Source organism: Crinia signifera, chromosome 3 (assembly GCF_055691185.1).
Source record: "Crinia signifera chromosome 3, ASM5569118v1, whole genome shotgun sequence".
Lineage (NCBI taxonomy): Eukaryota > Metazoa > Chordata > Amphibia > Anura > Myobatrachidae > Crinia > Crinia signifera.
In genome coordinates, this window is record NC_139219.1 from 225293176 (window position 1) to 225437354 (window position 144179).

A 144179-nucleotide genomic window follows, 5' to 3' on the forward strand; every position below is an offset into this window, starting at 1 on the left:
GAGCCCGAAGCGTGGCGAGCGCAGCGAGCCCCGCGAGGGGACGCGTCTAACTTCACAGGTATACGCGTCCCCTCGCGGGGCTCGCTGCGCTCGCCACGCTTCGGGCTCGGTGGCTCGCTGCGCTCGCCACACTATTATATTCTCACTCCACGCCCTAGTGGATAGTAGGGGAATGAAAAGGTCGGAGGACGCGCACCGCCGCCCCTCGCGGGCTCGCTGCGCTCGCCACGCTTCGGGTTGACGTCTATCGTGGGGTCATGGCGGCCACATAAAAAATGTGAAATGGGTCATATTTGGCCATTTCACCTTTTTTTATCATTTTACCCTATGTGAGATGGACTTAATCAAGTCCATCTCATCTTGTGCCATTATAATGGCACAAGACCGACGCGATCCTCCCGATTTCAATGTTAAAATTTTTTTTAACATTGAAGTCTATGGAAAAATCGGGTCAATCGGTCGGTCGCATCGCGGCCGATTTTAATTGGTCGCGACCGACCGATCGACCCGATTTCTGTCAATCAAAGTGAAAAAATTGTAAAAAATCGGCCACATCGTGAGGATCGTGTCCCTTAATTAAGAGCCACGATCACTCACGATTGTGGCCGTTCTAGGAAACAAGTACCATTGTTTTTTCTCTTTTTTATTAAATTTTATTTATTTATTTTCTAATCTTAATGTATCATAACAATGTTATATGATGTATGTATATATATTTTTGTTATTTTATTTTTGTTCCAATTGATACCATGTATAGATATATATACAGTATAGTTCACTATATACTGTGATCCTAATGAATACCATGTGATCCGAATGAATACCATGACAACCGATCCAAGCTGTTTTCCTACCTGATTACTGTACATGCAATATGCTTGATTCATTTACATATGTGCACTCATACATATAAATAAAAATATACTGCCCTCATGTTTATATACAAATACACATTTTTTGCTTTTCTCATGACCCCGTTTTTTATTAATAATCTGCACGCTGATTATGTCCATCAATTCCAGTGTTTTTTATTGTCTATGTCGATTATAGATACTCGCTCGGGCTTATAAACAGAGCGAGGTTCGACACATTTGAAACGTGACCAATCCCTGTATAACACTGGGATGAGGTCTGACACGCAGTCACGTGATCGAAGCCTTTCACTGACGGAGCCTGAAACGAGGGTTGAATCGCACGCAGGATCCCGACACTTCCGGGTCCCGGCAACACGCTGCTTATTGTCATGTGACCGGACAGCTAAGACTACTGATTGGACTAGCTGCCGATCACCATGACAATCGCTCACAATATTATGTAAAATTCGGCATCTCTCAAACTGATTGGCTAACTATTGTCTTTACACATTCCTCCTGTCATTCTAATCATTACTTGAAAATATGCTTTGTAACACTCGTTTTCGAAATCCCTGTACTATATTAACAACCTAATGTATAGTATCATTGTTTGCCTTCTGTTGATACGCATTTTTTTATACATATTATGTTGTTTGCAAATCACACCACAGGTGTTATGATTCATTCATTAGCCCATGTGTATAAAAACCCCATGGCTAACAGTACACACTCCACCTTTGAAAAAGCTGCACCTCTCAAGCAGTGAAACGCGTTACAGTTACTCTGGACCGGATCATCTGTACCCATTGAATACTCCCTGCTTACCCAGACCATCTGGATTACCATTGTTTTGTCACCCACGCTCTCTCAGTCTGCTACCACCATTGGTCATCATCCCAGCCAGACATCTTGTTTACAGCGAGTGCAGGAATTGAGGTTGGCTACTTACACCATTTACCATCCAAGTTTACCAACCTTGAGGACACCTGCTTTTCATCAACCGCAAAATTGGGACCTCTAGCGAAGTGGGAAACACCTGGCTATATACAATCTTAGCCCCCGCTAACATCGGGTCATTGCCCATTGCGGCCCCACCACCGCAATCAATTGAGGACACCCGCTTAATCATATCTGGGATTAGACCATCTGAGACATCGTGTGGTAATTATTAGCCCAGTGGGCCTCTTGATTTTTTTCACCGCTACACCTCCTCATTCAATGGAACTGGTCATATTATTCAATTCATCAATTCAGCCTCCGGTCCAGCTATAACAAACTTATTTGCTTTTATCCATCTGATTTATTATTTATTTGCTTTTATCCATCTGATTTATTATTTATTTTTCATATTGTGCAATTGTATCTATTACTTTTAATTGTTATTAAATGTTTATACCTTTTCATCAAACCAGCGCCACTTCATTTTCCCTTTTTTGCTTGGTCCTTTGGGGTTGACAACCCCATTCTAAGTGGCAGCTCTTAGCGAGGCACCCTTGATAGCGCCTGTCCGTGCACCCTAGGGGGCACACCATTCTTCCTAGCTTCATTTAATGTGCCTCCTTCCCTGGTTCCTGCATACAGACTGAGGGCGAGATGTATAAAACGGAAAATGCGGTAAAACCCCGGTTTTACCGCATTTTCCAATGTATCAAAACTGATACCGCATTGAAGGGTATCGCCACCTTTGGGTGGCGATACCCTAAAGAAGCCTATGGGCTTCTTTTTGCCTCCCGCCGCCTCCGACGCAAACACGCCGCCTCGCCGACCCCCCCTCTATCTTACCTTCCTGAAGGGTCCTCCTGGACCCCGGAAGGTAAACCCCTCCTCCCCCTAGTGAAGCAGCCGGACATCCTTCAGGGGGAGGAGGAGGCGCCGGGGACAGCCTGCTTAGCTGTCCCTGGCGTGAGGGGAGAGCCAGGCTGCAGGGAGGTCCGCACACCAGACTACAGGTATCGCGGGGGGGCTCCGTCACCGCACCGCGATGCCAGCCGCATATGTTAGTACATATGCTCTGGCATCGCGGCGGGGGGGCTGCAAAGGGCGGCGATGTATTTTAATACATCTCGCCCTGAAGGTGGTGTACAGTATATAAATTATGTTATAGGCATTTCATGTATTATAATGTATATAAGAAGTGCGTGAGGGGTGGGGGTGTATATTGTAGATAAATAATATATAAGCTTTTTGTGGGATTTAATAATAGGTATTCATGTACATAAGAGGTGGGGGGTGATAGGTATATAAGGTATATAAGGGGTGGATGGGGTGATAGGAATTATATTACTATATGCGGACAGCTGCATATATATATATATATATATATATATATATATATATATATATATATATATATATAGATGGAGGTGGTGCGGCACTCACGGCGAAATAACGTCACTCTTACAAGAGATTAGATCAACGTTTCAATTTTTATGGAAAAATTGTCATCAGGATAATACAAACAATCAAACAGTGGTCTTATATAGGTGCACATCAAGGTGAGGTCTGGAGGAAGGGGTGGGGAAACCACACCCTCCCACTGGTTAGGTCTGACGTCATTAGCAAAGGCGTCGACTGAAAGTGACATAGGCATTACCATGGTAATGGGTGAATACAAAAATCAATGAAAATAGAAGAAATGTTAAAAATAGCATATACAAAATAGCATATACAGAATTTTTTAAAAAGAATACACATTACAATGTAGCACGAATAATAGACAATAGCCCTGTCGACAGGGCATTAAAGTTGCTCCAATGTGAGGCGCGATGGATACACCGCCTTGGTGTCATCGCCCCCAAAGGGCTTTATGAACAGATTACATACTCAATTTTTCGTTAATAACCTTAAAGAACACATTGTACTCTTTTGCAAAAAACTTTCCTTAAAAAACTTTCTTTAAAAAACTGCATTCATTACCCTGATGCCATTCTATTGTCTATTGTCTATTATTCGTGCTACATTGTAATGTGTATTTTTAAAAAAAATTCTGTATATGCTATTTTGTATATGCTATTTTTAACATTTCTTCTATTTTCATTGATTTTTGTATTCACCCATTACCATGGTAATGCCTATGTCACTTTCAGTCGACGCCTTTGCTAATGACGTCAGACCTAACCAGTGGGAGGGTGTGGTTTCCCCACCCCTTCCTCCAGACCTCACCTTGATGTGCACCTATATAAGACCACTGTTTGATTGTTTGTATTATCCTGATGACAATTTTTCCATAAAAATTGAAACGTTGATCTAATCTCTTGTAAGAGTGACGTTATTTCGCCGTGAGTGCCGCACCACCTCCATCTACATACCCAACCCTGTGAGGGCACCGGCTACAGCTATCTACCTGTATTGGGAGTGCTGATCCCCGGACGTATATATATATATATATATATATATATAGGCAGTGTCAGCCCGGCACTCGTCCTTCAAGATATCAACTGCCACTGGTGCCTTCCCGAAGGGATGGATAGGTATCGGCTGGAAGCAGAGGCGGCACTCTGCGGACTTAGTGAAAAAAGTTTATATCACAAAAGGTGTCTCCAATGTTTCGGAGCAAACGTGCTCCTTTTTCAAGGTGCACCTTGAAAAAGGAGCCCGTTTGCTCCGAAACGTTGGATACACCTTTTGTGACATAAAGTTTTTTCACTAAGTCCGCCGAGTGCCGCCTCTACTTCCAGCCGATACATATATATATATATATATATATATATACAGATGGAGCATGTCTTATCTTTGGTCGGCGCTCGCCAGACCCCTTACGCTGGCGAGTGCCGGCGACAGAGACTGGGACGCACGTGCGTCTCACATGCACGCGCGTCCCAGTCTCTCGACGGTGGCGATGCGGGTCCCTGCCTGTCTCCGCTTCAGGGAGACGGGCAGGGTTAGGGGGATGGCGGGGGGCACCGGGGGAGGCGGCAGGGGAGGCGGCGGGGACCTGTGCCAAGGTCCGTTGCCACAGGGCATTGCCACGGAACATATTATAAAACAAGAACATTTCAGTGGTAGAACTCATACAGCACAAAAATGCTAGGCTCCCGCTGTAGCTCCACCTACAATATCCACAGCTCCGCCCACCTATGCGCCCCACCTTTCGACCTATGGGGGCCCTGCCCATTTTTTTAGTCCTGTGCCCCACAATTTGTGATGGCAGCCCTGGATACAAGCTTAAGGTTGATATGAGTAAGATCGACATGAGTTTTTCACAAAAAGGTGTTTTTTTCATATTTTATATCCAAATGGGCATAGAGAGAGAATATAATAGTGTGCTGAGCGCAGCGAGGGGATGCGGTACACTTATACGGTGTCCATATTGACATAGGTCAACATAGACCCCCAAAAATGTGAAAAACTCACGTCGACCTTGTGCATGTCGACAATGTACATGTCGACCTAAAGCTTGTGTCTACCTTCTGTCAATGTCAACCTAGGTTATGTCAACCATTTTTAGATGTCGACCTAGTCACTGTCGACCCTTAGTGGTCAACCTAGTGACTGTCGACCTAGACATTGTCTATCATATATATCAGGGATGGGGAACCTTCGGCCCTCCAGCTGTTGTGGAACTACACATCCCAACATGCCTTGTTACAGTTTTGCTATGTGGCCATGCTACAACTGTTGCAGGGCATGCTGGGATGTGTAGTTCAACAGCTGGAGGCCCAAAGGTTCCCCATCCCTGATCTATACCGGAATCACCAGGGCCGGACTGTGACCAGATATTGGCCCTGGCATTTTGAGCACACAGGCCCACCTGCAGTAGGGGGCGTGGTCTCATGGAAAGGAGGCGTGGCATCACAAAAAGTAGACATTACACTGCCCATTACACATTATGGAACACACCGTTATGCCCGTTACACATAGAACACACCGTAATGCCCATTACACATTAAGCACACACCGTAATGCCCATTACACAAAATGCTACACACCGTAATGCCCATTACACAAAATGCTGCACACCGTAATGCCCATTACACAAAATGCTGCCCACCATAATGCCCATTACACAAAATGCTGCACAACGTGATGCCCATTACACAATATGCTGCCCATAGACAAAAAAGAAGACCAGGACACTTACTAGTCTTGGCTTGCGCTGTGGCACTGGCATTGCAGGACTGATCCGACTACAGTCACCACGTGACTGGCTCTGCCCGTCCCTCTGCTTAAATAGCACCCTGCCCCCGTGGCGCTCTGCTGCAGATTCTACCGCCACTGGAAATGATGCATTGATGAGTCTTTCCTGCCCCTCAGCTCCCCCCTCCTCAGGACTGTCACTGTGGATGTGGTGGCGCTGGGGGGTCAGATGCGGCGGCGTCATGACGATAAAATGGTAATGATGGCCGGGGCGGCGCAGACTGTGACGGCCACGACTGGAGGCAGCGGGGCGGGCTCAGGAGCGCCTGCTGCCACGTCATGGTAATGATGGGCGTCATGGTAATGATGGGCTGGGTGGGCGGCGCAGACTGTGATGGCCAGGCAGCAAGGACTGGAGGTAGCGGGGCGGGCTCAGAAGCGGCCACCATGTCATGATATCATGATGCTGCAGCGTCATGGCGTCAAAATGCAAATGATGTGGTGGCGGACACAGTGATGGACAGGGAGGCAGCGGGGTGGGCACAGGTGCCGTATGACTGCAGCTAAAGTTCTGCACAAAATCGGCCCACAAGGCCACCTGCCCTTCTGGCTTTTGCCAGAACTGCCAGATGGCCAGTCCGGCCCTGGGAACCACCCAGACTACCACCAAGCCCCTTATTCTCTGTAGTTAGTTCACAATAACCATTTTTTTCAAATATATATAAATAAGTTGTATCATATTTTTGAGACAATACAAGCCTGTAGATAGAAGCATCATGAATGGTTGAGGTTAAAGCAATGATTTGGATTTTATTTTAAAGGATTTCTCATCTAAAACACAGAGAGGAAGAATAGTTATCAGAGATCCCATCCACACGGCAGGAAGAATGTGTCTGTGGAAAGGATGTGTTGATACTTGTTGTGTTTTACTGAAACACTGACATTTTTACTTCTAAAGCAGGGTGTGGAATCAAAATACAGCAATCCCATGTTAGTTTAACCTCTTCATAGCTTTAGCTGTACTAAGTGCCATACACTTTATTGTAGTTTCATTTGATCTTATATAAACAATGTTTTTTTCTAAAATACTCACTAGTTTATATTTTAAGCCAGGATTTAAAAAAAGTAAAGATCACAGAACTCATTGATACTTTTTATTCATTGATTCAGCTGAGACCAAAAATATGGAAACAACAACAACTAACATTTCACTATTATGAAAAACTGCTTATATTTTTATCGTAACCCACTGCTTGGTTAATGGGTCTACAAGTGGGTCTTGCTGACGAAGCACTATGCTAACTTATGATACATGTATGTGTTTATCTCTATATTCACTTTAATACAGTACATAATACATATTGGTTAGGATCTTACCCGTGCTCATTAGCATTTAGCAAATGTCCCTGATTACGGCTTAGAAATACTGTATAACTGCCCTATAATAAAACATTTCCCCCCTCAAACGCCAAATGATTTGGTTATTGGGAACTGAGAGGGTGAGAACATAACAGGTGCAGTATCACAGTAGTACAAATGTATTAGGATGTCATCAATAGCAGTGAAAACAGGGAAAACAGTAGCCGCTTAGATCTATTGGGCAAATCAAAAAACCCAATTGCTCTTTCATACAGTATATGTCTGCGTTGGTGACAGACTTTCTAAGTAATGTCTATCTATGGAGCCTGAAAATAACTGCACATTAATGGAAAATGAAACCACAATCATCTGTACATTATAGAAAAAAAAGTGTGTACACTATGTTTTGTACATGGAGGAAACTACCACAAGTGCCTTATCTACATTAATAAGTCTCACATGTTTTTCGGTTTGTTTCCCCCCCTCCACATTTGTTTAGTATGAGCTGCTAAAAAGCTGATGCTGGTTTGTCTTATCCCTAAAGTTGTTTCTCAGCAGTGCAGGAGACGTTGGTTGTTGGGACTTGTTATACAGTCTCCTCTCACACTGCTGTTCCCAATGGAGTAGTTACGCCTAGCTATAAAATGCAGCTCCAGGGTGTGGAAAACAGCAGGAACATCTACTTTGTCTAGTAACTGTATTTCTCATCACTGCAGGGGAGTGTTCCTGACACGCACAGATCACTCACAAGGTAACTGGTAGTGTGTAACTGGAGTCACTGTTACATACATATAAGCACATGGAAACTGGGGCGCCCTGGGGCTAATTTAGGACTGATCACATTGACAGTCACTTGTGCAGTTACCTGATGGTGAGGAAACTGCACACCTGAATCCTTTCTGCGCATGAGCAGGATAGTTCCTGTGCTCACATTGTATTTTTGGGAACGCCTCTGCATGAAGGACAGGCAGAGGCATTCACGGGAGAGATGGGGCAGCCAATGTTCTAGGAGTAGCCAAGCCAAGGACTGCACCGCAAGGTGTGGATTCCTTGGCCTCACAAGCCGTCCTGCAACAGGCAGCCAGACTAAGGTCTGACTTGTTCAGGCTGGCCTTCGCAGAGGAGATTGTGATGTTCCTCTAGGACTGTGGTCGTATTGCAGTTTTAAGTGAATGCAAATGCAGGCAGGAGGTAGCACACAGCTCCTCCTGCCGGTGGCATAATTAGAAAATGTGCTCCCCCCTGATGCACCACTGTCATCAGGACTATGGCTATGAAGTGGAACAGTGTATCACCAAACATCACCATAAAATGCAGCAATAGCTTACCACCATATGTGGGGTATCGCTTGCAATCACCAACTAATCCGGTGCGCCAGATTCCCTCAGAAGGGAATTCCAGGTAGTGCACCCGCCACCATGGTGGTAGCGTTCGACATGGCCGCAAGTGCATTCCACCAGTGTCATAGCAGGAGCTCCCAGCATGGCCGGCGGTGTGCGTTCCTCCGGGCTGTTGCTGCGCTCCATCAAGCCCTGGTCACCTTTTCACATCTCCATCCCCCCTGTACCTTTCCATCCCCCTTTTCCCCTCTGCACTTCTCCATCCCTTGTTATCCCTGCATTTCTCAGGACCACTTGCACATCTCTGTCCCCCATCCCCCCTGTACCTCTCCACTTACCTCCGAACATGACCTTCTCCAGGAGGGACACAATGCTCTGTTTCTGGACTTCCCTCTTCATTTGTTACTGGCATCACCTGTTTTGAACAGGTTAATTGATAAGAAAGGTGTGTCATCACAGATGATGGTAATCATACATTAAGAGTAACGTCCAGGAATAGAGCACTGCAGACGGAGGAGCTGCCTGTGTCATGGCAGCTGCCTCCTCTTTTTTTTTTTTCCTTTTTATTGTTTTCATTGCAAAAAATAACAATACTTTACAAAACATCCACACAAAACATATACAATATCCTTACATTTATGTTGCACTCAGGGTAGACAGCTATCGATAGTTCAACATATTATTCGCTATTATCTGCCCCTTTATACTCCATTAACATACATACATACATACAACATACAAAAAACAATGTCCCTATCCTTTTCCCCCCGATCTCATTTTCTTCGTCCAGTACATACTCCCCTATCAGCTTTCTTAATCATCTCTCATGGCAGCTGACTCCTCTTAATCAAACACAGAGAGAGTGAGCTGGCAGCCATCAGACACTAGGGGGAGCTAAGCTGCAGCGCACAGCTATTAAAGAAGCTGGCTGAAGAACTCTACTGCTCCGTTGCCACACAGGCAAGACAATGGCAGTCTGGCAGCACTATGCTGAGTGTGTGGCACATGGAGGGGTTGGTATCTTTATTAAATGTGGGTACCAGAGAGTGTATTTAATGTTTGAGGTGTATTGTTTTATGTGTTTCACAGGTTTCTCATTGAGGTTTTTTTATTTTTTTTATTATTGAAGATGTTTTTATTTAATACAAATAGGTGTGTGTATGTATTTTTAAGAGAAAGAGTCATGTGTGTGTGTGTGTGTGTGAGTACATCTAAATGAGAGGCGTTGTGTGTGTGTGTGTGTGTATGTCTAAATGAGAGGCGTTGTGTGTGTGTGTGTGTCTAAGTGAAAAAGGTGTGTATGTGTGTACATCTAAGAAAAAGAGCATACCTCCCAACAGTCCCGATTTTAGCGGGACAGTCCCGATTATCAGGGCCTGTCCCGCTGTCCCACCCGCGGGCGGCAGTGTCCCGTGGTGTGGGGGGGCTGTTGGGAGTCCCCCCTGTCAGCTGCTAAACTGCGGGGAATAAACGCTGTGCGCATGCGCACAGCGTCTATTCCCGCAGCCAGGGGGCTGGGGGCATGGCTAGAGGCTCACAGAGCCTCTGGGTCATGCCCCCATAGCGGCAAAATGGGGGCGTGGCCTCACGGGGAGCCGCGAGTATAGGCCACGCCCCCAAATTAGACCACACACCCGGAAAATTCTGGCGCGCCTAAGGCGCGTAGCAGCAGCGTCCCTTCTGCTCAACTCGCAAAGTTGGGAGGTATGAAAGAGGTATGTGTGTGTGCGCATTTGAGTGTAAAAGCCAGAAATGTATGTTTGCATCTGAATAAAAGAGGCATGTGTGTGTGTGTGCATCTAAAATAGGCATCTGTGCTTCTTTGTAAAAGAGGCATTTGTGCTGCTTTGCTTCATGTGATTGCCGGGCTGACATGCACAATGTGTGTATAGAAATACAGGTTGAGTATCCCGTATCCAAAATGCTCGGGACCAGGAGAATTTTGGATAACGGATTATTCCGTATTTCGGAATATTTTTATATTTCAATGATGTATTTTGAAGTATCTTGCATTTATGCTGTATAAACACATAATATACACACAAATATATTTTATTACCACATAAAATACACACAAATATATTTTAATTGTTCAAAAAACAAGGTTTCAAAACGTGAAACAAAATGTGTGTACTATCTCAGCACTGAATTTGAATGCCAAGCAATCATTGTCTTGCACATATATAGTGCCAGTTACATATCATGTCCCCAGTGATGCTGTTACAAATGTCCCCAGTGAGTTTTTAGCAAAAAAAAAAATTTTTTTCACTTTCTGGAATGTCCGTATTTCGGAATAATTCGGATAACGGATATTCGGATACGGGATACTCGACCTGTATATAGGCAGCCTCAGCATGCTTTATTTTATTTTTGGGGGGAGGAAGGGGGGGGGGTGCTGTCTATTTTGGCTGTCCCAGGCCCCACAATTTCTAGTGGCAGCCCTGCCTGTACCCCTCAGTCACCATTGTTAACCTTGCACCTAACAATATACCAAACCTTATGAAACATAACTAACCTGTGGAAGGGCTGCAAACAGCAGGTGGCCAGGCCGCAGCGGTGGGCAGAAGACAGCAGGCGGCTGTGCTGCAGTGCTGGGCAGAAGACAGCAGGCGGATGGACCGCAGCAGCAGTCCGCAGACAGCAGGCAGCCTGCAGGAAGTGTGGCAGGCAGAAGAGGGAGGGAAAATAGGACACACCTCCTACCATCTCTCTAGAGGTAACTGCAGTGGCTGGGTCCCCACAGCTTTACAAACACATAGAAGGCAGCCGTCACAACCCATGCTGACTGTGCAGTGCTGGCAGCTGTGACAGGGGACGGGAGCAGTGCATGTGATCGCTAACACAGATCCAATATGTGACAGCTGGAGGGGTGTCCTTCTAGAGGGGGGCCCAGGGGCACTGACCCCCAGAGCACCCCCTTAATCCAGCTCTGATTGTACCCTTGCGGGCTTGCTTTGCTCGCCATGCTTCTGGCATGGGGGCTCGCTTTGCTCGCCACAGATTTATATTCTCTCTCCAGGTATATGTGAACCCAGTGCATGATGGGAAAAGTGAAAACAGAAGTGGTTCTAGTCGCAACCCTACCATCTCCTGTACCCCCTCCAGTGTCCAGCACTGTACCTACTACCTTTCCAGCACAAGATCAGCTGGACAGCCATCACCAGAGATCCAGACTAGTGGGACGCCAGTTGGGCCAGGTGTTTGCGCCTCTCACCGTTATCATCTGGAACACTTAACCTAAGCTACCAAGAACTGACAATTCTCTTATCACTTGCAACAATTGGCCACACCGCTAGTTCACATCTCACCTATGTACATGCTTTGTTTTATTTTTATTTGTTTCGTTTGTTTTGTTTTGATTTGATGTCATGATATATGATTTTACTGTATTGTATGCATGCATGACTCCTTTAAGTTAAGTAAAGAAATTTAATTTATACCTGGCAACCCACTGGCAACAATAGAAGAACAAAACCTTTAGGTTCCGCTCGCATTCCTTTTGTGGCTAATCAAGTAGCCGCAATATGGCTGCAGCCACAGAAAATGGGGGGTTTCCACAATATTACTTTGTTTGAAAAATCTCTGCTTATGTAGATATAGCCCTTATAAGTAAATATAGGATGATGATGATGATGATGATGATGATGATGATGATGATGATGATGATGATGATGATGATGATGATGATGATGATGATGATGATGATGATGATGATGATGATGATGATGATGATGATGATGATGATGATGATGATGATGATGATAATAATAATAATAATAGTAATGGCACTAGGCACTTGTGTAGTTTCACGGCACCAGCATGGCGCCATGCTACTTCCGGGTTCTACGCTCGCCACAACTATCTAAAATAAACTAACTTAACTCCATGCCAACATGGATAGTTCATACCCCCACTATCCATATTGCCAAGGGGACTCAGACGCATGTGGCGCCGTGAAACTACACAAGTACCATAGTATTATTATGTTTATTATTATTATTATTATTATTATTATTATTATGAATAAATGTATATGTGTAAAAAAAAAATCTAAAAACTAAGATGTTATTATGTACTGTATATTGGTGGTTATTCAAACCTGATTGTATGACTGCTAGTTTGCATGCTGGGGGGTAATCAAATGTATTGTTTTAAACCTGCAACTTAAAAAAGGAACTAGGTCATGTTCAATATATTGGGAAATAAAAAACACCTTCATTCTTTAAAAACATACAACCTGCTCTGCCTCATAAATGTAGGTAAATGTACAATGCATCACTAATAAACCAATAATATTGGTGTAAAGTTTATATATCCTTTATATGCAGCAGTCACAGTGCCACTCAGTGGACCTTCTTGGTACCGTTACGTTACTCATTTAAACTTAAATTCTTCATATTCTGTTGCACAGAAAGGTGGTGCTCTAAATAACCAGCCAGTGCACTAGGTTTAGTGTTGAGTAAAACATTTAACAATATCATTGGAAATGGATTAGTTGCACTTGAGTCACATGTATTGGAATCATGTTTGAAAAAAATCACTGATATATTACAGTATGTTGAAATATAGCTTAATGTCACATTAACATAGCTCCCAACTGTCCCACATTTCACTGGACTCTCCAGGTTTTTTTTCCAGGTTTTTTTTTCACGGGACTCTACTGCATCCCGGCCGGCAGTGTCTTATGATGGGGGGTGGTTGGGAGTCTCCCCTACCCAGCGTTGCAGTTCGGGGAATAGACACATGCGCACAGCATCTATTCAGAGAGGCAGTGGGGCTGGGGGTGTGGCCAGCAGCTTACACAGTGTTGGCCATGCCCCTGTAGTGACAGAAAATGAGGGGCGTTACCTGCAGCCACGGCATCCTGCGAGGCCATGCTCCCTAAGACATACTCCACGACCTTATTTTTTTGTGAGCGAGCATAATGATTTTGTAAATGTTGGGAGGTATACAGTAGTTATGTCGCACTACTGTGAAATAGATGGTTGTTTTTCTTACGTTTGGCCTCTATTATAAGTTGTGCCATCAGAGTTATAGAGAGATTCCCTTGGTACTTATGTATTTGCCGGGCGCCCACTAAGCAAATAGCTTAGTGGGCTATTCTGCGTAAGAAAATCGCATCGCATGCGATCGCACCGCATATATAATTGCATGGGGACGCGGATTATGTTACATGTATTCCATGTCCCCTCGCGGGGCTCCTCGCTGCACTCGCCACGCTTCTGGCTCGGTGGCTCACTGCGCTCGCCACACTATATAAATTCAACTCCACACTGATGTGGATAGTGGGGGTATGAAAAGGTCGGGAGGATGCGTTCCGCTGCGCTCGCCACGTTTCGTGGTGGCGTGGATAGTGTGGGGGGGGGAGGGTGCCGAAATCACATTGTATGTCATACAAGTGTATAGTACATTAAATGGCATCGCACCCTATAAATCGCACGCAATCGCATGCGATTTTAAGTTTGGTGCAATCCGATGTGATGTGATCTCATTGCAGAGAGCAATGAATAAATTACATAGGAAAATCACATCACATGCGATCGCATCACATGCAAAAAATTGCATGCGATGCGATTTCCCTATGGTGCCGTACGTATGCTAATTGGGCGCCCTGCTAATACATAAGTACCCTTCCCTTTTCAACATCCAAAATACTTAAACTGTCTTCAATTTTGTGTAATTATGTTATTTATCACCTTGTATAGTATATATATATATATATATATAATGAAAGGTATTTCTATTTATAGATGACATAAATACTAATAAAGTTTTCAAATACTGCAAAAGACATAAATCTCTCCTAAAAATGATATGCAAAGATACAGTTGACATTCATGAATGTTCAAAATGTTGACATCTACCGTGTCAACACTGACATTGCCAAAATGGTGCGATTGTCAATGTTTACAGATGATTTAAGGGATAGGGCAGTGGTTCCCAAACTGTGTGCCTAGGCACCCTGGGGTGCCTCAGGACAAGGGGTTAAAGTGGGGGGGGGGAATGGGGTGGAACTGAGTTCCACCACCTCTAATAGTGAAGTGGAACTAGTTCAACATCCACATTGACCCAGCACAGTAATTCTAACAGAAAAAGCATTATAGTTTGCAGGAAGTTCCAAAAACCGAAACCACTGGCCCTGGCTTTGCTTAATGGTGGTAGAGGGAAGGGGAAATTAGGTGGCAGAGGGAAATGAGTTCCACCACCTCTCGAGTACCACCTTAAGCCCTGCTCAGGACACTTGCAGGGGTGCCTTGGGTTGGTGGACCAGGATCAATTCATATTATGAATGGTCAATGTAACAGGCAAAACCAGTGCTGGTGGCTGCCAATCATAATATATGTGCACAAACAGAAGCAATTCCTGTCTCTCACCAGATACAGTAACTGTGACATACAGTATAAACTCAATGCACTTAATATTTTTTTCTGAATTTATCGATAAGAAGCATTTGGCCTAGGGGTGCCTTGAAAATGTTTTGATGCTCTAGGGTGCCGTGATTCAAAAACGTTTGACATGGCGAATATCAACATTAATGCCGTTTCCACATTCTGGAGTCAGAATTTTCTGTGTCGACATTCTGACTGTTGACATAATATGGTGTATTCATTTTGTTAACATACTTTGATAAAGTGATCTCATGTTATAAGGAAAATAAACTTTTAACATAATGACTACATTAGCCCATTTTAAGTAAGAACAATACCTACATGGAACTCTCTAGGATAGAACTGAATTTGTGGTACTTCTTACTTTGGTTAGTATATTCTCCCAACTGTGCACATTGTATACACTGATGTGTTTAGGTGAAAGGAACAGGATGGGGGGTGGGGAATCGCTGAGCATGCCCATGTGACAAGTGGCGACCACTCACTCTTCTTATGGGCATGCAACTGTGTGAGTTATTGTTATGATCAGTCTCTTGTAGCAATATTTTAAAGCAACTCCCTTTGTTCTTCGGGAGGCTTGCCACCTAGCAACAGCAGGTGGGTTAGGCAGCAAGCCTCCCGAAAACGCTGAGGGAGAGGAAATGAAAATTTTTTTCACTTACCTCTCCCTCTACAGCTACAGCGCTGCTGGGGGCGCGCGCGCGTGCGCGCGCGCGCACGCCGCGTCACGTGCACGCGCGCGCACACGTGAGCGCGCCCCCCAAGCGCTGGTCAGATTTTTTCTGTCAGCAGACATGGAGGACAGCGTTTCTGTGTCTGCCACAGACTCCCTATATATGTCCTCCATGCCTGGCAGTAGTAAAGTGGAGAGAGGCCACAAGAGGGCACTCTCTCAATACACAAGTAATTCATCCTCTTCTGAGGAAATTCCAGCAAGAAAAAAGAAAAAGTCAGTCAGAAAAGTTGTGCAGACTGACTCAGACTCTGAGGTGAATGAGTCTTCCCAGGAAGAGGCAGGGTCACCCTACACCTCAGGGAGCCCCATTCCACACAGGAAAAGTCTTAAGAAGACTGATAAAAGTAAGTCTGCCAAAAAAGGGACCTGTTCAGGTGAAAAACCCCTTTTTCCTGGCATTGCCCGTAGCAGGCAACCTGATAGTGCTCGGAGCAAGCACACCTCTCCTGCCCGTAGCTGGCATAATTTTCCTGCCCGTAGCAGGCAGCATGAAGGTGCCCGTTCACAGCATAAAGGGTCACCGGCCAGGTCGTCACAGTACTCCTGTAAGAGTAGCCCCCCTCCCCCAGTGGATTGGGAGTCTGAAGAAGTTACCAGAACTTCAGCTTCTTCAAAAAGGGGGGAATATAGTGACATCCAGATGGCTAGAGTGGCGCTAGCAGGGAAGACCCCTCCACCTAAGCTATATGCTACCCACTGGGCACTGAAACAAAATTCTGAGGTACAGAAGTTTGCTCAGCTAGCATTCAGAGCAGCACTGGTTAAGGAGGATGAGTTAGTGCTGCGCTCTCATACAGGGCTACCAGACATTCCTGCGCTATTTGCGCCTGGCATTGACCCAGCGCTAATGTCTATTGTTGGTGATAAAAGACAAAACGACACCACAGACCGTACCCTGAAAAAGATACAATATAAAATAGCAGACGCAGCTGGTCCGCTACTATACGTCCTAGACAAGGCAGAGAGGGAAGGAGAATCTAGCGTCTCCCTAGATGCACTGGTAGCATCTAAAATGGCTCTTCTTAAGGCCATCAGTAGAGCAACACTGATTATAGGCCAGACCTTTAATCACATTACCAATACCCGCAGATCCAGATGGCTCACTACAGCGGGCTTGGCGGACTTGGCCCCTAAGTCCCTAGAATTTCCCAATCTAGAAAATGCTGACCTGTTTGGGCCCCAATTCATAGAAGAGGTCAAGATACGCCACAAGGCAAGAAAATCTTTTTCTGACCTCAAGAAAGGGGGTGAGCACTTCAAGAGGCCCTTTCTCCAAGGGGGTCGGACTTCGAGACCCGCAGGTCCGTCCCGAGAATACCAGGGAACAAGAAGAACCCAGACTGGAGGGTTCGGTAGCAGATCCGGTGATAACCCCAGAACATCGGCAGGAAATAACTGGAACAGCTCCAAGAGAGGCCGAAATTTCGGTAAGTGTACCCACACACACCACATTCCACAAAACTCTGGGCCAAGCCTATACAGAATGGGAAAGCATTTCCTCAGACAAATGGCTACTAAAAACCATTCGATTTGGGCTGAAGCTCCCTCTACTACGGTTTCCACACCAGTTCAGTCGCATTCCTTGTTCAAGGAATTGCAGTCCTCAACTAGACGAGGTCCTGGCATTAGCATTAAGCCAGGGGAAAATAGAACCAGCGAACCCAGTGCGTTCGGGCTGGACAAGTCACTTGTTCCCCATAGCCAAACAAGACGGCTCTGTAAGACCGGTATTAAACGTCAAAGGTCTAAACAGATATCTAAAAACCAAAAGATTCCGTATGGAAGGCATATCGGACATTCCATATATTCTGACAAGGGACTGTTTCTGCATAAAGATAGACCTGAAGGAAGCTTTCCATTCTATATCGGTTCATCCCAACCACAGACGTTTTCTCAGATTCGTCTGGAAAGGCAATACATATCAGTGGACTGTCATGGTATTTGGCCTCTCTTGTGCACCCTATACATTTACACGGGTCATGAAGGCAGTCATATCCCATCTACGTCAGCGGGGTATCCTGTGCATCATTTACTTAGACGACATATTACTGATGCACCAGGACATCGATACTTTAATGAAACACAGGGACATGACTTTATCTCTCCTGTCCACCCTGGGCTTCACTCTAAACACACAGAAGTCCATCCTCAGCCCCACAAAATCAATAACCTTCTTAGGGTTCAACCTGGATACCCATTCTTTTTCACTGGCAGTCCCTCCAGAGAAATGGCTGGACACACAATCCTATATCCACAATACATTAAGGAAACGCAGACTAACCCTGCGGGACCTAGCCGCAATCATTGGGAAGATGATCGCCATGTCCCCGGGCTTTCGTCATGTTCCCCTGATGTGCAGGGAGATGCAGGGTCTCCTCAGATCTCTACTACACGCACATTATACATGGAAAGATACAATATTCCTATCCAGGAAAGCAAAGACAGAGCTGTCCTACTGGAACACTCTTCCTATCCCTCCTCCTCGTCCCCTGATAGACCCTCCACCGTCTATGACAATCACCACGGACGCTTCCTTAACGGGTTGGGGAGGCTTCTCACAAGACAAAGCAGTCCGGGGAACCTGGTCGGCAGAGGAAGCCCAGATGTTTATAAACATCTTAGAATTGCGAGCAGCGAAACTAGCGATGAGAGCTCTAGTTCCCAATCACATGACCAACACCCGCATACAGCTGTGCCTAGACAATACGACAGCGTTGTCGTACATAAACAGAATGAGGGGCACGAAGTCCATTTCCCTGTGCAGGGAAGCCCTAGAGATCTGGGAGTGGGCTACACAGAGGGATATCATCCTGGTGGCATCTTACGTCCCAGGCCAGCTAAACGAGCTAGCAGATTCGCTATCTCGCGAAAGGATTTCCCTAGATTCTGTGGCTCTAAAAAGCCAGGTTTTTCAAAAGATAAAAGAATCCTTCGGGGACCTAGAAATAGACCTCTTCGCCAGTCCCACAAACGCCCAAACCCCATGTTTTGTATCCAGAATATGGACCGAGGGAGTCTGGAGGATGGATGCAATGTCCTTCCCATGGACAGACCTTCCTCACCCTTACGCCTTCCCTCCCCCAGCCCTTCTCCTGAAAGTCCTTCAGAAGATCAGAGAGGACCGGGTACCTCATATAGTATTGGTATACCCCGTTTGGCCATCCAGAGTGTGGTTTCCCCTAGTCAACCAACTTCGGATCGGCCCGAAGATCCCCCTGGGGCTATCCAAGGATTGCTTCCAGGGAACCTCAGACATTCTAGAGACCCTTCCCCAGTGCATGTGGATGGCAATCTTACTGGGTTGCTGACCGACCCAGCCCTAGCATCACCCACAAGGGCGCTAATTAATGCGTCTTTGAGACCACGGACTAGATCCAGATACGGTGCAATTATCAAAGAATTTGATATATGGAAAAGCCAACGCAGCTTACAAACGCGGGGCTCACCTCTCCATTTAGCCCTGGATTTCTTAGCAACGAAATACCAATCAGGGTTAGCCTCAGCCACCATAAGGTCATATGGCTCGGCCTTGGCCATTTTGGTCCCTGACCTAACAAATAATAAACTTTACCTCCGACTACTGAGAGGCATCCACCTTTCCAGGCCCCTCACACCAAAGTATTCTAATACCTGGGACATTGAGCCATTCCTAACTTTCTGGTCTTCCCAGGATACGGTTGACGACATCTTCTTACTCTCCCGCAAATTAGCATCCCTATTAGCCCTAGCCATAGCAGCAAGAGGGGCCGAGCTAACTCTAATTCACATAGAAGATCCGTGGTTGTCACGTACCCCAACAGGTTACCACATCATCCTGAAAGGGCATACCAAAACCTCGTCCTTTAATACACCAATAGTGGAATTTGACATCATTAGGGATTCCACCGACCCCAATATCTGTATATCAGCATGTTTAGAATCGTACCTGGCCCGAACGGCGACTATTAGAGACAACATCTCCCAACTATTCATCACCTGTAAAAAACCCTACCGTCCTGCTAGACCCTCTACCATCAGAGGGTGGATAGTAGCTTCCATGAGACAGGCGGGTATAGACACAGATCAGTTCAAAAGCCATTCCCTGCGGGGGGCGGCTGCCACTAGAGCAGCTGCGAAGGGCATTCCTCTCCATGCGATTATGCGAGCAGCAAGATGGTCCTCTGCCCGTACCTTTGCAAAGCACTATTGGAGACCAACCGATCTTCAGAAGATCGAATTTCTCAGAGCAACCACCAGGTATGTGGTAGTCTGCCCACCTGCTGTTGCTAGGTGGCAAGCCTCCCGAAGAACAAAACACTGGTTTGCAGGAATCTATGACCTGCAAACCGGATTTGTTCTAGGGAACAGGATTGCCACCTAGCAACAGCTCCCACCCACCCACCCTTGGTTGGCACCAAATGTTGCTAGGTCTGGCGCTTCCTCTGTTAAATTAGTTGGTTCTTAAAAAACTTTCTTTTCTTCCCATCAGGCGCACCGAGGGACCAAAAGAAGCCACAAGCACCGGCCAATAAAGACCAGAAGTAACCTCCACCCTACAGTCGGCGGTTAATCTTCAGGCTGCAATCAGTTCCTATCCTCTTCAAGTTCAGTTCAGGGAATTCAATTCCCCTTACAGACATACATTAAATTCTCTAATTTAGTTAGCCCAGTTACTCAGAAGGGCTCCCGGTTTCAGTTTAATAAACCTTTTCTCTGGTTTCAAGGCATTACTGGTTTTGTGTCTTTTGTTACCTAGGTACCGCCAAGAGTAGACCTATGGGGAGGTCATCATACCTTCTCATATTCTTGGGGGACAGGTTGCCACCAGTAACCTTCCGAAAAAATCTGACCAGCGCTTGGGGGGCGCGCTCACGTGTGCGCGCGCGTGCACGTGACGCGGCGTGCGCGCGCGCGCGCGTGCGCCCCCAGCAGCGCTGTAGCTGTAGAGGGAGAGGTAAGTGAAAAAAAATTTCATTTCCTCTCCCTCAGCGTTTTCGGGAGGCTTGCTGCCTAACCCACCTGCTGTTGCTAGGTGGCAATCCTGTTCCCTAGAACAAATCCGGTTTGCAGGTCATAGATTCCTGCAAACCAGTGTTTTCTCTGAACATGTTCATAGATACTCAAAAGACCTAACCTTAAGTAGCAAAGGCTTATCAGCAGGAAATGATGAATGATATGAGAGACTACAAACAACACAATCAATGTAATACCTGTACTGGAAGTAAAATATGGAACGGATTTGTCTGCACAGATGAGAGAATAGCGTAACGTGTAGAAACTGCTAGGATATGCTTACCTACTCTTCTGGAACATCCAGAAGACTCCCAAACTGGTGGCTCTTATGGTTACCCAGAAGAGGGGACAAGAACATCAATGGATGCCCACTTCCTAATTGAAATGGGTGGTCTTTGTGTCTAGTTACACTAATTGGGGCAGCACGGACGGCATAATGGGTAGCATTACTGCCTCACAGCACTGAAGTCATTGGATCAATTCCCACCATGGCCCTAACTGTGAGGAGTTTGTATTTTCTCCCTGTGCTTGCGTGGGTTTACTCCAGGTACTCTGGTTTCCTCCCACAATCCAAAAATATACAGGTAGGTTAATTGACTTTCATCAAAATTAACCCTAGAATGTCTGTGTGTGCTTGCGGTAGGGAATATAGATTGTAAGCTCCACTAGGTCAAGGACTGATGTGAATGTTCGAATATTCTCTGTAAAAGAGCTGCGAAATATGTATGTGCTATATAAGAAACTGTTAATAATAATAATTGTCTTCTGTTGTGCTGGTAATTTAATTATTGTATAGCAGAGGAAAATCATGCGGCCATGTCTGATTATACCTCACCGTGCCACTCCCTACTGCAATTTTGAACAACTAGCGCCAAAGCAATTATACTGTACACACAGGAGCAGAAACTGAACAGGAGCAAAGTGAGCCCTTTATATGCACGTTACAGTGCTACTCAGTGGACCTGCTTAGCACAGATGGTGTAATGGTTAGCATTACTGCCTCACATCGCTGAGGTCATGGGTTCAATTCCCACCGTGGAGTTTGTATATTCTCCCAATGCTTGTGTGGGTTTACTCCGGGTACTCCGGTTTCCTCCCACAATCCAAAAATATACTGGTACAGTAGGTTAATTGGCTCCCAACAAAGTTAACGCTGGAATGAATGTGTGTGCGTGTACATGTGGTAGGGAATATAGATTGTAAGCTTCTCTGAGGCAGGGAATGATGTGACTGTTCAACTATTCTCTGTAAAGCGCTGCAGAATATGTGTGCGCTATATAAGAAACTGCTAATAATAAATTAAATAGTACCATGGAAATAATTTTCGTTATAATTAACTTTAAGTTCACAGGGCTAAAGGGACAATGGCCCTTATTCAGATCTAATCGCAGTACAAATTTGTTCTCAAAATGGACAAAACCATGTGCACTGCAGGTGGGGAAGATGTAACCTGTATAGAGAGTGTTAAATTTGTGTGAGTTATTTTGTTTCTGTGCATTGTAAATACTGGCTGCATTATTTTTACACTGCAATTTAGATTTCAGTTTCAACACAACCCACCCAAATTAAACTCTCTCTGCACATGTTACATCTGCCCCACCTGCAGTGCACATGGTTTTGCCCATTTTGAGAACAAATTTGTACTGCGATCAGATCTGATAAAGGTGCCCATACACGTTACAATTATTGCATACAATATTGTATACAATATCACATCTCATCGCATCTCGGTTTTGCGATGAGATGAGATCTAGTACAAAAAGTATGTGCAGCACCTTTCTCTTTCTCTCTTTCTCTTATCGCAAAACTGAAAATCGATGAGATGCGATATTGTATACAATATTGTATGCAATAATTGTAACGTGTATGGGCACAGGTATTTTATCATAATACGGTATAGTTTTGGAGTTTAGGTGATCTAATAATGTTAATGTTATGTTGTTTTGTATATATATTTTTAAACAAAGCAAACATTTAGTGGTATTGTGTACAGACCCTTTAGCTATATTGGCTTTTATTTAGGGGAGACTTGCAATAATCTAATAAGTCTCCTCCATTCACTTCTTTCCTTCAAAGACCTGGCACAACCGTCATTTGATCAATTTTGTATTTGCTTTTATCATTATATTTTATTATTATTATATTTTCCGAGTTTTATTTTAGCCAAGTTTTATTGAGTAAATACAGGCCCAGAAACAGAATTGTAATTTAATAATTCCATAAATTAGAGATTTGACCCGAAACCAAAACCATAGTGTTTGGTCAGATTCTGATTTTTTTAGAAGCAAACTGCACATCTAGTATAAAAAAATATGTATAATGTTAAGAAATATACTTCTCCTAGGGTGGGCTGTAATAATAGAAAATGTGGGCAAACGCCTGTATTCCATCTCCCCACCCCACCACCCTGTCGTAAATATTGCTTTTGTTTCCAGTACAGGTGCTTCAAAAGGTTAAGCGAATTCAGGGGATTTGTCATAATGTATTCCTGGCTTCTGTTATTTGCATCAAGGATTGAAACTAAGTACAGTATTAAATAACTATTAGAAATGGAGAAAGGGCATGACACAATAGCATGGTTTTTGGATAAAATCCTGATCCCTGTTCTAGATATTGTTCTGTCCATTATATTTTTACTCCCATCTATGTGCACCACATGTATTTCACATTCTTCACTTATGTAATGTATCAGATGTGTGCGGCAGACTCTCAAGTATGACTAAAATATGCAACAAATGTATTCAAATGATCATAATAGAAACCCTAAATGAACCTGTTTACTTGTGAGTCATTGCAACAGCTAATAATTAACTGCTTTCTGTAATGGGAATGCCTGATCCCCCTCCCTACTCGCCTTTACCTAAATATATTTGTAACAGTGTGAAATGTACATGGATTTTCTTCTTAAATTCAGTGTTACGTGACTGATGCGGCTGGGTGATATGCAGGAACCTATGCTTAAATAAATAACCTGGTGAGCCTCATGAACATTATTTTTTCTGTCACTACTATCAGCAGACTCATACTTACTGACATACAGTAGGCATTGTGCCTGATCTTTAAAGAGGTGACTCTATCCTTCTTACTGGATGTATGACATCTCTTGATGTGTTCTCCTCAAGTGCCAATCTTGGCATAATGAGGACACTGTCTCAATATTTAGGTTGTTTCCTAGCATTCGTGTCTGCTGGCTTCCTAATTGTGGCAACTTGGACTGATTGCTGGATGGAAAATGCAGACGACTCTCTAGAGGTAAGCGTGAAATTTTAAAAATCCCTGCTAAAGTTGCCTTATCTGTTCTTTAAATGTGTTTATATGGTTTACTAATGTAATATCTATCTATCTATCTATCTATCTATCTATCTATCTATCTATCTATCTATCTATCTATCTAGCTATCCCAATGTTTATCAACACTAGTGCTGACTGGTGTGCTTTGAGCTGTTCTCAAGTGTTCCCCCAGATCTAGAGATGCCCAACAGTTTACAGTCACCATCAGTTCAAATGTTATTTACTGGTCTCTTCTTTTCAAGGGCCAATGTATTTTATTTTTGTTACCCGTCGGGACCAGTGTGATTGTTTTTTTATATGGGGGCCAATAGGTTTGTTTTTTTTTCCTGTTGGGGCCAATGTGTTTTGCCCTGTGGGAATCTCATGGCATGCCTTGGCAATTTTGAAATCATATTTAGTGAGCCGCAAAGGTAAAAAGGTTGAAAATCACACACACACACATACTTGTTTATCTCTATCTATCTATCTATCTATCTATCTATCTATCTATCTATCTATCTATCTGTCTATATATATATATATATACACACACACATATATATATATATATATACACACACACATATATATATATATATATATATATATATATATATATATATATTACACTTATCCCGCCCCGGCATTGAAGGAGTCAGAACCAGCACTCAAGTATGAAGAGATCGTTTTATTCCATAAAGGTAGAGCATCACCCCTGATGAAAACTGACACTGCTAAGTTGAAACAGCTGTCGGGACAGCTGCTGCTTCTACCTGTTTCTACCTTTATATTGTCACCTGTTGAAGTGCTTTGTGTCTTTGAAATTTGGGGAGTGCCACCTTTACTTCTTATAAATATATATATTTAAATATATATATATATATATATATATATCGGCGGGTAGTCGGCATTCAGTTTCTTGAACAAAATGAACCCCGTGCCCTCAGCAAAGTCCGGCGCGCCGGACAGATAAATATGTATTCAGTCGTCTGCGGCACTGGGGACTGGTAAATGACTCACACAACAAACAACTTAGTAGTTGACGTTTCAGCCTTTATCAAGGCTTTTCTCAAAACAGCTTTATATATATATATATATATATATATATATATATATATATATATATATATAGTTCAACATTGAAGTAGTCTGTCAACTCTTTAATGTAAAAAAACTTCATTGTTCCAAGTTATTTCTTTAGTTTACTCTATTCAGTCTGCAGAATAATGCTTTTAAAATAAGACAAACAATCAAATCATGTTGAACTATGTTTGCTTAGGAAAAAGTCATCTCCATATTCCAGGAAAATAAAACATCAAATTCTTTGTCTTTTTTTTTTTTTTTTTTTTACCTATTTAAGAACTTCAAGGTTTTTCTATTGCTGCAATAAAATTACACGAGCTTGGACTTTTTCTAAAATGCAGCACATAATTAAGATCTACCTTTTATATCTTATCATTTGGCATTTCAAAAGCCAAAAGAATGGGCTCAATTATTTGTCAAAGCATCATTGGGAAAATCTAATAATAATTAATTTCAGAGAATGAAATTAATAATTGAAATACCAACATTACTTATGGAAAGTATAAGCAAGTATATAAAAGGATGATTGAAACCATTGTCCATGGACTGCTGCCTGCTGTTGAAAGCTCAAGGACTCATACTGAAGCGAATGAAAACAAATTTTAGTTGTGTGTTGTTCCAAATGTAACAAGAACATGCTGCATTATGTATTATGTAGGCATGTGTCATTGATTGTAGTAGTTGCAGGTCTCTGCTGTTCAAGCAATGATAGAACCCTCTGGCCTGCTGGTTAAGAGATATACAGTACACTGGGCGATTAAAGCCCTATTTCTAAGCTATCTGATTAGATTGCTTAGAAATGAAGCAAGGATCGCTCCTTGTATAAATCCTATAGCGATGGCGGTCCTGCATGTCTCAATCTCTGGCAGAGATAGAAAGAGCATGCACTGTCTATCCTGTTTAGATCACAGTGTTTTGCCTATAAGCATGGGTATGGTATATCCCTCCGACAGTTGGGATTCCGACAGTCCTTTCTCCGACCATGGAATCCCGACTACCAGGAGCCAGACAGAGTGGCGAGCGCATTCAAGCTTGCTGTGCACAACATGCTGCAGGCTCTATTCTATTCTCCCTTTATGGGGGTCAAAACCCCAGAGTGAAAAATGGCCCATGTAGGTCGGGATTCCGACTGTTGGGGTTCCAGTGTCAGAGAAACAACCATCAGAATCCCGACTGTCAGTGAGTCATCTGGCCCCCATAAGCATAGGCAAAACCCTGCTCCACACAGATCGCTTAGTACACACATCGCAGGTGCATCACATGTGTGCAGTGATGTGTGCTGAGCAATCTGTGCTTAAGCAGCTTGCTCAGCATGGGGCACCCATCACCACGTGCTTAATGCTGGATCCTAGTGCATGCTCTGTTTGCACTGTTTCTCTCAACAGCAATCATATATGCACCAGCATCATATATGCACCTGTTGGATCCCTCACATCCGGAGCAGTGTGATAGAAGCCCATAGGCTACTATTAGGCAACACCGATCTGAAGTAGGTTTTGCCCACCACATAAAAGCCCCATCAAGTATTGCATTGCGGGCTTGGTGCATATGTTGAACTCAGCCAGACCTCTGAAAACTGCATATTTGGAGGTTTGTCTGCTTATTGCATTATATCAGCTCAAAATGTACAGCATAAGTGAGGGGTGCTGAGCTGACTGCTGTGAGAGTGATGTTGCTAGATGTTGATATGGTCTGTACTGCTGAGTGAGGGGTGCTGTGCTGGAGAAGGGTCCTGTATGAGTGGTGCTGAGCTTGGCGAGGGATGCTGGGTGAGGATTGCTGTGTGTAAGGGGTGATTGGTGTTGCTGGCTGCCTCTGATGTCTGTACTACTGGGTGTTGAGGCCTTTGCTGGGAGGGGAGTGCTGGGTCAGAGATGGAACTATTGTGGTGTTATGGGGCACCAGCCAAAATCTGGTCCAGGGCATTAAATTGGTTAGGGCCAGCTTTGGATATCGGGGCCAGATGCCTGTTGCTAGCCAGGCATATATGCTGCTGGTGCCAACCTGCACTCATGTAACAACAGCTTCTGCTATGAATACATGGCTTATTTAGTGAACACCTATGATTTGTGGTGCAATTCTACATCTTCCCAAGTGCACTCTTGTTGCTGTAGTATAATACTTGTCTTTAAGTTCGATTTGCCTGTAACTTGTAAGGATATAAGGTATAGGAGGGGTTTATTATTCTATGTGCACCAGTTTTAGTCAAATTCATACTGTATGTGTGCCAGAATGTGGATGTATAAGTCATTCAGGGTAAACCCCTGTAGGCATATTAACAATAATATCAATATTTGGCAGTGCTCTTACAGAGTTTGGAAAGAATAATAAGAGGGAGGGAGAGAGAGAAAATCTCTTTTGTTATTGGGTGCTCTTATACAAAATAAATAAAACCCTTAAATTCTGAAAAAATCACCTAAACTCCACTAGACAGACAGATGTATATAAACACAAAATATAGTTAAACAATTCTGTGATAGATCTACAGTACTGTATATCATTATTCCAGTACAGTTTAATATGTGTAAGATTCGCACATTTTGTATTGCCAGGAGAATCGAAATGCATATGGTTGATCGTACAAAGTGCAATTGTAATGTGTATGTCAGCAGGACAATCCTCAAACGCATCTGTGCCAACCAAATTCTCAGAAATAGATGCCCAGTATGCTATAATGTATCCACACAGTACAAGAAAGGCACGATTGACTGCCAAGTGCCTAAATGCAACAATGTATTTAATTGTAACACTGTAACATATTACTTGCAAGGACAAAGCAGTGTGTCTTAACCCTAAATAATCACATATTGACAGACTTAATTGTTGGAGTGGGAAAAGATCTACCTGGGGGGTGATAGACTACTAATGCATGGTATTTGTGAACGACCTGGGTAGATATAACAGTATATAAAGGGTCAAGGTCCAATGTATGGAGAGTTCCCTACTTACTGCTGTTTCCTCCTCATGCAAACAAATGAGAGAACTATGGGTTAACTCCATATGGACTGAGATGACTTCTGCTGTGTGCAAATATCTAGGGTTAGATTCACAACATACAGTAGGCCAATGAGAGCGCCAGAAAGGAGCAGTGTAAAAGCTTACTGGGTCATCATCATAGGATTAATCCAAAGGTCCCGTTGTGTGCACCAAACAGGATCCCTGGTGTCCTGGCGGTACCGTTTCACCTGGCAGGGCCTGCCCACTGGTCTTGCTCAAGATCCAACAATGAAGTGCTTCTTAAATATTCTCAAGATATTCTCCTGTACTGTATATGTATTATTTGGCTTTTCAAACATTAACTATTCAGATGCCTATCAAATGATTAAAAAAAATCCAGGTCTTTGATTAACACCACAACTAGTTAAAAGGTTTTTTTGTGTCATTGCCTTTTTGTTCTTATGCAATAAATTGGCTTTAATACCAAGCAGCAAAATCCAGTTAGACCTGGTGTCTGCATGATAAATCGAGCCTCCAAGGCAGCCGGAATGATCAAATATCAGCATGGTTTTATCATTCAATTCATTATGATCAATTGTAAGAAAAATCTAATTGTGGTTGCCTTTGATTGTGAAGCTAAATCTGATTTTCAAATGGTTACATTATTTCTGTTGGATAAGAAGCATATTAACCTTGTCTACCATAGACAAAGGCACCTTTAGGAGGTGTAGTTAGAAGTGCCTCATTAACATGGTGCTTAGTTAATGATAGCAACTATTCTCACGTATATGAGATTGAATTAATGCCAAACCCTCCAAGAACAGGCCCGGGGCATTAATGTGTGATAGAGTGGGTACCCTTCTCTGCTTAATAACCTCACAGATTGTTTCACTATGTACATGCAAGCAAATGACCCATAGCCGTACAGCACCTGCAGCGGCACAAAGAATTATGGGACTACATCACATCTCCCCGAGGGTAAAAGAAGTTTGTGGAGTGTTCAGTCACCAATGTGTCCTGCCTGTTAGCTTTTATATTTACAGTGCTAATTCCACCAAGGTGCTATAATGTAAATGTGCTTCTCTGCTGCAGCAAGTTATATGAATATTGATTATATATGAAGTAACAGGCGACACTAGGGAGACATTATTTAATACAACTGTTACTGTTTGAAGGGATTTATGAAATTAGATGGCAGCAGGTAGTTCCATCATGAGGAATATCTAGCAGGAGAAGGCACATTTACGCCAAGATCATCACTTTTTGTTACACGTCGTTTCCATTATGAGCTGAATTGCAATAATATAATAAAAAAAAACCACGGCCAAATCTGAGAATGTATATTTTAAACTGCGGCAAATTATAATAAAAATAATAATAATAATAAAACAAACGTGTTTGCGCAATGAAATATATCACAAGCAGTATCTTACATTACTGGTTTATGACATGTCCTTAGTTACCATCAGAGGAGATAATACATCTTACTTATACTTTGTTATTCTGAATATAGGTGAATACCAAATGCCGAGGCCTATGGTGGGAATGCGTCACCAATGCATTTGATGGGATAACGACCTGTGATGAATATGACTCCATATATGCTGAACATGCACGTACGTACTGCTAAGGTTTGAGATTAACATTGTTTACGTGCAGTACATCTAATTAACACAGGAAATATTGGGTGTCATTTCCATTTCTTCTTTGAGGATGTGAGCATCTTTGTGACAGGTGACATTGGCCCTTATTCTGGTTGGTGCGGTAATATCCGCGTGCGTTCGTGCCGCCGATGTTTTGTGTCTGGGCATGTGCAGAGGCGTCTCTGCGCATGTGCGAGCGGAATGCATGGCCAAATTCCGCATGAAATGTGTGCACAACGAACAGGGGGTGGAGAGGGGCGTGAAGGGCTGTTTGGGCTCATTACCATATGCATACGCCCCGCGTTTCATGGGCGTTCCCATGAAAACGCTGGGCGTACGTATGGTAATGCGGCCGTGACGCACGTGTAGGGGGCGGACATATGACATCGCCGGATGTCAGCTGCCCGCCCAGATCCCTGCATTTGCACGGAGAAATGCCAGTGTGGTCTGAGGTTGCGGGAGCTGGCGGACCACTCGTCCTGCATTCGATGTTCTGCGACCATCGAATGATGGGGGAGGTTCCAAGAGATGGAGGAGGTGTATCTGTAAGAAATTCACTCGTGCTCCGTGCGGTCGGCGGATTACCGCATTCGGACAGAGTGAGCGATCTGTACGAAAGGCGGGGTTTAGGTTGCACGGTCGCATATTCGGCTCCGGCCGCACCGACCAGAATAAGGCCCATTGTTTGGAAATCTGTGGTAAAAAAAGTCTGTGCAGGTTATGAACATCAGGAACAGGAGTAAGCGCATGTTCCAATACTCTGATCAGACTAGGCACATTCACATATTAAATGACTCCATCCATTGAATACAATTTCCAGGCAACCCTTGGTGCATCTGAACTGGAGACATTGGGGGAAATTTATTAAGATGGGAGTTCGATTTGACATGGGATGTTGATATGGTCAACCAATCAGATCCTGTCTATTATCTTCTAGAGGGTGCTAAAAAAATAAGAAGTAGATTGTGATTGGTTGCCCATAGCAATATCCCATGTGAAACAGAACTCCCATCTCAGTAAATGTCCCCCATTGTATGGAGTGTACTTTAGATCCATAGACAATCATATGGAGTGTAGAAATAGAGAGGTCTAGATATATAGAAAAGTCTAACTACATCTCACCTCTTTGAGGTGAAGAACTGCCAATGACCAATAGAGGCCACTCCATGGACCAAATTTAAAGTGAAATCAATTTTTGCAGGGACACTGATTTATTTCAAACTTGGTGGATACAGAGAGAGGTGGCTGTGAAGACAGAAATTGAGGGGACTGGGGGTGGGGTTGAGAGTCACAGCTCAAAGTGAAAGTACATCGCAAAAGCCATTATTTGGACGGGCATTTAACTTGTTTATCTTAAAGCAGCAATAAAACATAATTTGAATTGCAACATAAGTCCACGATAAAGTCCACGATACTGTGTGACGCTGGACAGCAAAGGTAAGCAAAGACTGATATTCTGATTGTTTGGTAGAGAGTCAATAGGTTGACCTGTAATGGTCAACAGGCAAGGTCAACTCATGAAATAGGTCGAGGTGCCAGGTGCCAGGTGCCAGGTATCAGGGTAAAACCCCTATAAATAAACAATACAGCAAAGTACAAAGCTGCACCCAAAAGATACGGTAAGATAACTTGGTCAGTCTGGCAGTAGAAGGTCTGGGCTGAGATTACCAGAGGAGCTGAGGCCATTCCATGGTTTAATTTTCAGCCTACAGACATATAGTACTAAGCAATGCAAGTCAAGCAGGTGCCCAAAACAGAACCCACCAAGTGAGTTTATGGTCTAGCCGAATGGTCGCAAGAGCTGTGATGCTGGTGCCACACTTTTTGTGTGCGTGATCGCATATGTAGGCAACAAAGACATACCTTGAAAATGGTGATACACACCTGCATTTTTCATTTTTTCACCATGCCCCACAACCTGCCCAAATGGTCTCTGACTGTCAACCACTTTGAGAATAAATCCTCGCTAAGAGTGCAAAATAAAAAAGAACCTTGCAGCACATGAGCAGGCTTCCAACAAACAGAACAAAGCTGTGTGAACATCAGCATTGCATACATATCAGAAGCAGGCCCAAAGTGTGTTACTAGTGCTGTAATAGAACCAAAACTAAGGGCAGTGCAGTTATCCCTATGACTGATTGTCAGCCCACAGGTACTCAGTGAAGGGTTGCTGACCCCTCCCCCCCCCCCATGATAAGCCCCAGAAGGTGCAGTTTATCTTCACTTCAGGGGCTATTAGGAAAAAATGCACCTTCTGGGGTAACCTGTAGATTCTTTGCCATTCAGGGAAATTGACCAATAAGTAAATTAACCCAGGCATTAAACCTGAAGCTTTTCCAGCTTGCTAAAGACCATGGGTAATTAAATCTGCCCTATGTTGTTGCTTTTATTGTATTAATGTATAATACCGTCTGATGACCTCATAGTATATTTATTTATTGCTACTGTATGGACCTCACGGAAGTTATCTTTTCTGAAGTCCGGCCTTCTGCTCAGGTGCAAACTTACCATACTTGTGTTGTATATGGAGCACGTCTAAAGTGAGCAGGTATCAAAATTGGTCAGTCAACAAAATCACTCTCCAAATTGAAATGGAAGGTTATGCATGATTTAATTTACTCCTTTCAAATTGCTGCCTTCAAATCAATGTACCACAATGTATTTGACTGTGTAATGGTTATCAGTTACAGAACCACTCTGTCATAATCAATGGCTTAATTGTATTTACATCAGACATTTAATTTAACTGAATGCCAGACCTGCTGAATTCTAGGACAATTATTTATAACAACCAATGAGTGCTCTTCAATCAATTTCATGATATTGTGAACCTCAGTGCAAATTAGTCTGTATATCAGAAAATACTTCTACCTTATATTTCTACATTAAAGTTAAATTGCATTTACTAATATGCTATCGTTTAAGATAGAAACAGACATACTGTACAACATTAACACATTAGTGTAAACATAGTTTTAAGAAACATACTGTATACAGGATGATTATAATCTTAGAGGCTACTGTCTTAGAGGCTACTGTCTATTCTTAGAGATTTACACATAGTACAGTGATGTAAAATATGTTGGCTTGTTAATACAGTATAGTAATTACTAAATCATCATTATCAAATAGACAGGGGTAGTCAACATGCAGACAGGGGTAGTCAACATGCAGCCTGACAGCTGTTGTGGAACTACATGCTCTGGCACAGTTTTCTCACAGTTTTAAATTTACAGCATGGTAAAACAGTGACAAGGCATACATCGAGGTTTGTACTTTAGGTTTTACAACTGGTGAGATCCCAAAGATGTTTCTTGAAATGGGAATTTTGCAGGTTACTGATTAATGTCAAAGCCACATCTTCAAAGACCAATGGGCTCCACACCTGGCCTATGTTGACTGTATTTTTAACCAAACAATTATTGCTATATTGGCCTCAAATACGTTTGAAGGTATACAGTGCATGGCCTAAAAATTCTTCCAAAATATGGGCCTCGACTAATGACCTGTGTGGAAAGACTCACAAAGCAAAATTCAACACCAACGAGATGTATTAACATCTCGTTTGGCAGAGTGGAGGAGTGAGAACGCTCCCTTCCGGTGTTCCCTGCCAGAGCCCAGAGTACATCAGCCTAGTGCTGATGTGCTGTATTTTTCCTTCTGGTTAACTCCACTGGGCATGCATGAGATATCCCATATATCCCGGAGCCTGGAAGGTGCAGCAGCCACAATGAAGAGGGCAACAACACCTGCAGCTGTCAAACAATTATAGCTGCAAGTGTCAGAATGGTCAGTGCCACTGACTGTTAACACATTGGTGGGCACATCAACACGCTTACTTAAAGATAGCCGTGCAGATAATGATTGGGGAGAAACAGTATCAGTTTACGTGCGCTGATAACACTTCTCCTCCATGCCGCCTCTTCACACATTTTACACCCATTTTTTTGAGTAAATAAGAGTATTACAAAAGATTACCACTGCTTAGTTGTATTATGAAAGGGCTTCTAATATCTTAATAAGTAACTGATATAATTTTGTGTATGAATGCAAAAATGACTTATGCAGTTCGAAAGTAGAAATAAACTGTAAAGCAGACATAGTATTACTACCAGTGGCGTAACTACTGTGGGTGCAGGGGATGCAGCTGCTATGGGGCCCGGGCCTTTGGGGGGCCTGAAGGCCCTGCAGGCTATCCCCTGCACCCATTTGTTTTCCTCCATATACTGCTGCAGCGCGGCCGCGGTCTACCTTCAGTGGCGGGACCCAGCGCACAGGAAATCAGCGGCTTCCTGATACCGTGCCACATGACATCCGGCGCGCACGGTCTCGGCGGCTGGATGCTTGCAGGAGGCTGGAGCCCCTGCGCACAGCACACCTGGAGGGCAGAGATCGGCGGCACAGACACCCAGCACACGGGAGTCACTTGCAGGCATGCCGCACACAGTAGAGCGGCAGCTGCCTGTGCATCAGTGAGACTCGGTGCGCTGAAGAGCAAGCCAGGCGCTGGGCTAAGGATGCGCAAGAGAAGTGCCGGTGTTAGTGAATGGTGAGACCCGGTGCTGATGGCTTTCATGCCATCCTCTCTGTCTCCCCCCCGCTCTTTCCCCTCCTCACCTCACTCCCAGCGCACACTTCAGGAGCCCCTGCACACAGGAGACACTGCACACCTCACCCCTCACTCTCTCTTACTCTCCCCCACATTTTCTCCCCCATCCTGTCTTTACTCTTTTTTTTTCCTCTCACCATCCCATTTTCTTTCCTTTTTTTATCCCCTGCTCTCTCTGCCCTCCCCCCTCTCCTTCCCATGCTCTCTCCTCTCTTTCTCTTTTCACTGCCCTTCTCTTTCTCTCCACTCTCTCTTACTCCCTCTCCGTCTCCCCTTTCTCTTTATATCTCTCTGCCCAAGTCTCTCACTTTCTCCTCTCTCTCCTCCCCTCTTCTCTTCCCAGACTTCTCTTCTTTCTTTCCTTCTGCTCCTTCTCTCTTCTCTGTCTCCCTGGTGTGTGTGTGTGGGGGGGGAGGGGAGGGGGGCCCTTACGAAAGTTTGCTATGGGGCCCACACAGTTCTAGTTACGCCTCTGATTACTACTATCTCCTAACCAGGGCCATGCTTCTCAATGCTCCCCCAAATAGCAGAAAAGGTAGCCAGGTGAGGCACTGCCTCACCTACCATAGACTTTTTACTCCAGAGTTTTGACTATAACAATTATTAGAATAATAAAAATAAGATTTTTTATATATATTCTTTGTATTTTTGATATACTTTATAAATTGAACACTCCGGCATATATGTTAGTATGACAGGAAAGGCTGTGTCTCTCCGGACTCACCCCACCGCACGCCACTGTGCATGATTGGCATACTGCTGCAGGCTGCTGTGCTGAATAATGCTAAGTGTTAAGTCAGAATACAGCAGCAACAATGCACTTAAGCAGCTAACTGATCGTGGGCATGTGCCATACATTCTATCTTGATTCCTATTACACACTAGTCTGCTCAGTTTGTCTGCGATCTAAAGTAAGATGTGCTGGGACTGGGGCTGGACTGCTAACTGACAGGTGAGCTCAGGCAGCTCAGCCTGTCGCCAAGTCAGTGAAATGGGCCAGCCCAGTCCTCACCCATTCAGGCAGTGATCATCACTGACACTGGAGGTCAGAGGTTAAGCTGCGTAGGCCGCATGCTAGGGTGTCGGGAACAGCCGGGCAGCCCGCTCAGACGCTGCCCGGCATTAAACTGCCAATGCACAGTCTAATAATGAAATCCCGGGATTGGATACTCCCGGACATTTTGGGGCCAAATCTCGGGATCCCACTGATCCCGGAATTGGCCCCTCTAATGTAGACAAGCCTTTCTCTGAAAAACTGATTTGTGCTTGACAGCAGGCATGGGGTGGGCACTAAGAGATGGGGGGCCCGGGGTAACATATACCCTGCCCCCAGCCTTTTAATCTGGCTCTGGGACTACTGACTGAAAGCCTAATAGCTCTGGAAGAGAAAGGAATGCTCTGCGGTGTCAAAAGAAGCCATCGCTATTTACCTCACTGCTACTATCAATGGTGAGAAACAATCCGCATCATAGACATTAATGGTTAAACCATCTAGCTCTAAGTACAGACTATCAATGGTTTGTAACAAAGGGTGTTCGATGACCATCCCTACCACTTACACAGGGACCTCAGTGGCAGCAGACAATGGACCTTTCCTTCCTGTGCTCTGTTCAGCTCTCCCCAGTTAATAATAATTTTCTTGCTCAGGGAGACTCCTTCCCATCAGGCATGATCACAGTTACATATGCACCTGTGAGCTGATGTTTCTCTTGAATGTGCACATGGTGCAAAATTTTCTCTCATTATGGTGATTATCAGCTACTTCTGATTGCACCATTTATTACAATGTAAATGATTAATGTGGCTTCCTAATTGCATTAAGCTACGGATAACTATTCACATTACTGAACTGAAGTTTTATTCAGACCACTGGAGGAAAGGATATTCTTCTTTTTTTCAGAGGGTAAGACCACTTCATTCGTACCTTTGTTTGTATTTGTCTCTGCACCTTCACAAAAATTCCATAAAAATGTGTGCTTTTTGTTTTACTGTACATAAATTATTGTGGCAAGCTAATAGGAACAACTTGATTATTACCTTTCCCTACTTTTGTGTCTCCAGATTCCTTTTAATGTCAGATTTTGCATTTTCAAGTACAACCCTGGCAACCACAGTTAAACCCTTCAGTGGTGGGATTGGACTGTGGAAGGGGAGAGTCACGCTGTGGTGGTGGTGGTAGTGGGGGGTGGGGGGTGGGGGGGGGGGACAGCGCCGCACTGCAGGGGTGATCCTGAGATGCTCTGTAGAGACTTGGAAGGAGGATACAAGCTGCAGGGAATTGGAGTGGGGGGAATCGAGCTGTGTGGGTCGCGCTGCGGGGGTCTTCCTGCAATCAGGAAGCCTGTATGGATTAAATACGAATGAAAAAGATGTTCCGCTTGACATTCATATTTACTGGTGAATTCGTATTCATATTCACCATTACGAATGGCAAATTAGTCAATACCATTGAAATGAATGGGCTTTAACATTCCTATTCTATTGATGGTGTATTCATTCGTATTTTTTAGAAATTAAAAAAAATCTGAAAGGTAAAAATACGATTCGTATACATTTATGGTTTAGTAAATTATTTGATTTATTGAAATATGTACGTATTTCAAATTCAACCATTTGTACCCATTCAATCTTCTTAAATGTCCCCCATAGTGTCATAAATGTAGAATAATGTGATCAGATGTACAAAGGAGGAAAATGTCTTACTAATGAGACTAAATGTTACCTTAAACATATATGAAAATATAAAATATAAAAATACAAAAACCGCAAGAGAGAAATGCTAATTTAATTCTGATTATTGCCAACCATGAGGCCAGCTGGTGATCATGATAATGGCTCTATATGTGAAGACCTGGAGCTGCAGCTCCAACCATCCCATTGTTCATCTGGCCCTGTAGACATATGTAAAGCAGTTGAATGTTTTAGGAAATAGTAAGTCCTGCACAATATGTTAAGAGCAGCTTATGGAAAGTTCAATCCAAAAACCCCACACTGATGAAATAGTAGATGAGCAGGTAAGTACTGTATGCACCATATGCGATTGATGGAAAGCTGTGGACGTAAAGGAGAAGAGGAGTCGCCCATTATCCATGATGGGTGTACGGTACACCTATTTTCTCTCCACTGAGGCGCTGGTGGTGGGATCAATCCGAGTTGTATTTCGATACTTACCTGCTCATCTGCAGAAATATGTGTTTTTTGTGGGCATAGGCTGATTGGAAATGTGTACATTGTGCCAGAAAAAGAGATGTAAGACTAACTTCAAATGGGCAAGGGGAAACCTAAGCTATAAGGAGCATGACAGCCATCAATATTATTTTTTAAAACTCTGTAATCTTAAATTGGATACACACTGAACGATATATTGGCCATTAAAGCAAATGGCCAATATATAATTTATTTATTTATTAGCAGTTTCTTATATAGCGCACACATATTAAGCAGCGCTTTACAGAGAATCGTTGAACATTCACATCAGTCCCTGCCCCAGTGGAGCTTACAATCTATATTCCCTACCACATGTACACGCACACACAGACATTCTAGGGTTAATTTTTGTTGGGAGTAAAATTAGCCTACTAGTATATTTTTGGATTGTGGGAGGAAACCGGAGTACCCGGAGGAAACCCATGCAAGTACGGGCAGAATATACAATCTCTGCACAGTTAGAGCAATGGCGGGAATCGAACCCATGACCTCAGCGCTGTGAGGTAGTAATGCTAACCGCTACACCATCCGTACTGCCCCCAATATATCGTGAGCACAGTTGTGCAGTTGTGCACCCCCCAAAATGAGTTATCAATGTTCCTAACAAATATATCGGCAGAAATATCATGTCATCTGGCCGTGTGTATAGGCAGTCTGCCAACCGCCCGTACACCTGTTGTGGGGGCTGATGTCAAAATCAAGTGCCCGTCCAGCTGGGAATACTGACCGACACAACGTCTATACGACGGATCTGACAATGTGTCAGTCAGGTCTGCACCCAGCCTTAGTCCCAATTTAGATGATATCATGAAATTCAGCAAGTTCAACTCATGGGATCAATATAACTACAGTGATTTCACTTTTCCAGGATATGTTGATGAGACATTTGGAAGTCATTTCAAAATAATCTTTCTAAACAAACCACACTTGTAACAGACGCAGGTACTTTGACCTTGTATCCTTTCACTATTACTGCAAGTGGTGTTTAAAAGTCTTTATTGCAGCTTTTTAAATCCTATTATAACTCTACAAAGACCTTAGTCTCCAACCTGCAAGCTATAAACCCTTATCCTTTCTTCACAGTTAACTTTCCTGGCCTTGATCCAGCCTATTCCTCTAAACATCATTCTGCGAGCGCACTTCAAGTTTACTGTAATTTTCTAAAGTGCCATACATCACTAAGAACGCGCAGATTGCAACAGTCGCAGTTTTATGTTATTGAAAGATCAGGTTCAAGTGGTCTTCATTTTTTTGTGTTGCTTTTTAGGATCTATTTAATTCAAACCTATTTTATTTAACCCCTTAATACAGTGGTTCTCAACCTTGGTCCTCAGGAACCCCACACAGTTCACCTTTTCCAGGTCTCCACACAGAGGCACAGGTGAAATAATCAGCTCCACCTGTGATCTTTTTAAATGTGTCAGTGAATAATGAGTGCACCTGCTGGGTGACCTGGAAAATGTGCACTGTGTCGGGGTCCTGAGGACCGAGGTTGAGAACCACTGACTTAATTGGATAAGGTAAGAGTTGGATATTTATCTATTTACAGTGCATCACTACAGAATTTACAGAGGAATGTTCTTCTCTTCTTTATCTATCTTGCAGTGAAACTAGTGATGACGCGTGGCCTTTTGATAACAGCAGATATTCTGGCAGGGTTTGGCTTCATTTTCCTACTCCTGGGGCTTGACTGTGTCATATTACTCACAGATGAATCACACATCAAGATAAAAATCTGTTATGTAGCTGGAATTACACTCATTATTGCAGGTAAGGCTCGGAAAATTACAACATTCATATTTTAAATCAAAATATTACTTTCAAATCATGTACTATTACTGAAGGCTAAATATGATTTTTTATATAATACAGCAAGTGATGTATTGCATTTTAGAACTTTTTGCTGACCTTTAGAGCATCATTACTTACTTTGGATATCACTGATCAGTTTAGCCTTTCTGCTGTTGCAATGTTTCAGTATAACGTTTTTATAAGACCTGTCTGTCCCACTGATATTTTGGACCTGTGCTGTGTAAACTTGCAGCATCATTTCATGCTTTAACCTTTGTAGCTTATTCACTCTAGAGGCAGATATACTAAGCTTTGGAGAGTGATAAACTGGATGGAGATAAAGGGGTAATTCAACTCCGCTCGGTATGCAGCGGTCGTTCGCTGCTTAGCGAGCGGATTAATGATGGCCATGGAACGCCTGCCTCACGGTTTGCTAACACATCCCCTCGCATGCCTTCGGAAATACAAGTCGGTCTGAACTCGGCCCGCCTGCCTTTCCCATTTCCCATTGGAGATCCCCATCTGCCCCCCAGCCCTCCCTCCCCGCAACGAACGGCCAGACGGGTGTGTAACTTGTTGAAGCCATTCGTTTCCATGGTCTGCATATGCGCAAATACTCGCTCGTGCACCATCGGAATGGGGCCAAATTCCGCCCATTCCGAATGGTGCAGAATCACCCCCAAAGTACCAGTCAATCAACTCCTAACTGCAATGTTACAGGCTGTGAAATTAGAATTTCCATCACCCGGGCGAGGCAGTAATTTGGCCTCTCCCCCACCCCCAAAAGAAATAATAAAATATAAGAAGCAGGACCACAGGGCAACCTGCAATAAATGTACAACCCCTAGATGCATCCACATCCAACACAGGTGTACACGATTCTGCATGACTGCAATAAAATTAAGCTAAAGTACAAAACTGGAAAAATTATAATAAAAAAAATAATTTTGAAAAGCCCCAGATCTGTGCTCATGTTTGCATGTAGTTTACGCTCTTGCACTGATGATCCTCTATCTTAATGCTGCTGTCACTAAATAGATTGTAGCTCCATCAATAGCTATGGTAGATCAGGGTGTCAAGCTGAGGTTCTGACCTGCAGCACCAGTGGTCTGGCTGGGGAGGGTAAGGTTGGGCCACAGCTCGCACCCTCTGGTCTGGCTGGGGCTCTGGTCTGGATAGGGAGGGCAAGTCTGTGCCGCTGCTCCCACAATTAGGTCTGGCTGGGGCTCTGGTGTGGCTGGTAAATGTAAGGCTGGCATACAGCTCCCTGTTGTGGTCTCGCATGCAGTGCTGCAGGGTGGGGAGAGTTGTTGGCGGCACTTGATAACTCATAATTCAGTATGAGTTGTAGTTTTGTGGAACTTCGCAAAGCTGCAACTTCTCGCTGGCTACTCCCTTGCTGTGTAAACCTAGCTGCACAGTACGGTGCAGGCTGTCCATTTTTTATGTGACAGCAGCTGCGTGTGATGTCACACAGCTGCTACAGCTCACCCCTGGTACAGACGACACCTGTATTGTTCAGAATACTACTACAAAATGCTTGGTCCCATTCCACAAATGTTTAGTCAATGCCCCGCCATTGCTTCCATCATGTTGTCACCGTACCCCATTGCTACTTAAACTGCAGTTGCAATGTGACCACAGTTTAAGAGCTTGCACATGCCCCAGATCTTCAGGAATACCGGAGTAAAAAGGCATACACATGGGATATTTCTAAGCGATTTGACTAGATCGCTTAGAATTAATTACCCGGGCCCAGGCTTGCTGGAGGGCCCCGGCGGGGACCCTGGTTCGATCTGTGCTGACAGCAGGCTCAGCATTAGCGTCTCATTGACGGCGTGAGAGCTCATGCTGAGCCTGCTGTCAGCACAGCACATGCTGTAGGTGTGTGCTGCTGCTGCTGCTGCAGGTGAGGTGTGTGTGGGGGGGAGGGGGTTTGAGGGATGACTTTAGAGTGTTTTTTTTTTTACCCACCTTAAATATTTTGGGGGCGTGACCTAATAACGGGAGGGCCACGCCTCCCACAATTAGGCAACTCCCCCAAAATATTTTTCAGGGCCCGGCATACCTCTCGGCTGCCCGGTCTGTGCTTAAGCACCTCGCTCAGCACAGGACTCAGCCCCTACTTAACAATAGTAGTTTTCAGGAGGGTGATGCAATTATTCGTAACTGGCCCCAGCAGGGCTTTAATTCATATACCAATTTTTGGATCATGACTGCTCTGTAATGCTTACTCTATCACAATTGAAAGGATAAATATCCCAATTTGAGTTTTCCATATTTTGAATACTTTCAAGTAAGAAGCTATATATCGCAGACTAAGTTGAAAATTACAGATAATGCTTTCCAGTTAGATAATATAGGGCCTGATTCAGACCTGTTCGCTAGACTGTGTATGTTCATAGCCTAGCGAACAGGTAAACACCTCCCACCTCCCGGCCGAATGCACACCCCCCGCCGCACGCTTCCCTATATTTGCATGCAAGGGGATGTGTATGCTTACCATCAAATTTTTTTTTTCCCGTTTGCAGATAAAAGTCAATCTAGACTGACTTTTATCTTGGCCGGAGATGGGCGAATTCGGGGCCAGCGCTGATGTCATGTGATGTCTGCCACCCCCCAAGCAGGCATCGTCACGCCTTCGTGTGCAACCCAGCGTTTTTATGGAGGCACCCCTAAAACACTGGGCGTTCCCCTGCTCCAGGCCCCTCCCCTTCTTGAGCAAACAGCCTGGTGAGTATGAAACTCGCTGAAGCCATTCGCTCCCAGGGTTTGCGCATGTGCAAATCCCGACCATCGGGGATGGGGCCGAATTTGGCCCGTAACATAAATATCTGGAAGATTCTGTTCTTGTGATTGAAGCTGGTCCATGACCACATTATGGTGTCATATTACTAAGACTGGAGTTCTGTTGAAGATGGGATGTTGCCCATAGCAACCAATCAGATTATATCTATCATCTTCTAGAAGGTCCTAAATAAATAAGAATCTTCTTGGTTGCTATGGGCAACAACCTATCTTTAGTGCTTTGCCTAGGGCCTACTATGCTGTTTAAACAGCCTGTCCCTTATCACATATTTTGTTTATTTCTATTCTGTATGAGTTTATTTTTGCAAGATATTACTTTCTTCACAACAAAATGTAAATATTGCGCACATTTAGAAGATACTGGAAGGTATTATAGTATGTCATTTTTATGCTAAATTGTTCCCCATCACTTTTTCTACATATTACCCTTGTCTTTAAATAAATTTGTAAAGTGATCTGTGTGCAAATGCGGAACAATAGCTGCTTCACTTCCTGTGTAACAAACACTTCCTGCATAACCAACACTTCCTGTATAACAAACACTTCCTGCATAACCAACACTTCCTGTATAACAAACACTTCCTGCATAACCAACACTTCCTGTATAACAAACACTTCCTGCATAACCAACACTTCCTGCATAACCAACACTTCCTGTATAACAAGTGGATGGTAATGATGATGCAACTTCTATCATCCACATACATCATAAACTTACAAAAATGGTCAACTTTAGAAAACACAAATTAACTTGGTTCTAAAGTCAGTAATGTAAACCGATTATAAAGAATCCCCATGCCAACTGCTGTTTTCATAAATACAACAGTGATAATTAAGTAGCTAAGAATGATCTACATAAATCAGTTCTTCAAGAAAACAAAATGTGTTCATTGCAGTTACCTATTTATTGTAAATAATAATATTCAGGTTAAAAAGAGACAAGAAATAAAATAAAGAGACTGCTCATATTATATGGCCCAAAATTCATTTTAGAGTTATTATCGTCATTTAGGGTTTCATGTTTCATCTGGAGGAGAGTTGCCCTGGAGACACTGTAGTTGCCACTGTAATTGTAACTTACAATAATTGGCTCCTATTATGCTCCTTTGAGTAAATATCTGAAATAAGGTTTTAGCGGCTCCTCATATTTTACATATTTTGCTTCAGACTGTCTTTCCCTAGAGAGCCCCTGAAAGCATTGTGGAAGCTACTGAAGTGAACAAGACAATTTCAGCGAAATGTGTCTATACCACGTATGCTTTAACCCAAGAAGTGTGATTATTTTTGTGACCATTCATGCAAAACTCTGTTTCTACCACTGCAAGACCCCGCTTCCACAGTAGTCAGCTGAGGCATTCCCTACCAATGATGACTCACTGTAAGCCTTGTAGACCTGTAAGCTTTATTATCACCAAGCAATTAACATCAATCCAGCTCTCTGTTTACAAGAGAGTAGGAAACAGAAAGACTGTGTGTTCAAAAATAATAGCAGCAGGAGAATGGCCCCATACACATCCTTAGTCAATACACCTGCCATCAGTTTTGAAGGTCACCTGCCGCTCCTGCAGTCATAGCTACAATATCACATTTCATTATAACAGCATTATTTGGTGCTATTTTTAATCTAACGGACACATGACACATTACAAAATGTGTCATTTGTGTAATTCATTGATACAGCAACTGAATATGATAGTATAAACACATATAGGACCGACAGATGGTGTAAATCAGACAGGAATACTTTAAAGAAATTACAGGATGAGTAATGTACTGCAGTCCTAACTTGCTGGCCTTAACTTGAAGAGCGGAAAAGACTGAAAGAAACTGAAGAATACATTTCCCCTTGAACAACCTTTATTTTCTTTAACTTTATCAACAGCATAACACTGGAACACAAGAACAGTAGTTGCAATGACAAAATGACACAAGTCTATACTTTGGGGTAGTCCTCTGAAGCCCTGGAAAAAGTAGGCACCACTTCCTCATTCCGCTCACTTCCTAGTGGGAAGAATTATCATATGGAAACCCAGGTTCCTCAAGGAAGGGGCAGGGCTTAGTGCCACTTTTCTAAGAAAATGTATCATTTTGGCCCAGCCCTTATGCAAATTTGCACCTGTTACATTTTTTTTTTAAATCCATGAGCAGGTAGAGCTTAATGACATGGCTAACCTATACCCACCACATGTGGACCCATCTGCATCTCCTGTAAATGAGAAAAGCAAAGTAGGATAGTATGCACACCCCCACTCAACAACTGCTTCTCAAACAAGTACCATTCTGGATCTGATGTTCTCATACCTTGGCTTTGTCATAGCATTTGCCAACACAGTCTCATTGTTATTAAGCAGAAGAGGGAGAGAGAAATTACCAACTAATCAGCTCCTAACAACAGCCTGTAAAATGATAGAAGCTGCTTGGTTGGTACTTTATCTCTTTAAACTTTATTTTTCTCCAATCTTTGGTATGCCCCCCTCTTCATTTTACTACTATTTGCAAGCTTTATACATCACTTATTGTCCTGAAACAGTACTGTTGGTTGAGATATGGGCTCTCTAGTATCCTGTAGTAGATGACGTACTGTGGATCAAACAACTTCATGACTGGCAACTCTTGACCTCTAAAATGCATTTAGCTTCTTTTGATGATAAAGCAATTGACATTCGCTAATTACTCGACCATGAGCTTAACATGTTTGCAAGTTTGATAAATTATCAATTTGTACACATACAATCCCTGAAATTGCCTAGCCAATCTGCTAATTAGTAATATTTTTCTGGCAATATTACATTCATTTCATGTCTTGGAAGTGTTTCAGTTACTGTACGATGCTCTTGGTTGGTTTTTCAATCTGTTAGATTCAATGTACTTACATGTCTACAAAGATGAGACATAGATGAGATACTGAAATATCTTGTTGTGTAGTAGTCGCCATGTATAAAAATGCACCCACTGCATGTCTGAATACCTCCCAATATTGCTGGTCGGGACTCCTAGGCACCAAAAGGGGCGTGTTCATCGAGGGGGCACTGCCTTGCAAAATGTTACATGGCTCTCTAGGAATGCTGCAATCACAAGTCACAGTTAAGGTGCCCATACACGTTACAATTACTGTATCCAATATTGGATACAATATCACATCTCATCGCATCTCGGTTTTGCGATAAGATGAGATGAGATGAGATCTAGTACAAAATGCATGGCGAGCGCAGCAATCCAAGCGAGGGGACACGGAATACATGTAAAGTAATCTGCATCCCCTCGCGGGGCGCGCTGAACTCGCCACGCTTGGGGCTCGGTGGCTAGTTTTTGCCAATTTTTGCCCGTTTTTGCCAATAAATACCATTTTTAAACAAGAGGGTACATAAAGATACCTTGATGCGAGTGTAACTCCTCGTCATATCGTGAGTACGGGTATGCTACCCAGATTTAAAAGATACCATTACGTGTGTCACTGCATATAATTACTGCATAAGTGAGGTACGCATCACGTACCTCAGTCTTAAAAGGAGGAAACTTAACAGATATACACATTGCTGTTCTTTTGCGTCTGTTTTTCCACATATATATATGTATATATATATATATATAGGGAGCTTCAGTCCGGCACACACAAATAAGCGCAACTGCGCTATGATAAACAATTCTTCGCCCGGTGCCCTCAATTGGTTGGTAGATAGTAGTCTCGGGATGTGGCACTCTAGGCTGGAATAAACGAAGCAGTACACAGATCTTGTAGCAACGTTTCAATGACCTTTATTTGGTCATTTTCGTCAGGCATAAAGAACAGACATTGCTTACATGCTTTTATACACCAGCGTGCTAATCAAAACCCGGTGTGATTCAAGGCACCGGAATATGACGTCAACTCCGTGGAGCTACGTACTCCCATCACCATAGATACAACAAACAATACAAACGTTGCTACAAGATCTGTGTACTGCTTCGTTTATTCCAGCCTAGAGTGCCACATCCCGAGACTACTATATATATATATATATATATATATATGGGGGATGGCGGCCTGGCACTCTCCCAGCGGCGGTCACGGTACCCCGGTGCCCTTGAAGGATAGATTTGTAGGTTCAGGAAAGAATCACGGCACTCCAAGGAGATTTTCAAAGTGTATATTGAAGAAAAACCACACCAACGTTTCGGAGCTTGGCGCTCCTTTTTCAAGGTGAAAACAGTGTAACAGTGTTACACTGTTTTCACCTTGAAAAAGGAGCGCCAAGCTCCGGATTCGTTGGTGTGTTGTTTTTTTTCAATATACACTTTGAAAATCTCCCTGGAGTGCCGTGATTCTTTCCTGAACCTATATATATATATATAACTGATTATGTCCTGAAGACGGGCTAGGCCCGAAACGCCGTAGGCATCAGTAAACGCTTTGTATGAAGTAAAAGACCTGGAGTGACATTGTTTCTTACATTGTATATATATATATATATATATATATATATATATATATATATATATATATATATATATATATATATATATATATATATATATATATATATATATTGGGAAATTGACGAGAATTTGCCAGTGGGGACCTACATAAAAAAAATACTGCAGCACCAGATCTTCTTATAAGGAAGTATTTTATTTCATTTTAGTTCACTTTTGCACCTGCAGCACTCTGGTGTCCACATAAGAGAGGTGCTAATCTAGGTTTATCTCACCCCTTCTATCTATCAGTGATAGTGAGGAGGAGGTAGAATCAGAGAAGTGAACACTGCAAGAGCGATTCAATAGGTAGAAAGAGAACCAAGAAAGGGCTGTGTTCTGAATACCTAGGGATTATAGTGTTTGTATGAGAAGAGAGTGGTCGACAGTGTCCAAGGCAGCTGAGAGGTCTAGAAGAATAAGTAGAGAGAAATGGTCTTTAGATTTAGCAGTGGCCAGATCATTGACTACTTTAGTAAGTGCTGTCTCTGTGGAGTGTTGAGAGCGAAAGCCTGACTGAAGTGGGTCCAGTAAGTTGTAGGAGTTAAGAAAGTGTGTGAGGTGAGTGTAGGCAAGTATCTCAAGTAGCTTGAAGAGGCATGGGAGATGAGATATAGGATGGTATTTAGAGAGACAAAGGGGAGTTTGGGTACAATCACACAAGACCGTGTATCTTACAATTGTGTTGGGAAGATACAAGAGTGGCCCCCTGTCCGTAGTTATAACAGCCTTGTAGCTTGTATAATTCAGGGGTCTGCTACCACTGACAAATAGAATAATTCACAAAGAGAAGAGAGAAAAAGGTTTGTCTTGGTGTGGTGCACCAGTGTAAGAAAATGAGTCCTAAAATCTAACTTTTATTGTTTTAATAGTAAAACAAGCAAAATATAAAAAAATTGTTTGCCCTGAAGAAGTGGATAAGCGAAAACGTACGATCGGCACTCTAGCCGTGCGAGTGTTTGCTTACCGCGTGCTGACGCATATGTTATGTGATAATACTATATGTTTGACAACCCAGCCAGATTCAGCCCTTTTCAGGGCTAACTATTTGTACTTTATCTAGTTACAGAAAAGCATGTCAGTTTGCCATATGAATAGTCCATTCGGATAACCCTTTGCCTGCTGTTCACTGAATGTGTATAGTTCACTGTTAATATAACAGAGGCACGAGTGTTAAATAACATCTTATCTCTGGGCTTTAGATACAGTAATCAGGAACGCTGACCAGAAGATATATCTGTTCTAATGTGTTAAGACAATTTGTCAGCTATATATAAATTAAAAATCAGCGCTCCCTGATACTTTCTGAGCTCAGCCCTAACCGCAGGAAATATATACATTAACACCCTGAGAAATATATTAATAGTGTATATAACCATCGTTACCACTGATATATGTGTATCATCCACTCACTTGCTGCGGGATACCATTAGCTCTTGCAGCAAGTATAATCAGTATTGAACTTTGACTTGTGTATGAAAAAAGGGGTATCACCGAGATAAAGTTGAGCCCATGTGCCGACTGTGTGTGATACTGTGATTGACAGAATACGCAATAAAGTCTCAGTTCCCTCTTATGCAAATTCAGCTAAGAGGTGTATAAGGACTGAAGATTCTCAGAGGTGTTTGCAAAACATGCACTTTCATTCTCTCTGGATGAAAGATACAAAGTATCATACTTACTAATGGCAATACATTTCTTCCCTGTTACATATTTACACAAATTCCTAGCAGTGAAATTGCAGGAATTAAGCTATACCTTGACTGGTAATAATTTTTGTATATAGGAGGCTGGCTTCATACTTGTCGAACAACATAATTAAAATCAATTTCAGCACACGCGGCACTCTCAGTTTGATTTTGAAGTGTAAATGATTGCCGCTTTAAAACAACCTGGAGATTTCTCACCAAATCTCTCATTTTCTGAATCTCTCATCCCATTAAATCTCACCCATTGTCTCCCACTGGTGCACCACACCAAGACAAATCCTTTTTCTCTCTTCTCTTAAGGCCTTATTCTAGTTCACTCTTTCTGACAAAATCCTTCTTAGATGAACAAAACCATGTGCACTGCAGGGGGGCAGATGGAAAATGTGCAGAATTAGATTTGGCTGGGGTTTTACTTCAAAGTGAGATCTATATTGCAGTGTAAAAATAAAGCAGCCAGTATTTACCCTGCACAGAAACAAAATAACTCACCCAAATCTAATTCTCTCTGTATATTTTACATCTGCCCCCTGCAGTGTACATGGTTTTGTCCATCTAAGAAGGATTTTGTCAGAAAGAGTGAACTTGAATTAGGCCCTTAGTTAGAGAGATAGTTTGGATCAGAATTGTGTTTTTTAGAATGGGTGTAAAAAATGCATGCTTGAACAGAGAAGGAAAGATACCATTAGAAAAAGAGAGGTTACAGATTTTAGTTAAGCTTTGGATAAGCACAGAAGACAGAGCTTTACTGACTTGTAAGGGTATAGGATCAAGAGGAGAGGTTCTTAATAGTATCCTAGTGTTTTTATATTTTCCTTCAGTTATTTTCAGCTTCCTTTACCTATCAATACCTTGTCATCTGGTGCTATCTATACACAGAGTAAGTACTAACTAAAACAAATAACACAAGGGGACAAATTTAATTGGGTGTGAGAATCAGAAAGTGATAGATTTTGGAAGAATTTTCCCATTTATTTAAAGTGGCAATCATTTACACTGGAAAAAAAACAGGTTGAATTTGCTATGTTATTGACTGCTGCTTAAAAAAAAATGGGGAAATTCTCCCAAAATCTCACTGTGATTCTCTCACTCTGGGCCTTATTTTGGTTCATTCTTTCTGACAAAATCCTTCTTAGATGGACAAAACCATGTGCACTGCAGGGGGGGCAGATGTAACATGTGCAGAGAGAATTAGATTTGGGTGAGTAATTTTGTTTCTGTGCAGGGAAAATACTGACTGCTTTATTTTTACACTGCAATATAGATCTCACTTTGAAGTAAAACCCCACCCAAATCTAATTCTCTCTGCACATGTTACATCTGCCCCACCTGCAGTGCACATGGTTTTGCCCATCTAAGAAGGATTTTGTCAGAAAGAATGAACCAAAATAAGGCCCTCTATTACATTTGGCCCTAGAAGTTTTTACCAGGCACAGCCCTTCCTCAAGCAGTGTGAGAGTCTAATACGTATACTGACAACCTTTTTAACACACCCATACAGCTGAAAGCCCTAAATGGGCCCCAGGAGGCAAGAGCAAATACAATATTGGTGGGGTTTTTACAACACATAGGTAAGAAACATTGGTCAAAAATACTGGTTCTGGATATTAGGTTGACTGTGATTGGGTTGACAGTAAATAAATCGACCATTATTCGAGAGGCAAAAATTTCAACATGGTCGACTGTCAGGGTCTGCGAGATTTGTGAGTTTGTCTGTAGGTCTGGAGGTAGCGGGCTAGCTGGCGGCAGGAAGGAGGCAGGCTGTATGTAAGTCTTTTGTATAGAAGAGGCTCAGGCAGTGGACCCGGAGTAACGAGACTTGGCTGAGGGTAGTTCAAGGAGGACTAAGGACACTGTGGCAGTCCACTTTTAAGAAGATGAAGACAGGAGAGACAACACGACCCCATGGTCCCAGCCTGGATCGGAACTGACAAGGGTGAGCGACTGCTGAGGCAACTGATGAAGTCAGTTCGGCTGGTAGTCGCAGGGGAAGTACAGCTGCCGGAAGCACGGAGCTGATGCAGGTGGAGCACAGGTGCCGGAAGCACGAACCAGATACAGGTGAAGCACAGGTGCTGGTAATCGGTAGTTACAGGTGCAGGTAACCAGAAGTCACAGGTGCAGGTAACTGGTAGTCACAGGTGCAGGTAACCAGTAGTCACAGGTTCAAGTAACTGGTAGTCACAGGTGCACATAGGCAAAGTTTAAAGTGCAGAAGTCTCTGGAGCATAATAATACACCTGATAACCTGATAATACACACCCACCTGCCTTCCACCACTATTCCAGTGATATTTTCACTATAAATATATATCCCATGACATGACACTCTTTGTGTGGCATTTTCCTTTAAAAATTTGTATGCTTATAAAACGCACAAGCAGACCTTGCTGATGAAAATGATATGCGGCATGCATATTTTCTTTGTTCTGTGACCGTGGTCGCATACAAAAGTATAAGTTACAGTGTTGTTTGATGCATCCTGGAATCTGTACATAACTGAAGGAGTCCAGGCCTTGTGCATGCGTTGTGCATGCAATGCGATGCGATAAAAAGCAAGTACAAAAAGTATGTGCAGCACTGAGGTGCCGCGGGAGCACGCACTTCAAAGCACACATCACACCGCCACAATCGGAGCGTGTATGGACTCCTTCTGACCTACCGATCATACAGTTCTCAGAGCAAAGATCTGGGAAGCAGAGCCGGAAGCTGACTCTTACTGTGGGCACCCACTTAATAAAATCTGCCACTGACCGCACATTTCTTTAACACATCCATTAGATGGAATATCTGTGTGTCTGTTTAACCTCCCAGTTACTGCCCAGAGTCATAGAGTCTATCTGTGTGTCAGTTTAACCTCCCAGTTACTGCCCAGAGTCATAGAGTCAGTGGAGCTCATTTTGTTCCCCATTACTTCAACTGAAAAAAATCCTACTTGCTGGGATTAGGAATCCTTTGAGCACTCACATTATCATTTGTATCTTAAAGAAAAGATTTATTCTTTTTGCAGTCTTCGCCCTCTTTTTCCCAGTCCTACAGTATATGTTGTCTTTGAAGATTGCTGGTTTGTTTTATTCATATGCAATATTAGTATTCAGTATCAGTCTTGTCATCATTATACTCACATATTTGAATGTTAAAATGTAATTTTTTAGAGCAGTACAAAATAGTTTCAGTTTTTCAGTTCCTATAATGACATTTTGCAACTGTCATCATTTCTTATTTTTCTGGTATATCCTCATTAGGGCACAGGCATAGAGTCTCAGTGACACATTGATAGTGGAAAGAATGTAAAATATACCAGTCTGTTTCCACCTTGTAATAAATCTAGGTGAAAGCATAATACTTTGGATTATGGTTAAATAAATGAAATGTTTATAGAAGTTTGGAACTAATATATAAAGGGATTTTTATTTCCCCACCCAGCTACATCCTTATGATTCAGTGATTGCACTGCAATATTACATCTCTAATCATCTTATTTTGCTTCCCAGGTGTCCCAGGAATCATTGGCTCTCTGTGGTATGCAATAGACGTTTATGTGGAGCGAACAACTTTGGTTATCTATGATGTTTTTCTGGGAATCCAGTACAAATTTGGTTGGTCTTGCTGGCTTGGGATGGTAGGGTCCCTGGGATGCTTTTTAGGTGGTGCGCTACTCCTATCTTGTCATTATCTTTTACAAGGTGAACATGTTTTACATTCAATAATATTATTGTAGAGGTAGAGGGGGAATTTACTAAGATGCGAGTTGTATTTCACATGGGCTGTTGCTATGGGCAACCAACCAGATACTATCTATTATCTTCTAGAAGGTGCTAAAAAAAATGAGATTTAGTTCTGATTGGTTGCCCATAGCAATATGTGAAATACAACTCACATCTTAGCAATATGTGAAATACATCTCAATATGTGAAATACAACTCACATCTTAGTAAATTTTGCCCAGAGTATGCATCGGATATTCACATTTCACTTTATTACTACCAGCAACACAGGGCAATTGTGTGCTGTCATTATACTCTCATTATTTCCACTTATTTCACATTTAATAATTGCATTTCTCTATCTTGTGAAATCTATTCTGTCCTTTACAGATATGTATTCATATCATTAGGCTCATTTGTTTTTCTTCATTGCCCTGGGATTTGTCCCAAATCAACATACTGCATATAAATATACCTGAAGCAAAGCACACAGCAGACCGGTTTAAAATAAAAAAACAAATGATTTTGTTTGACGATGGAAAGACATTAATTATTTACACCAACTACAGTACATGCTAGTCTTCAGAATACAGCTTACTGTCAATGTTTAGGGTCTATATTGCCAACATTCTTTTCCAGAAAGGTTACATACTGCAATAGACCACAAAAAGGAATAACCTACAGTATAATCAGTGTGTACTACCGGCAGAGGCGTACCTAGATATTCATAGGCACCTTAGAAAAAGTTTGTAAGGGCCCCCTATTTTGCAACTGATGGTGATACATGTGTGTAAAACATATTTCTTACACAGCAAAGATGGGCCCCCTTCAGCTCTGGGCCCCATAGCAGCTGCACCTCTTGCACCTATGGTAGTTACGCCCTTGATTACCGATACTGAGAAACTTGAGCTATTTTAGTCGGGTTTTTTCCATGCTGTTATTACCACACTTCTCGAAATCCCACCTGTAGTCCATAGATTCATTTATAATTTTCAACTGAAAATGGGAATTTTCGCAAACAATTTATTGTGAAGATTCTGAGGGTGTACAAAATTACACAAACCAATGATTTCACCTGAATTTCTGTTAACATTTGTAACTAGAGATGCACAAAATTGACTAAAACCCTTACTCAAACCAGTCATCAAATTTTTTTCCCAAATTGAAAACGTATCCAATGGTGAAATCCTGATTTTCAATGCAGCAATATTCACTGATCGAGCAAAAAAATTAAAATACTTAGTATTTACAGAAATGATTTAAATGTTTAGTATTAAAATATTAAAACTTTTGAGTTGACTGCACATGTGAAATGCTTTCGGGTGCCCCTGGAATTATAAAACCCGTAAATATTTTTTTTTTAAAAGCTGTCAAATTGTAGAGTACCAGTTATGCATGGTCAATAGCATGTTCTGTATGTAACTTAGTTACAAAACAATTTATGATATTGACATTTATTATTAGTATTGCCGTAGAGACCCCATTCTTAATATATATATGCATATATATTTTTATATATTTTCCAGATGGAAGATATGGTAGGAACCAGTCATTTTCATCTAGAAAAACCTATCTCCGCACAAGAAGTTCTGTGGGCAAGTTTTATTCCCCGACTCAAACAGAGACTGCCAAGATGTATGCTATGGGCACAAGAGTATAAGTGGACAACTGGGCTCATTGGTATATTAGGCATATGTTTTACAGTAACATGCTGTGCCAGGCCATTTACAATCCAATGACACGTGAACAAACACAGTTTGCCTTTACAGTCATTTTCCCTGATTTTTTAGGTTACTTATGGCTGTGCACTATAATTATAAAATATTACTTGAACACGGGAGGTACAGATCTATTGCAATTCTTGAACAATAAATATTTATTATCCAGACTGCACAACCTCTTGCTCTCCACCAACCACAACCTCTTGCCCTCGTTCCAACATGATGACATGCCTGGCTCTCGTATTCAGCCATCAGATAGTAAGGCAAGCTGAATCTTGTAGTTCAACAACAGCTGGAGGGATACTGGTTGCTTATTATAATTTGTAGTTCATATTTTGATAACATGAAGAACATTCTGTTATGCTGGTATACAATATTTCAGGAAAAATAAATATAAACAGAAACTATTGGTGAAATGTAATAGGGCAAGAGAATCAGAAAGTGAGAGATTTGGTAAGAAATCTCCAGGTTTTATTTTTTTTAAAGCGGCAATCATTTACACTGCAAAACAAGTTTTATTTTGCAGTGTAAATGTTTGCTGCTTTAAAAAAAAACTTCTCTCATCCTATTACATTTCCCCTCATGTTCCTGACTGTTTTTTCGTACAGTACTTGCACAATTGGACACAGTACAGTATTTCCCTTGTCTTTATAATTGTTTTGAATACACCATGTTAAATACAGAACATACTGTACTCATGTGATTGAATTTTGTCACGTAAATAATTGTTTATGAAAATCTGTTATTATTTATCCGATTGGTCCAGTAGTTTACTAATGTTCCAAATAGAACCTGACATTTGTTATAGTAAGATGTACACAAGATAACTTTTGCTGCAGACAGGGGACCTAATTCAGATGTGGTTGGAGGTCCTGCACATACTGCAGAGTACTGATGTTCGGTACTTTCCACATGTGCGGGACCCATACTGCATATGTGCAGTATGGGTCTGCTATGTCGGACACAGATCGGCAGAAGACTGTCAATGATTGACATTCTGATGCCATTTGGGGGTGGGGAGGGGGTGGGGATGGGAAATGGAGGTGTGTCACTGATGTTGTGGCGCCATGATAAGGCCACGATCTCCGATGGAAGACAGATATTTGGGTCTTTGTTGGGTCTGCTGCAATAATAGCAACTCCAACCACATCTGAATCTGGCTCACTATGTGTATGTACTGTACACTGTGTTCTCCTACAGTAAACCCTAAAATGAGCTATAAATTAGCTACAGTATTTGTTGTTGTGGATTCCCAGCATGGAGAAATAAACTTGTTCTGCAATAACGGATGTCTGGATTTTTCTGGCAGTCGACAAAGGAACCATATGGAGGTTGGTGAGGAAGACAACTAAAGCTGGGAACACTCACACAATTTCTTGTACAATCATGGTACTGTTCTTGAGACCACTTTGCACAACCATCCTGTAGTCTGTACACATAAATTTTGTTTGTCGGAATGCTTGTTGCCACCTAGCAACAGCTTGGGAGCAAGCATCCTGATTTTCTGCTGGATGGGAGGGAAGTTGCATTTTTACATAATTTGACATCAACAGTGAAGCTGCACTTGCCCAGCAAGGTAGGTTGTGCACAGCAGGTCACATGCACAGTAGCAGCTGGGAGGGGCTAAGGCTCACTGAGGCAAATTTTTCTTTATTACTAGATAGGGTGGCCAATCCCGGGATCGCCACTGCCACCTACCTGCTTCCACCGTCACTCCAGCAACTGGCCGCACTCTCTCACCGACACCCCACACCACTGCACACCCCTGCCTCCTGCCCCAATCCCAGAGCACTGGCAGCCGCTGCACATGCAAGTAAATGTACGGCCCAATTACCTCACATTCCAAGGCAGAGCTTTGATATAATAAATCAGTTTTTTTCTCCATATTATGGTAAGTGTGTTTTTATCAAATATAACTAAACTATAAGTATAACCAAAATAAGACAAATTACATGGATTTCTCACAGGGACGCATGTTCAGGGAAATCTATGTTATAACTCCCTGAAACTGCCCATACCAGGAAAACCTATCCTGTACGGATCTGACAAAACAGTACTGCCCAACAGCTGGCAATATACTCATGCCAATAGCTGGCAATACACCTCTGCCCAGAGAGCTGGCAACTCATGGAGACCAGAAATAAGATTAAAGTGTACTCTCATGACAAACCCATTGCTGGTTCTTCCTACAGTATACTGATTACTCCTCTCTCCCTCTGTGGCAGATGGGGGGTATGAGGAAGCAGTGTATCTGGGGCAGCTGGGCCTTTACACTCACATTAGGCACTTATCTGTCAGAGATTGATGACACTTATATATTGCAAATTTCACCACTTACTGTAGCAGGCTTGAATATACAAAACAAACACACACACACACACACACACACACACACACAAAAAGGAGTGTCACTATGTTACTATTATCCTCCTCTTCAGGTAGTAGTTGTGAGGAAACAATAATCCCTCAGACTCTGAGGTAAAAATGGATTCTGATCATAATAAACCAGTTCCTGAAGTAGACACATGTTCAAAACTGATGTTGCCACTAAAAGTACACCAATAAATACATCCTCCCAGGGATGCCAGGTCAGGCTTAGAGACAAATACAGTATATGGATAGTGCCTGTAGTTGTCAAAAACATTAGAAACTTATCTCTGAACAAGAGATAATAAGACTGCTGTCCAATGTAACTAACACTTTCCCTTCCTAATAATTATTCTGAATGGTCATCCTAATATCAAATAGCAGGGTAGGCTCCAGCTTCCATAACACCTCCGCCTAACCTATAATCTTCACACTGAACTTTGCTTTTGCAATTTGAGTTGTATAGAAAATCTAAACAGACACTCCCTTTTAAAAGTTATCAGCAGGGCTACCTTACTGTGGGCAGGGGCGGATTGGGGACTAAAAGTGGCCCTGGAAAATTTCTGAAAGTGGCCTCATGTGGGTGGCAACAAAGCAATAAAGGGTGGAGCCAACATTACAGTAGCCGGGAATATTACATCACTATATTTAGATACATTGTTGACAGGCAAAACGATGCCACATTTTTATAAGATAGGGCTAACAGGGGTAAAATCCACACCGTAACGCCTATTATGTGTCACACACCCATTACATAGTATACCACATGCAACGATGGCCTGCAAGGCTTGCTGGTGCCGGGCCCCCCCAACTAATGACTACACTACAGCACTATGGCTAGGGCCGTACAAGAACCGTTGTTAGGGTTTTAATGCTAGTCCACAAAGTAACTTACTGCTTTGTGGGAGATCCTGTAGAGAGGCAAGGAGAGCGCAGAGAGAGAGACAAGGAGAGCACAAAGAGAGAGACAAGGAGAGCGCAGAGAGAGAGACAAGGAGAGCGCAGAGAGAGAGACAAGGAGAGCGCAGAGAGAGAGAGAGAAGGAGAACGCAGAGACAGAGAGACAAGGAGAGCGCAGAGAGAGAGAGAAGGAGAACGCAGAGAGAGAGAGAGACGAGAAGAGTGCTGAGAGAGAGAGAGAGACAAGGAGAACGCAGAGAGAGAGAGAGAGAGAGAGACAAGGAGAGCGCAGAGAGAGAGACAAGGAGAGCACAGAGAGAGAGAGAGATGGAGAACGCAGAGAGAGAGAGACAAGGAGAGTGTAGAGAGAGAGAGAGGCAAGGAGAGTGTAGAGAGAGAGAGACAAGGAGAGCGCAGAGAGAGAGAGACAAGGAGAGTGCAGAGAGAGAGACAAGGAGAGTGCAGAGAGAGAGGAGAGCGCAGAGAGAGACAATGAGAAGGCAGATAGAGAGAGACAAGGAGAGCACAGAGAGTGACAAGGAGAGCGCAGAGAGAGAGACAAGAAGAGCGCAGAGAGAGAGACAAGAAGAGCACAGAGAGAGAGAGACAAGGAGAACACAGAGAGAGAGACAAGGAGAGCACAGAGAGAGAGAGAGAGAGAGACAAGGAGAGAGCAGAGACAGAGAGAAAGACAAGGAGAGTGCAGAGAAAGAGACAAGGAGAGCAGAGAGAGAGAGAGACAAGGAGAGCACAGAGAGAGAGAGAGAGAGAGACAAGGAGAGCACAGAGAGAGACAAGGAGAGCACAGAGAGAGAGAGACAAGAAGAGCACAGAGAGAGAGAGAGGGAGGAGAGCTCAGAGAGAGAGAGAGAGACAAGGAGAGCGCAGAGACAGAAAGAGAGACAAGGAGAGCGCATAGAAAGAGAGAAGGAGAGCGCAGAGAGAGAGAGACAAGGAGAGCACAGAGAGAGAAGGAGAGCGCAGAGAGAGAGACAAGGAGAGCGCAGAGAGAGAGAGAGACAAGGAGAGCGCAGAGAGAGAGAGACAAGGAGAGCGCAGAGAGAGAGAGACAAGGAGGGAGCAGAGAGAGAGACAAGGAAGGTGCAGAGAGAGAGAGATGAGGAGAGCGCAGAGAGTGAGTGACGAGGAGAGCGCAGAGAGAGAGACAAGGAGAGCGCAGAGAGTGAGATGAGGAAAGCGCCGTGAGAGAGACGAGGAGAGCGCCGTGAGAGAGACGAGGAGAGCGCAGAGAGAAAGAAAGACGAGGAGAGCGCAGAGAGAGAGAGACGAGGAGAGTGCAGAGAGAGAGACAAGGAGAGCGCAGAGAGAGAGCGCAGAGAGGGACAAGGAGAGCGCAGAGAGAGACAAGGATAGGAGAGAGAGAGGAGAGCAAAGTGAGAAAAAGAGGAGGGGAGTAGATAGAGCAGAGAGGGAGAAAAAGAAAGAAAGAGAGGGAAGAGTTGGGGAAAGGGAGAGGAGAGAGTCGAAAATGGTATGGTTCCCCCCCCCCCCCCCCCCCCCTTCCTTCCTTCTTCACTTTCAATATACAAGGCAAATAGTGTACCTGGTCAGAGGGGCAACAGCAGATACCATAAAGGAGGCTGAGGTGGCGGGTCCATTGGTGGAGGCAGAGGCGGCAGGTCCCGTAGAGGAGGCAGAGGCGGCAGGTCCCGTGGAAGAGGCAGGCAGAGGCGGCAGGTCCCGTGGGAGAGGCGGCGGGTTCTGTGTGGAGGGAGATCGGGCAGCAGTGGCTCACGTGGAGAAGACCATGGAATATGAGGCCGCCAGTCCGGCGGCAGGACCTGCAGGCAGTAGCAGGTCACATGGAGGATGTGCCTGCCAGGCAGCATCATGATCACACCAGCTCTTCCTTCCTCTCTGCTGTTTCTTGCGCCGGGGCTGTCACATGACGTGAAGTCCCGGCAGCAGCATTAGGAGAGGCTCAGACAGAACTGCGGGTGGGAGGAGGCGGGCCACTAGCTCTGACTGCAGCCACCCACCTCCAGTGACGCTGCCTGCCACTGTGTGGCTGAGCAGCCCCTTAGCCCGTCACTATAGTTGTGTCAGTGCATGCGCATGCACAACCGCGGCGGCGGCCTCACTAGTGTCGGTCCCCGGGAAAGTTCCCGGCAGATATAATGGCCAATCCGCCCCTGTGTAACGCCGACGCCAGCTGCCGACAGTAGTAGCGCTGCCTATATGTAACGCCCACTCCAGCTGCCGACAGTAGCGCTGCCTATATGTAACATCCACATCAGTTGCCGACAGTAGCGCTGCCTATATGTAACGCCCACACCAGCTGCCAACATTACTACGCTGCCTATATGTAACGCCCAAGCCAGCTGCTGACAGTAGTGTGGCCTATATGTAACGCCCATGCCAGCTGCTGACAGTAGCGATGCCTATATGTAACGTCCACATCAGTTGCTGACAGTAGCGCTGCTTATCTCTGACGTCCACATCAGTTGCCGACAATAGCGCTGCCTATATGTAACGCCCACACCAGCTGCCGACAGTATTACGCTGCTTTTACAGATGGAACCAGCCTCATTGTTGTCGCTGGTGCACCAGATGCTCCGATATGGCGAGCAGCCCGCCAGCATAAATGGACACGCAAGCGTCTCGGACGCTTGCATGTCAATTGCCGGGAATGGGGCGGGCAAGCATCAGAGACGCACACATGCCAGAATCCCCAGCGCACCGCGGTGATTGGCGCTCCGGGGACAGGTACAATGAGGATGGCTCCATCTGGACATAGGGGGTTATTCAGGTTGATTCGCAAGGCTGCGAATTCGCAGCCTTGCGAGTCCACCAAACCCCGCCCGGCGAACGCAGGCCCACCAGCAAAGTGCGGCTTCGCCCGCACAGCAGCGAATGGATGTTTTGCATAAACATCCATTCGCTTTGCTGGGGTGTCCGCCCACATCATTCGATGGTCACCGACCATCGAATGATGTTTAGCGTGCACGCATATATAAGTGACTTTTTAGTTGCGTATATATGCGTGCACGCTGGCGTGATATGGGCGGGAAGCTGACATCCGGTGATGTCAGCTACCCGGCCCACACACCCGCGTCACTGCCTCATTACCATGAGAACGCCCAGCGTTCTCATGGAAACGCCCATGGAACGCTGGGCGTTCCCATATGGTAGTGGGGCAGCCCGGCGCTCCCCGCCCATCTCCGTCCTCCCCTCGCTGCCATGGGTGCGTGCACCCGATGACCCTAAAGGTCGCCGTGGGTGCACGCACCATGCGCCTGCACATGCGCAGAAACACGCCTGCACATGCGCAGACGCACAACATCGGTACTGCGTGCGAATGCGCGCAGTACCGATGCAATCTGAATAAGGCCCATAGTTTGGTGACAGTATTACTCGCTCTCACACACATTTTTTTTTACCTTAAACTCTGTGGCAGCTCATCAGCCCTGCTGTGCTCCGATGTAGCTCCGCCCCCTTGTCCCGTGTGGCTCCGCCCATCCGTCCCGTGTAGCTCCGCCCCCTTTTCAGTGTGCTGGCTGACGCTGAAGTAGTTAAAGGGGGGTTGGGACATGGGAGCTGGGATGAGAAGGAGCCTCAGGATGCTGGCGCTGCTGTGCTGCCTGTAGTGTGACAGGCAGCAGCAGCCACGCACTGAAAGCAGCAGCAGCAGCAACAGGGGGGCAGCGGGGGCTCTCTGCTCCTCCGCTCCTGGCTCCCCCCTGGGCTCCTTTTATGTTGTGCCCGATCCTCGTGCGGCACCCCCGCTGTCTTTGCAGCCGCAGCTCCACCACCTGAGCTGCTGCTGCTGTTTGCCCGGCTGGCCTCGGCTCATCTCCCTGTAATGCGGGGAGCAGGAAGAGGGGCAGTTATGCTGGAGCTGGGGAACTGCTTCCGGGCACGGCCACTGCTACCCATAACTCCGCAGTGGCCGGCCCCTTCGGTCATCACATGCAGATTTCAGCCTCAGGGTCGGCCGGCCTCCCGGGAAACTTCCCGGTGCCTTTAATGGCCAATCCGCCCCTGACTGTGGGTCACATATTTAACTATTTTACAATAGACTCTAGAATAGCTCACTGGAGCAGGTGCATCAAAACTAGAACCTAAGGGGTTTATTTACTAAGATAGGAGTTCTAGACCAAATGATGATTATCAGGTGACAAGAGGAGGAGAGGCCAGCAGCCAGATATGGACTTACTGGCATCAGAAAGGGGTAGTCTCATATACTCAGGATACAGGACTGGATCAGAAAAAGAGGGCCAGATGCACTAAGCTTCAAAAGTGATAAAATGGAGAGTGAGAAACAGACTCCTTCCTGTAATGTCGCAGACTGTGTTTGAAAAATGTCAGGAAGGAGCTGATTGGCTGGCTGTTTATCACTCTTCATTTTATCACTTTTAAAGCTTAGTGGATCTGGCCAAGAGTCCAGTGAATAACAGTTGAACTGGTGGCGGCTGTAACTGGTGTGGACATCTCTAGCTCTGGGCATGTACTTAAGAACAGCTCAAGGCACACTAGTTTGCCACAGCACAGTGCAATTGAAAAATGCTTCCTTAGAACTCAGAAAGTTTGAAGGCCATAGAACTATTGAATACTGCAGTTCTATGTATTATGTCATGTCCATCTATCCATACTTTTTCCTGCTTTCTACTGGTGCTCACAGAGATTGTCTTTTGTATAGTACACATACATTCTCTGTCAGCGCAAACAATGGGCTTCTTAATCCATGGTGATAAGTAAATTAGTAAGTTTTATTTATATAGCGCACTTTCTCCAACAGGACATAAGCATACCTTCCAATTTTCCCAATGTTGCTTTGAACACTTACGCTACAGTAGAGCCATGCTATGCTTTGTTTTGACACTGGAAGGTCCCAATATCTGCCCTATACATTAAACTATTTGTTTTTAATATTTTCTGCCACATCACATAGATTCAAGAATGACTTCCCAAAATGAAAAGTGCACCTGATAATTAAACCCTACAGTGAGTTTAAAATCTCTCTACCAGCAAGTAGTCCATATAGATGTAGCAATTTTTCAACAAAGAATGAATGTTTGCCTTCAATAAGTGAAATAAAAGGTGTAACTAATCTTTTGAGATTGCCTTACTATACCAAGTTTGCCCACTTGGAGGACTCTTACTGCACTCTGCAAAATTATTTATTGCAGCTTTTAATGCATTACTTCGTCCACCTCCTGGACTGAAAACAAGTGATCCAACTTTATCAACACCCAATGGGGTATATTTACTTAAGCTAAAGTTAGATTCAGCCTATCATTTTCTGGGATGCAACAGAGAAATGATAGACAATCTGTAAATTTACACCAATATATTTCAAATTGACCTTTTTAGCATGGGTGCTTGTATGAATTACCTTTGCTGTAGTACAGCATCGTTTATGTACTAGAATGTACAGATGGAGCACCTGTCAGCTGTCAGAAGGGGGCACGCGTGCACGAGACCCTCGTGCACCCTGTTCCGACAGAGCTCCCCGCTGCCATCCCCCACCTCCCAAGTCTTCATCGCGGATCCCCACCGCCTACCCGAACCTCCTGCGTGTTCCTGCGTGTGAGACGCTCGCGCGTCCAAGTCTAATGGAGTCCCTCTATGCCAGCGCTCGCCAGCAGGGACATTCTGGCGAATGCCAGCAATGAATGACAGAGGCTCCATCTGTAAGGTGTTTACTGAAGAATTTCCATACAGTAAATTACATTCTGTGGGACACTATCCAAGACACAGTGCTTGGGAAATTAGCTGACACCAGCTTATATCACAGGCCCCGATAATAGCAATAACCCATACTTCTTCTGTCTTGGCAAATGCCAGATACTTAGGGGCCTGTTTATCAGGATCTGTCATCAACATCAATAAAATATGGTGATTTGCACTGTGTATGACTGCTCATGGGACTTCCTGTGCTAATGACTTCCGGTGGGGCCGGGGATGGTGGCATGCACGTGGAGCTCTGACCTTCGAGCGCCTATCCTCAGCTCCCAGAGGAGAAAGAGAAGCGCTGCAGAGATGGTAGAGGGAGAAGTGTGATCTAGATGGTGGCGGAGGAGGTGGATGGAAGAGGCGGACAGGGGATGAGGATCGGAGCACCGAGGAGGAATGCCGAGTGTCCCCCGGCACAGGATGACCCCCCTGGCCGGGACAGGCGGCAGCATCAGCCACGGCCCTGGCATGAACCGATCATCCCCCCACCCCCTGATGCCACCCCCCTGATGATTCACCGGGCCCAGCATGATCCCGGACGCATCAACCAGCTGCGTCACCGGGCTGAGACAATGCAGAATTTCTGGCCTGCAGGCTGCAGCTGCTGTCCTCCAGCAGACTGTGGGAGCCCACCTGCCCCCCAGCCCGATGCTCCAGCTCTGGGTGAACCCAGCAGCGGTGGTCCCCAAGGGAGGAGGTACTGCTACTCTATCAACTCTGGCTCCTGGCTCTCCCTCCAGCCACAGCCTCTGACATGCTGCCACCCCCAAAGCCCAAGCCCCTCAGCAGGACAATTTCTGGATCCATCCAAGCTGACTCCTTTGGTGTGCTGAAGGGGAGATGGCATGTTGAGCCACTGCACTGCTTCCCAGGAAGTAGCAATGTCAAGATGGGCTCCACTGATGGCTGCGATATGTGCTGCTAGCCAAAATATGTACCCCGTGTCACCCCTGTTCCATTCTATTTCTGTACGGTTTGTACTTGTTACCTACCTGGTTGGTTCAGCCACTTGTTGATTGCACCAGCCACTTAGTGATTGCACCTGGCTGGCGCAATCACCAAGTGGTGCAACTGAATGGCTGCCTGGGTAACGTACTGCCCAGTAAATATATTTTCCTCATGGAGATACATCTAGTGCATATCTGTACATGTCCTATCTGTACTGTTTTATTGTCTACCTATTTGGTTGTTGCAATCACCAAGTGGTGCCACTGAATTGCTGCCTGGGTGCTGTACAGCTCATTAAATATATGTTCCCCATGTCATTGTCCCCCCATCAGGATACATCTAGTGCATAACTCTATGTGTGATATATCTGTACTGTCACTGTTTATTTGTTCCCTCCCTGGCTGTTGCATAGCAATCCAAATCTAATTCCTAGTATACATAAGTATACTTGGCCAATGAAGCTGATTCTGATTCTAGTTTTTAGGTATGTAGATCTGATTCCTTTTTAAGATGGGTTGCAGCTATGGGTTGGGTCTAAGTGCCAATACTAATGATGGTGGCTGCAGACCTAAAACTTTGCATGAAAATCAGGCAATCAATCAAAAATTGGACAGTTTAAAATCTTTGGTTTCCTCCTCTCATTCACAGTTGTCGAAGATTTTGTGAATGATGACATCAGATTCTGGGCTTTTCCCCACACTGTAGCTAATTCCAGGCCGTAACACAGAGATATAATGCTGCATAAGTGTCACTTAGCTTGGTGCTCATTAGTTTTATTTAACATGCACTTATACAGCTCTTCACAATAAAGAATAAACTCAGAAACAAAAGTGGACTTCACGAAACAGAAATAGAGTTTATAGGGCCATACATGCAAAACTACAGACTATAGTATAGAAAATCAGAGTTTAATACATAAGGTTAAGCACCACATTTTGCATTTTGAGCCCCCACATATGCAAAGGACTTAATTATGGCTATGTGATCCAATCACAGCATATTATTAGTTTGGAGAGTATTGAACCAGCAATGCACGCAAGTAAAATGTATTAGTAAGTAATACTACAGATGTGTACTGACCACTTTGTTTTGTTTTGGAATTGGTTCTAAGTCATAGTGTTTTGGTTTTGATAAAACCACCCTTAAGTGTTTTGGTGATTTAGAAATCAATAAGAAATCAGTAATCATTGATATACAATAAATATAGCTAAAAAATGTAAAATTTCCAGTTCAAAACCCAACATTAGGATTTTTAATCTGAATTTTGAACCACAGGAATGCAATTTGGATCTAACCTTCAAGGGAGATCTGAACAAGTTTATGGTTTGGACCAACAAAATTTAGGTGGATTTGGATTTCTGGAGAACCGAACCGCACATCTCTAATTAATACATTTGTGCTCCAGGAAATGAAAGGAAAACATGCACTGTCAGTGGTCCCGCAGGTCCAGATGTGAGAAATACTTAGTTAGACTTTGCTTGTGGAGAACAAATCTTCATATGAGGGCGGAGCTCCTGATTCCTCAAGTGCTATAGAAGAAACAGAGTTCTCTGAGATCTCATGTGGAGTCCATGTTTGGGAATGAAGACATCGTGAAGAACCTGTTCCTGCAAAAAAAAAAATATTTATTGTAGACAAGGACAACATTGAAAGAATGTGTGCACCTCCTACTCTACAGTATGGCCCTTATTCAGATCTGATCGCAGTACAAATATGTTCTCAAAATAGGCAAAACCATGTGCAATGTAGGTGGGGCAGATGTAACATGTATATCGAGAGTTAAATTTGGGTAGGGTGTATTGAAACAGAAATCTAAATTGCAGTGTAAACATGTATGCAGCCAGTATTAGAGAGAGTAAGATTTGTGTGAGTTATTTTGTTTCTGTGTTGAGTAAATACTGGCTGCATTATTTTTACACTGCAATTTAGATTTCAGTTTCAAAACACCCCACCCAAATTTAACTCTCTCTGCACATGTTACATCTGCCCCACCTGCAGTGCACATGCTTTTGCCCATTTTGAGAACAAATCTGTACAGCAAACAGATCTGAATAAGGTCCTATGTATATAAATCCAAAATGATACCCCAAAATGAAAATCCAGTACTGAGTGAAATGCCATGATTTAAACGATATCTAAATGCTAGACAGATAGTAAGGTTGACACCAGATGGTTCACAGGGTCTAAAGGTCGATGGGCAAAAAGGTTGACAGTTAAATGGTCAACATTGGCTGAAGTCAATAAGGTCAAAAGTTTGACATAGTCAAAATGTCAACACACAAATGTTGACATGTTTTCTCAGATTTTTTTTTATTATTTTAGGGTTAGGGGTTATTGTTAGGATTACACACTTGGAGAAGGGTTAGGGTTAGTCTGCTAGAGGGGCCAGTTAGAGTTTAGGCAATTTGCAAAGTGTTAGCATTAAGCTGCAAAATAGGACAGTTAGGGTTAGGTACTAGCTAGGGTGAGGATTAGGGTTATGCACCAGGGGGAAGGTTATGAGTAGGGTAAATAACAAAATAAAAAGGTGTTGACCATTAGCCCTAAAATTAAGCCATAATTTTAAGAATTAGAATTAAAATTAACCCTGGAATGTCTGTGTGTCTGTGAACATGTGGTAGGGAATATAGCTTGTAAGCTCTACTGGGGCAGGGACTAATGTAAATGTTAAAATAATTTCTGTACAGCGCCGCAGAATATGTGTGCGCTATATAATAAACTGTAAATAAATAATAATAATAATAATAAATAAATTAGCATTTTGACCTTTTGACCCTTAGTCTATGTCGACCATTTATCTGTAGACCTTTTGAACCTTTTGACTTTTTAATACTGTCGACCTTCTGGTGACAATTTATTTGACTGTTAATTCATTACTAAATCCTTAAATTTCCCATTTAAAAATGAATCCAAAACATAACTTATCTGGAGCGAGACAATCCACCTAATCCACAGAGATCTCGGATGTCTACCTTAGGGCGGGATATATTGAGCTGAAAATGCGGTAAAACCTCTGTTTTACCGCATTTTCCTATGTACTAAAACCATGCCACCACGTTACCGCAGGGCAGGGTATCGCCACCTACGGGCTTCTATCGCCACCCGACGCCAGCCGGACGCTAACCCGCCGCCTCCGCCAACCCCCCTCTCCCACTTCCTCTGGCTTACCTTACCTGGACCTGGAAGGTAAACCCCCTCCTCCCCTAGTAAAGCAGCTGGACATCCTTCCGGCTGCAGGAGGGAGGAGAAGGCGCCGGGGACAGCCTGCTTAGCTGTCCCCAGTGTAGGGGAGAAGGAGGCGCCCAGGAGGTGACGGAGACCCCCCCGCACACCACATTACATGTATCGCGGGGGATCTCCGTCAACGCACCGCGATGCCAGCCACATATGTTAGTACATATGCGCTGTCATCGCAGCGGCTGGGCGGCGATGTATATTAATACATCCCGCCCTTAGTTTGATATTATTCATACTCCCACAGGCTGATTTTACTTGGAGGCACTGTGTAGTCCCTGGTGGGCATACTTTACCAGTTCAGGATAACTACCAGGCTACAGCTGAATAATGTATTGAATTCATAATTTATTTTTGGTTATGCTTAAATTTGTGTATAATGTAAGTAGTGTGTAAGCTAAGTAAGTTACTTCACATATACAGTAGAAAGTAAAACGTGCAGCTGAATGAATGTAAATAAACCAATAATTGTTGAAAATGTACAGTGATTGATACTTAATTTGTATATGTCTATTTTACCAGTCTGTTTACCAAATAAAGAATCCAAACTGCTCAGAGTGAAAACTGTGAGTGTTCTTTTGCTACTATTTCTTGCTTGTTTCTTCCGCCAGCACTGGAGGCAGCAAATGGCCCCACAACGTAACATCAGGATTACTAGAAGGAGCAGGAAGACCCTGGAAAAGAAGAGAGGCTTTCTTGAGGCATCAAACAGAGTGTTGTATATGTTACAGTCATATTACAATTTTTTTGCACAGTAATACAATGCATCAACTCAGGGGCGTAGCTAAGGGTTCATGGGCCCTGGTGCGAAAGGTCAGCTTGGGGCCCCCCTACATACAACAAAATTAAAATCTCGGTCTGTTTATATTTTAATACATCAAGTATATTATGTTAATAATAGAACTAACATTTAAACATAAGATAGTAGTTTATTTAAATAAAATATTAAAAGAACAAAGATGATAAAACTGGAGAGGCCCAGGTCTCTAGACTTCCCTGGTAATGTATGATTGCCATCACCTGTGGGGAGCTAGGTAAAGGTGTTTCACTACAGGTGATGGCAATCATACATTACCAGGGAAGCCCAGGAACAGAGCATCTTCTCCCGCATGGAGAGGGTCAGAGGAAGGCATGTATGGTGAGGAGGGAGCTGGGGACAGAACAGAAGCCGAAGGTGAGGGACGGGTGGGTGGAACAGGGGACAAGGCGGCGGTTGAGGGGAGGGGGTGGGGGGGGCAGGGCCGGGGACGGAGCGGCGGGAGAGGGAGGGGAGCATGACTCAGACTCACCTTGTACGTAAACGCGCCACAGAATAAGTTCAAATATAGGGGGTGTGCTCTTTTGTGTGTAGGGCGGGGCTCAGAGACGGCCGTTGCACGGCGGAGGGGGCGGAAACATGTAGTACGCACTCGCAGCGGCCGTTGCCTAGCAAACATACTGGGCTCCGTGCAGTGACGTTGCCGCGCAAAGGAGCGTGCTTCTGTACAGTTACGTCGCCGCGCACAGGGGCGTCGTTTAGTAGTGACGTCTTTGGTGAGAAGTGTGTTTACGCTCAGCTGCCCTATTATAGTGGCGGGGGTTACAGTGGCGGGGGTTGGGCCCCCCTGGCTCAGGGGCCCGGTCGCAGGTGCGACCGCTGCGACCCCTGTAGCTACGCCACTGCATCAACTCTTCCTGCTGTTTTTATCACATCAACCCAAAATTACCAACAGTAAGGTGGTCAAGAATGGACTAAGATTTCATATATGAGAGATGGAGTGAAATATGCTGAGTCCTCCCAGTAAAGAAAGCTAAGCAATCCTAGAGTCTCAGTGGATAGAGTCTCCCAAAATGGTGTGTATTAGCATCAAGTGTATGATTATAATTTTAAACAGTGTGAACACAAAGTATAATTTAGTTTGTGTGTGTTTCTGTGTGTCTGTGTATCTGATGGTGATGGTTTCCACCCTATTATTGCTTTCAATAGGGTCATAGTCATACCACTTAATAAATATCCTTGACCTTTAAACGTATGCAGTTGTTGTCCATGTTTTTATTTTAAGAATAAGGTGTCCGTGTGATTTATTTCTAGGGGTAATTTAGAGTTAAGTTAAGGTAAATGTCAATCTTGATGATTGAATAGGCGCCTTACAGCACATCAGGAACCATTGCATTCTGGTGGACTTTATGAAATATAGAATATCTATCCTTTTTTATTAATGCCTATTTCCATATAGATTGTAAACTTGCAAGCAGGATCATCATACTGTACCTTTGATTTTCTGTAAATACCCAGTTGGTTTTATCATTGTCTCCTATTGTAAAGCACAACGGAATATGCTGCGCTTTATAAGAAACTGTTAATAAATACTGTAAATATTTTGACATTTCAGACAGGTTGGAATGACAAAATTAATATTAAGCCAGTGTGTACACTTGATGTATGGAAGGGTGACAGGAGACATCACTAACAAGGAACAAGCTGCTGAATGTAGTATAACAAGCCAATCCCTTCTGTCGCTGCTGATCTCACAGTGTACACACATCATTTAGTGTCTGTCCATCTTAAGCCAGACGCTCATTCTCTCCTTTGACAAAACTATGGGGCCCATTTATCAATAAGTTTTAGCTATTTAAAACTCCTTGCATATGATAAATGGTGCTTCAGGCAATCTACTCCCAGCTGTCATGTGTTTGAAAAATTACAGTTGGGAGCTGAATGACTGGAGCGCCATTTGTCATATGGGAGGAGTTTTAAATAGCTAAAACCTGTTGATAAATGGGCCCTTATATATATATATATATATATATATATATATATACATTTAGAAAGTCCCAGAAGCAGGGACAGGCTGGGCCGGGGGGCAGGGTGCCATCTGCCCCCCAGGCCGCTCTGGCAGGTGTGCTGCGGGCCACGCCGTCGCGGCCGTTTCCGAGGCCGCATTGCCGTTTTTTTTTTTTTTACTGCCGGCGGCCATGTTCCTGTGGTTTTTTAAATGATGTCTGCGGCCACAGGAACATGGCCGCCGGCCTCCACGGCTACGTGGAGGAGGGCTCCGGCCGGCAGCCTGTTCCCTCTTATCCCCAGTGGCAGTCGGCAGACGCTGGGTGCGGTGGGGACGTCATGACGTTGACGCCTCCCACCCACGCGTCTGCACTCAGAGGGCGGTATTCAATGAGCCTGATTCGCCATGTTTTTATGGCGAATTTGTGCTGTTTGGCGAATTTTTGACAAAAACGGTGAATCACCCTATTCAATGACCACATGGCGAATACATTTGAAGGTTTTTTTCGCCATGATTTACCGAGTAGCAATCGCTATCTTTTTATGGAGAAGTGGAATGTGAACTTTTAAAATAAAGTGTTTTGTTTTTTACATTTGGGGTCTAAAAATCAGGAATTTTATTCTGAGGAGGGGCATGCTACTTTTATTCATGTGCTGTAAGCACATGAATATATATTTAATTTAAATTTTTTTTTTTTTTTTACACAGCAGCCAGCAGGGGGCGCCGGAGCCGAGCCGCTCATTACATATTCATATATTCACTGCACCCGATTGTTACGATCGAGTATAGTGAATATACGCGGCCCCCTGCTGGCACCCCCGGGGGGCAGCCTGTGCTGCCTGGCACCCGGGGAGCCCACCTGCCCCCCACAAACGTTCAGGGGCAGGCAGAGAGACTTCCATCTCTCTGCCTGGCACCCTCCTCAGGCTCCCTGCGGCATTCGCCGCAGGAGCTCATATTCGCCTGTCAGGGGCAGCGAGCCCCTGACACGTTGAATACCGGAGCCCGCTGGCTCCGGAACGTGGCGAATGTGCAGCGAATCCTAAAAAGGATTCGCTGCACCTCGCAGGTATTCACATTGAATACCGCCCACTGACTGGAGGAAGGCTGGGGCCGCCCGCAGAACAACTCGTGGGGGACGCTTCAGGAGGCCGCAGAGAGGGGAACAGAAATTTGTGGAGCCGCAGCAGTACAGGAGGAGCCTGGTCGAGGATAAAACACAGGACAGTAGTAAGTTAACATGATCTAAAACAACATATCTGCTGTGCTGTTTAATGTATAATAATAATAATGCAATGACACCACAGGCTGCTCCACCTGTATAATAATTTGTGTCATGGCATTACTATTAATAATAGTAATGCCATGACACAAATTATTATACAGGAGGAGCAGCCTGTGGTGTCATGGCATTACTTTTATATTATACAGGTGGAGCAGCCTGTGGTGTCATTATTATTGTACAGGGGGAGCAGCCTGTGGTGTCATGGCATTATGCCATGACACCACAGGCTGCTCCCTCTGCATAATAATAATGCCATGACACCACAGGCTGCTCCCCCTGTATAATATAAAAGTAATGCCATGACACCACAGGCTGCTCCCTCTGTATAATAATAATGCAATGACGCCACAGGCTGCTCCCCCTGTATAATAATTTGTGTCATGGCATTACAATTGTTATATTATACAGCGGGAGCAGCCTGTGGTGTCTTTGCATTATTATTATACAGCGGGAGCAGCCTGTGGTGTCATTGCATTATACAGCGGGAGCAGCCTGTGGTGTCATTGCATTATTATTATTATACAGAGGGAGCAGCCTGTTGTGTCATGGCATTACTTTTATATTATACAGGGGGAGCAACCTGTGGTGTCATAATTATTATTGTACAGGGGGAGCAGCCTGTGGTGTCATGGCATTATGTTATGCATTGTGTGTAAAGGGAGAGGCAGTGGGTGGTCAGGGTACAATCACAATGTCCTGCGGAAAACAGGGGGCATGTACCTTAGTGGGGGCGGAAACCTTTGTGCTTTCTGTGTGTGAGCTGCCTTTAATTTACAGACAGTGGTGAATGGGGATAAATGTACAGCGGTCTATTAACTAGCAGCAGTATATGTCTGTAATCAATAGTGCTGATAGGTGGCTGGACTCTTCTATCAACTGGCACAGAAAAGGTCAGTCCTGCAGCCCTAAGGTAAGGGGCAGGTCCCTCAGGTAGTGGGGTCGTCCCTGCTCTCTGCACTGGGCCATTCATCTGATATTGCTCAAAATGGTCTGCGGGGGGCCCAGTGGATAACTCATTGCTGGTTTGGGAAGAAATGAGCCTCTTAGTCCTCAGGGGCCCCGGTGCACCTGTTGCACTAATGGTTGTTCAAAGGTCAAAGGATGAGAGACTGAGAGCTACAGATGAAGCGGCCTTCATCTTTGCAGGGGCTGGAGGTGGATTTGCCACGTGCCAGCCTCCGCCAGCCATCGGAAGGGGACATGCGCGCATGAGACACGCGTGCTCCCCTTACAGCGGGGCTCTCCCGAGTTCCCACCACCTCACCACCGGTCCCCACTCAGTCCCCCCCCCCTCCCTGCTCCCCCCCATAGCCCTGCTCATCTCACTGAAGCGGAAACGGGCATGGTTCCCATCCCCCACCGACGGGAAATTGGGACACGTGTGTGTGTGGGATGCTTGTGCGTCCCAGTCAGATGTAGAGCCGCTTGCCAGTAGGGGGCGGTCTGGCGAGCCCCGGCACTGGATGAACGGCGCTACATCTGTATGTCCCGACCAATACAGCAGAGGCTGTGATACACGCTAACCGAATATTATACTACAGGTTGAAACCATGGTTTCCAGTATGTACTTTTTGGGGGGCTAAAAGTACTATGGGGGCACAGCTGTAACAGCACAGCTGGGGACATGATATATAACTGACACAATTTGGCATACAGTAGGTGCCGATTTATGTTTTTGCTGGTGGGTGCTCAAGCCAAAAATATAGGGGAGTGGTCATGGCCACAAAATAATACCAATTTATATTACGCAGCACAGTTGTCTACAATATTCAAATTACGGCAGCAGAGTTCCCCTTTGGACATGAACACCATATCGGTGCACCACGTCCCTTCGCATAGCTCACTGCACTCGCCTTGCTTCTAGAACGGTGCCTCGCTATGCTCAGCACACTATTCTATTCTCCCTCCACGCCGTAGTGGCATGAAATTCTGCCTGTCGGCACATGTCGACTCCAACAAAAAGTGAAAAACCCATGTCGGCCTTTTGACTGTTGTCCTAGACAATGTTGACCTAATGTTTGTGCCGCCCTTTTAACCATGTCGACTTTAAGCATGTCGACCTAATTCAAGTGTCGAGCCATGTCAACCTTCAGTGGTCAATCCAATGCATGTCTACCTTTTGTGTGTCAACCCAATGACCGAATACCTCAACTATTCCCTCTCCTTTATTTTCTCAGTTCTGAGAGTGTCAACAAGTGTTTGCAAGGATTTAGCGAAAATGTCATAGAAGTACTGTTTTCTACAACCTTTGATCTGACATATTTGGTGGCATGTGTATTTTTGGCTTTAAAAGACGTGGGGTGTAATGTAATAGGATGAGCGATTCAGAAAGTCAGAGATTTGGTCAGAAATCTCCAGGTTTTTTAAAGCGGCAATCATTTACACTGCAAAACCAGTTTGCTTTTTCAGTGTAAATGATTGCCGCTTTAAAAAAACTGGAGATTTCTTCCCAAATCTATCACTTTCTGAATCCCTCAGCATATAAAATTTCACTTTTGATGTTTAAAAATAAGAGCGCTTGTATGTGTGACTGTAATCCACACCCTTACCTTATTTTTATGCAACTTGTGCATATTTTTTGTAACAGTAATAAGGGCACATAATCTTCCAAATACAAAACGAAATGCTCTCTATATTGTCACAATCACATATCTGCGGATATAAGTGTTTAGTCCACAAATGTATGATTGTAACCTCTGAAGGCATACAGTAGCTGTCACAAATTACCTTCTCGGACTACAATCGTATTTCTCCAGATGCCTGTATATTTTAGTCATGAAGAATAAAAAAAAAAAAAATTCTTTTGATTTGTATACTTACCAAACATACCATACATTGAGGGGCTGTTCAGTATAACTGACACATCTATAAGTTAAAACAAATGATGTATGAATAAGGCACAGGAGAAAGGTCACTTAGAAGTTGAAATATAATATACTCTAATAGATACTTACATTTCAGTGAAGTCGCACACATTGGAGCATGATCGCTGTAAACACAAAAATGTTTCAATGTATAAGAAACATATATATATATGTATATATATATATATATATATATATATATATATATATATATATATATATATATATATATATATATATATATATATTATCTCCAGAAGAGCCGCACACTTTATAGGTGAATTTCTGGGTGCTGCGTCCCATAAAAATTATACAGCACTAATCCCATCAACAAAAAGCATCCAGGAATGAGAGACCAGCACACCACCAGTTAAACATCCATTTGTATTGAAAGGACAGTCAACCCAAAAACCAAGGCATTTCAATGCAGTAACAGAAAAAGCAATTCAATGCTTGTACTTATCATTTTCTGCAATCACGGGGCAGCCCTATGATAATAAGCCCCATTTGGCCCGACAGCTGTTTCGGTGTAGGTACATGAGGAAGGTGTACCTACGTGCCCATGAGGAAGGTGTACCTACACCGAAACAGCTGTCGGGCCAAATGGGGCTTATTATCATAGGGCTGCCTCGTGATTGCAGAAAATGATAAGTACAAGCATTGAATTGCTTTTTCTGTTACTGCATTGAAATGCCTTGGTTTTTGGATTGACTGTCCTTTCAATACAAATGGATGTTTAACTGGTGGTGTGCTGGTCTCTCATTCCTGGATGCTTTTTGTTGATGGGATTAGTGCTATATATATATATATATATATATATATATATATATATATATATATATAGTCACATTTGGTGTACTGTAGGAGTCTGTCTTAGGGTGTAGCAAAACTGACTTTTCCTGGAAATTGAATAGTGAGTGGCAGATGCTCAATCCAGGAAACACAGGTCGGGCAAGTGAGAGCAGCCCGCATCTCATATAACAGTGATGGACAATCATTGATAGCAATCATCTGTGCAACTGCACTTGACCAGTTGTTAGCCATGAAAGTTCTGCAGTGGAAAGAATGCTGTAGCAGCCTTGGCTAGATGAAGCATACTTGCCTACTTTTGAAAACTAGTTTCAGGGAGATTATAGTTAGTAGTAGAATTTTGCACATTGAGCGGGCATGTCATTCTCCACCCAAAGGGCGCGTCTAGTTCCATATATGGAGAGATTGTGAAAAGAGATTGTGAACGTGGCACCTAGAAGCCTGGGTGTGTACTGCTACATATGAAAGGAATCTTTTTAACCCCTTCCTGACACAGCCAGTTTTTGCCTTCCTGACAGAGCCCTTTTTTTCAAATCTGACATGTATCACTTAAGTGGGGATAACTTTTTTTTGCTTTTACTTATCCCAGTGATTTTGAGATTGTTTTCTCGTGACACATTGTACTTCAAATTAGTGGTAAATTTGGGTCTGTGTTTTTTTGTGAAAAATACCAAAATGTCGTAAAAAAATGGAAAATGTAGCAATTTGCAAAATGTTAAATTTTCTGCTTGTGAGACAAATAATCATACCACTCAAAATAGTTAATAACTAACATAGACCATATGTCTACTTTATGTTTCCATCATTATTTCAACTTCCTTTTAATTTTTTTGGACACTAGGAGGCTTACAATATGAATAGCAAATTCTCAAATTTTCAAGAAAATTTCAAACACTGATTTTTTTAGGGACCAGTTCAGTTCTGATGTGACTTTGAGGGACTTGTATGTGAGACACCCCCATAAATGATGCCATTTCAAAAACTGCACCCCTCACAGTATTCAAAACAGCATTTTGGAAGTTTGTTAACCCTTTAGGTGTTTCACAGGAATTAAAACAAAGTGTAGGTGAAATTTCAAAATTTCATTTTTTTTGCAGATTTGCAATTTTAATACATTTTTCTAAGGAACACAGTAGATTTTACTAGAGAAATGTGACTAAAAATTGATTCCCCCAATTCTTTTGTTTTCATAAATATCCTATATGTGGCCCTAGTGTGCACATTGACCAAACCACAGGCTTCATAATAGAAGGAGCACCTACTTGATTTTGGAGCCTCCTTTTTATGAGATTATTTTTTAGGCACCATGTAGGTTTCTAGGCACCATAAGATGCTAAAATTTAGGAACCCCCCCACAAGTGACCCCATTTTGCAAACTACACCCCTCAGGGAATTCATCTAGGGGTATAGTGTACATTTCAAACCCCCAGGGGTTTCACCAATTGTGGTACAACTGGGCAGTGAAAATGAAAAATTAAATTTTTTACACAAAAATGCAGTTCTGGCTCAAAATTTTTCATTTTCACAATGAATGAAGGAGACAAAGCACCCCAAAATCTGTGCCCCAATTTCTCCTGAGTACGGCAATGCCTCACATGTGACCAAAAAATACCATTTGGGTGCATGGCAGGACTCAGAAGGGAAGGAGTGATTTTTGGATTTTGCAGCTCAGATTCTGGTGGAATGTTGGTGGGTGCTATGTCGCATTAGCAAGACCCCCCAAGCACCAATACAGTGGAACCCCCCCACAAGTGACCCCATTTTGCAAACTACACCCCTCAGGGAATTCATCTAGGGGTATAGTGTACATTTCAAACCCCCAGGGGTTTCACCAATTTTGATACAACTGGGCAGTGAAAATGAAAAATTACATTTTTTTACACAAAAATGCAGTTCTGGCTCAAAATTTTTCATTTTCAGAAGGTATGAAGGAGAAAAAGCACCCCAAAATCTGTGCCCAAATTTCTCCCGAGTACGGCAATGCCTCACATGTGACCAAAAAATACCATTTGGGTGCATGGCAGGACTCAGAAGGGAAGGAGTGATTTTTGGATTTTGCAGCTCAGATTCTGGTGGAATGTTGGTGGGTGCTATGTCGCATTAGCAAGACCCCCCAAGCACCAATACAGTGGAACCCCCCCACAAGTGACCCCATTTTGCAAACTAATCCCCTCAGGGAATTCATCTAGGGGTATAGTGTACATTTCAAACCCCCAGGGGTTTCACCAATTTTGATACAACTGGGCTGTGCAAATGAAAAATTAAATTTTTTACACAAAAATGCAGTTCTGGCTCAAAATTTTTCATTTTCACAAGGAATGAAGGAGAAAAAGCACCCCAAAATCTGTGCCCCAATTTCTCCCGAGTACGGCAATGTCTCACATGTGACCAAAAAATACCATTTAGGTGCATGGCAGGACTCAGAAGGGAAGGAGCGATTTTTGGATTTTGCAGCACAGATTCTGGTGGAATGTTGGTGGGTGCTATGTCGCATTAGCAAGACCCCCAAAACACCAATACAGTGGAACCCCCCCACAAGTGACCCCATTTTGCAAACTACACCCCTCAGGGAATTCATCTAGGGGTATAGTGTACATTTCAAACCCCAAGGGGTTTCACCAATTTTGATACAACTGGGCAGTGAAAATGAAAAATTAAATTTTTTTACACAAAAATGCAGTTCTGGCTCAAAATTTTTCATTTTCCCAAGGAATGAAGGAGAAAAAGCTCCCCAAAATCTGTGCCCCAATTTCTCCCGAGTACGGCAATGTCTCACATGTGACCAAAAAATACCATTTGGGTGCATGGCAGGACTCAGAAGGGAAGGAGTGATTTTTGGATTTTGCAGCACAGATTCTGGTGGAATGTTGGTGGGTGCTATGTCGCATTAGCAAGATCCCCAAAGCACCAATACAGTGGAAGCCCCCCACAAGTGACCCCATTTTGCAAACTACACCCCTCAGGGAATTCATCTAGGGGTATAGTGTACATTTCAAACCCCCAGGGGTTTCACCAATTTTGATACAACTGGGCTGTGCAAATGAAAAATTACATTTTTTACACAAAAATGCAGTTCTGGCTCAAAATTTTTCATTTTCACAAGGAATGAAGGAGAAAAAGCACCCCAAAATCTGTGCCCCAATTTCTCCCGAGTACGGCAATGTCTCAAATGTGACCAAAAAATACCATTTGGGTGCATGGCAGGACTCAGAAGGGAAGGAGTGATTTTTGGATTTTGCAGCACAGATTCTGGTGGAATGTTGGTGGGTGCTATGTCGCATTAGCAAGACCCCCAAAACACCAATACAGTGGAACCCCCCCACAAGTGACCCCATTTTGCAAACTACACCCCTCAGGGAATTCATCTAGGGGTATAGTGTACATTTCAAACCCCCAGGGGTTTCACCAATTTTGATACAACTGGGCAGTGAAAATGAAAAATTACATTGTTTTACACAAAAATGCAGTTCTGGCTCAAAATTTTTCATTTTCAGAAGGTATGAAGGAGAAAAAGCACCCCAAAATCTGTGCCCCAATTTCTCCCGAGTACGGCAATGCCTCATGTGTGACCAAAAAGTGGCAGGACTCAGAAGGGAAGGAGTGATATTTGGATTTTGCAGCACAGATTCTGGTGGAATGTTGGTGGGTGCTATGTCGCATTAGCAAGACCCCCAAAGCACCAATACAGTGGAACCCCCCCACAAGTGACCCCATTTTGCAAACTACACCCCTCAGGGAATTCATCTAGGGGTATAGTGTACATTTCAAACCCCCAGGGGTTTCACCAATTTTGATACAACTGGGCAGTGAAAATGAAAAATTACATTTTTTTACACAAAAATGTAGTTCTGGCTCAAAATTTTTCATTTTCAGAAGGTATGAAGGAGAAAAAGCACCCCAAAATCTGTGCCCCAATTTCTCCCGAGTACGGCAATGCCTCATGTGTGGGCAAAAAGTGGCAGGACTCAGAAGGGAAGGAGTGATATTTGGATTTTGCAGCACAGATTCTGGTGGAATGTTGGTGGGTGCTATGTCGCAATAGCAAGACCCCCAAAGCACCAATACAGTGGAACCCCCCCACAAGTGACCCCATTTTGCAAACTACACCCCTCAGGGAATTCATCTAGGGGTATAGTGTACATTTCAAACCCCCAGGGGTTTCACCAATTTTGATACAACTGGGCAGTGAAAATGAAAAATTACATTTTTTTACACAAAAATGCAGTTCTGGCTCAAAATTTTTCATTTTCAGAAGGTATGAAGGAGAAAAAGCACCCCAAAATCTGTGCCCCAATTTCTCCCGAGTACGGCAATGCCTCATGTGTGGGCAAAAAGTGGCAGGACTCAGAAGGGAAGGAGTGATATTTGGATTTTGCAGCACAGATTCTGGTGGAATGTTGGTGGGTGCTATGTCGCAATAGCAAGACCCCCAAAGCACCAATACAGTGGAACCCCCCCACAAGTGACCCCATTTTGCAAACTACACCCCTCAGGGAATTCATCTAGGGGTATAGTGTACATTTCAAACCCCCAGGGGTTTCACCAATTTTGATACAACTGGGCAGTGAAAATGAAAAATTAAATTTTTTTACACAAAAATGCAGTTCTGGCTCAAAATTTTTCATTTTTTTAGAAGGTATGAAGGAGAAAAAGCACCCCAAAATCTGTGCCCCAATTTCTCCCGAGTACGGCAATGCCTCATGTGTGACCAAAAAGTGGCAGGACTCAGAAGGGAAGGAGTGATATTTGGATTTTGCAGCACAGATTCTGGTGGAATGTTGGTGGGTGCTATGTCGCATTAGCAAGACCCCCAAAGCACCAATACAGTGGAACCCCCCCACAAGTGACCCCATTTTGCAAACTACACCCCTCAGGGAATTCATCTAGGGGTATAGTGTACATTTCAAACCCCCAGGGGTTTCACCAATTTTGATACAACTGGGCAGTGAAAATGAAAAATTACATTTTTTTACACAAAAATGCAGTTCTGGCTCAAAATTTTTCATTTTCAGAAGGTATGAAGGAGAAAAAGCACCCCAAAATCTGTGCCCCAATTTCTCCCGAGTACGGCAATGCCTCATGTGTGACCAAAAAGTGGCAGGACTCAGAAGGGAAGGAGTGATATTTGGATTTTGCAGCACAGATTCTGGTGGAATGTTGGTGGGTGCTATGTCGCATTAGCAAGACCCCCAAAGCACCAATACAGTGGAACCCCCCCACAAGTGACCCCATTTTGCAAACTACACCCCTCAGGGAATTCATCTAGGGGTATAGTGTACATTTCAAACCCCCAGGGGTTTCACCAATTTTGATACAACTGGGCAGTGAAAATGAAAAATTACATTTTTTACACAAAAATGCAGTTCTGGCTCAAAATTTTTCATTTTCAGAAGGTATGAAGGAGAAAAAGCACCCCAAAATCTGTGCCCCAATTTCTCCCGAGTATGGCAATGCCTCATATGTGACCAAAAAATACCAGTTGGGTGCATGGCAGGACTCAGAAGGGAAGGAGTGATTTTTGGATTTTGCAGCTCAGATTCTGGTGGAATGAATGGTGGGTGCTATGTGGCATTAGCAAGACCCCCGAAGCACGGTGAAATGATGAACCTAATAATCCATAGATGTGTGGTATATTTTAAAACACTCCTTTATACATAGGCCGGGTTTGTCGGGGCAAGTTTCACAGTGGAAAATAGTTTCCTTTCTTATTCCCTTTTTATAGCAAACTTTGCACCTTTTTTGTGTCCTGCCCTTTCTTGCAGTGGAGGGGATTTCGTTAGGAAAATGCTGCCCTGGTACAATACGGGGGCCAGTACTAGAAGTACTGGGGCCCTCTGCCTGCTGGTTCCCAAATATTAGGCCCTTTATGACTTCCTCTTGAAAGTGCATAAATGTCCCCCTGGTAGAACGGAATAGCACGTAAGCGTTATACAGTGCCATCTGGATGATATACACGGCCAGCTTCTTGTACCAGATTTTTGTTTTCCGCAGGGCACTGTACGGCTTCAGTACCTGATCTGAAAGATCCACTCTGCCCATGTACCTATTGTAATCTAGGATACAATTAGGTTTTGAGGTGTGGGTACTGGTACCTCGTACAGGGATGGAGGTGGTACTGTCTCCATGAATTGTTGTCAGTATAAGGACATCCCTCTTGTCCTTATATTTGACCAACAACATATTTTCGGTGCATATTCCCCTGCTTTCACCCCTTCTCATTACTTGGGCAATGTGCGTTTTTGGGAGGCCTCTTTGGTTCTTACGCACAGTACCGCAAGCTGCTATACCTCTTGAACCAAGGGCCTTAAACAGGGGGATGCTAGTGTAAAAGTTATCCACATAGAGGTGATAACCTTTATCCAGGAAGGGGTGCACTAAATCCCAGACAATTTTTCCACTAACACCTACGAGGGAGGGGGGGCATTCTGGAGGTTCAATTCTTGAATCCTTCCCTTCATATACCCTAAACCTGTGGGTGTACCCTGAGGTGCTTTCACACAGCTTATACATTTTTATGCCATACCTTGCCCTCTTACTGGGAAGGTACTGGCGGAATTTAACCCTTCCTTTAAAATGTATAAGGGACTCGTCAATACAAATAAATTTTTCAGGGATGTACATCTCTGCAAATTTGGCACTGAAATGATCAATGACCGGCCTGACTTTGAATAGCCGGTCAAAGGTGGGATCATCTCTGGGTGGGCACAGTGTATTATCGGTGTAATGTAAAAATTTAAGGATTATCTCAAAACGAGCCCGAGTCATGGCCATACAGTAAAATGGGGTGCTGTACAGAACATCTGTACTCCAATATTGCCTAATTTCTGGCTTTTTTACTATGCCCATATGTAACACCAGACCCCAAAACGTCATCATCTCTACTGCATCTACAGGGGTCCACCTAGCAAATGATGATGTGGGGTTTTGAGCAATAAACTGCTGGGCATATAAATTAGTTTGGTCCACCATTAAATTTATAAAATCATCAGAGAAAAATAATTTGAAAAAGTCAATTTCTCTGAGACCTGCTGAATCAAATTGGATTCCTGGGATGGCCAAAAACTCAGGAACCTGGGGCTCAAAATTGTCTGGTGGTGGGGTCCATACGGGATCAATCATTTGGGGGGGTCTCAGCTGCTCTACGGGGGCGTCTTTGAGGGGGTCCCTCATCAGCAGAGGAGGAAGAGGAGCTTAAGGCGAATCCTTCAAATTCCCCGCTGGCATCACTGGCTGTGTCAGAGTCAGAGTCAGAGTCAAGCATGGCATATGCCTCCTCCGCTGAATACATTCTTCTGGATGACTGGGCTGACATTTGGGATGACATTTGGGATGACATTTGGGATGACATTTGGGATGCCATTTTTATTTTTGTGTTTCTGTAAGTGTAATGTTTCAACACGTGTATAGTGTAGGGGGGGTACAAACTTTATTTCAACACGGGGGGTATGTAGTGTGTAGTGTGTATGTAGTGCAGAAAAAAAAAATACTTTATACAGGAATTTGATCCCAATAAAAAAAAAAATAATTGAAGGGGTTAAAAAAAAAAAAAAAAGGTCCTGCGCCAAAAATTGAGCACAGATGTTGGTCAGTAACGTCCGTCACTGAACAGCGCTCAAAGGCAACAGGATACCCACAAAAACAACGTGGGTGTAAAAACACAAAAAAAAACAATTTTAAAAAAAATGCAGAAAAAAAATGATATCAACCTGTGCCAAAAATGCTGTTCAGTGATTGTACGTCACTGATCAGCGGCCACAGGACACCCAAAAAAGCAACGTGGGTGTAAAAACAATTTAAAAAAAATTTCCACAGCACTCTCCAAAAAAAAAAACAATTTAAAAAAACTGCAGAAAAAAAAATGATATCAACCCTGTGCCAAAAATCCTGTTCAGTGATTGTACGTCACTGATCAGCGCTCAGCGGCCACAGGACACCCACACAAGCAACGTGGGTGTAAAAACAAAACCCCACTGCACTCTCCCCAAAAAAAAAAAACTGCAGATCAGTGATGCAGTGATGCACCACTGATTAGCAGTGAGGGGCAGCAGACACACAACCTGACAGGGTATATATATAAAAAAAAAAACCTGGACCCCCAAAAAGTTGCTGATTAATTAATTAAAACTGACCAGCACAAAAGGGGGGGGGGGCAGCAGGGGGGGCAGCAGTCAGTTGCACACGCAGCACAACCTTTGGTGCAACTGACAGGTATATATATTAAAAAAAAAACCTGGACCCCCAAAAAGTTGCTGATCAGTTAATTAATCAGCACAATCAGCACAAAAGGGGGGGCAGCAGGGGGGGGGGGGGGCAGCAGTCAGTTGCACAGGCAGCACAACCTTTGCTGCAACTGACAGGTATATATATATAAAAAAACCTCTGCACCCCCAAAAAGTTGCTGATCACCTCAGATATAGTGATCAGCACAAAAGGGGGTGCAGCAGACACAAAATATAGCACTCTCTATCACTCTCTATCACTCTCTATCACGCTCTATCACTCTCTATCACTCTCTATCACTCTCTATCACTCTCTGCCACTATCTGTCCCTATCTCTCACGATCTGTGACTCTATGACACTGCTGCAGCAGCACACACAGAAGTCACAAGATCCAGGAAGTATCCAGCTGCTGGCAGCACGCTACCAGCGGTGATCAGCGGTGATCAGGTAAGTTTCAGGCAAGGATCAGGTATGTATCACGACAGATTGGCACGGTGACCGCTCTGCACGCAATTCCAGACCGGAATGGCGTCTGCAGCGCAGTCACCGTTAGTTTAAATCACGCGCCTTGGCTGTGATTGGTCCGTGGGTCCCACGGACCAATCACAGCCTTGGGGGCAGTTGGGGTGAGGTGTCGTCGTCACCGATGACCCCCTCATGCCCCCTGACGCCCGGCGGTGATTGACACCTGTGTTACCGAGCGTCTGATTCGCCAGTAACACAGGAAAACGCTGTGAATGGCTGTTCACACTGAACAGCCAATCACAGCGATCGCCGACGGGGGGGCGGCATCGCAGCCCCCTCTGGGCATGCAGGGACATGTCTGCTGTCAGGGACAGCAGACATCGTCCCTCTGTCACTGCGTCTCGAGACGCAGTGGCACTTTGAAGTCATGACGTATATATACGTCATGTGTCGGGAAGTACATCCCGGCCATGACGTATATATACGTCAAATGTCGGGAAGGGGTTAAATGGCTTATATCCAAATGTAGATTAGCCCCAAAGCAGTTAGTAAGAGCTACTATACTTGCTAAAGTGCTGGGAAATGGTGCTGATGATTCAATGTAAATGTATCTGTCTCTCATTCCTTTTTTCCTCAGAAAAATGTAATGTGGGCTAGGTGAAATGAGGGAGATTGCTAGACTAATGAGGGAGAGAGGGAGATTGCTGCTATGTCATGGAGTCTTCTGCAGAATGCAGGAGGGGAGTTAACTATGATGTAACAGTGTAATGTGGGCTAGGTGACATGAGGGAGATTGCTAGACTAATGAGGGAGAGAGGGAGATTGCTGCTATTTCAGGGAGTCTCCTGCAGAATGCAGGAGGGTAGGCAACTATGAGATGAAGCTGTCATTGTAACAGTAATAGACAATAGGAATTAGGCTGATTCTAATTGGGTGAGGCTGTCACATGTGACAGCTTCCATTGGCTGGAACCACATCAGAGAACACGGGACAGGGTCGGCTAGGGGTTGCAGCGTGACAGATACTGGGAACATGGGCTGGTCAAGACTGCAGCCCACCCACACAGAGGCTGCTGCTAGACTGACATGGTGGCGGGACTGGGAGTTCCTCTTCCTGACAGGCCAGAATCTATGTGGGTGGGGCTGAGGCAATGTAATTACTGTTTTATTTATCCTTTAGAACATTAGCTCTCACAAGCAGGGTCCTCTTCCCCCATGTGCTTTTCCTTCTCTTACTTACACCATCTTTAATGACATCAAAACTTGCTGTTTTCTGCCATTGTAATACTCATTTCAATGGCCTCTGCTGATGTAGCTATGTTTATGTACCCTGTACTTGACCTTTATTGTCTTCAACTGTAATGTACTGTTTCCTGTTTTGTTTATGTGTTTATGTACTCTGTAATTGGATTCTCTGGATCCCTTGTGGCGCCATATAAAAAAGTATAATAATAATTTCTTTCTGTTGGGAAGGTACCAGGATCTAGGAAATAAAGTACCTATAAAACAAATGTTTGACCCATCCTGATCACTGGTCCCTAACATAAATGTGGACCTGTTCCTCCCTGTTTGTAGTGGGGTTTAAGCCTGGGACTAAGCTATAATGTCTCAAGCCCATACACACAACACGAAGCAGGTGGCCGATATTGTCCACCAATATCGTTCAGTGATGTCACCAGGGCCGCTAAGCATGCAGCCATTTGCCTATTTTGCCAAGTTGTCCTGCATGTTTGGAAGACATCAATCATTGTTAACGACGTGCAGGAGTGCGCATCATTATGGATATTGAGCATAGACACTAGATGATATTGTGAACAATATTTATCAGAAGCTCCTTTCTGAGAGATACTGTTCACAATATTGTCTTGTGTGTATGGGGCTTTAACCCAGTGCCATTCTTATAAGAGATACCATTTTCCTCTGCTATACGCTAGGGGGTATAATTACTAATTATAAGTGACAATGTTGCCCATAGCAACCAATTAGATTATACTTTTCCTTTATCATCTTTACTTCTATAAACCTGCACTTTAATAAATATACCCTTGAGTGGGTTTAAGGCAGTGACATAAAGTCAATAAAAGATCATTACTAACTTTAAAATAAATCTGATTGCTTTAACTTAGAAAAAAAAATGTTTAGCAACAGAAAACTTAACTTAATCAATTAAGACAATTGGTTCACAGCGACAACAAGCACACTGCTGGTAAGATAATACACATGTACTACAAGTAGGTGACCAGGAACACAATCAATAATGGCATTAGTAATGAGAACAGTAATGCAAATGGACTTATACAATAGTACCGATCCATTCATAGGGAATAAAAACCCTGCCCTATGGCAGTGAAATGTTATATAACAGTGGAGTGCTTTAAAACCCCCAAAATAAAACACTTATATTTATGTAATATCTAATGTTTTGTTATTTTAAGAATCTAGAACTTTAAAATTGTACATTTCAAATTAAATAAATGTGGTAATAAATTAAAATACACTAAAGGTTGATCAATAATATTCATATATAATTAATCAATATAACTGATCAGTTCATAACTTCTGCAATATGGACAGACTTTTATCCACCTAATTAAAGACCAATTATAACATTTACGAACATTGCATAATGTGCTACCAGAAAAACGTATATTTGTGTGTGTGCGTACATATTGTTACCTTTATAGTAAGCTTTCCCTGTATAGAGCGTTATGTCGCATTTGTTTGGAGTGACACTTGTATTGACTGCTAATTATACAGATCATTTATACTGACAGCATGATTGAGGTCTGTTCGCAATAAGGCAACCATGCAATATATGCTGGATGGTACAGGGTTGCTCAGTGGGAGCATGGTGTCGTAGATGATCTGATGCTGCATCCTCAGATGTAGCAGCAGACCACACATGCACGTAGTAGGTGTCTACTTATACCAAAAAATGGGGATTATTCTGATTCACTCGGAAAGGCAAAATCATTCTAATGGACAAAACCATATACACTGCAGGTGGGGCTGATGTAACATGTGCAGAGAGAGTTAGATTTGGCTGGGGGGTGTACTTTAAACTGATATATATATATATATATATATATATATATATATATATTGCAGTGTAAAAATGAAGCAGCCAATATTTTCCCTGCACACAAACAATGAAACGCCCAATTCTTAACGCTCTGTGCACATGTTACATCAGCCCCACCTGCAGTGCACATGGTTTTGTCCATTAGAGAGTGATTGTGCCTTTCCGAGTGAATCAGAATAGCCTCCAATATGCGGCCAAGGAAGCAGCAGTTATGCTTTCATGAGTCTTCAACCTGTGGCCCTCCAGATGTTGTGAAACTACATGTTCCAACATGCATTGCCACAATATTTCCTATAACAGCATGCCAAAACCGTCAGGGCATGCTGGGACATGTAGTTTCACAACATCTGGAGGGCCACAGGTTGAAGACCTGTGCTTTATACAATCACACATGAATCATGCGTTGGGTGTGTAATAATAATAATAATAATAATAATAATAATAATAATAATAATAATAATAATAATACAGTAGTAGTAATAATAATAATAATGATAATAATAATAATAATAATATAATAATACAGTAGTAATAATAATAATAATAATAATAATAATAATACAGTAGTAATAATAATAATAATAATAATAATAATAATAAAAGTTATAATAAAATAATAATAATAATAATACAGTAATAATAATAAAATCATAATAATAATAATAATAATAATAATAATAATAATGATAATACAGTAATAATAATAATTGATGAAACACATAATTTAAGCACAGCATAGATACAACAGTAATTATTTGTAGACAAACTTGTACTGTGTTTTGTTCTGCTAAAATGCATCTTCAGTGTATGAGATGGCTTATGTGAATTTTCATTTTTCATAAAAAAATACAGAAATACAACATAAAAGTCTAGACCATAACAGTGACAGTATAACTGTCTCAGCAAAATCACCAGTTGCATATATTATTGTTTGTTTCCCTCTTTACATCAGTGGATGCAAACATAAAGTATATAACAGTGCATGACATTATCACATTCAAACTTGGCAAACTCTGCAAATGGATAGGAAAGTATAAATTGGTAATGTACATTTACATATTGTATATGATATTACCTGAGGAAAAGTAAAATAAACCATTCCACTTAAAGGGTTCAGGAAATAGGAGCTCACTGTTTTAAGCCTCATTATGAGTGTGAAAATTCCTATTTAGACGCTCACAGCTAGTCTCCTGCGCTTTTGAAGTCCTCTGCTCTGGCTGTTGAATTCATTAGGGAGTTCTCCTGTGTGACCAACTGATTATAGACTGAAGAAAGTGCTGCTTTAAAGGGTGTTAACAGTGAAATGAACTTTTGTTTCCCGTCATTAGACACCATAGCCACATAGACTCTGCTCCTACAGTGTAATTCCCAATCTAGAGCAGGCAAAGTACATCTATGTATATTTCTTTCCATTGGAACCTAAACACAGCAGGGAGTAAATTAATGAGAAAAACAGAAAGTCAGAAAGTCATTTTAGTATATTGCATTGAAATTACATTCAGAACATGAATTAAATACTGATTTTAATAATTTGTAAAAGTATCGGTTGACCTGCAGATGACTGTACAATTCAGTTTTTTCAAACTTTATTGAAGTAGAAAACATGTCATAACATAGTACTCTATACCAGTGGTTCCCAAACTGTGTGCCTAGGCACCCTGGGGTGCCTCAGGACACTTGCAGGGGTGCCTTGGGTTGGTGGACCAAGATCAATTCATATTATTTATGGTCAATGCCACATAGATTAAGACAAAATTCACAATATGCTTTATAAACATGGACATTGCGCACCAAAGGCGCACATTAAAAAGTTACACCATAATGTCCATTACATGTTAAGCAACACGCCATTATGTCCATTACATATTATGCCAATTACCATAATGCCTATTAAAATATATGCTACATAAGTGCTGCTTACCTACATGCTCATTGCCAAGGGTTCCATGCTCATTGCCAGGGGTTACATGCTAGTTGCCATGTGGGATTACATGCTCATTGTCAAGGGGGAATACATGCTCGCGGTAAATGGGGGACAGCCGCCGCCAGGCAGAAGTGACAGCCATTGACAGCCGGGCAGAGAGTGCGAGGCTTCCCGGCTGTATTCAGAGTACTGCAAGTCCAGGCTATTTGAAATAATACCCCTTTCACACCAGAAAATGCATTCCCGGGTTGGCCCCTTTTACACCAGCCTAGTCCCTGCATTTTCTGGAGTGAGAGAAACCCCCCCCCCCCCTAACCGGCTATCTAATTTAACTGGCTATATCTTCGGAACCAACTGATCCATTTACATGAGACAAAATCATTTGAGTGGGCTTCGAATGATTTTGGTCCTTTGAAACTGGGCCATTTGGTTCCAGAGTAATCTGCCCTAAAAAGAACATGAACAGCCATGAAATTGAGGAAGAAAACTCAAGACAATTGTCACTCAAAGGCCGTCAACTGTGATAACACCCCAGCAAACCTCACCCACCCACCCAGTGTGGAGTACACACCATCTACAGCAGATGAGTTAGCACGCTCATTACATACATTTAAACACAAACAAATACAGTTCATGGAGATGCAAAGCCATCAAATGGGCAATATGCAGGGATACCTTAGAAATATCTTTCAGCAACTAAAAATAATGGCCAATAGTGTTTGTTTAAGTGTGGGCACACAAATAAGAATGGCTACTACCCTGGACACAAATCTGGGCGAGAACAGCCAGGTCCTACGGGTCCAAAACAATAATGTAGCCATTCCAAATGAGAGTGTAGATGGTCAAATACAAGCTACATCAGCACAAACTACCGCATTGGTTGCCCTGCAGACACAAATAACCAAGAGATAAATTAATTAGGGGCAGATACATCCACAATAAGCAGTGTGTCAAGTACACCATTGAGTGGCTCACCAACTTCACCCCCACGTAGGAGTATACGAACCAGGGGTGGCCTGGGGGCAGGGGCAAAGGGGGGCTGTGCGCATACACAGGTTCCAAAAAAATGATTTTGAAAGTTGCAATTGATTATTTTTGTTATACTACAATTTTGGAATGCATAATGTGTTCTTGATAATTTATGGAGCAGTAACTGCGCAAACTAAGCATTTCTTACATTAGTAAAGAATTTTATCCATTGTAATGATTTGGGTGATTTAACTAAAATAGTGTAATCCACTATGGTAATGTGCAGTGAGGGTGTTAAAATATATTGGTGTTTTAGGTAATTTTTTAATTGCCATACACTATTGTATAAATTCACTTACCAGCATGTCATCACCAAGGTTAACAGGTTAAGCAGGTTCTTTCATTGGGCTCTGACTACTCACCTAAATATTGGTGATAATGTATGGCAAATGGTTTATGGTATGTAAACACACTTACACCAAAGGTACATGGTAGTATAGTTCAGAAATGCAATTACCTGAGAAATACCGCGTTATGATCTCCATACGCATCAGATCCCCCCTCCGCATACTCCTAACTACTGTAAGTTGGGTAGTTTCAGCTTCCTGCACGACTGCTGCATTGCCATCCTACACATATCGTGGCTGGGAAAGGTCAATCATCACTACTTTTCCTGGTTGGTAAAGCAGTATACCTGATGATCTGTACAAACACCTGAAATGACTTTTCAGCACCCCAAAGGTGCGTTCCACGACATTGTGGGTGGCAATGTGTGCTTCGTTATTATAGCGGTGCAGTGCAGGGCCTTGCAGGGAACGCAGAGGTGTCATGAGCCACGGGAGACATCCATATCCTGAGTCACCTTAAAATAAAAAATGAGGTCAGTACAGTATATGGTAACATATGTCCATTTGTTTTAAATGAGCAAAGGGAAAAACACCGATATTTAAAGAAGTATGGTAAAAGATAGTGACTGAGTACACCTATACTGTATATTGGACATATCAGAAGACACAACAGACTAAAGTGTCACTTCTGAGTAAAAAAAACATGCACTATAGTACAGGGTACACTTACTGTTGGTAATTAGTGGTGTTATAAACAAGCATACCCATAATTTATCCAGACTGACATCACCTTTAAAAGTGATTGCGGGTTAGATACATTATGGCTAAACTTTACACACTATTCACACACTACACATGAGTGCAATAAATATATAGTATGTAAACATAGTGCCCAATCATTTACATAAATTAAAATTTACTTACCAAGTAGCCAGCCCTCCGGCATTTGGTGGTCCTGGAATCGGTCCCAGAGGGCTGCGTGATGCAGAATATAGGCATCATGGAAGTTCCCTGGGTAGCCTGCAACCACACTGAGTATTTTTAGGTTGGCATCACAAACCACCTGCACGTTAAGAGAGTGACACCCACGCCAATTGACGTAGACGTGCGATAAAAATGCGAATTAAACCGGATATGAAAAAGTGCGAATTATCGCACAAAATGTGCGATTTACATGACTTAGCGCAGCCTATTAAGTAAGCGGTTTCGCTAAAATGTGCGAAAACGCCATTTTGTTGCCTAAATATCGCACAAATTCAACTAGCGCATCCTATTAAATGTCACCCAGGGTCTCAGATTACGATTTTGTTGTTTATTCCCAACAGCAGGTTACAGCATAGCATGTTCAATCCACATGCAGTCAGTATTACAGGCAGCAGCATTCAGGCTCTCTCAGCATAGCAGACTCTTAAAAGGCTCCAATAGTCCCTATGCTAACACCACTGACCTATTATTCGGGTAGATCTTCCACCATCGAGAGCAAGGTGACTCTGCCCTGGAAACCCTTATATCAGGAAATCCCAGGTGCTGCTGATTACACCTGGGATTCTGCTACTGCTTCCAAAACCAGGTCTGGATCCTCCACATTACTTTCATGTTGGGTGAGGGGGGTCTAGCACCTGAGTTAACCAGGGCCATACTATTTGAAATAATCAATGTTGTGCAAGGAGTTGTTACTGCCAATAATTGCTCCTGAAATAAAGGACCACTTTTAGATTTCTGTGCATTATAATAGGTTACTCAAGGTGGTAAACTAGTTCTTACTGGCACAATGATATCACATTTTTATTTAAGATGCCTAAACCTACCATACTGTCATGAAAAGATTAATTAAGTCACAACGTTGCAGTTTTAACACACATAGGGTGTTGCTCTGAATTAGTTTCACTCTAATTAGGAGTTATACATTTACAACAACACAAAATAATGTGTGTTAATGATTTATATAGGAGACAAGCAGATTTACAAGTGTTCAGCAGCTAAATGTTGTGTTCTTATTGCCCTCTGTATATTAATATAATTTCTACCCAAGAACAAGTTGTCCGACAATATATGCAGAGACACAGATGTTATATATGAAAAAAGTGGATACTGGTACCTATACTTCAGTAGTAATTAATACCAACTACAGGTTTAGTAACTTCCGAAATAAAATAAATAGTTGAGTAACTAAGTATACAAATGTACTTTTATAATTAATGAGCAGTGGCAGCCCCCCAGGTAAAATCCTCCACTGTAGTGAAGCCAGATGCAGTCTGAGAGACTGCACTGGCTTCACTGTGCTCCCTTGGGGCTGCATCTTTTGCTTCTATGGTCTGCAGATGAAGCAGCCCATTGAACCATGGGTATGTGTACGCGCCAGTCCCGAAGCCTGTTGTCTGCATTGTATAAGCACCAGGGCAATGTTTTCACTTCTATGGCTTGTTGCAGAAGCAGCTGATAGAAGCTGGCCGCATGCATACTACAGAGGTGGGTACAGAGAAGGCACTGGTCCAGGTGCCTGTGAACATTGTACAAGTTCTGGGAACTCTGAGGTGGTGGTGGTGAGGAACTGAGGAGCAGCACAGGCGGAGACAAGGAGAAGTGGCGGTTGTGGGGGTGCCTGCATCGTGGGCAGCGGCAGCCCCCTCCTACCATAAGGTAGGAGCCACCACTGTTCATGAGAGATTTTTTTTTATGCTGTCTTACAGTATATATAAAAGTCATGGTTAGAACCTGTTGCCCAAAGTTTATCCAAAATATTTTGAATAAGAAAATGTGTAGACGTTTACAGAAGAGGTGATTTTAGAACCATTTGCAGAAACTACATTAATAAAGTATTCTCATTTTATACAAAAAAAGTCTGAGGAAAGGTCATCATTGCCTTAGGGCAAGTGTAGACTAAAGTGCCTACTATTCTGCCATTATGCCCATGCATGCAAAGAAACACAGAAGGCTGATTAAGCCTGAAGGGACATAAACCACTAAGGGTTCTCTTAGGGTACACCATGCTGTTGGTCACATGACTATGTTGATGAGGATGGGCATAAGGCCTATCAGGACAGGGGGGAGGGTCCAAGCAGGGTAGGAAGGATCACGCTGTTAGAGTGATCTGCCCCTGTCCAAGAAGCTGCTGACCAGGCAAGACCTCCAGTGCAGCTTCCCCTCTGAGTCAGGTTTTTCTCTAAAATTAATAGCTGTTAATCTCTCCTTTCTATCTCTTTATAGCAACAGCATACTCTGTCCTTCCCTTCTGTCTCTATTTCCTACCTTACATAGGCCTTGCTCCGCTGCAGCTATGCCCCGTCCGTCCAGGGTATCCAGGCTGCCTGCCCGTTTGGCAGAGTCTGCGCTCACGTGCAGGGGTCGCGCTGGGTCCGGCTCTGAGGTCTCTCCGGGTCCTGTAACCCGGGGGGGGTCACGGCGGGGACCGGCGTTGTCTAGCGCACGTGGGCGCGATGAGCCGGCTGGGGCGCGTGTGGATGACGCGGCCGGGCGGCCGGCCGCGTCACACGCGAGGGGAGGCCGCGGTCGTGGCGCCGCTGCCTCTCCGGCAGCAAGGGGGTCGGGCAGCGCTAACGCCCGGGGGACTGTAGTGCACGCGGCCAGGGCGCAAGTGGATGACGCGGCCGGGCAACCGACCGCGTCACGCGCGAGGAGAGGCCGCGGCCGCAGCGCCGCAGCCTCTCCAGCTACAGGGGGGTCGGGCAGGGGTAGCGCCCGTGGTGCTGATAGTCGCGGGCGCGGGCAGGAGACCCGCGGCCCGCGTGGGACATTAATTCGCAGGGCGACCAGGTCAGGCACCCGCCAGGCGGGGCCTGATTCAGGCCTGGTCGCATCTGCTGCCCCCAGCGTTCCTGCACCACAGCAGTCAAGGGGTAGGCTTAGCATAAGGGCTAGGGACGCTCCCAGTGTCCCCAGGCGGGCGATTAGATCAACGCTGCCTGGGGTGGGATATAGACAGCCCTCAGTCACGCGCCCTACACGGGCGGTTAATGCGTTAAGTGCCCCCACTGCCACCCCTACCAGGAGGATGGCAGCGTTAGCCCCTTTGCGGCTGGCAAAATGGCGCCTGTTGCAGGCTGCTAGGAGAATCCCTCAACAGCATACAGAGGGAGGGCCCTCAGTGGCTCCCACTAGTGGGGTCCCAACTGTAGCCCAGGCAACCCCGGGCCCCCGTGCCCCTATGGAGGGGGAGGATGCGCGACAGCTCCTGGCGCTGCTGTCATCTTTCTTGGGACAACCTCTAAATGCGGCGCCTTCCCCGGTGGCATCCCCGCCTCCCTTGCCCGTGCCCTCCACGTCGGCCCAAGCATCGATGGGAGCAGGTGTCACTCAAGCTCCTGAAGCTTCCACATCCACGGCTGCAGCTGTCCGGCCAGCCTCCACGGATGACCCTGCCCACGGTGGACCCTCGGAAATGAGCCTCGTGCCTCGGGACGGCACTTCAGGTGGGTCAAAAAGAAAGAGCAAACGGCGCAGGCGTAGGGACTCCCGCACCTCCTCCTCATCCTCGGGACGTTCAGGCTCAGAGACGTCCGGGGAGGAGGGTGGACGAAAGTCAAGGAGACGTCGGCGTCGCCACGGGCGACGTCGCCGTCATTCTAGTTCCAGTGGTAGCTCAGGGTCCCCCTTATACCCTAGAGGTCAGGTGGTGCAGTGTGAGAATACCGCTGTGCTTAGAGGCCTGAGACGCAGTGTGCAAGAGCGTATTAGAGATGGAAAATACGTGAATTTCTTTAAGATGACCGCACAGGATGAAAAAGATTATCGCGCAGCTATGCGAAAAGGAGGGATTGGGGAGGAGGCTTTTTGCACTTACCACAGGTGGCAAGCGGGTCTCTTCATGTTTGCAGCCTGTTACCTGGAAACTAGGCCCCAGGAACACATGAATGTAATGCGTTACATACACATGATGCATTCTATGTTCCTTACTGATGGGGACTCGACATGGCGATCCTATGACGAGAGTTTCAGAAGGAAACAGTCAGGGCTAGCAATCATGAACTTAGGCTGCAAGGATGTGGAGATCTGGATGGGCCCAAAACCCGCAGCTCCACCGACTGCGGCCCCCACCCCTCCTCCAAAGAAGGCCGCGACGCCCTTTCGCGCAGGAGGGGGGGCGGGGGGACCCTCCGCTGGGCGCTGCTATGGTTACAACGGGGCAGGCTGTTCCCTGGGGGCGCGATGCAAATACAAGCACTGTTGCACTAAGTGTTGGGGCCCCCACACGGCCAAAGAATGCAAGAAAGGAAAGCAGGGAGGCCCGCCGGCCGCGCAAGCAGCAGGCGGACACCCTCACTAAGGCCGTTTCCCCAATTAGACTCGACCGCATGGCCAGCTGGCTGGCGGCATACCCTCATAAGGAGGAGGCTTCCTTCTTGCGGTCAGGATTTGACGTAGGTTTTCGCCTTCCCATTGACGGGGAGGTGTCGACCTCGTCACCCCGAAATTTAAAATCTGCCATACAGATGCCCGGGGTGGTTTTGGATAAGGTGGCTAAGGAGGTTTCACTGGGTAGGATGATAGGTCCTTTCCAGTTCCCCCCAGTGGCCAATTTAGTCTTATCACCAGTGGGAGTGGTTCCCAAGAAGGCCCCGGGCAAGTATCGGCTCATTCAACACCTGTCACATCCTGTGGGCAGCTCGGTGAATGACGCCATCCCCGAAGAATTGTGCCGAGTTCGATACCAGTCTTTCGAACAGGCTTTAACAATGGTTCGGGGTTATGGCCTAGGGGCACTACTGGCAAAGATTGACATCGAGTCGGCCTTTCGCCTCCTCCCCCTGCACCCGGAGTCTTTTCGGTTCATGGGCTTTCGCCTCCCCGCGGGTTTTTACGTGGACAGGTGCTTGCCCATGGGCTGTTCGATCTCCTGCGCCTTCTTCGAACGTTTCAGTAGCTTTTTGCACTGGTGCGTCGTTGCGGGATCAGGGGAGTCCGGGGTGGCCCACTATCTGGATGACTTCCTGTGTGTGGGCCCCGCGGAATCATCGCGCTGTGGAACTTTGCTAGCATACATGCAGGGCCTGTTCCAGTATCTAGGGGTACCGGTGGCAGCTGACAAGACGGAGGGGCCGGTTTCCTGCCTTTCCTTCTTGGGCATCGAGATCGACACGATTGCCGGATGCTGCAGGTTGCCTCTGGACAAGCTGGCCCGTCTGAGGGCGGCAATATCCCTCGCGCTCCACACAGGTAAGCTGCAGCTGCGCCAAATGCAGTCTTTGTTGGGTCTGCTACATTTTGCGTGCAGGGTGATTCCCATGGGGCGGGTTTTCTGTAGAAAACTTGAGAGATCCGTCTCTGGGGTCAGGCATCCCTTGCATTTCATACGGCTCTCAGCCGAGCTGAAAAGGGACCTGCGAGTGTGGCTATCCTTCTTAGAGCATTTCAATGGGGTCCTCATATGGCCTTCCCCCCCCTGCGACAATCACCAACTGCAGTTGTTTACTGATGCCGCGGGAGGGGTGGGTTTTGGAGCTTTCCTGGATGGGTCATGGTGCGCAGCACCATGGCCTCCGGAGTGGTTCACCGAGGGCCTCACAAAAAACTTGTTGCTCCTCGAGCTGCTTCCCATAGTGGTGGCTTTGGAGATATGGGGTGACAGGCTACGCAATGCTAGCATCATATTCTGGTGTGATAACCTGGGAGTAGTGCACGCTATCAACCGCCAGGGTTCCTCCTCCCTTCCAGTAGTTCGCCTCTTAGCGCGGCTGGTGCTAAAATGTTTGCTGCTAAACATTAACTTCGTGGCAAGACATATTCCCGGGGTGGATAACTCCGTGGCGGACGCCTTGTCCAGGGCTGACTGGGCAAAGTTCAGGGCCCTGGCACCTCATGCTGATCCCGTTGGTGAATGTTGTCCCTCTTATGTTTGGCAGATGATCAGGCCGGAATGGAGGGGCTAGCCATGCGGGCTATTGCACCCACGACGCTGCAGTGCTATCGGGCTGGTTGGCAGGAGTGGGAACAGTTTCGGCTGTCGGCCCCTCAAGCAGGTAAGACACCTAATGCGGCCATGGTGGCCTTCGTATGGAGTTTATACTCCTTAGGTCGTTCTGTCGCTTCAGTGCGCAGGATACTGGCGGGGGTGTCTTTCTTTTCTGCTTTGCAGGGTAGGGCGGACCCGTCCCGGTCGTTTTTGGTGTCGAGAGCATTACGTGGCTGGCGGAGAGCCTCGCCGGCGCCCCCAGACCGGAGACGCCCGATTGATATGGCATTGCTACCAGCTTTGCTGGACGCCCTAGGGGACATTTGTTGGCCTGCCTACGAGGTCCTTTTGTTCCGAACGGCGTTTGCAATGGCATATCACGGGGCCTTCAGGGTGGGAGAGCTGGTGGCTCCGTCAAAACGGGCTCCTTCACCTTTGTCCGTGGACGATGTAGTGGTCCAAGAGGATTCGGTGCTGTGTCACCTGCGACGATCCAAGACAGACCAGGCTGGTAGGGGGAGATGGCTGTCCCTGCTCCCATGTACGGTGGAGGGGGCGTGCCCTGTGGCGCTGACCACGGCCTGGACACAGGCACGCCCGGATCTGCCTGGTGCTTGGTTGATGCATGAGGACGGGTCGCCTCTCACCAAATACCAATTTGGGCACGTCTTGGGACGGGCGCTGGAGGCCATAGGCCTTGATTCGAAGGAATTTGGGTCGCATTCCTTCCGGATCGGGGCTGCTACCTCGGCGGCTGCGGAGGGCCGCTCCGACGCAGAGATTCAATCTCTGGGTCGATGGCGCTCGGCAGCATTCCGAAGGTACATTCGGCCGTCTCTATCTATCACTGATCACCATGGTCGACTGGACGCATAAGCGCTCGCCAACTTCCAGTGGGGGCCTTGAGGTGTGTTTTCGCATCCGCCCGGGGGCACAATTTGGCTATAATTACAATCTGGCATGGCGTACTTGGTAGTTTACTCCGGGCGGTGTGTTTTGTGCCTCAAGAGCTGGTCGGCCACGGTTTTTCCTCCTCCCTTCTTCATAACCTATGCAGCGTGTGAGTGCAATGACGAGTACCTTCATCCAACTAACTAACTTTTTGTGTGCATATTTCAGATCGACGGGACGTTAAGTCCGTGTGGATGTTGGGCCATTCATTTGTGTATTGGGCCTCGCAGGCAATGAACGCCTCTGATGTATGCATGTTTCCACAGGCGGGGGAGGTTAGGTGGTTGGGTGTTAGGGGCATGAAATGGTGTTCACTGCAGGCCCGAATGATCAGTGCCGTTAAGCAGTTTGGGGTCCCGGAGGTCATCATATTCCACCTTGGCGGGAATGACCTCGGACAGGGATCTGTCCTGGAGCTGCGCTCCATGATTGTCCGGGACCTCCACATCATAGCCCAGGTGTTGCCGTCATGCAGGTTGATGTGGTCCTCCATGATATCCAGGATAGTGTGGAGGGCAGCGAGATCATGCACCAGCATAGAGCGTTCACGCAAGAAGGTGAACTCTATGGTGGCGAGATACCTGTTAGCTAATGGCGGGGGTGTCATTTGGCACAACGCCATTAGTTTCCAGCGCCCTGAGCTCTACAGGAGCGACGGTGTACATTTGAGCCCTGAAGGTATGGCTTTGTTTTTAGGCAATATTTTTGCCTGGTTAGCGACGCGGTGCTGAGCGTTTTTTCTTGGTGGTGGCGGTGGCTGCGGCCTAGGGCCTGGCTGTGGCGGTAAAGAACGGTCATGCTTTAAGAACTCTGTATGTGTGTAGGTAGTGGGGTACACTCTCCCTCGACAACGATTGTCATGGGCCACGCTTCTGCCCGGGGGATGGCCGTCACCACCAGGCCTGGTGGTCGACCAGGGAGAGTGGTCATCCAGCGTTGTATGTATGACTTAGTGATCTTTAACCCCCTCCTTCCTATAATGACCGTTCTTTGGTGCCGCCACCATTCATAGTCTTAGTTTAGTTTAACTTGTCAAATAAATTTGACATTCTGTTTTTGAAACGCCAGCACTTGTGTCGTGTCTTTATTTTAGGATAAGTTTATTAAGATAAGGTTATAGATAAGTTAGATAATTAATGGTATCAACAGCAGGTGGGATCAAGGGGATACCCGATGGTGAGTTTAAGAAACACAGAAGGCTGATTAAGCCTGAAGGGACATAAACCACTAAGGGTTCTCTTAGGGTACACCATGCTGTTGGTCACATGACTATGTTGATGAGGATGGGCATAAGGCCTATCAGGACAGGGGGGAGGGTCCAAGCAGGGTAGGAAGGATCACGCTGTTAGAGTGATCTGCCCCTGTCCAAGAAGCCCCACCCACCCTTCCCTTTTTCTTTTCCTCTTCGGCGGCGGTAAAGAACGGTCATGCTTTAAGAACTCTGTATGTGTGTAGGTAGTGGGGTACACTCTCCCTCGACAACGATTGTCATGGGCCACGCTTCTGCCCGGGGGATGGCCGTCACCACCAGGCCTGGTGGTCGACCAGGGAGAGTGGTCATCCAGCGTTGTATGTATGACTTAGTGATCTTTAACCCCCTCCTTCCTATAATGACCGTTCTTTGGTGCCGCCACCATTCATAGTCTTAGTTTAGTTTAACTTGTCAAATAAATTTGACATTCTGTTTTTGAAACGCCAGCACTTGTGTCGTGTCTTTATTTTAGGATAAGTTTATTAAGATAAGGTTATAGATAAGTTAGATAATTAATGGTATCAACAGCAGGTGGGATCAAGGGGATACCCGATGGTGAGTTTATTCATATGCAGGACAGAACTGACAAGCAATTCTGAATAACTATTCTATGTATTGTCTATTGCACAAGCTGGCAATGTCAACAAGCAGACTATTTTGTGACAGCCCATTATAGCTGTTTATTGTTCCGCAGCATAGAGCCCGGAGACTAGATCTTCATTTCAAGGGATACTTCAATACTAAGGGCCTTATTCTAGTTCACTCTTAGAGACAAATTCCTTCTTAGCTGGAAAAAACCATGTGCACTGCAGGGGGGCAGATGTAACAGGTGCAGATAGAATTAGATTTGGGTGAGTTATTTTGTTTCTGTGCAGGGAAAATACTGACTGCTTTATTTTTACACTGCAATATAGATCTCACTTTGAAGAAATACCCCACCCAAATCTAATTATCTCTGCACATGTTACATCTGCCCCACCTGCAGTGCACATGGTTTTGTCCAGCTAAGAAGGAATTTGCCTCTAAGAGTGAACTAGAATAAGGCCCTATATGTTTTCCTCCAGTCAAGTTCTGGAGATATGTTCCTCCCAGACTGGAATACAAACTGCGCATTCACGTTTCAGGCCTGCAAAAGTTCCAGGTATGCAAACTTGGGTTATTTGGAGTAAGAAGACATTGCTAAAGTTACCTGAAGGCTGTTCTCTAAACACCCACCTTCAAACTTTCTTCTAATGCTGCTTTCCCACTGCTGAAACGGGTCATTACCTGTTTTTTTTAAACAGGTTTTTAAACGGCAAGAGCCATAAAGACCCTTTCCCACTGCAGCTTTTAAACGGTAAATTACCATTTAAAAGCCGTTTTTGGCACATTCACACTACCGTTTAAAAACCCGTTTAACCCATAAAAAATATGAGGGGGGGGGGGGGGATTTTAAAAAAAAAACAGCGTGGGGTCCCCCCACAGCTATAACCAGCACCAGGCTGAAAGAGCCGGGGCCGGTAATTAAAAATCAGGGATCCCGACAAATAGGGGTTCCCCGATTTTTACGGGGAACAAAATTAGTAGGGGTCCCCCATATTTTAAGAACCAGCCCCAGGCACAACCAGCCAGCAAGGTAATGCCACAGCCGGGGGGAAACTTTTTATACAAGTCCCCCCGGCCAAAGCATTCATCCCTACCGACCAGTCAGCCGGGCCAGGGGCCCTGGGGGAGTGGGGACCCCCCAATAAAGGGGTCCCCCCCCTCCAGGACTTACCTGACCAGGCTGAAGTCTGGTGCTGTCCCCAGTGGCCCTGTGCGGTGGCCACCGGGCTGATCATTGTGTAAAAAAATAGATGAATAACCTATTGTTTTAAACTGTGGACTATGAGTCCCAGCAAGCCTCCCCCGCAAGCTGGGACTTGGAGAACCACAAGTCCCAGCCTGCAGGGCATTAAAGGGCCCGCTGGGACTTGTAGTTCCACAGTAAAAAAAATAGATAAATAAATACACACTGACACATTATAAAAATAAAAGTTTAATACATACATTACACAAACACACTGATACTTACCTATCTTGATCCCGTAGGTAGGTCCCAGGGTCCGGTCCGGTGGCTTGGTTCCGGGGCCTTGGTTCCGGGGCTGGTCCGAGTCCGGGGCTCCAGGGCTGAAGAGTCCGGGGTCCTGGATCCGTAGTAATCCAAAGGGGTACCTGGGGAAGGAAATCCTACTTACCTGCTCCTGTGGCGTCCACCCCGGCATCTTCTGTTAAAGCCGCACTGCTCCCGGCTGCAGTGGTACCCGCTCTGCCTCCGCTGTACACTAGAGACGCCGATTTTTTTTTAACTAAATACCGTTTCAGAGGCATTCCCACTGCCTCAAAAATGCTATTTAACCGTGTAGGACTCTGCTTTTAAAATGGGTTGAAATACCGGTTATCTTTAACCAGTATTTCAACTCTGGCACTTTCCCACTGCAGCCTTAAACGGTAAATTGCACTGAAAAATCGGCAATTTACCGTTTTAGACCTGCAGTGGGAAAGGGGCATAAGGTATATTGATGTACTCGGCCACAATGTTTATAAAATAATAAAATACTTAATATTTACAAAAGAATACAATGCTCACAGAAGACAGGCATTTTTCCTAAATAGAAGAAGCTATCAGACCAGTTCTAGCGAAAAACTGTTCAGGTCTGATAACATCTTTCCAAAAGCAATAGTTGTGTAAGCTTTAGTTTATAATCTTACTGTAGTTAATTTTCAGTAATTATTTGATTCATTATATTTAGTTTAAACTATTTTTGGGTATTTAAATAATATTGTTCTTTGTAACACAACTAGTGTCTGATTATTAGTTTGAAGCAAAACAAAATAACTTCTATACGTACCTGGACAAAACATGCAACAGTATGGAGAGACATAGATTGGGAGGCAGTCAATAGGAGTGGAGATGGAGTGTTATGGAATGGGTGGATCTGAAGACATGGGGTTGTGCCCCAGGATGATGGGCAAAGAGACATGGGGGGGGGGGGGGGTTGATGTTAAATGAGTGGAGATAAGGTTTAGAAACAAAGGGAGGTGGAGAGTTGGCGGACAGTGGAGGTGAATGTGGCTGAACGGCACATGGGGAGAGATGAGCAGTGGCGGGTCCAGCTGTGGGCTGTGGGCTGAACAAAATAGGGCAAAAATTATGCTAAGAGACATGGAGGAAGGGTGAGGCTTAGGATTTATGTTGCTGAGAGACAAACGGGGTGATAAGGCTGGTGGAGAATTAGGTTGATAGATGCAGGAGAGAGCAGACTGTGTTAGGATGCCGCTGTGTAAATGTTTGTACTTGACATTCATAAAAACGAATTGGCAAATTTTATATCAATAGTAAGGTTAAACAAATCTTAACTATAAGTTCATCAGTTATTCTACTGCTAAAATGAGTTACTAGCACATGTAGTTCATGGGACATTGCTGTTGTCAGCATACAAACACGGCATTAACTCTGCAGCAGACTGTCACTGCAGACATTGATACATTTCTATGAATTGTCCCAGTTTAGAAGAAACCTATGTCTTCTATTGCTGAAAGGGTTAAGATCAACATGTTGTTTTGATTGACAGAAGAAAGGAAAGAAACCAGCATGTGTAATTTTGTTTCTGCAGGTCTACAATGTAGTACACAGTGGTGCAAGAATACTATTTCATTACTGCGCTGCGTCTGCCTCAGCCCCGGTCTAGCCAGCTGCAGCCTAGAAATAATCACAATAATTACATTGTTCTTTTCTTTTAGGGAAATCTGAAAGACAATGAAGGAACTCTATGGGAGAATATCTGTGGCTGCAGTCAGACTCCCACGCTTCTGTTTGTCCTCTATGAAGACAGTGAAATAAAAAATCAATACTACTGTATGTTTAAATATGTTATTAATATTCAGGGCTGTGCTTTTTAAATATTATTTTTATACAGTATAAACCCAATCTCACTACAAGAGCTACAGATATGTCCTCATACTATAACGTTACTCTAATGCACACAAGGGTGTACGCATCACGTGAATGCATACGTATGCACAAGCGCAGTCTCAACAGTCTTTTCATTCCTTCGGTGTCAATTGAGGAGGGGGTGGGCGCTGACGCCCAGAAATGCTGGGAGTTCCCATCAGCTAGCCCAGTTTCCAGCCCTCCCTCCCTGCAAAGAACTGCCCGGTGAGTGTGTAACTCGTCAAAGTTGTTCGTTGCCGGGGTCTACACATGCGCAGACCCCACCAACATTGGAATGGGTGGCAGGGTGCCAAATGCCTCCTTGGCCAGTCAAGTTTTCAGCTGCTTGGGCTGGCCTCTGCAATGCATGTTAGCCACCACCAGCTTCAACCTGCAACACACAGGCTCCCCGGCCACCGGCATTTGTCTCTAAGGCAACGGACCCTCCCCTGCCGTACCTCGTAGTGTCTGTTGTAGGAACACAGCACACCCAGCGCTTCCCGGAAGTGCGGATTCCGGTAATGCTGACATACTGTTTGAAAGGAACGCCCTCGGCAATGAGCATTTACCCCCTCCCCACCCTTGCAATGAATATGTAAGATCCCTTGGCAATGAGCAAGTAAGATCCCTTGGCAACAGGCAATGTAAGTCCCCTTGGTAACAAGTATGCAAACCCCCCTTTCCCCTGACAAAAACATATACAGTAAATCCCCCTGATAAGAATGTAATTTCCCTTAGCAATGAGCATGTAACATACCCCTGGCAATGATACTGTAAATCCCCCCTGGGCAAAGAGCATGTAATCCCTCCTGGCAACGAGAATGAAACTGCTGGCAAGAAGTACGTATCCCCTGGCATTGAGCAATAGTGTATACCTCTGACAATGTGCATGTAGCTAAGTGGCACTTATGTGGCATAATATGTAATAGGCAATACGGTGTGTGGTATAATGTGTAATAGGCATAACGATGTGTGACATTATGTGTAATGAACATTACGGTGTGCAGCATTATGTGTAATAGGCATAGCAGTATGTGGCATTATGTGTAATGGGCATTACGGTGTGCAGCATTATGTGTAATAGGCATAATGGTGTGTGCCATTATGTGTAATGGGCATTATGGTGTGTGGCATTATGTGTAATGGGCATTATGGTATTTGGCATTATGTATAATTGGCATTACATGTGTGGCATTATGTGTAATGGGCATTATGGTGTGTGGCATTATGTTTAATGGTCATTATAGTGTGTGGCATTATGTTTAATGGGCATTACGGTGTGTGGCATTATGTGTAATGGGCATTATAGTGTACATTTTTGCTGTGCGCAGGGTTCAGAAATACTTACTGCATTTGATATTTCCCCTGTCAGGAATACGTGATATGGGCTGGTAGAAAAGCCATGGGCTACTTTGTACCATTTACCCCCCAGACTGAAAGTTGACAGCCAGCCCCTGATCAGGGTCCTAGTGCAGCATGAATAGCGCACAGGCATGAGCGTAGAGATGCGCCAATCTTGCAAGTTGCATGTACGCATTGCAGCAACAGCATATGAGAACACATCTGTAGCAAAAATGTGTTAGAAGAATACTGGATCTTGCACATTAGCTTTAAAGGTACAAGATACAGTACTTTATATTAATTACTACAGTATAACCAGTGCAGTAGTCCATGAATATACTATAATAAGAAGGTAATCAAAAAAGTAATTTGAAGGGCTGGAATGAAATTCGGTTTATTAGTTGAATGTCAGACATATTGAACATCTCTCGTTCCCTTGAAATGATGTTGGTTTAATATCAAGGCAGCAAAAATTAATGGTGCATTTTATAAAAACTCTGTATGAAATTTTGGGAGCACTATTAGGTATCTATTTATTACAAGTGCCATTTATTAACTGTTAGTGATCTTTTCTTACAGAATACAGCACCAGCATATTATGTTGCATTTTACTCTGGGACTTTCTTTGTCAAAAAAAAGTCCACATTTTTATTTTTATTTTTTTATCATAACAATGAAAAATATTCCTACTTTAATTATTATTATTATTTTTTTTTTATAAACTGTTTATTGAGTAGTGACAGAAATAGTACACATTTCGGTACTTGTTTCCTAACACGGCGCCCATCGCATAAGATTGTATGCCTTAATTAAGGCATACAATCTTATGCTATCACATACAATTGAAAAGATTTTTAATTGTATGTACAATATCGCATCTTATGGATCTCATCTTATGGATCTCATGGATCTTATGCATCCATAAGATGCATAAGATCCATGAGATCCATAAGATAAAAGATCAACACCAACCCGAAGTGTGGAGAGCGTCCTCCGACCATTTCATACCCCCACTATCCACGTCGGTGTGGAGTAGATTTTATATAGTGTGGCGAGCGCAGCGAGCCACCGAGCCCCGCGAGGGGACGCGGACTACTTCACATGTATTCCTTGTCCCCTCGCGGGGCTCGCTGCGCTCGCCACACTATATAGAATCAACTCCACACTGACGTGGATAGTGGGGGAATGAAAAGGTCAGAGGACGCGTACCGCCGTCAATAGTGGGGTGGCGTTAACAATGGGGGGGGGGGCATTTCACCCATGAGGGGGGTTAGCAATTACAATTGGGGTTTTGGGGGCTTTTTACATTGGAATCAATGTAAAATTGGGTCTCAGGGACCATTTCACATTGATTCCAATGTAAAAATCTTGTCGATCGCGTCGATCGCATGCATCTTATGCTGCACAAACACATAAGATTCATGCAATGACACATACAATCTAGATCGTGGGCGCCATGCTAGGAAACAAGTACCCAAATTTCCATTAGTCACAGTAACATTTGTAAACTGATTGGATAGGTACATGTTAGGATTATACAGTTCCATGACAATTATACAGTGTTTAATTATCCGCGCCTACACTTTTTAATGTTAGATACTGAGCTTCGGCCCCAAAATAAATCCAGTCTGGTCCTGGTAAATAAGAGATGGTAAAAGAGTATTGAGTCTCTCTGCGAGTAATTTAGTAAATACTTTGTAATCTGTATTTAATAAAGAGATAGGTTTATAAGACGAAGGGAGGAGAGGGTTTCTATTTGGTCTCAACAAAACTTTAATTATGGCTGAATCGAAATGTAAAGGGAGAGGATGGCTTTCCATAAATGAGTTAAAACGGTTAGTTAGGGGTTCTAAAATGTGGGGATTGAGGATTTTATAAAATTCACTTCCAACCTGGGTCTTTAAGCGCTGTAATGGCTTTCTGTACTTCGAGGGTGGTGAATTTCAGTAAAACTTGTTCGGTGTGTGTAGGGGTAATTGTGGGAAGTTGTACGGTATATCTCTCCAAAATGAATTATTTTGGTGCATATCTATGGGGCCTTGCGAATATGAATTACGGTAATAATGATAGAAGATGTCTGCTATTTCATTTCCTTGAAAGCGAGAGGTGCCGTGAGAATCCAACAGGGCTGCAATATTAGAATGTGTTTGTTCTCCTTTCAGCATATTAGACACTAATCTGCCATGTTAACTGCCATGTTTATCTCCAAACTAGAAAAACATTGTCTTCCCAGAACGTAGATACTGGCTGTCCAACTGAGTAAGAGTTTGGTCAAAAGTGAGTTTGCAAGATGCATAGTTTGCTTTTGTGGAAGATGAAGGGTTAGATTTGAGGGCTTGGTATGCATTAGTAATAGCTACTTGAGCGGATCGATAGAGGGAGTACTGTTCTAATCTATGTTTTTTCATAAAAGATAATGTTACCCCATAGGACAGATTTAGCTATTTGCCAGTATAGACCTAGGTCATCTACAGGAGAAATGTTATTAGATGCAAAGTCAGCCCACGCCGCCTCCAATATTGCTTTGAACTTCTGGGAAGCTGCACGTTTTGCAGGGAAGCACCATTGGGAATTAGTTCCTAGCATATATTTACTTTGAATGTCCATCCAGACTAATTTGTGGTCGCAGACGGAAATGGGCTCGATATCCACATCCAACACTCTCTGGAATAGTGGGGTTGAAATAAAGAAGTAGTCCAGTCTAGAGAAAGTGTTGTGAACTGGGGAGAAATAGGTATATTCGGTGTCTACTGGGTGTCTAGATCTCCATGGATCTAATAAGTCTAGTTTAGAGGATAGGTGATTTAATCCTATCTTAGGTGGTTTGTGGGTGTGAGCAGGATGCAATATTCTATCTAGAATAGGTTAAGTTACTAAATTGAAATCTCCGCCTAAAATAATTTGGGAGCTCAGCCAAGGAAGAAGCTCATTAGTCAAGTGCAATATGAAAGACGTATCATAAACGGTTGGGGCCATAGATATTGCAAAGAGTATATCTAGAGCCTTCTATGGTGATCTCTTCAATGAGGTATCGTCCCTCTGGGTTACCCTTGGTGCTATGAATCTCAAAGGGTATACCCTTACAGATAAGGATGGCTAGTCCCCTCACTTTAGAGGAGTAAAAGCAGGATTCTATGACTTTGTGGTGCAGCATATTCAATTTATCATGTCCAGGGGGGGTTAAGTGAGTTTCCTTCTGTTTTTAATTTATTGAGGTAAGTCAATATGCATCGCCTCTTTATTGGGGAGTGTATACCTCAGACATTCCAAGTGCAAAACCTAAGTTTGGGTGTCATTAGTTATAGGGGGTTGGATGAGAATGTACCCAGAGAGAAGAGCATAGCTAATCACTGCACAACCCGGAGAATAGGTCGTAATTTTAGTAATGGGATATGGGGTAGTATCCAGGCATCGCCCACCACACCAGTGTGTTAAAAGAACAGGCCGAGACTGGAGGAGAGAAAGTAGAGAAAAAAATATGACAGTCAGGTATATGAATTAAAAAAGAAGGGGGGTAGAAATTAAAGGTAAATAAACGTAAGTGAACATATAGAAACATGCTTGGTGATCACTGATTTATATTGAACAGGTTTATAAAGTGTAAATTATCACTGATCGAGAATTAAGTGTATAAACACATAAACATATAACCTCATCAGCCTCTACATAACAGAGTAAGAATGAAACATTTAGTCATTTAAACCTAGAACTAGGGCGTAGCTCCAATTGTGTTGGAGGATAAACTGTAAGCTACAGATGGAGCCAGCCTGGTCTTTGCAGGGGATGGTGGCAGAATCGTCAGCCGCCATCCCCCGCCAGCCACCATCTGATATGCGAAAGAGGGACACTTCCCCCGGGTCCCCGCCGCTTCCCCCGGGTCCCCGCCGCTTCCCCGATCCTCGCCGGCTTGTCGGCGGTCACCCGGGGTCTCCACCGCCTCCCCGCAACTCCCCTAACCCTGTCCGTCTCCCTGAAGCGGAGACTGACAGGGTTCCCGTCGCCCCGCCGCCCGGAAGACGTCGCCCGGTGTGAGACACACACGCATCTCAGTCAGATGGAGCGCCTCGCTGCTGGTGGATTGCCAGCGGAGACAGTCTGGCGATTCGCCAGCAAGAGGGAGCCCGGCTCCATCTGTATGGTATCAACTATAACGAGATCTATTATAAAATACATTTACTAATATTGTATACTTCAAACTTAAACCACAAAAAAGGAGGTGCAAAAATGGTCTATCTTATTACTTCTTTAAAATCTGCACATATGAAGTAGTAACCATACCAGGTTGCAGGCTGCATATATGAAGTAGTAACCATACCAGGATGTATGACCTCAGAGTGTTCTATACTGGGGCCAACCACGATCAATTTTGAATTTGTGAAACAGGCTTAGTGGGCATAGTCTTGGGTTCACTCATTCTGATCCATAGTTGTGGTTTCACAATCTTTGAGGTGTTCTTGTAGGAAATCCTGAGCTGCTGTCACTTTGGTGATTTCTTTGGGACCATTGGGAAACTTTTAATCAGTTGGGTACAGATAGGAGACATGTTTTTCCTAGCTCTGGATACCTCAGAGGAAAAGGAAGATAAGGATGCGTTGACCATCCCATTGGAGTGGGCCTTTTGTTTTGGCTGCAGAACATATGATCTCTTTGTGGTGAAAATTTAAACAATTGAATATCACAGTACGAGGACGCGCCTTATCAGAGTCCCGTGGGCGGCCTAAACGGTGAGCCCTTTCTATTTCCAGTGATGACATTTCATCTGTGATGTTCAGCAGTTTCTGAAGATCTGAGACAAGAAACCTATGCAGAACAGGGCCCTTTAGTGTTTCCTTAAGCCCCACTATCCATAGGTTGCTTCTCCTCGACCTGTTCTTGAGGTCATCTACCTTTGCAGTTAATGACATTTGAGTAGAGGTCAGTCTGGCTACCTGTTGTTTAAGTTCTGAAATCTCAAGAAAATTCGAACCAATTCTATTTTAATTTGTGGCAGCTTGTTGTGAAACGGAATTGAGTTGTGACTGGGGTTGGTGACTACTAACATAAATTTGGCTGCCTGCTTTTGCAGAAGAGGTTTAACAGTCTCCTGGATAGCTTTAACCAAATCGGCATAAGAGAGCGAGGGTAATGTAGCATTAGAATTAGGGTTCATGTCTACATCATCTGTTGTATCAGTGACAGAGACTTTTTTCCCATGCCTCTGGCACACTGACTTCTGGGTGTGGGTGGAGCCACAAACTTATCCATCATGGGCACAGTGGCAGAGTTTTAATAAAGAGAAAAGTTAAGTCGATCAGTAATAAAGTAGAAAAAGTGTGTGATCACCAAGAGTACAGTATAAGGTGTTTTACATGTCAGTAGATGAAAGTAATCCTATGTGGAATGTGCTGTATATGGCAATCGAGCTGGAGCACAACAACTTATGACCCGTCCTGCAGTGTCAGCAAGGTGCCCCAGATGAATGCAGGGAATAAGGAGGTAGTATTCAATAATTAAATCCACGAGTAGGGTGGGTTAGTGATGGTATGCAGTACCGAATTTCCCATTAGGCACGTGAGGCACGTGCCTAGGGGCGGCACATGTTTGGGGGCGGCACTTGGATGCATGTGTTAGTACTGTCAGCCTGAAATGTACCAGTAACTGCAAAATGTTTCCACTGTACTGCACCAGGTTCCATCTTGAATAGAGTGTATATAGATAGGACATGCATATACTGCCCCTGTAAGTTGTCCTACTTAGCAAATCATCAAACGAGGGCTTATAACTAATCAATTAAAATATTACAATTAGGCAGGGGGGCGGACATTATTTTTGTGGCCTACGGGCACCCTCACCCCTAAATCCGCCCCTGATGGTATGACTGGGTGGATAACACAGACCGGGGAGACAATCAGTCCCTCCACCATTTAGCGGAGTGACTGATTGTCTCCCCGGTCTCTGTTTTAAGCTGCAGATAATAAATCACGGGTTTCCCTACAGAGCAGATGTCCTGGGTATTTTTAGCAGAGAAGAGCTGCACCTTGCAACTAAAATCCTGGATGGCTTCTGTGTGTGCTTTTTAAAGATGGCCGCTGCCGTAGTTAGAAGAGCTCAGTGGGAGCATACACTTTCTCTCACCTTCTCCCTTCAGTGCCGCGGTCCAGGGTTCACATAATGCATACAGGTTCAGAGGCTCAGCAGAGAGCCGGGTACCTGTGGGACCAGCCTAGGGTCTCTGCTGGCCAGCTCCATGCCTCAGGTGCGATCGCCGTGAAGCCCACGGTGCCGCCCGCCTCCAAACTCGAGATCTCGGTCTGTAGGACGGAGTAGGCCGCAACCCACAGAGACACCCAGATGTGTCCCCCGGCTCCGCAACTCAGCTCTGTCTGATCTGTGCAGCTGCTGCAGGAGGGGTGAGATGATGGATGGGAGTTTTGGGTATCCAGGAGTTGGTTTGGGGTTTTTTAAAGTGGGGTAAAGGTAGGAGCTGTGTGCTGCCTTCCATCTTCCTGGTCAGGCCATGCCCCCCATCCTACTTTAATTATAATAAACTCTGCAAAATAACATTAAGTGTAAATGAAATTCTTAGCTTATGTTTAGTCAAACATGTGCCATCTACTACTTCAAAGTGAAAACATCCCTAATACATACTGAAATGGTCACAATTACAGTTAAAATTTATTCAATGGGGTCAATTTACTAAGATGCTAGTTCTATTGAAATTGAGATGTTGCCCATAGCAACCAATCAGATTCTACTTCTTATTTATTTAGCACCTTCTAGAAGATAATAGATTGCTGTGGGCAACCTTCCCTTCTTCAATACAACTCCAACTTTAGTAAATTTACCTTAATGTGTTTTATATATATATATATATATATATATATATATATATATATATATATATATATATATATATATATATATATATTGTGACAAGAACACTGGAGTAGTGTTTGAGGGCAGGTATATTTCTCCCAGGTTCTTGTCCTACACCTTTTAGAAACAGGTGTTTTGCCTCACAGATTGCTAATCAGCAAGCAAGCTGTGAAAAGGCTGCCAGAATCAGCAGTGAGAGCAGACTGCCTGGGGGAAACTGCAGAATCTCTGTGTGAGAAACAAGCTGCCTTATACAAGTGAGCCACCCAGTGTTGACTGGGGAACTTTGTGTTTTGTTTAGAGATAGTTAGGAATATCCTGTGTTTAGTTAGTGCCGGACAGGCAAGGTATTTTCTTTTGTTGTTTATTTTATTTTCTGCTGAATAAAACTGGTTGCGGCCAGTTGCACCACAAAGACTGGACTTATATGATTTCTCAGCTGCTGCTGGCTGCCTTCTACATCCAAATTCCCCTACAGTGTTACAACTTGGTGGAGAATGCGGGCACTCCGTTCTGTGCATAAGTGAGAGCCGCAGCTGTGTGAGCCCTGCAGAAAACAGTGGTTTATGCAGATACAGCCCAGTGTGAAGTTGCTGAGAATTGCCTGAGGATTTTATATATGTCCTGGGTGAAAGCAGCTACAAAGCCACCTGAAAAATCTGTCAACATGGAGGAACTGCTTAAAGCCTTGCTGCAAGCTACAGCGGTACAGCGAGAGGCCACAGCAGCTCAACAGGAGGCCACAGCAGCTCAGCAGGTGGCCATTGAGGAAAATAGGAGAGAGCAGCAGGCGGCAATGGGTGAACTTTGCAGGCAACAGCATCAGGATAGAGAGGCCTTAACCGAAGTGGTGCGAAGCCTGGCAACACGGATCGGTGATGTGGCCGTCAGTGCTCCAGCCAGCTCTAGTTCTATCCGGGCCAGTCACTTCCTGCAGAAAATGACAGAGACTGATGATGTGGAGGCCTATCTGACCACGTTTGAAAGGACTGCTGAGCGTGAGAACTGGCCGGAAGCACAATGGGCCAGTCTGCTAGCACCTTTTCTCTCGGGTGAGCCCCAAAAAGCATACTTTGATTTAAGCCCTGCAGATGCTCGGGACTATGACAAGTTAAAAACTGAGATCCTAACCCGCCTGGGAGTCACACTGTCCGTAAGAGCCCAACGGGTGCACCGCTGGGTATATGCCCTGGAGAAGCCTCCTCGCTCACAGATGCACGACCTTATTCAGCTAACCAAAAAATGGTTACAGCCAGAGACATTAACTGGTCCCCAGATGGTGGAAAGAGTCGTCATGGACCGCTATTTGAGATCCTTGCCTGTGGTCCTGCGCAAGTGGGTGAGCCATGGAAATCCGGATACTGCTGACCGGTTAGTGGACATGGTAGAGAGGTATCTGGCGGCAGAGGAGTTACTGATGACCACCCAGCACCCCACAGATCCCCGACAGCGCCCTTCAGTGAAGACTGGTAAGACTGTTCCATGGGAAAATGTTGCTGGGCGGTTCAGAGAGCGCAAGGCTAGAGAGACTGTAAACAGTGGCCCTGGAGACAGGCCAATGGGACTAGAAAGGTCTATGCTGCCCAAACGGGTTGATAATCGTGTGATTAAATGTTTCAGGTGTGGAATGCCAGGTCATGTTATTGCTAATTGCCCAGTTACGCAGGAACCCATGCAATGTGATGCTGCCTTTGAAAATCGCAGAATGTCTTTCTTTGCTAGATTAGCTTGTACTGTGGTGCCTTCTCCTAAACTCGAAAGACAAATGTGTGATGTGTTCTTAGAGGGTAACCGGGTAGAGGCTTTGCTGGACTCAGGAAGTTTGGTTACCCTTGTGAAAGCTGGATTAGTGAATCCCTTAAAGGTCAAGCAAATACCTATTGGGGTTACTTGTATACATGGGGATACCCAACATTATGCCACTGCTGAAGTACATATAGAAACTTGTTGTGGGTCAGCCATTGTGAAAGTAGGACTGGTTCCCTCTCTGGTGCATGAGGCCATAATAGGGAGGGATTTTCCTCATTTTTGGAAGCTGTGGGAATCACGTTTAGCCACAGATGGGAGAAGTGAAGAGTCAGTAGTTAATGCCAATGATTTTGTGGACGTATGTGGGTCCTTTGAACCTTCTGACCCTTTACCTTTTGCTAGTTTGGCTGGGGAGGGGACAGATGGAGAGTTCAGTGAGGATCCTCTTGCTGGAAACGGAGAGATAGTAGTGCCCGATCTAGAGGTAAAGAAGGATTTATTTATGTCTGAACAGTTAAAGGACCCTACTTTATTGAAGGCTAGAGAAAATGTTAAAGTTGTTAATGGGGAACCCGTGGTACCAGGTGCCAAGATTTCTTATCCCCACATGGCTATTTGTAATGAGCTTTTGTACCACGTTGTCAAAAAGGGTGAGGAAGTGGTGGATCAGCTGGTAGTTCCCCAGCCCTATAGGAGAACGGTACTAGATTTAGCCCATAGTCATGTTACAGCAGGACATTTAGGGGCAGAAAAGACCACTGAAAGAGTTTTACAAAGGTTCTTTTGGCCAGGGGTCTATAAAGAAGTGTCTGAATATTGTTCTTCCTGTCCTGAATGCCAGTATCATGCCCCTAGACCTCATTTCAGGAGCCCACTAGTTCCCATGCCTATTATAGAGGTCCCATTTGACAGAATAGCCATGGATCTCGTGGGGCCCTTGTTAAAATCCGCTCGGGCCATCAGTATATTTTGGTAATAATGGACTACGCCACTCGATATCCTGAGGCTGTCCCTTTACGCACTATCACAACCAAAGCGATAGCTAGGGAACTGGTGCAGGTTTTCAGTAGAGTGGGAATACCAAAAGAAATTTTGACTGACCAAGGTACTCCATTTATGTCAAGGGTCATGAAAGAATTGTGCAAGTTGTTTAAGGTCACCCACCTCAGGACGTCTATCTACCATCCCCAAACTGATGGGTTGGTGGAAAGATTTAATAAAACGTTAAAAAGTATGTTAAAAAAGGTTGTTGACAAAGATGGGAAAAACTGGGATTGTTTGTTGCCCTACTTGTTGATGGCCATCAGAGAAGTTCCGCAGTCCTCTACTGGGTTTTCTCCGTTTGATTTGTTGTATGGTAGACACCCCAGAGGGCTGTTGGACATTGCCAAGGAGACGTGGGAAGGACAACCCACCCCTTATAAAAGCGTTATTGAACATATATCACAAATGCAGGATAGGATTGCAACTGTGGTACCTATTGTCAGAGAGCACATGGAACAAGCCCAAAGTGCTCAACAGAGGGTATATAACCGGAGTGCCAAGATACGGGAATTTGCTCCGGGGGATAGAGTTCTTGTGTTGGTGCCCACTGTGGAAAGCAAGTTCCTAGCTAAATTGCAGGGACCATTTGAGATTTTGGAAAAAGTGAATGAGGTTAATTATAAAGTATACCAACCAGGTAAGAGAAAACCTGAACAAATCTACCATGTTAACTTAATCAAACCCTGGAAAGATAGGTTGTCTCTGTCAGCGGAGCCTTGCTCTTTGGCGTCTTCACCTCAGTTGCTTCCCGCGGTGAAGGTGTCAGAGACATTGTCAGCTGATCAGAACAATCAGGTTAAAGAATTTCTCAACCGAAATAGGGAGATATTTTCAGAGCTGCCTGGCCAAACGACCATAATAAAACATGACATTGTCACTGAACCAGGGGTCAGGGTTCATTTAAAGCCATATAGGATTCCTGAAGCTCAGAGAGAAGCTGTCTCTAAAGAAGTTAAAAACATGTTAGAACTAGGAGTCATAGAGGAATCCAACAGTGAGTGGTCCAGTCCTATAGTTCTCATCCCGAAGCCAGATGGTAGCATACGCTTTTGTAATGATTTTCGTAAATTAAATGAGGTGTCCAAATTTGACGCATACCCCATGCCCCGTGTGGATGAGCTTATAGAAAGGCTGGGAACAGCCAGGTTTCTCACCACATTGGACCTGACTAAAGGTTATTGGCAGATACCCCTAACTGATAGCGCAAAAGAAAAAACAGCCTTTTCAGTTCCAGAGGGGCTGTTTCAGTATAAGATGTTACCTTTTGGGTTGCATGGGGCTCCAGCAACCTTTCAACGGACGATGGATAAAATTCTGAGGCCCCATAGAAAATATGCAGCTGCATATTTGGATGATGTGGTAATTCACAGTACGGACTGGGGGTCCCATTTGGTTAAAGTACAAGCAGTACTGGACTCAATCAGAGAAGCAGGGTTTACTGCTAACCCAAAGAAGTGCTGCCTTGCAATGGAGGAGGTTAAGTACTTGGGCTTCACCATTGGTAGAGGTCTGATTAAGCCCCAATTAAATAAAATTGATGCTATTCAAAACTGGCCTCGGCCAGTGAATAAAAAACAAGTAAGGGCTTTTTTGGGAATAACTGGGTATTACAGACGATTTATTCCTAATTTTGCAGCCACAGCAGTGCCTTTGTCAGACCTTACCAAGGGGAAGCAGTCAAATACGGTGAAATGGAACCCTGATGCAGAAAAAGCGTTCCAAGCGTTAAAAGTGGCTTTGTGTTCACAACCTGTACTGATAACGCCAGATTTTTCAAAAGAATTTGTTGTACAGACAGATGCCTCAGAGATAGGGATAGGGGCTGTGTTGTCCCAAACCAGAGATGGGGATGAACACCCTATCATCTATTTGAGTAGGAAACTCAATGAGCATGAAAAAAGGTATGCCATTGTGGAAAAGGAGGCTTTGGCCATTAAATGGGCATTGGATACCTTGAGGTATTACCTCTTGGGAAGACAGTTCAGGCTAGTGACAGATCACGCCCCTTTAAAATGGATGCATGTAAACAGAGGTCAGAATGCTCGGGTAACCAGATGGTTTCTAGCATTACAGGATTTCAAGTTTAAGGTCGAACATAGACCAGGTTCACAGTTGGCCAATGCAGATGCATTGTCCCACACCTTCTGTTTGGGGGCTACAAGTGTTCCGGCCCCTAGGTCGAAACAGGGGAGGGGGATATGTGACAAGAACACTGGAGTAGTGTTTGAGGGCAGGTATATTTCTCCCAGGTTCTTGTCCTACACCTTTTAGAAACAGGTGTTTTGCCTCACAGATTGCTAATCAGCAAGCAAGCTGTGAAAAGGCTGCCAGAATCAGCAGTGAGAGCAGACTGCCTGGGGGAAACTGCAGAATCTCTGTGTGAGAAACAAGCTGCCTTATACAAGTGAGCCACCCAGTGTTGACTGGGGAACTTTGTGTTTTGTTTAGAGATAGTTAGGAATATCCTGTGTTTAGTTAGTGCCGGACAGGCAAGGTATTTTCTTTTGTTGTTTATTTTATTTTCTGCTGAATAAAACTGGTTGCGGCCAGTTGCACCACAAAGACTGGACTTATATGATTTCTCAGCTGCTGCTGGCTGCCTTCTACATCCAAATTCCCCTACAGTGTTACAACTTATATATATATATATATATATATATATATATATATATATATATATATAAGGTATTTGGTTCAGATCAGATATCCTCGGGAAATCTGTACCATATCTTGGTTTAGGTCAGATGCACAAAATTTGTGTGGATTTGAATTTCTGGAGAACCAAATCGCACATCTCTAGTACAAACAGAAATAAGTGAACAAAATGACAGTACCAGGTAAGCCATAAACAGAATTAAGTATGGTTCCTATTCCTTGATAGTAAACTCATTGATAAATGCTGACACTGTTAGGCAGATGGAGTCTTTCGCCTGCATGTCTGCTGGGTGATGTGTTTACCAGAAGACACGCACGCCTGGGATTACTCTTCCAATTTACGCGCCTCTCGCCCATTGCTAGGTTATGGGATGGTGCGTCATCTGGATTTTCACTAGGCAGCTATTGGGAGGATATTTACGGATGTGCTGTAACTACTGGGACACCGGCGGAAGTCTGCAATTCGCTGCAATAGGTTTAATCATTAATAGTAAAATTTCTGGTCTCACCCCCATGCCCATTTCATTGCTCCTGAACCTCTTTACTCTGTACCTCCAGTACCTTCTTGGATTCTGGTTCCTGTGTCCTGCCCCAGTTTCATGTTCTTGGACTACTCCTAGCCTGCCTTCCTAAAGCTATGTCCTGGTGTTTCTCTGCCTGTCATTCTGGTTTCTCCACCCTTACTACAATAATATATCTCGGTTTCCTGTCTATTTTCATGAACTTCTACTGTCTGGAGGTATAAGACCAGGTGGCATTCTAAGTACCAGTGTGCCGCCTACACTTTGGGAGCAACTGACGGTTGTTGTTGGCAGAAGAACCTCCTTAGATGGGCTATAAAGGGCTCATCGTAAATAGTGCAGTAGTTCCATGACAAACACATGTTGACCTTTTTATGTGTCAATCATTTCCATGTTGACTTTTGCTTGTGTCCTTTTGTCAAAGTTCACCTTGTGCATGTCATCCTTGACTGTCAACCTAGACATTGTTTGTGAGATATACCACACCCTTGCAGAGGCAGGTTGCTCCCACATGGCAGTTTATTTTTTTATATTATCATTTTAATGGATCAATTGTAAATGACATATTATTTAAAATGTCAGCTGTAATACTGTATAGAATAACATATACAGAAACAGATATAGTGTTAATAGACATAAGCGGCCAAAGTTTGGAGGTAAAAACATTAACTATGGGATGTGTATGTCTGTATTGGAGTTAGAAACATCACATCACCAGTTTACATAATGAATATGAATATCTATATAATAAGTTGAAGAGTCTGTGTGCGTGTGTGCGTGTCCGTCGCATTGCGGACACACCGTGGCACTCAGAGACACCAAATTTGGCAACAAGATACCTCTGGACCCGGTGGTGTGCACCTCGAAGCCGTTTTTGGGAAATTTCACTTAGAATTTTAAAAAACACCAAGTTTTAATTTTCCTTCATTGATGATCTGGGGAAAAGATCGACGATCTGGGAAACCGTGGTCGAAGGAACAACTCCACACCTGATCTTATTGCTGTCATTAAGTATGACAGACACATTCTAACATTATGGTGAAGGCTTTAAACAATTAGGAAATAATTGAGGATATACATAGACCACACATAACACACACACACGTACACATTGTACACGCACACACACAGTACACCACATACGCACACATAGCACACAACACACACATTTATACGTAGAGCACCTCACACACTTAAGCTGTGTACACACAGGGGAGATAGGGGCTGAAATCGCTGGAAACACACCGCATGCAGTACAATACAAATCCATACACACTACAACACACACCCAAAAACAGTACAACAAACACACAACTCCTGGCTTCAATCAATTCTATGGAGACGGACCACGATAAAATGGCTGCCCCATAAAGCAGACAGTTCTCTGAAACTGTTTGCGGTATGGGGGCGGCCATTTTATCGTGGTCCGTCTGCATAGAATTATTAATTGAAGCCAGGAGGTGAGCCGGGACGCGCAGACATGTAAGCCTGCGCCGATTGGGGGGTGGCACCGGCGGCGGTGGGGAGGGGGGGAGGCGACCCCCCATTAACGGCGGGGGTGGGGAGGCCGGCGGGGAGGGGGGGAGGCCCCCCCATTAACGGCGGGGGGGCACCCCAAACCAAGCTACGCCACTGAGAACACACACTTAAACATTGCCAGGATATGCACAGCACACTACACACACATATATACGTAGCGCACCTCACAAACTTACACATTCGGCAGATATACACACAACACAACACACACACATAACACACAACTCACAGTACAACACACACCAACATTCACTACAACACCCACCCAAAAACAGTACAATACACAGAACACACACTTAAACATTGCACAGATACACACACATAACATACCTCTAACAGCACAACACACACCCACATTCACCACACACACACACACACACACACACAAAACAGTACAACACACACAAAACACACATTTAAACTTTGCACAGATACACAAAGACACAACACACACATACTGTATATACATAGCACACCTCACACACTTACGCATTGGACAGATACATACAATATAACACACAAAACCACATACATTACAACACACACACAAAAACAGTACAACACACACAAACACACAGAACACATAAAAAATAATTTGCCGTTTATTTAACAGTCTGTACCGGCAAATAAAAACTGTACCTAATGTACCATTTCTACTTTGTTCCCTATATCCGTCTCTCCAGTCCTCCAGTTGCACTGAGAAATCTTTGTCCTGGCCAATGCACCCATTGATCAATACAAAGTGGGTACACTGCACTCACCCTGTTAGTCAGTTGGATATCAGGCACTGCTCTGCCTTAAGGGTTTCCCAGACTCTTTTGGTTCATAGATAATGTTTGGTCGATGGACATGAGCGCTGCATGCATTTGTTTGAATGTTATGAGTTTAGGAAGTTGAAGAGTAAGACTGAGATGAAGATTTGTCATGTTATAGTGTACAATTTACTCAATAAATCGTGAAAAAAATATGTGTACATAGAAGTACAATCAAGAAATGAAAGTAGGATTAAAAAATGAAATTAAGATTCAAACTGATAATTGTTTGGATGGCGGTGGGTTGCGAAACAAATCTATAGGTGGAGGGGGTATGGATATTGTGGGCATAATTGGTGTCTGGTATACCTACAGGGGGTATCCAGATGATGAGAAATTTTCACTACAGTGTCACCGTAGGGGGATTTCCAATTGGGGTTCAGGTGGTCTTTTAGGGACCCCTTTACAATTCCGTTGGTCTCTTCTCCTGGAGCCTATGGTCTCCATCAGTGATTGACTATCATTAAGGGAGACTGTAAGCTCAAGGAGAAGAGACCTACAGGATTGTAAAGGGTCCCTAAAAGACCACCTGGACCCCAATTGGGAATCCCCCTATGGTGACAATGTGACCGTGACACTGTAGTGAAAATCCCATCAATTGAGGGCCCCATGTAGGTGTAACAAACACCAATTATGCCCACAATATCCATACCCCCACCTATAGATTTGTTTCACAACCCACCCCATCCAAACAATTATCAGTTTGAATCAGAACTTATTTTTTAATCCTACTTTCATTTCTTGATTGTACTTCTATGTACACTTTACATGATTTATTGAGTAAATTGTACACTTTGTAACATGGCAATTCTTTTTCTCAGTCTTATTCTTCAACTTCTTACACTCAAACCTTATCAATGCACCCATTGATGATTGTGATGGCTGGATCAGTGGATTGGCTCGGCGGGTGTAGGGAAGAATTTGGCCCATTGCACCCATTCGCAGTGGGGCATTACAGTGGTGCGGGTAGCGTGCGTCGCGTCATGACATCATGTGGCCAGGCCCGTGGACCTGCTCCCACACTCAGGGGCTGCCCCACTGTTTGGTAGAGATGCCCGGTGCATGTGCTTTACAGATCCCCAGACCTCAGAGACTGCTGCAGGTTCGGTGAGGGGAGTGGCAGTGGCAGGAAGCAGTGAATTTTTAATGAATTATGGCGGGGTAAGTAATGCCCACCCCGGTCCCTTTGCACTCAGCGCCTGTAAATACACACCCTAGAAACTGTACAATTTGAAAGTATAGAAATGGAGGTGTGGCCACGTCTCTTTCTGATTTTGTACCGATTTCTGACCCTCAGATGTTGGAGGATATGTCGTACAGTAGGTGCTAAATCTCAGGAGTGGATGTGGAATTCATCAACACATACAAGTTGTGTTTCAAACAACAACACCACACCTGATTTCATTGCCGTCATTGAGTATCAATGCAAACACATTCTAACATTATGGTGGAATCTATAACAAATTACAATCTTAGGTCTTTGGCACAGCATATTGTAAGATGACATTTTTCAGCAATTTTGGAAATAAAGAAACCCCAAGGGTTTCCCGGGCAACGCCGGGCGGGTCAGCTAGTGATACAATAAAGTAACAAAAAGCAACTCAATATGAACATGCTGCCCAAACCCATAATATATAAAACAGAAGCATTATACTAAAGGATGTATATCTCTTACTTTATCTAGGAGAGAAAATGATATTAGAATGGAGTGTCATTGTGGTCAAAGCCCACTTCTCTTCACATTTCACTTACAGCTCTCCTATACTCAAACACTCAGTGACCATCTTCGTCTGTATACCCATCTCCATCATTGGCCTCAAGCCTCTAGTTGTATGTTGATTGAGTCCTCACTACTTATATTTCAGCTGTAATGTGTATTGAACTGTGGCGCTCTTTATTTGTAATCTACTTTTGTTATTTATTCAATGTTATACCAAGTTTTGTGGCAACTTGTGGCGCCTTATAAATAAAATTATAATAATAATAATAATAATAATAATAATAATAATAATATGTGGTGAGATAGAAGCATTTTTTAAGGTTTATTTATTATTTTTTTGTTAACAAATACAAATATAAGATATCCACATGCATATTGATGGAGGGGCCCAGCGGGGGGCCCTGGTTTAACTCCGCCCCCTTCCCCTCTGTCTCTCCCTGGCAGAAGCAGCAGACAGTTTGAGAACCCATGCTGAGCCTGCTGTCAGCACAGCACATGCTCTCATAGTGTGCTGCTGCTGAGGGGGGTCAGGCAATAACACTCCCTCCTCGACTTTAGAGGTTTTTATTCACCCACCTTAAACATTTTGGGGCATGGACTAATGGCCGCCTCCCACGATTAGGCCAAACCCCCAAAATTTTACCTGGGCCCGTCATAACTCTCGGCTGCCCTGTCCATATGCCAAAAATGTACTGTATCTGTTAGTTTTTCTTTTTGAGCTGACAAAGCGGTAATGAATTATAGGGTGTACTAAGGCTAGTGGTGGAGATGTTGAAGCAATATACTGCGGCCAAATCACTTTTTCTAGTGTCTGCTGCATATTTGGTAAGTAGAGTTTTCTGGCCGCTCCATCAGATTCTTTCTAAAGGTGCCCATACAAGCTGCATTTTTTAGGTGCGATGCGATATGTGCTCCTGTGAACATCACATTGCACAGCACAGAAAGTCTGTGCAGCCCGTAATTTCAGGACTAGATCACCTGGTATCTAGTACAAAAGCATACTGCTGTAGCACATTGTATGCTTTTTGTTCTAGATACAATGCGATCTAGCACAAAAAGTACGGAGTTCATCGCTCCATATATGGGCTTCTTAAGGTGGAAGGAACAGTTCCTGGCTATTCTCTCTTGGTATTATTTATGTTGTTTTGTTATTTAAGGTTAGTAAATGTTATGGATTTTTATATACAGCGATTTAAGTTTCATTTATTTCAGTATAGATTTTTTCATTAAGAACTAACACTATATTGTGCAATATTGGCAGGCATACTACGTAGAGAAAATGGGCTTATGCATAACAAAACCACAGTCACAAAGAACATTGAGATTTACATTTACAGTCATTTTATCTCAGCTATTGTATGTATAAAAGTGTTTTTAGGATCTCTTCAAATAACTGTTCAAAATCAGTACACATCAGACGCCCTTTATTTTCCAGTTGAACAATTTAATCAGTTTACATGACAAAAGCTGCAAAGCCTTGGGACTATTAGATAATTCTGGCATCCAGAAACTGTAAATGTTGTGCAGAGGGTACAGCAATAATTCCAAACTCTGTATCATGACATCAAGTCATACATTTCCCATAGTGTTTGAGGTCATATGTATACAACTCTCAGGGGCAAATGCAGGATTTCCTAAATGTTTGCTTTTTATAGCGATCATCGGCAAACTGTGAAGGGTACACAGTTAGCATGTAACAAGCTATAGTCTGCCCGAAACATAGAGCAATATTATGTAATACAGTACATCAGACATATGCAGGTCCAATGATCACAGTATGCCACTTACCAAAATCTCTCCCAGCATTGTGAGTCCACCAGAGCCCGTCCTGCGAATGCCCGCCCCCCCATCACACCGCGGGTTTGCACGCAAATGGATGTTTTACATAAACATCCATTCATAGGCCAGGGGGAACCTCCCACATCTTTCGATGGTTGCCAACATCGAAAGATGTGGTGCATCAGGTCACTTATATCTGCTTGCACTTTCGAGCCGAAATTGGCAGGCAGCTGACATCCAGTCTGTTTGCCGTGGCTGCACGCACCTGGCGCATGCACGGAAATGCGCATTGCGCAAACATCGGTCCCCGTGTGAAGGAAGGCCAACAGCGAATGGACCATAATAAGGTCCTTTATGCTGTCACTCCCCATTAGCACTCCCAAAGGTCACTTCCTGTCAATCACTCTGTGAGCTGCATTGCAGAGGTATTTTGGTGGGTTCACAATATGATCACAGCATACATGCAGGCTGCCAATAATCACTCAGTTGAATGAACATCAGCATTGCATGCAAACATGAATTAGGCCCATTATGTCACACAATATACCTAATTCACATTATGATATTGGAACAATGTCCCATTTAAAATAATGCCACAATACAGTGCCTCCATTTCACATTGGGGGTGATTCAGATGTGGACAGACATGCTTTATCTATTGCAAAGTAAGAAAAGTAGTGTGTTAAAATAAGTGTATTGTATACGGAAGTGGCAAAAGTCAAAGGACAGCAGTATGGCAGTAAAGGTAATAGGTGGCCCCACCATACTGTGACATCTTTGCACTCTGATAAATTGTGTATCAGTTTGAACACTGGATAGGCTGCTCAGGGTAAGACTATGTGAATTATTAGAGCTCAAATGGGGCATAATAGAGGCAGGGCCGGCTCTACCATTAGGCAGCTTTAGGCAACTGACTAGGGCACCGGGATCTGGAGGGGCACCACCAATCTGCTTATCAAAGAATCAAGGATATCTATGAGGATCCTTGTTGTACTTAATGCAGGTGGCTGCTGTGGAACTTTAAGACCTTAATTCCATACTTTCCTTAGAGGCATACTTCCCTATTTTGCTGGCCCTCCTTGTATTCTATTGTGGGTGACAAAGGGGACCCTCAAGGAAAGCAGGGGACTTGCCCACATTCCTTAGGGGCTTGTAGATCATTAGGTCACCAGCATGTTGGTTGACAGTCATTAGGTCGACACCATTAAATCGACATGCATTTAGAATGGCATGAGTCTAGGTTGACATGCAGGAAGGTCAACATGAGTCTAGGTCAACATGGGTTAGGCCGACAGGGTCATTAGGTTGACATAGTCATTAGTTCGCCATGGGTTAGGTCGACAGTCACTTCTTTTTTGCCAAAATGTGCCGACAGGCGGTATTTCATGCCATACCATCCACTAGGGTGTAGTGGGAGAATAAAATAGTGTGCCGGGTGTAGCGAGGCCCCGTGCCTGAAGCATGGCGACCTAATGACTGTCTACTAACATGCTGGTGGCCCAATGACCATATCCTCTGGGAGGATCACCCAATTTTTGGGGGCCTCCCTGATTTTCTGGAATGTTTGTCAAGTAGGCCTTAAGGGGTTGTAAAGTGGGTATTGGTGGCAGTATTTGTGGCGTGGTGGGGGTAGTTTGTTGAAGTTTGGCCTAGGATGCTGAGAAGCCTTACACCGACCCTGGATAGAGGGTGCCCAGAGGTTTGGACATTCCAATTCCAAAGTTGTATAGACAGTCAACATTCCTTGATCGATGGTGTAACGTGTGTACCAGGAATACCTCTTAGAAGCCATTACTTTCCACCATGGACAGCGAGGTTGACTGTAGGTGCTTAATGATTATAACCAGCAACATCTGGCCAGAATTGTCCAGATGTCCAGAAATGTCTCCTCCACATTCAATGTAGGAGATACCAAAGACATATCCAGTTGGTCAGTGCAGCGTTCTTTAGCTTTTATGGTGTAAGAGAGTAGAATATATACCAAAGTGTCCCTGTCTACACTATCACACTGAAAACAGCATCTCATCTGGGCTCATTATGCCACTAATTGGACCCAAGAGGACTTGCTACATGTGTCTGATGAGTCATGGTTCCTGTTGTTGCAGGCTGATGATAGGGTTTGTGTCTGTGGTACAATGAGGACAAGGACCCCATGGTTTGGGTCCTCTGGTATGCCTGAACCTATCATTGACCAATAACTGCAACTTTGTATTACTTGATAAACATTTTCAGACCTTCATGGACTTTATATGCCCCAACAATAGAGGAATATTCAAGCAGGATAATGGACCATGTCATCTGTACCAAGTGGTTCAGAATTTATGCAAGCGGCATTCGAGAGAGTTAAGAAGAATGTTGTGGCATTTACCTGATATGCATTAATGGGATGTGGTGGACAGGTCAATTCACAGATAAGATCCTGCACATTCAAATATCATGGAGCTGTGGTAAGATATCCAGATTGTATGCACCAGCATCTCTCAGTAGGTCTTACATTCATTTATGGAACCAATGCCATGTCATGTTGCTGCACTTTTATGGGATAGACAGGGGCCTATATGATGCTTAACACCTATCCCAAGACTTCTGGATCTTCAGTGTATGACAGCAAGCTATGGGAATGTGGCAGTATGAGTCACTATATTGACCAAAATAATTATATTCTCATCAGCTAATGTCTGTAATGATACAAGTAGACGAGGAAGAGATTGCTACAGCAATGCTCCAAAATTAAACACCTGAGACTGACTTTGTTCCTTGTGTTGTAGGAAACAAAGCCATGTTAACTATGGACACAGTCAGATCAAAGCTACTGCAATTGCAAGAATGTATGGCATGTAAATTAAATACTATGGGTCTTATTTATCACCGAGACCATAGAGCCCTTGATGATTAAGTATCTCTTTTTGCAGAGGGGGTTACTTATCACTGGAGCAAATACACATTGCTCTAAAAATAGCTGTCCCCAATCATACTTAGTAATAGTGTTACTTACCTTTCCCATTGCTGGCTTCTGCACATGTTTGACCTCAGGTCACAAAGGAACCACTATTCACCCAGTGAAGAGTTGGTAAAGGGAACTGCTCAGATCCTTCTTTGCATCCTGGAACTCCTTCCCAAAGAAAGGAGTGGGCCATTTGAAAATAGCATTTGTTCTTGTAGGAAAACTCACAAAACTTTCTGTTATCAGAGTTTGATGAATATCATGTGGTCCTATCGAACCCCTGCTAATGATTCCATGAAATAATCAGAAAATAGCATTTCTGCATGTTTAATTGGCAATTTAGTGCTGAAGAATTAAATAATGAATAAGCCCCTGAGAGTACTTCTTACACACAAAAAGTGAGAAACACATCAAGTACAAAGGCTATACATGTCACAAGATAGGGCACAGAGCATTTTAATGTAAACATGACACTATGATTGCTATCCAGAATAAGAATAGCAACCATGTTGGCACTGAGTGTCACAGAAAGCTACATAAATCATTGTTAGTATATTGCTACCATACATTTCACCTGCAATGAAGAGTGGTTCACCAAATTAGCCCCATGTGATCTTACCACAATCAAAATAATTGGGAATGAAGTGCATACAACTACAACAGCTGAAACAATGAAATCTCACTTGAAAATGATGACTACTGTAAAGGTGCGTACACACGGGGGAGATATATTGCTAGCAATATATTGCTCAGTTTCTCCTTTTCATCAGCGACCAGAGATGGTCACTGATGAAAGGGAACCTCTGCCAGCGGTGCCGCAGGGGTAATCAGCAGGTTGCAGGAGCAAGCTACTGCGACCAGTGATTAGAATGGGGTGAAAACGGGAGCGTGCACCTGGCGATTTATCGCCGGGGCACACTCCCATTACTGGCAATATGGTCGCCAGCGACCATATTCCCAGCGATTTCAGCCCCTATCACCCCCGTGTGTACACGGCTTTAAAGTAAAGTCATAGAAATCAAGATGTGCTTTATGTACAGTACCAGAAATTGGAACAAAGGTTAGATTGCCCTAGATCAGGCTTTCACAACCACGGTCCTCAAGGCACACCAACAGTGCAGGTTTTAGTGATATCCAGGCTTCAGCACAGATGGTTTAATCAGAATCACTAAGGTACTAATTAAGTCACCTGTGCTCAAGCCTGGATATCCACAAAACCTGCACTGTTGGTGTGCCTTGAGGACCGTGGTTGGGAAAGCCTGCCCTAGAGCAAAGAGGCCACAGAGTTCATTTCACTTAAGAGAAGTGCATTTTAGGTAACAGAAAGGCTACAATAATAGCAACACGTACTCGGTGCCATGAAATTTACATCCTTGATACATAGTATTGTTACGTGGTGATGATACTGTAACTGAGTCATAATCAACACAACTCTGGCATAGAATGTTTGGCCACTTCGGACATAACATTGTTCAAAGATTACTGAGTGAGATGATCACAGGAAAAACAATGACTGATGCAGAAAAACCTGCATGTGCAAGCTAGGCAATCATTTCTAATGTCAGAAAGTATAGATAAAGCACCACTTGAGTCAATGCATACAGTTGTGTGTCGTCCAGTTGAAGTTAAGTCAATAAGTAGATACAGGTACTTTATAACATTCATTAATGACTTCACAACATTGATGCAAATATACTTCATCAAAGAGATGTCTAAAGTATCGAACAGCGAATAACCCAGTGCTTCAAAGACCGGGTAATTGACGGTAAATGCTGGGTGATTTGGCCACCGCTGTGTGAAAGTGGTGTAACCTTATAAATGCTAAATATACTTTGATATGTCAAAATAGCTTATACATGTAATTTTTCCCTTTTCTCCCCGTTAAAAGCATTTGATGTGATCTAGATGAAAAAGTAGCTTTTGCTGATTAAAATTATATACAGAATGCCTATGTACTGTATGCAATTGCAATTTTTTTTTTTTTGCAATTGCAATTTTATATGCATAAAAAATATGGGTATGGATCATTAGGTCTACAAGTTGGTCGTCAAGCATTGGGTCAACGCCATTAGGTCGACATGCAAAAAGCTTGACATGGGTAATGTCGACATGGGTCTAGGTCGACATTGGCAAGGCCGACAGTCAAAAGGTCGACATGGGGTTTTTCACTATTTTTTTACCCAAATGTCGACACAGTCTACATGGACACAGTTTACAGTGCACCGCTTCGCTCGCAATGCTTCGGGCTCGGTGCCTCTCTGCGCTCGGCATACTAATGGTGTTGACCCAATGCTTGTTGACCTTCTTGTTGTAGACCAAATGACCATATCCAAAAATACTTACACTGTGATTCCTAAACAAACAGTGTAACATTATTTGTTATGCATTTACAATCGCATATAACGATATGTGGCTTATCTGTATGGTTATTGGTTATTCTGATTTACTCGGAAAGGCACAATCACTCTCTAATGGACAAAATCATATGCACTGCAGTTAGGGCTGATGTAACATGTGCAGACAGAGTTAGATTTGGGTGGGGGGTGTACTTCAAACAGATATCTAAATTGCAGTGTAAAAATAAAGCAGCCAGTATTTACCCTGCACAGAAACAATAAAACACCCAAATCTAGCTCTGCAAATGTAACATCAGCCCCACCTGCAGTGCATATGGTTTAGTCCATTAGAGAAGAAATTTGCCTTTCCGAGTAAATCAGTAAGACTGTATCTGCATAACAAATAATGTTACACTGTGTTTTAATTTTGTATTAGTAAGTTAATTTAAACATTGATGGACCTAACTCACCCAAACAAACCTGTTCTAAATATATCTGATTGATCTGTTTTGTGTTCGTGCTCTATGTTTAATATAATAAAATCATCTGAATCTGACTTTTTTACTGGCGATTCTTATTTGGAGCTGAAACCTTTCTGAGCTTGAGTGATGCGATTACATTGGCCAACTTTGAAAAATGACAGTTTTTCTGCATAAAAATTGGACTTTTCACAAAATAAAACCAACGTCTTCTTCCATTACATCTGGCCCAATGTGTTTACTGTATTTCCCAATGCTGGTACTGCTTGTATCCTGTACCGAAACTCTGATACATGAGCTGATCACCTGTATGCTCTGCTCCAAGCAGTCTGTATAAGCATACATCTGAGTACGACATACACTTCACATTACTGCTGGATTAAGATCTTGGCTGTTCATTGACTCAAAGTATACGCTGGTGTATGAATACACTCAGCCATACCACCACCTGATAATTACTATTATCAGCATCATACATGGTCAATTTTAACTGTATGTGTCAATTTTTGATGTATCTATATTCTTTTTAACATATTATGTATATGTATTGTTTGCATGCATGCAGGTAATTTTATTATTTTTTATATTATTAATTAAAGTGTTGTCATTTGTGTACATTGGCGCCCGATGGTTCTTTCTTCTTTTTTGATACCACCACCTGTACACACGTATTACATTTTTCATATGGAAATAGCATTAATATATTTATTTTTTATTTTTAATATGTATTTGCTCATTTTAATAATACATTATAACAATAATTGACATTCAGTAATTGATCATTTAAAAATAAAATCTGTGTTATTGTCACAAATCACCAAATAGGCACATAATTCACAGATATCTGAGGCGGGAAATGTATAATGGAAACAGCATGAGATAAATGTCGTAAGTAGGAAACTCATCTCTTCTACTCATGTCTTGTGTAATGAAACAGTGTTCTACTTTATTTTTATAGAAGACATTTCCCTCTTCTTACTTTGTATTCCAATTTCCCAGATGTGTTCAAATGTCAAGATTGTTTGGAAATAACCATTTTCCTTCTGGCTCAGGAACTGTAAGTCTGAAATCTCAAACTGATTATTCATTGGTAGTTAATGAAGGCACTGTACCAGTTGGGAAGATTTGTATTGTTTTGATTCCTATCATACATATGTAAGTGCAAATAAAAAGTCAACAGGTAACATCCACCTAAAGGAAACAGTTCTAACATACTTATTTAATACTGAAACCATCAACAACATACATACCTTCCAACTTTCAGTGGTGGACCAGCGGGATCTTCGTGCGCAGTGCACCTGGCATTTTGGGGTGTGGCCTTGTGATGGGGGCGTGGCCTTCAAATTGCATCACTCATGCAAGGCCACGCCATCATTTTGCCGCTGCTGCCCTTCTCTCAGCAGGTGACAGCGGGGACTCCCAACTACCTCCCCTGCCGCGGGACACTGGGCCTTATTCTGGTTGGTGCGGCCGGGCCGTACGCATACGTTCCGGGGTTTTTCATGATCTGCGCATGCGTACAATCGCAAATGCGCAGGCGCGAACACTCCACAACGCTTACGGACGGGTCTCTCCGTGCGAAAAAAACTGTACGCGAGAGTACGGGCATTGGGGGCGGCATAGGGGCGTGTTGAGGGGAGCGGCCGAAATAATGAGGGAAAATGGGCGTAAATATGGGAGTACACGGGGGTGTGCACCAAAAATGAACAGTGCTACTACCGCACGATCGCCTAAAGCACCGTTCATTTCGGACACAAAACAGGCGGCCGCCAACCGCCACCTCAGACCACCCCTACAGATACCGCATGCCAGCGTGCGCCTGGGTTTGCTAATTTACGCTGATTACTACTCAAACACATACACCTGAATGTAATAAGCAATGCTGCAGTCTATTAAGTCAAAACCATGATTTCACTACCTGCAAGCCACACACAGCACTCAAACACATTGGAAGCTTATCTTTCTATACTTCTCTACATTTAAAGGTTTGTTTAATTTAAGGTAAGAATCTTTTTAAGACCTGCTTATATATGCTAAGGTAGGTATTTGTTAAACAGTTATACACATTCACTACGTGCTTTCATCGACTTTACACAGTAGCACACTCAATCTACACAAGTCGACATGTGTCAACGTGTTCACTCTAATACAAAAATAGGTTTTGTATTTATGATACAATAACATAAACCACATCTAACACCTACAAAGTATGTTTCAGCAATGTTTTAAGGCCATGCCCACTATTTTGCACACAATCTTCAATTGAGTTAATAGAAAACAATAATTGAATAACAATTAGAATAATTAATTAATTGTCAGAATTGTAGTTGAAAGGCAAGATTTGCAGGTCCATATATGTGAAGGGTATGCCAGCGTGCACGGACGTACGCTCACTCTCACGAGCGGTGACATAAGCTGAGTTTTCTATTGAAAACAATAGGGACCCGTCCGTGCAAGCTTGCGTACGCTCAGATAGCCGCAAGAAGTCGGTGGGAAGACGGACGAGAGACGTCCATAAACGGTGGCGTACGCTCTGTTGTACGCCAGTTGTCGGAGTGTAAGGGCTGGTCCGTCCGTGTACGTTGGCGTACGCTCAATTGTACGCCACTCCCCTTCGACGTTGTTTCTGCCCGTACGTATGCGGCTGATTTGTAGGTGGACTTAACACCAACGGCCGCGTAAGGAGAGCGTACGCTAATATGGAACGTACGCACGTTTGGCCGCACCGATCAGAATAACCTCCACTGCTGGCTCGGGAATGTCCGCGGGAATGTCCCCAAAAATCGGGACGTTCCTGTGGGAAAAGGGACAGTTGGGAGGTATGAACATATCATTACAGGTTAAGCATCCCTTATCCATAAGGATCGGGACCAGAAGCATTTTGGATAATGGATTATTCCGTATTTTGGAAAATTTCTATATTTGAATAAGGTATCTTGATGTATCTTGCATTTATGTTGTACAACACATCAAACACATGAAATACACACAAATATATTTTATTTCTGCATGAAACAAGGTTTTACATCATGAAACAAAGTTTGTGTACAATCTTTGGCACTGACTTTAAATGCCAAGTAATAATTTTCTTGAACACATTTAGTGCCAGTTACATGTCATGTCCCCAGTAGTGCCAGTTACATATCTTGTCCCCAGTAAAGCCAGTTCTGGTTCTAATAAAAAAAGGAAAAAACATGCATGAGGGCCCCTGTATTTTAAGATCCAGCACTGGGTCTTGAACCAGCCCTGGCCCAAAAATACTGGGGGGAAATTAGGTGGAAAAAGTGAGCACATGGCTCCACTTGCCGGGAAGGTAATGGCACTGGTAGGGGACATGCTGGCTGTGCCCTTGGCACTACATTAATCCCCTAACTAGTCAGCCCTGGACAGGGTTTCCTGGGGGAATGGTGATCTCTCAATAAAGCCGCCCCCCTCCCCCACATCCAGGCAGCCAATCCAGGGCTGTTGCCAATATCCCTTGGCAGTTGGTTAAAAGTCACAATTAAAATCAAATGGATAAAAATTTGAATTAAACACCCTTGCACACTCACAAATACTATCCTGTAATCCCTGTAGCCATTTACATCCTTTTGTCCATGTAGGCACGCACAATAGCTGTGAAAAATCAATTGGACTGATTTCACAAAATATATAATGATTTAATAGACACACAAAAGAATAAATTTGCACTGTCCATAAATGATTTAAAATGTAATCTTAAAAACACATGGTAAAAGAACAGTGCTTTGCACCCATGGAATCCTTGGTACTACGGTTATAACTGTTGATTCCTACAGTATAATGCCCCAAAAAGTCTATAAATATTATACCAAGATTTAACAAATGGATAAGTGTTTGTTATCATCCACTGTAGATCGAGAGATGAAAAAAGCTCCTGTATGCCTCCTAAGCTGATACAGCAAAATGCATCAGAACCTATTGCTTGCACCATCTGATCTTGGACCCATCCGAAGCAGCCCCAGATACCATCTATAACATTGCGCCTAATACTTGAAACTCTGCCACCTGAACCTGCCAAACTCGCTCAAGCTAATCCTCCATAGTGGACTCTAATTTAGAACAACAAAAAAGTGGAATTGATGTGATCTAGTGGTGCAATACAAGTAAATCAAATTGTGAAAATTGTATTTGTGTAAATAAACATCACATAATATTAAGTCCCTTGGATTTTGTTGTGAAAGTCCTTTCGGAAAGAACCTATACAACTTTGATCCAATGATGAAGTGATGAAGTGAATCCTGTGATGTCCCAAGAGATTGGCTAGTGGTCTTCAGACTGGAGTGATGTGTCTTACTCAAAGGATATGTGGAAAAACAGAAATGAAAACAAAACATGTACAATTTTCAAAATAAGTGATTTTCTATGAGAAACAAAGGTTCTGGGCTTATAAACTGATGGTATATCACTAAACTTACCTCGCTCAACTCTACATGAGGGACAAGGAAGCACATAAAGGTATCATTTCAATAGAGTAGTGTACCCCACTGTAACTGAATGGGCATTCATCAACACATTTAGCAGTTTCTTTTAATCAGATATTGAATATGTATTCCTTCTTGAGTACCTCGCTCACCTCTAATTTAGACCAACTTATACACCCAGTTTCGGAGGTAAACAGGAGCGTCTTTTCATCTCTTCATCTAAGGTTGATGGTAACAAACACTTATTAATTTGTTTTATCTTGGCATAATATTTATAGACTTTCTGGGGCATTATAGGAATGGTTAGTTACAACCATATTACCAAGCATTACATTTTATACTCCAATACGGCGGGTGCCCGTAAACGACTTTAGTAGTGTTCCCGTTAGGTTGTTTTAGCAGGGCGCGGCGCCCTGCCCTATTTTTAAAGGGCAAATTGCGCCCTGCCCTTTTAGCAGCGCCCTAATAAAACAGCCGGCCCGGGACTGTCCCCTCCACCACATGCGGTGTCACTGCCAATGCAAACAGGCAAGTAGAGATTGGGGGAAGGAGCCCAGCAACTCCATAGGGGCTGGGCCCCCCACAGTGACGGTGGTGCCCGCCCCCCACAGTGACGGTGGTGCCCGCCTCCCACAGTGACGGTGGTGGCCGGGCCAGCCCCTAACATCAGCGGGCCTGCTCACATTAATTCTGTGCCACCGCCACCTCCCAATACAGTGACTTTGGTGGCCGGGGGGATCACACCTGGGGGAGACGGTTAGCAGTGGCTGTTCCGGGCCAGCTGGAATAGCTGACAGCCGATCTCAGCAGGGGGAATCAGTGGCATGTCAGCGCGGCAGGGGGTACCTGGAAGAGCTGACAGTCTCCATTGACAATGACTGTCAGCTCTTCCCAGTGCCCCTTGTCGCGCTGACACGCCACTCCTCAGCGTCGTATCAGCGTGGTGTTATTCCCTCCGCTGACAGCTGCTCAGCAGGGCCAGACCGGCATCTGCCCTGACTGCACGCAGAGAGAGACAGCCCGCGCTAAGCAGTTTGCGGGGCGGCACAGCTCAGCCAGCGGTAGGGATTTTCTTTATTTTAAATGCAGCGCCCAATTGGAGCACGGGTGAAAGTAGCCGGGGCCAGTAATTGGCTACCAGGCTCACAGGCTGGCGCCATATTTCAAATGGCAACTGGGCAGTTATCCATCCAGTGGTGGGAGAAGAGCATTCTCGGCTTCTCACCTCAATAAGGTGGCTGCAGGGGCAGTGAGTATTACTGGGCAACTGCATATGTGTATCTGCTGGGGGCATTGTACCTGCGTGTGTGCCACTGCTGGGGGCATTGTACCTGCCTGTGTGCCACTGCTGGGGGCATTGTACCTGCCTGTGTGCCACTGCTGGGGGCATTGTACCAGTGTGTGTGTGTGCCACTGCTTGGGGCATTTTGTGCAGGGCGCTACTGGTGGCAGTTTGTCTAGTTCGCAACTGGGGGGGGGGGGTTAAAAAATGTGTTGCTTTGAAGTGCCCTCCCGATTGAAAAATGTGCCCGCTCGGTAGTCAGCACCCTGCCCTAAACAAATCCTAGAGTGAACACTATTTAGATAGCCAATATAAGAAACAAGAATTGCAGCACTCCAGCCTTTTTGTAAATAACTTTTTAAATCCACCACAGCAACGTTTCAATACATGGTATGTACTTTCATCAGGCTTAAATGCAGGTGGGCTGCAGTGGCTGCATGATGTCATACACAGCCAAAACGGTAGCATGGCCACTAAGCTGCAAAGTCAGTGGCTACTCTTAACATGCAAACGCTTACCTTTATAGTGCAGTACATTGTAAATGCTAAAATTTGCAATCACATCGCGGGGAGGGACCTGGCATATGAGACGGCTCTGCCCTGTGCTGGGCGCACCCGGTATGCTAGAGGGAGCAGTTATTTATTCGGAAATCTAATGCAGAATTAGGTCCATTGTCTCTTTTTCAATAATAGTGATTCATCAAGAATCCAGTGAAAATAACTCATTGCTGGTGAGGAAGAGTAGCTCAAGAATCATAACAGGATAGTCGGAGAACATTCAAGTATTGTGTCAATAATATTATTAACATTGCCAAATACAGCATGTGGAGTCCACAGCACCTCATCCTAGTACCACTGTGCTCTGTCTATCCTTCTGGATGGCTCACTGGGCATACATGAGATCTTGTTACTATAATAAAAACTCTTTTAGTCAGCAGCAGCAGCCAGGCATAGAGCGGTCCCTGCTGCAGTTAATGGGCAAAAATAACTGCAGCTGTCAAAATATATAGTCACAGACTGTTTATACAGTATATTACCCCCACATCAACATGCTATCTTGTAGGTAGCAACACTATATAGACAGACCGGGGCACGGGGCAGCATGGACGGTGTAATGGTTAGCATTACTGCATCGGAGTACTGAGGTCATGGGTTCAATTCCCACCATGGCTCTAACTGTGTGGGGTTTGTATATTCTCCCCATGCTTGCAAGGGTTTCCTCTGGGTACTCCGGTTTCCTCCCAGAATCCAAAAAATATACTGGTAGGTTAATTGGCTCGCAACAAAATTAACCCAACAGTGAATGTGCGTGTGTACATGTGGTAGTGAATATAGATCGTAAGCTCCACTGGGGCAGGGACTGATGTGAATGTTCAACTATATTCTGTAAAGCGCTGAGGAATATGTGTGTGCTATATAAGAAACTGTTAATAAAAAATAAATATAGACAGGGGAGCATGGCACCACTGTACAAGCAGTATACTGTATGTGCACATGATGCCACTTCTTCCACATAACGGAACTTCATACATCTACCCCTATGGAAGTAAAAGCAATGGCAGAGCTTGCACAGCAGCCGTCTTGTATCCATTTCACAAGATGGCTGGAACAGAGCATTTTGTACGTAATGGAGAGGGTAATGTTGGAGGGTGTGCCGATGTACACAGGAACAGTGAACACTCCTGGTCCAAGTACTGTAAAGTTAAATGCACTCCCACCCAGCCTATCGTGTTGATGACTGATTCAGCATCAGAAGAACTAAAGCTTGTTCCCACGGTTGCTCAGGTGCTAACTAAGCCAAGTAAGCTGCAATTTCTGGACCATATCTGCCACACCCTACACCTAGGTATGTATTCAGGCAGGCAGTATGTGCCAACCCACTCTGTGCTGAAAGTCATTGGGGCCAACCTACTTAGGCAGGGCCCGTGACCCCCCTGCTTATATATATATATATAGATATATATATATCTATATATATATACAGATTGATAGAAGAGACTACAGCGGCACTCTGGGCACTCAAGGATAATTGTGCATTGCACAATTATCCTTGACAAAGGGGTGTCATATACCCCGAAACGTTGGAAGCAATTTTTTGCTAAATATACGTTTTTCAGAAAAATTCCCAGAGTGCCGCTGTAGTCTCTTCTATCAATCTGTACTTTGCCGTCCCGGAAGGCACCTGGGTAACTTATGCTGCTGGAGGAGTGCCAGGCCTACACCTCTACCTCTATATATATATATACACATATAAATACATACAGTACATACACACACACATACAGATTGAGTATCACTTATCAGATATTTTTAAACTAGGTGATTCATTGCACCCTACGGGCACTCTTCACACTGTTGTGAGTGGCTATGCCCCATTAAAGTATATATATATATATATATATTTCAGTGTGATTAATGGTTGTTATTTGATTTTGTTTGGGGGGGTGTTGGAGATGTTGGATAAGCCGATGAAGGGGTACGGTGGGTTAGGAAGGGTGTTTGTGGGTGGTGTAGTACGTAGCGGCGTGGGTTGGGTATGGTGAGGTGTGTGTGTTTACTGCAGGATGGAGAAGTTAGTGGTTGGTGGTATGGCGTGCTGGGTGGGTGATTTACCTGGTATCTGTTGGTGGTAGAGTACAGATGTCCTTGTGTCTGCTGTTGCTGGTGTAGTGGGGTGGGGTTTCGTGTGTCAGGGTTGTGGGAAACGGTTGACAGATGTTGAAGTAGCAGGCTGCGGGTGCGTGTGGGGTGGACATGGGGGTGTGGGAGTAGCAGGAGATACTTGTGGCTGGCGGTGTCCCAATCAGTGGGAACGCTTGCTGATGGGTGCCGGTGTTCCAAGCGGCGTGAGTTGATGTGTGTGAGGAAGGGATAATCGGTGTGCTAGTTGGGTTAGGGAGTGAGGTAATGATTATGTGTATTTGTATGGGTGAGGGTCATGGTGTGTGTGGTAACGGATGTGTTGGAGTGGATTAAGGGTTTCCGTCGGTTAGGAAGGGGGATTTGTATGTGGAGGATAGTCGGTAGTGGCATGGTTGGGGTATCGTGAGGTGTGTACTGCAGAATAGAGAGGTGAGGCGTTGGTGGTATGGCGTGCTGGGCGGGTGATTTACCTGTTATATCCGTTGGTGGTACAGCAGTTGGTGGTGTAGTGGCATGGCCTTGTGGGTGTCAGGGTAGGGGGGAAGCGTCTAGATTAGGGGTTGCCAAACTTTTTTAGTTTAAGGCACCCTTTGGGTGTCTAAGATTGTTTGACGGCACCCTCAAGGCAAAATAATAACAAATTGACCCTTTTAAGTAGTTGGCTCAAAATAATGAGATTAGTATTTTGATAAGGAAAAAAATACTTATTATAAGAGAGATAATTGGAGAATGGGGGGCGAGAGAGATGGAGAGCAGAAAAAGAGAGATGAGAACAGGGAGAAAGAAATGGAGAGAGACAGAAAAAGAGAGAGACGGAGAACAAAGCCAGAGAGAGAGAAATGGAAACTGGAGGGAGAGGGACAGAAAGAAAAAGACTGAGAGAGCGAGAAAGAGCAGAGGGAGAGAGCACGGAGAGAGCGAGTGGAGAGAGAGAGAGAGCGAGCGAAGAGAGAGAGAGCGAGATATGGAGAGAGAGACAGGCATGACTGTTGGTACATATCTCTACCCCCACCCCAGTACAGGTATGACTGGGTTCCTATGAAGCTCCCCTCCCATGGCACTCCAGGGCTTAGGGGGAATGTCACAGCCTGACCTGGGGGGGTGCAGCTGCTGCGAGGGACCTGGGGTACGACTTCATTATGGGGGGTACTGGCGGATGCTGAGGCTAAGGCAGCTATGGGTGTGGGGCAGCCGCTTGGGCCTCCTGGGGCAGAACCCCCTCACCTTTTGGTCACATGCCACATCACGGGGCCACCACCAGGAGATGAGTAGCTGGGAGCATAGGGGTCTGGTTGCTGGGCAACGGTCAGGCCTCCTTAGCAATTGCGCCGGCATGCCGTAATTATCTGGGGGGTGCTGGGAGCATGGAGGTCCGGGGACCAGGAAGCTGGAGATGATGCGGACTGTGGGGGCCTCCGCTGGGCCGCGTCCCGCTCAGAGACCACTGCATTTCCGCCAGGTGCGAGGGAGCGTCGGGTAGCGAGGCAATGGCCGGGCCTCCTAAGCCGTTGGGTCACTGTGACCTCATCCAGGGGGCGCCGGGAGTTTGGAAGTCCAAGGGAAAGGATGCCAGAGAGGAAGCGGCGGCTGTCAGGCTGTGTGATAGAGCCACCAGCTGCGACACCCCTGTGAAAGCGGGGAGATATGTGCGTGGGTGAGAGTGTGCGGGAGATGCAGCGGGACAGGAAGGGCTGGGCAGATCTATGTATGCTGGACTGTGTGTGTATAGCGCTGGGAGGGGGGCGGAGTTAACTGTGTAACTGTAACTCCGCCCAGCATTATACACACACTGATTGACAGTTCTGGCTAAATATATAGGAGATTTCAATGAGGCATCTTGCATTTATGTTGTATAAACACATCTAATACATACAATTAGATTTTATTCGTGCATGAAACAAGGTTTCAAAATATGAAACAAAGTGTGTGTCCTCTCTCAGGCACTGAACTTAAATGCCAATCAATCGTTTTTTCTTGCACATATTTGGTGCCAGTTACAGATGTCTCTAGTAGTGCCAGTTACATATCATGTCCTCAGTTGTGCCAGTTACAGATGTCCCAGTAGTGCTGTTAGCCAAAATAAAAATAAAAAAAGTACATTCTGGAAACTATATACAGTATAAGAGATATTTTGGATAAGGGATACTTAACCTGTATATAAATATATATTCACACACATATATCAGGTAAATTTTTAATAATGCTTTTTATGACATTTTCTTCTTTGTTTATACTTTTATAACCTTTTTTCCTTTGTTTTTTTGAGCTTGCATCAGAGTGATCTTACTTTTGACCACAGTCAATATAGTACATTCAAATTTGTATTGCAATAGATAAAATGTCCAGTGAAAACCAGGCTGCGGGCAGGGAAGATTAATGCCACCATCAAGCGATGACAGATTTATATGAGGCATACCTACTTGCTTTGCAATTTTGCAATCATTTTATTTTAAAAGGACCTTTACAAACTGATTTTCCATGAGGGTTCATGTTAAAATAAAATGCAGCCTAATCTATGGTCCCTAGCCCCATTATCTATAAAGAATTACATTCAATTACTGGGGCAGTCTGGCCTTTGCACCATAACTCACGGACAGTCACCCTGCTCTTCTCTGCTCAGTGTAATGTAGAATTTGGCTTTCAATTCAGGACCATATTTAATCCTCACTATCCAGAACCAGCATAATATAGGCAGGACACTTGTTTCCTCTGTACAAAATAGAATAACTTTAAAAAACAGTATTAACCCATTCCCTGCTGATGCTGTAGGCATGGTAATTTGAAAGGCAAAGTGTTTTTATATAAAGAAGCTCTGACATAAGACTTGACAGTTGTGCAATAATGGCTTGTTTGGTGCTATTAATGTAATTTGATAAACAATTTATTTTAATTCCAACCCAATTTTCTGAGGTAAAAGGGTAACAGTTACTTAGATTATATTTATGCTGTTCCAATAATTGGAAGAATTCAATCACAGACTATTTATAACACAATATTTTATCCTCATAATGTTAATGTTAGACAGAATGATAGAAGTAATTTGCAGTATGTCTGTTGTTGCAAGACACAAAATGACACCAGAGTTTCTGCAGAAACATGACTTTTGCTAGGAGCATGCATAAAACAATATGGCCAATGGGTGGAATTCCAGGGCAAGAGTGGTTGGCGGGGAGAACATCTGGAAATTATACACATCACACATCAACCACGCTTTTTTCTTAGTTTAGTATAGGACAATGGTGGTGCTGGACAGTGTGTGCAAGGACAACACGGCAGAAACTGAAACAAGCACTAAGTGGCATAGTTCCTGAAGCTTGAGTTGGGTTCTACGGGACCTGGTGATAAAGAAGGTGGTAAGTCCTTCTTAAGAAGCAACATTTTGTGACATAGATGGTAGGGTATCCTGAGCCAGCAATGGATTACAAGAAGTATAAACAGCCACAACACAATATTGCCAGAGATGAAAGGCAGGAGAAGAGCATACTTATCTTTGACTTTTGACCTTCACATCTTAGGTGTTCTTGATGCACAGTACTTGGGTGATGTAGGAAAACTAAAGAAAGTGAATGATTACAAACCATTGACAATGCAAAAGAATACAATCAGAGAATAAATACATGCTACCTACAGTATCATACACTCATCATGGGACAATTACCAATTAGGAGGAGGATGGCCATTCAGTAAAACTTTAGAGAGGCTGGCATAGGTCATCACAGAATTTGGCTTTCCAGTTGCCTGGAAGACAAAACATCAGGGTCCATTACATCCAGATCATCATCAGATATTTCATATAGAGCAGGCACGGGAATGGTAATCAGCAACACGTAGTTCCTTACTATGCCTGTGCGCAACAGCAAAGTGTTAATACTGGATCTTGAAATGTTATATTCTGGCAGAACCAGTGTGCAGAGGTTAATACTATATGGTATTTTAGGTTTTAAGATCTGTCTCAAAAGCAAAAGGCCATTTAAAATGAACTCATAGGGCGAAATGTAATAGGGTGCGATTTATTTCTTACGAAAAAAATCGCACTCTATTACATTTCACCCCATGAGTTCATCTCAATCGCAACTTTAAAAATCGCGTTTTTTGCCGCGAATTCGCATATGTAATGAGATGCGAATTTGCGGCAAAAAAGTGCGACATGGTGCGATTTCGGGCGCTTTTTAAGTACTGAAAATGTGCGATTTTCAGTCATGAAAATCGGCACATTTTCAGTACAGTGCGGCTCCTGATTGGTCGCTAGGTGGTTCCTGATTGGCCGCTAGGCGGACAATGGAATCATTCTGAGAAGAGGCGCAGAAGATGAAACATCTCTGCGCCTCTTCAGTCCGTGAGCGGGTACTAGCCGGAAGCAGCGCGTCTGCCGGCGAAGATGCCGAGGTCGTCGCCGGGGACCAGGTGAGTAGGATTTCCTTCCTTAGGTACCCTTTTTGGACTACTTCGGATCCTGGACCCCGGAGACATCAGCCCTGGAGCCCAGGACCCCGGACCAGCCCCGGAACCAGGACCAAGGCCCCTTATCCGGACTCTTCTGCCCTGGAGCCCCGGACCCAGGATCCAGGGACCGACCTACGGGCTCAAGGTAGGTAAGTATCAGTATGTGTGTGTTATGTATGTATTAAACTTTTATTTTTCAGGGTGTCAGTGTGTTTTATTTTACTATTTTTTGTACTGTAGAACTACAAGTGCCAGCGGGCCCTTTAATGCCCCGCATGCTGGGTAGGCATGTGGTTCTCCAAGTCCCAGCATGCGGGGTAGGCTTGCTGCTACTCATAGTTCTACAGTAGAAAACAATAGTTTATATTCTTTTTTTTACACTTTGCATCAGCCCGATGCCCACCGCCCAGGGGCATCGGGGACAGCCCCGGACTTTCAGCATGGGCTGGTAAGTCTGGGAGGGGGAGGACCCCTTCATTGGGGGGGTCCCCACTTCCCCAGGACCCCTGCCCATGCTGACCAGAAACGGGGATAATGCTTTGGCCGCGGGACCTTATATAATAAGTGTCCCCCGGCTGTGGCATTACCCTGCTGGCTGGTTGGGTCTGGTGCTGGTTCTTAAAATACGGGGGACCCCTAGTCATTTTGTCCCCCGTATTTTGGGAACCAGCGCTGGACCTTGAGCCTGGTGCTGGTTTCATTAAATCAAGGGAACCCCTATTTGCTTGTCCCTCTGATTTTATGATACCAGCACCGGCTTTTTGAGCCCGGGGCTGGTTATGCTTAGGAGGGGGACCGCACGCCGTTTTTTTTCTTTTTTTTTGATTTAACAATTTTTTTTACAACAGAAGCATGCACAGATCTCAATGATCTGTGCATGTTGCTGATAAAATCGCCAAGCAGAACTTGGTCTATTTTTTTTGCGATTTTTAGTAACCTTTATATGCGAGTTCTATCCTTTTTAATGGGAAAACATCTGGATGCGATTTTTAGTCTAACTAAAAATCGCACCTTTAAAAAATGATATTTTTGTCGCAAATCGCACCCTATAAAATATGCGATTTTCGGGAAATGCCCGAAAACGGCATATTTTGCAGAAAAAAAAAACGCCTCCCATTACATTTCGCCCATGGAATTTCTTGTAAGTGAAAACAATTGTGAACAGTTTATTTGCAATTTCAGTGTACATATATAGTGGGGAGTGCTAAGAGTAAAATGGATCAATTAAGTATGATACTTAATTGATCTATTTTACTCTTAGCGTTCCACCCTTTACACATTTCTTTGGAACATTTTAAGGGATTTGACATCCCCCTGTGGGAGCAGCTTGGCACAACACCCTAGTGGGCGCCTGTTTTATTTATAGGGCCACTAGACTCATAAATACTGTATAATCTTTCCATATATTCAGTGTACATGTATTCATTTTCACAGAAGATAGGTTGATTATGCATTGGGTTTGTCAATCATTCAATAGTATTGAACAAAAAACAAAGTATAATGGGTGAGATGCATAAAAGTAAAAAATGTGGCCATACCTCTGAAAATGCATTCCATTCGCACTTTACCTGCTGTGAGGGATCCAACCGGATCCCTCCCAGCATCCCAGCATCCCCAGTGTTGAGGAGGGAGTGGGTTTAGACTGCAGAAAGGGTAGGTTAGGCACCAGGGGAAGAGTTACTGTTAGGCTGTGGGAGAGGAGACTGGAGTTGTTTATACTACCACTTCTGATTAAAGTAATTTGACAAATTAAAGTTTGTAGAAGAACGTCGTAGGACATACAAAGTCAATACACAGTAAGGAGAGAAGTCAGATCCAAATGTCCAGATGGATGCTTGCAAAATGAGGTCAGGGGATTAGTCAAGTTGGCACAAGAATGAAGGCAGAAAGCAGGATATATACACTAGCCAGTCACCTAACACTGTTAGGTGAAGTCTCACTAAAATTGCTTACAGACAGTAGGGGTCATGACCAGTGGTGCAAGTAGAGATTTTTTTCTTAGTGATACTGATACCACATTTATCAGTACCACTACCTTGCCCTGTGCTGGGTGCCCAAAGCCCCGCCCCCCCCCCCCCCCCCCCCCTACACCAAAAAAAAAAAAAAACCTGAATTAGGTTCTGAGTTAGCCTTGATCCATGCTATTAAAGGTCTTCAAACACAATTAGCGGCTATGCACATTTGTTTGAATGATATTCAGTCTGCAAACATTCATCAACTAACAGTAGCCAAGGGGTCAAGATCAGAAGTTTATAATTAGCAACCTATGATTCTACTACCTGAAAAATATAATGGTGACCAGAAGCAACACAGTCAATTTATTACTTGATTATTTATTTGATGATTCCCGTAAAACAGCCACAGTAGAAAACCAATTTGTTATTTAATGTCAAAGTGCCCAGACAGTCAGAAATATGTTAGTGCATCCAGCAATGGATGCAAGATAAGTACTGAGTAGAATATGACAGCTAAATGAAATCATTTCAGAATAGGTCTTATTAAGGAAATAAAAACTTAGACCGCATGAACCCACCTGTACTACTGCATAAGCAGAATTTATGGACCGTTGTATAACTAGAAACAACCATCTGCCAGACTACAGGACACAGTTCAAAGTTCATCCTGTTTAGGTCTCCCCCTCTTATATTCTTGTGAACTCTTTGCTGCTACCATAACACCAGAAACCTTCACAACTCATTATTTATTTATTTACTATTATTTATTAACAGTTTCTTATATAGCGCACACAAATTACGCAGCGCTTTACAGAGCAAAGTTATAAGCAAAAACACAATGAATTACATTACAAGACAAATTAGGACAAGTACATGGTTAATATGGATAGTTGCATCAGGGGAAAGGACACTGAAACAATCATCAGGGTGGCAGAGGTTTATATATTCTAAGAAAGGCACATGAGGAAAGAGGGCCCTGCTCGTGAGAGCTTACATTCTAAAGGAGAGGGTTAGACAGAC

The 144179-nt window shown here is 44.0% G+C and overlaps 3 protein-coding genes across 3 annotated transcripts; 2 read left to right on the top strand and 1 right to left on the bottom strand.

The window, feature by feature from the left end:
- Positions 1-29550: 29550 nt before the first annotated feature.
- Positions 29551-54155, top strand: CLDN16 (claudin 16). The gene is made up of 4 exons (XM_083174734.1): positions 29551-29652; positions 39101-39265; positions 51746-51937; positions 53485-54155. The coding sequence occupies exons 2-4, from the start codon at positions 39112-39114 to the stop codon at positions 53616-53618; spliced, it is 480 nt and encodes a 159-aa protein (XP_083030860.1). The 5' UTR covers positions 29551-29652; positions 39101-39111; the 3' UTR covers positions 53619-54155.
- Positions 54156-64211: 10056 nt separating this feature from the next.
- TMEM207 (transmembrane protein 207) lies at positions 64212-87493 on the bottom strand. The gene is made up of 5 exons (XM_083174735.1): positions 87392-87493; positions 73830-73864; positions 73696-73740; positions 67357-67499; positions 64212-65198 (listed from the first exon to the last, which is right to left on the bottom strand). Exons 1-5 carry the CDS (start codon positions 87461-87463, stop codon positions 65059-65061), a joined length of 435 nt encoding a protein of 144 aa, XP_083030861.1. The 5' UTR covers positions 87464-87493; the 3' UTR covers positions 64212-65058.
- Positions 87494-92482: 4989 nt separating this feature from the next.
- On the top strand, positions 92483-97889 carry LOC146064260 (uncharacterized). The gene is made up of 2 exons (XM_083177540.1): positions 92483-93986; positions 96417-97889. Exons 1-2 carry the CDS (start codon positions 92834-92836, stop codon positions 97340-97342), a joined length of 2079 nt encoding a protein of 692 aa, XP_083033666.1. The 5' UTR covers positions 92483-92833; the 3' UTR covers positions 97343-97889.
- The last annotated feature ends 46290 nt before the right edge of the window (positions 97890-144179 follow it).

Excerpts from the sequence above, each read along its gene's own strand:
- LOC146064260 (XM_083177540.1), top strand. The coding sequence starts at position 92,834 with ATGCCCCGTCCGTCCAGGGTATCCAGGCTGCCTGCCCGTTTGGCAGAG. Across the intron at positions 93,987-96,416 it reads GCCTCGGGACGGCACTTCAG|ATGATCAGGCCGGAATGGAG; the intron begins GTGGGTCAAAAA and ends TATGTTTGGCAG.
- TMEM207 (XM_083174735.1), bottom strand. The coding sequence starts at position 87,463 with ATGAGGCTTAAAACAGTGAGCTCCTATTTCCTGAACCCTTTAAGTGGA. Across the intron at positions 73,865-87,391 it reads TTTATTTTACTTTTCCTCAG|CGATCATGCTCCAATGTGTG; the intron begins GTAATATCATAT and ends TTGTGTTTACAG. Across the intron at positions 73,741-73,829 it reads GTGTGCGACTTCACTGAAAT|ATGTGTCAGTTATACTGAAC; the intron begins GTAAGTATCTAT and ends TTTAACTTATAG.
- CLDN16 (XM_083174734.1), top strand. The coding sequence starts at position 39,112 with ATGACGCGTGGCCTTTTGATAACAGCAGATATTCTGGCAGGGTTTGGC. Across the intron at positions 39,266-51,745 it reads AATTACACTCATTATTGCAG|GTGTCCCAGGAATCATTGGC; the intron begins GTAAGGCTCGGA and ends TTTGCTTCCCAG. Across the intron at positions 51,938-53,484 it reads TTGTCATTATCTTTTACAAG|ATGGAAGATATGGTAGGAAC; the intron begins GTGAACATGTTT and ends TATATTTTCCAG.